We start from the raw sequence: 119,661 nt of genomic DNA on the forward strand, positions 1-119,661 counted from the left end.
CCCAAACTTTTAATAATTTTGAATCGATATTGCCATCTGCGTCCCCAAACTTTTAATAATTTTGAATCGATATTGCCATCTGCGTCACCAAACTTTTAATAATATTGAATCGATATTGCCATCTGCATCACCAAACTTTTAATAATTTTGAATCAATATTGCCATCTATGTCCCCAAACTTTTAATAATTTTGAATCGATATTGCCATCTGCGTCCCCAAACTTTTAATAATTTTGAATCGATATTGCCATCTGCGTCACCAAACTTTTAATAATTTTGAATCGAAATTGCCATCTGCATCACCAAACTTTTAATAATTTTGAATCGATATTGCCATCAGCGTCCCCAAACTTTTAATAATTTTGAATCGATATTGCCATCTGCGTCCCCAAACTTTTAATAATTTTGAATCGATATTGCCATCTGCGTCCCCAAACTTTTAATAATTTTGAATCTATATTGCCATCTGCGTCCCCAAACTTTTAATAATATTGAATCAATATTGCCATCTACGTCCCCAAACTTTTAATAATTTTGAATCGATATTGCCATCTGCGTCCCCAAACTTTTAATAATTTTGAATCAATATTGCCATCTGCGTCCCCAAACTTTTAATAATTTTGAATCTATATTGCCATCTGCGTCCCCAAACTTTTAATAATATTGAATCAATATTGCCATCTGCGTCCCCAAACTTTTAATAATTTTGAATCGATATTGCCATCAGCGTCCCCAAACTTTTAATAATTTTGAATCGATATTGCTATCTACGTCCCCAAACTTTTAATAATTTTGAATCGATATTGCCATCAGCGTCCCCAAACTTTTAATAATTTTGAATCGATATTGCCATCAGCGTCCCCAAACTTTTAATAATTTTGAATCGATATTGCCATCAGCGTCCCCAAACTTTTAATAATTTTGAATCGATATTGCCATCAGCGTCCCCAAACTTTTAATAATTTTGAATCGATATTGCCATCTGCGTCCCCAAACTTTTAATAATTTTGAATCGATATTGCCATCAGCGTCCCCAAACTTTTAATAATTTTGAATCGATATTGCCATTTGCATCACATTCCAATTTCAGTCGCAACATTGGCGAGAATCGTAATTTGAGGGTGTGTTGGAAATGGGGGCACGTACATGTCAACATACGTCAGATAAGATTACAAATGGTATCAAAATGTTGGGAAAGGTCTCCTGGGACAAGTTATTGATGAATGATGCTATTTGGTCCATGATGTCTTGAAATAATTAAATGTGAAACTATACGATTGAAAAAACCTCATTTTGAGCGGGTTTGGGCAATTATTTCAGTCAGATTTGAAGGTTCATTGTGGTCATGATATTTAACACTGATGCATAATTGGTATAGCATTTTATGAGGAATTCAATATCCTTGCCAACAATATACAAAGCTTTGGTGAAAATACTTGTCTGCATTCTTTTTTCCACCTTCGACTGACAATGACCCAATACATTTTGGATGGAAAAATCTGCAACCAGCGACCATTGCGTACAAATTGGGCGATAAAACAGAGAAGACCAAGAGCTGCAATTCTACAAACTGCTATCACACATTTTCCATCTCTCGGGACTCTGGTCTTGCTAAAGGCCACAACTGGCCTTGCTCCATCTGTGATACCGGTGACGAAGATTTTGGGTCGCTGGGCCTCGCTCAAGCGCTAGCTTCGGTGACGATGATTGTCGATTTATACCGTACTCGATTCATGATGAACATTTTATCGATGCGTTCAAATTATCCCGTTTGTCAATATTCTTCGGGATCACTCTCGATTCCCTATAATACCTTTCCCATTGCCAGCATACTTAGGTTACGTAATATCGTGCTATTAACCGCGCCTTCCAGACCTCCACATTTGTTCGCTTCAGCATGGCCATGTTGGTATAGTTAGCAGCAGTGAATGTTTATTTTTAGACCCTTATTTGTAGAATTGTTTCCGCGTTGTGTTCATTCACTGATTGTGCAAAGTGTATTTTGTCGGATTACTCAAGGTTATTAATGCTAAGTAAAAAAAAAAAGAAAAAGATTTATAAAGTATTGAAGATTGTAAATGTGTGCTGGAGCTGGAGCAACACTGACACTGTACCGGAGTGTAAAGTGAAGACATGGAAAACGTGTTCCTCTTCGTTCCCAATGTGATCGGTAAGCTTTCCGAGAGATCGCTAAACGATAAATCAAACACGATGTTAGATTAGTGCGTTTTTCTTGCATAATGGTCGTTTTGTGTCATGACGCGGATTTTATTCCCAACGATACTGATTGCTGCCGCCAAATCTCCGTCCATCGACGAGGTGATCTTTTCCTTTTACTCTGAAGAAATATTACTTTAAAATTATGAAATTCATTATATACACTGACGATGCCAGTCGATCGATCGATGTGCGGTTATTTTCAGTGTTAAAAAAATCTATATATATCGACGCCGAGAGGGTTTTGTACGCAGGCATGTAAATTTATACAAGTGATTACGTCACGGCAGAGTGGTACATCCGGGCACGTGACCGTCCATGACCAATCGGCTTGTAGAGCGCTTGTCAAGTCACAAGCATTTCCAAGGAAACGGCCAGCTGGGCAAGCGATAGTAAGCTGATGGGCCATGGAACCAACGCCCTGCTTATACACCGCATATTGGAAAGCAGTGCTGTTATTTGGTAAAATGACGTTTCTTCTTTCAGTGAAAACGTGACATGCGATATACCACGACCCTCTGTAATTCGCACGTGTACAGCTCGCGGCTTCTGGTTGCATCCTCCAGGAGTGGGAATTGCCTTGGCAGCCCAGTGATGCAGTGCCCCTTGTCGGTTTGGGCCGGGATTTTGGAATTTCTTCAGGATGACGGTTCCAGTGAATCGACACAAAGTGGAAACAGTTAGTGTGCAGCTGTTTAACTCCGTCATCTCGCTCTTCCATGAGCCTCGATGTTATAATGGAAACAATATATAATGTTTGTGCCCGTGCAATCGTGCCTCTCCATTGGCTGCTTCAAAGTTGCAGCTCATCACCCTTTCATGTCGTCTCAAATTCCTTCGATCACACCGCACCTTTCCTCCAGGTTAGGCTCGTTTGTTCGGCCATCGTCTGCGTACTCCCCTTCTTTGTCGGTTGAAGCCCCCTCTCCTCCATGATCCTGACCCGTCACTTTGTATTAAAAAGAACATTCCAAAACGTGTGGGATTACAATGCTTCCAGTGACCTGATGATGTTCATGCGGCATTGTTACGCAGCTATTGACGTTTGTTCTTTGGCACTGGCAGGCTATGCCCGCATCATATTGGCTGCCATCGCGTTCTGCTTGATGAGGTCCCTACCTGGAGCAGCTTTTTCTCTGTACCTCCTCAGTTGCTGTTTGGATGCATTTGACGGCTTCGCTGCTCGGATGTTTAACCAAGGTTTGATACCCACGTGTTATTAATGCTGATGTTTAAATGCCGTGTAAGGAAGTTCAAATTGATGATGCTTTTATGGAGCGGAGGGACAGTTATAAGTAAAATGTCTGCCGGGTATGTGGGTTTTTTTTTAAAACAAAGGTTCATGGAGGAGCTCGTACATGCATTGCATGCAAGAAAAGGTCACAAGGTGTGAGGTCATTAGGGTATCAGGGTCTGCTTTGTTTTCCCATCTGAACCGATGACCCGTTATGTGAGGAATTATACTGTATATGTATTTGTTATGAACCACCTTTAGAGGCCATTTTTCCCCGCTGAGCAGGGATTGGCCTTTTTCAGGCACCATGGTCCACTTTTTGAAGCGATGTTTTATGGCCGGATGCTCTTCCTGCCACCAACCCTGTTAGTCGCCTCTTCTGACATACAGGGAATTACCAGTGAGCTGGTACTCCATTTGCCGACCTCGGAAGGATGACAGGCCGAGTCAACCCCCCTGGCGTTAATTCAGCGATCGACCGGGATTCGAACCCAGGATCCTAGGATCCCAAGCCGGCACCTTAACCGCTAAGCCAACACCAGGCTTTTTGTTCTACTGTACTGTACTGTATATGTATTTACCCATTGTCCATGCATGTCCTTGTAATTCATGTTAAAGTATGTCTACTATTGTCTTTTTTTTCTGTGATTTTTGTACAAGTTTAACTATGAACCTTAGATCAATGTAAATAATAAAAAATAGACAAATGGTATATGGGATTTGAACCTGGGATCCCAGAAGCATGAGCCATGGATTCAGATGTGAACGCCAAGCAGGTTTAGGCTTCTATGGTCACGCACTTCTATAAACCTTCATACATGTAACCACCCAATAAAAAAAAATAAAAAAACCACCTTTAGAGGCCATTTTTCCCCGCAAAGCGGGGGTTGGCCTTTTTCGGGCACCGTGGTTGTTGTTGTTTTTGTTGGTCCCCTTTTGGAAGCAATGTTTTACGGCCGGATGCCCTTCCTGGCGCCAACCCTGTTTGTCGCCTTTTACGACAAACAGGGAATTACCAGTGAACTGGTACTCAATTAGCCGACCTCGGAAGGATGACAGGCTGAGTGAACCCCCCCCAACGTAACCACCCAATCCTGGGCCTTATTTATCAGAATAATCACACTTTGATCTGATGCATTTTCTAATTACCTCCGCCACCAAAGGTGGATGGAGGTTATGTTTTCACCCATCTGACCTGTGAACAGGATATCTCAAAGTTGTGGACGGATTCGGACAAACTTTGGTGGAGAGGGTGGGTGTGTGACGAGGATGAAATGATTAGATTTTGGTGAAGATCTCGATATGATGTTTTTTTTTTTTTGAATGATTCTTCTTCATTAGGTGATACATAGGGCCAAAAACAATATATAACAGGATATCTCAAAACGTTGTGGACGGATTTAGATGAAACTTGGTGGGCAGGTTGGGTGTGTGACAAGAATGAAGATGAATGAATGATCGTTGTAAGGTCATTTTTTCCCCGCTAGAGCAGGGGTTAGCCTTGCGGGCCCCAAGGTGATCATGGTTCCCTGCTTGAGGCAATGTTTTTATGGCCGGATGCCCTTCCTGACGCCAACTCTTAGTCACCTCTTACGATGCGCAGGGATACGGTGTACCTATTCCAATTCGGGGTACACCCTTGACATTCGGGTGTCACAAGGATGAATTGATTCAATTTTGGTGAAGATCGAATCCGGATCTGGGGTTTTCTTGAGTTTTTAAACTGATTTTTCACTGTTGAGAGATGGGGCCGAAAACTATATATAAGAGGATATCTCAAAAAGTTGTAGACGGATTTGGACAAAAGCTGGTGGGCAGATTGGGTGTGTGATAAGGATGAATTGATTCAATTTTGGTGAAGATCTAGATCCTATAACTTTTTTTAATGATTCTTCACCGTTGAGCAATGGGGCCAAAAACAATATATAACATGATATTTCAAAAGGTTGTAGCCAAGTTGTGACAAAACTAGGTGGATGAGTTGGTTTTGTGACGAGAACAAGATGATTTGATTTTGTTTCGGGACTAGATCCAGATCCAGATCCAGCCTATCTGTGGATACAAAACGTAAACTGTTCAGCCTGCTGGAGGTATGCGCCCTACCAATTGCCATTCTAGTTTGGGAGCTAACTGTACGCCTGGGGTTTTAAATCTGAATTGACAGAAGGAAACATTAAATATATGAGGCTAAATTGGTAAGCAAGAACTTGGGAATCAAACCTAGCATTTTGCAAGCACTTGCCTGCAGCAGTAACAGTACTAGTATTAGTAGATACTTTGAAAATGAGTGTAGGTCACTTCTACGATATTGGCCTTTTTTCCTTTTTTCCTTTTTTTTTTTTTTTTTTTTTTTTTGTATACTGAATGGAGGCTCGTGAAAGAGCTAACATTTACTTCACAAACAAATCAACCAGACAAACAAAATATATAAAAAGAGGGAGCGGAAGACAAGATGGGGAGAGACGGGGAAGCACACAAACACAACATTTGAGAGCAGGGAGATGCATGGGAGGGAGAGGGCTTGGGGGGGGGGGGAGGAGGCGTGGGAAAGGGGGGGGGAGGAGGCGTGGGAAGGGGGGGGGAGGAGGCGTGGGAAGGGGGGGGGGGAGGAGGCGTGGGAAGGGGGGGGGGAGGAGGCATGGGAAGGGGGGGGGTGGGAGAAGTATAAAACACAAGGACACCAAGGACTTCCAGGACAGAAGTTGGTATTTCAAAAAAGTGGAATTGGGGTGAAATTAGCGGGGGTAGAAAAGATCAAAGTTTTGGATGGGGGAAGATGAGAGATGGTGATGAACAGCTGTTTTAAAGACCTGGAGGGTGGAGTGGGATTGAAGAGAGTGAGGGAGTTTGTTCCAGAGGTGGGAGAAAAGAGGAATGAAGGAGTGAAGGTGAGCAGAGAGTCTTGATTTTGGCAGTTTTACCATAAGAGGGTTGCAGGCAGATCTTGTGCGACCTGTAGGAATATTTGCGGGACAGAGCCCAGAGAGAGCTGGGAGGGCAAGGCCGGAGAGGAGTCGGTAGAAGACGGAAAGACCACCTACCTGCCTGCGGTGAGTGAGTGAGAGGCCCTTGGAATTAGCTTCATCGCGGGAGATTCCAATGATTCTGAATGCTTTGGTTTCAACAGCGTGAAGTCGAGCAAGGTGTGAGGCAGGAGCACCAGCCCAGAGGGGAGAGCAGTATTCCATTGAGCTGCGGATGAAAGCCTTGAATGTGGTGAGGAGCTCAGGTGTGCCAAGGAAGGACTTCGCACGACGGAGGATGCCCAGTCGGCGACTGGCTTTGGAGGCCAGATTTGAAATGTGGTTTTCCCAGGAAAGATCATGGCAAATAGGCAGATAGTTACAGCTTGATAGTTACAGCTTGGCAGATAGTTAGATAGTTACATGGCAGATAGTTACAGCTTGATAGTTAGCTTGGCAGATAGTTAGATAGTTACATGGCAGATAGTTACAGCTTGGTGTTTGCCATTGCTTTTACAATTTTCAACTGGTGGATTCTTGCATCTTGGGTTTCATCTATTCACCAATGCTGTCCTCCGACCAGCACTTCCCCATGCTATCCGGCATTTTTTTCCTAGACCCTTGCTATTGCAGTTCTGCAACATGTCGAAAGTAGATTGTGTGACGTGCCTTTGCAATGCAATGCAGATCTGGCACCCCGAGTCGCAATGCTTGCGATGGTGTGTTGCGCGTACAGGGACCCGGTTTGGTGCAATGCTGGACATGCTGACCGATCGCTGTGCAACCGCTTGTCTGATCGTCAACCTGGCCCTGCTGTACCCGAGCGCCACGCCACTCTTTCAGCTCTCTCTTTCGCTGGACGTGGCGGGTCACTGGCTGCATCTGCACAGGTTGGTGACGTCGACGTGCCTGGGGCATCGGCTTGACATTTGAGCCGGTCAAGCGCCATTCGTGTCCTCCACTTACCTCTGTTCCCATTTTTCTCCCACAGCTCGGTGTTGAAAGGCAGTGAAAGCCACAAGACGTTAGGTGTCAAGAGCAGCCGTCTCCTCGAGATGTATTACACATCACGTGTGAGATTTCCACATTCATCTGCATGCACAAGCTTTGCGTTTTTATAAAAGGGCACGCACACAACACGATGAATGAGATGCACTAGTTCAAGATGAGGCAAAAAAAAAATTTCTATTCTAAAATCCATGTTTATTAAAGAAAAAAAAAGTTTATTTATTTTAGAAAATTTAAGAACAAGTGGTTGGGATAATAATAATAGTTTCCCCGACTTGTTTTTTTTTCGTATGAAATCGCAATCTTTTAACAGCCAAGGTCCAGTCGTCCCTACCAGATGTCTATCTCGAGCACAATGTCTGTCGGCAGGGAAAACTATTCAAATTCCACTTACATGGAGGGGATTTGTGGATTTTTGAGTATGTATCCAGCCAATCGTGACACTCCAAAGAAAAGAATGAGGGACGGAGTAGGGAGGACTGGATGAGGACTGAAGAGCAACAGTCGTGGCCAAAAATATTGGCACCCTTACACTTTTTTCAAATAATGCACCATTTCTTTCAGACAATTATTGAAATTAAAATAATCTTTTGGTATCCACATTTGTATTTCTTTGGTTTGCAGTGGAACAAAACAAAACAAAAAAAAAAGCTGAAATAATTACTAAATCTTAGCTTATTCCACACAGAAATCCCAAAATGGCCTGGACAATATTATTGGCACCTTTTAGAAGTTGTTAGAAATAATTAGATTTCAAGCAGGTGATTCTCCTTTACTTTGGAATTGAACTCACCTGTAGTGAGTTGCAGGTGCTTGCAATATAAAAATCGCTCATTCAGTCCATCTCCAGAGAAAACCAGTTTGAATAGAGAAAAGGAGTCATTCTGCTGTTTTGTGTCACAGTGCGTACCGCAATGAGCATGGAGAAAAGAAAGAAAACCAGAAAATTGTCTGAAGAGGTCATACACAAGATTGTAGCCAACCATGGACAATCTCAGGGCTACAAGTCAATCTCCAGAGACCTTGATTATCCTGTGTCCACCATATGTAATGTTCTCAAGAAGTTTAAGGCCCATTGCACTGTAGTCTACCTCCCTGGACGTGGCCACAAGAGAAAACTTCATCGAAGATTGCAGCGAAGGAGTGTTCGAATGTCGGAGAAAGCACCTCAATCACCTGCCAAACCTTCAGACACAAGGTAGGACAGTTTCAACTCGCTCCATCCGTCGCCAACTCGATGAAAGGGGGTTCTATGGTAGGAGACCCAGGAGGACCCCACTGCTGATAGAGAGACATAAGAAAGCCCGACTGGAGTTTTCCAAAACACACCTGAACAAGCCAGAATACTTCTGGGAGAATGTCCTGTGGACAGATGAGGCCAAATTAGAGCTTTTTTGTGAAGTGCATCATCTCAATGTTTACAGAAAACAAAATGAAGCCTTCGAAGAAAAGAACACCTTCCCTACAGTGAAACATGGAGGAGGTTGTGATGTTTGGGGTTTCTGTGCTGCCTCTGGCACTGCGTGTTGCCTGGTGTTGGCTTAGCGGTTAGGGTGCCGGCTTGGGATCCTAGGATCCTGGGTTCGAATCCCAATCGATCGCTGAATTAACGCCAGGGGGGTTGACTCAGCCTGTCATCCTTCCGAGGTCGGCAAATTGAGTACCAGCTTGCTGGGATGAATGATCACGGTGTGTACCCCGGTTTAGAATAGGTACACCATATCCCTGCGCATCGTAAGAGGTGACCAAGGGCTGGCGTCAGGAAGGGCATCCGGCCATAAAAACATTGCCTCAAACAGGGAACCATGATTGTCATGGGCCCCGCAAGGCTAACCCCCGCTCCAGCGGGGAAAATGGCCTTAAAACGATCATTCATTCATTCATTCTCTGGCACTGCGTACCTTGAATGTGTGCATGGCATCATGAAATCAGGAGATTACCAAGGCATTTTGGAGCACAACGTTAAACCCAGTGTCAGAAAGCTGGGTCTCGGTCGAAGGTCATGGGTCTTGCAGCAGGCCATTGACCCCAAACACACTTCAAAAAGCACACAGGAATGGTTCAACACAAAACGCTGGATTGTTCTGAAGTGGCCAGCAATGAGTCCAGATCTAAATCCCATTGAACACCTGTGTGGAGATCTGAAAACAGCAGTTGGGAGAAGGCACCCTTCAAATCTGGGAGAACTGGAGCAGTGTGCACAAGAAGAGTGGGTTAAACTACCTGTAGAGATGTGGAGGAAGCTCATTCATGGCTACAGGAAGCGCTTGACTGCAGTTATTTTGTCCAAAGTCTGTGCTACCAAATATTAAGTCGAGGTTGTCAATAATTTGTCCATGCCATTTCTTTTTATTTTCTGATTTAAAAGGATATATTAAGTTCTGAATCAAAAACAATGGTTCTGTAATATTAACAGTGAAAAAAAAAATTGTGGAGACCAAATACTTTTGTCAATTTCAACTTATTTTTCGAGAAAATTGTGAGTTATTTGAAAAAAGTGCAAGGGTGCCAATATTTTTGGCCACGACTGTACATGTGGCATTATCTCCCACCTGAAGGCCATTGACATCTGTGACCATTTGTGGATCCGCCTTTGCTCCACCTACTTCCTCTTCAGGGGAGAATATTCCAGTGAGGTTTTGGTTACTGGAATGGCGATCCTGTGGTGGCCAACACGATCGTGGAAGAATTGGAGATCTGGTACATTGCATGCCTCTGGTTCCGCTGTGTTAACAGCTTTCGTCATCTGTAGTAGCGATGCAGGTGAAACCCTCCCCAGCGTGATCAACGATGAGAAAGAGTCTGATTCTCTGGCCTTCTTGGACACCTTCATCAGTAAGTCTCCTTATGGCTTCCTGTACACCTTTGTGTACAAACGGATCGGAACCTTGACTTCTGTCATGTCATTTTATGTACCACAAGGGCTGAGTTGTATGCACCCTCGTTAACAAGGCTCTGCCCTCCTGTCATCATCTAGGAAATCCAGGGAAAAACTTTGTGCCATTCTATCCATTGGCTTGAAAGATCTGAGGATGGTCGTTAAAGCCAAAAGCTATTTGTTTCACTTCCTCCCAAGCACTATATCCACATAAACGCCCAGCATGCCTCTGTGGGGGATTTACCTCCCAGCTCCCCCCGACCCCCCCCCCCCCCCGATGATAATTTGACCAAACTCAAACAGTTACAGGAGAATTTATTAAAGGAGGGGGCACATGTACACGGGAAAGCTGCCGTATAAGCCAGTAACGGGCCAGCTTCTCAAATTAGAACACAGCAGGCCAGGGTTTATATACTGTACAGAAAATAATGAAAGGAGACTTTAGAGATGAGAGGAAAAGCATGACAAAATTGGAGGCTGTTTAGTAAGGGAAAAGCTATCTTCTCGTCCACGCAGCTTTGCCCATGGTCGGAGCCTGAAAACTTCAACAACAGACTATGTTATTAGAGGCTAAGGGTCGGTTCTGCCCAGGTTCGTTCAGTTCCCAGAATGCTCAAGGGTTGCCTGGTAACAGAGCCAAATGTATGAAATCCCCGACCTCCTCCACATGTAAGGACTGAGACAAAGATAGAACATCATGGCCTATGCTTGTTAACCTACTTTCCTGGGGTGTCTGACAGAATTGTGAGTCGGTCGGTATTTCAAAAAAGTGGATTTTGGGTGAAATTAGCGGGGGTGGAACAGATCAAGGTTTTGGATGGGGAAAGATAAGAGATGGTGGTGAACAGCTGTTTTAAAGACCTGGAGGGAGGAATGGGATTGAAGAGAGTGAGGGAGTTTGTTCCAGAGGTGGGAGAAAAGAGGAATGAAGGAGTGAAGGTGAGCAGAGAGTCTTGATTTTGGCAGTTTAACCATAAGAGGGTTGCAGGCAGATCTTGTGCGACATGTAGGAATATTTGGAGGACAGAGCCCAGAGAGAGCTGGAGGAGCAAGGCCGGAGAGGAGTTGATAGAAGACAAAAAAACCACCAACCTGCCTGCGGTGAGTAAGTGAAAGGCCCTCGGAGGTAGATTCATCGCGGGAGATTCTAATGATTCTGAACGCTTTGGTTTCAACAGCGTGAAGACTCGCTAGGTGTGAGGCAGGAGCACCAGCCCAGAGGGGAGAGCAGTATTCCATTGAGCTGCGGATGAAAGCCTTGTATGTGGTGAGTTCAGGTGTGCCAAGGAAGGACTTCGCACGTCGGAGGATGCCCAGTCGGCGACTGGCTTTGGAGGCCAGATTTGAAATGTGGTTTTCCCAGGATAGATCATGGCAGATAGTGAGACCCAAAAGCTTGAGTGACAGAACTTCTTGGAGAGGATTATTCAGAAAGTGGATGGGAGGGTTGTCCAGTCGGTCCTTTCGGAGAGACATCATAAGAGTGTGAGATTTGTCAGGATTGAAAGACATGTTCCACTTGTTTGCCCAGTCTGTGATTTTGTCCAGGTCTGCAGAGAGTGAGGAGGCTGCAGACTACCCTATCTGAGGGATGAGGAATGGAGCGGCAGAGAGTGGAGTCATTAGCAAAGAGATAGAGAGGAGGCGGAGAGATCATTGATGAAGACCAGAAAAAGCACAGGGCCCAGAACACTGCCTTGGGGATCTCCAGCCTGAACAGCAAGAGGAGATGAGAGAAACACATTCAGGGCCACACGTTGACTACGACTAGAGAGGAAGTCCACCAGCCATGCGTGGAGATTTCCATGGATACCAAAGGAGGAGAGTTTGGTGAGCAGAGCGGGGTGCCAGACCGTATCGAAGGCACGCGATATGTCGAGGGAGACAGCTCTAATTTCCTGTTTTTGGCATTGAGGACCTCCATCCATTGTTGAGACAGCAGCAGCAGCATGTCCAGAGTAGAGTGACCTGGTCTGAAACCAAATTGATGATCAGAGATCAAGCCATTGGAGAAGTGGAAAGGTTTCATATCCGAAGCAATGATGGATTCCATGACTTTGCTGATAATTGGGAGAAGGCTGATTGGTCTGTAGTTGCTAGGATCTGTTTTTGCACCTTTTTTGTGTAAAGCGGTGATGTTGGCTGATTTCCAAGCAGATGGCAGATGACCTTGAGCAAAAAGAGGGTGAAGAGAACGGAGAGAGGGAGTGAAAGAGCGGAAGAACAGGATTTTAGGACCCGTGGGCTGATGCCGTCAGGTCCAGTTGCAGAATCAGAGTCGAGGGTTGACAGAAACTTTTCCACCTTGTCAGGAGGAAAGGACACAGAGTCCAGGAGCAGCTGGGTATGACTGGGTACGGTGGGTACAGAGAGGGATGGGTTGGGACACAAGATTTAGAGGCAAACACAGAGTTGAGGCATTCAGCTTTTTCACGTGCGGAGTCAGCTGTGAAGCCGTTTGAGGTAAGGGAGGGGATGGAGGGGGAACAAACACCCGAAACAGATTTGACCAGACACCACCAGGATTTGGAAGAGGCAGACAGATAAGAGAGTTCGGTCTTGAGAACGGAGAGATATTCTTTCCTGGCTCTCCTGAGGGTGGACACACACTTGTTTCGGGCTTTGTGAAAGGAAATGAGATTTCCTTCCGTTGGATTTGCTTTCCAGGAGACGAAGGCAAGTTGTTTCTGGGCAACAGCCTCACCACAAGATTCCGTGTACCATGGATGGGAGGAAGGGTATGACAACTGAAGACAAGATGGGATAAATCTGTGCATGAGAGAGAGCAATTTACTTTGGAAGAATTCCCAGGATGAGTTGATGAGTTGATTCTTCAAAAGTTTCAGTAAAAGCCTGGTTTTCCTGGAATGAGAAGTGATTCTTTGAGGCAGGAAACTGTGAAAATTGCTTAGTCTATGGCAATGCTTCCAATAATTAATCAGTTTTTGTATCTGTGAGCACTTCATCATTCTCCTTGCAACACTGAATTCGTCACCAAGTCCTCTTGGACATATTTTATAGTATTTGTGACGTCACTTGTGCAAAAGAGGGTTACCGGTCTTCCACTGCACTTCTTATCCTTCCCACTTCCTGTTTCAAAAGCTTGTTTTTCCCACTTTGTCTTCTGCTTCGGTGGAGAATGTTTTCCAAAGCGTTCCACAAAAGCTGTCCGCACATTAGCAATAGTTTTGGGGGAGGTGCAGAAATGTAGCAGGAGTAAAGTGACTTTCAGGCCATCCTGCAGAATCTTCAGATTTGGCACGGAGCTTCATATTATGAATGTCTCGGACTTCAACTTTGAGCTCACAAGGAAAAATGTAAATGAAAATTAGCACAGGACTATTTATTCACACAGCGGCCACGCGACAGTACAGGTTACCATCCTGTGGGGCTGGGGTTTTGTGGTCAGAGAAAACAATTCAGTGCCTCCCCCGAGTGCATTCTAGTGGTTCATACTATTTCTACATATAAGCACATGCACAACACACACACCGCACACTTATAGTAGATAAATGCAAGTCCTACGGAACCAATCCATCATATAACAATAATATATACAACTCATTATACTTTTTTAGTGTCTTTGACTTTTTGTGAGATTCTTGTTTGTATAACATTTTGAATGCCCCATTTTATGCCGTTAACAGCCAATCGGTGGTCGACTTGAGCGAGACACGATTGCCTCTGCTTAAATTGCTGGGTTTGTTCTGACGTTTCACTCGTAGCTTGATGGTTTTACTTTGTGTAATAAGGATATAAAATGTAAAGCTTGATCACGATGAGATGTAGTAATTATTAATTTTTATTAAGAATTTCCCTTTTTGTTTATCCGTATAGTTTTTGTTTTTATTTTGATCCTACATTGCAAAATATGAATATTTACGGGTTCAAATTAACGAGAAGCACCCGCTCCCCATGGGAGCGATTATAAAAGGCCTATTCCGTAGCGAGCTTGCCTGCCAGTTTAATTTGCAGTTGTTGTCGCCAAGTCTTCGTATTCAACAAGTGTTCATGGTCGTGGGATTTTTACTTGGAGGAAAAGCTAATTTGCCGAGCAGTGCATCCGATCATTCCTCGCGTTGCTGGGCCGATTCTTATTGATGCCTCCGTCTTGCGTTCTGATTCATGGAATCCAATTTTTTTTTTCTTGTTGTGATGCACTGGATTGAATTACAATTTAATTTTGCTGCAAACAATATATTTTACCAAAATAAATATTCTCTTAATTTTTTTTTTCCAGGAATTTCCAGGAAATATTCCAGGCCAACGTATTCATTCTTTTCAAGATCTGAATAGCTCTCCCAAACTAATTTAACCTTTCCCTGAAACTTTTATTTTACAAGATTTTGTCGAATAAGGCCTCTTCTCGGACATGTTTTGAAAATCCCCCCCCCCCCCCCCCACCCCCCACCGCCCTCATCCCAAAGCAAGAAAATGCCAAGATGGGCACAAAGAAAAAAAATTCTCCAAAACGTGATGGAATGAAACGAAACTTACACAGGCACAATTTTGGGGTGCTCTGATTAACACCTGAAAGTTTCAGCTTCCTCAATCACCTCTCGGAGCAGTAGATGAAAATTGAAACTTTATAATGCTTTGCTTCCATTACATTTCGGTTAAGAAAGAAAACACACTCCTTCAAAAATATTTACAGCATTTACACTTCACAATTCTGTAAAGAAAACCACCGACGTGCTTCTAAGTGAGCAACATGACAAATTTCCTATTCCTTCAGAATTACTCAGGAGATGCCTGGTGTTGGCGTAAAGGTGGCTGTCTTGAGATATTAGGGTCCTGGGTTTGAGCCCGTCGTGCCGTTGAATTAAGACGAGGTGGGTCGACTCAGCCTGACATCCTTCCGAGGTCGGCAAAATGAATACTGTACCAGTTTACTGATAACACGGGGACGGGGGGGAGGTAGGGGTTGGGGGCACAACAGCGCCTCCATCAGCGGCACAACAGCGCCTCCGGAAAACTATGCGCAACTAGCAGCCACAGGCCACATACGAACCACTCAGCAGATGTATGTTTCAATACGGGCAGAGTGTTGCATCATGTGACAGTATGCCATGATTTTTGAAGGAGATGTTGAGCAATGTCATCACGTGACAGATGTTTTTGCTACCTAGGAGACGTGCTGAATGAAGAAGGTGGATCAGACTCAGCAACGGTTGCCAGAGTGAGATGTGCATGGAAGAAGTTTTGGGAACTGAGTGGCGTGCTGAGGAGGAGGGGAGTGTCGTTGAAGCTGAAGGGAAAGGTGTATGCTGCATGTGAGAAGTGTTATGATTTATGGGAGCGAGACATGGATCATGAACGTAGAGCAGCAACGAAGGCTGGAAAGGGTGGAAATGCGAATGGTTCGACGGATGTGCGGAGTATCGTTGAGAGAGAGGAAGACAAATGATGAATTGCGAAAGATGATGGGAATAGAGCCTGTGATTGATGCTGTGAAGAGGAACAGTTTGAGATGGTTTGGTCATGTGTTGAGGAAGGATGAAAGTGACTGGTTGAGAAGAGTGATGGAAATGAATGGAGAAGGAAGTAGAGGACGGGGAAGACCGAGAAAGACTTGGCTAAAGATGGTGGAAGAAGAAATGCGGGCAAGGGGGTTAACAAGGAGAGATGCAGAAAATAGGGCAAAATGGAGAAGATTGTCATGGGGCCCACAAGGCTAACCCCCGCTCCAGCAGGGAAAATGGCCTTAAAATGCCTGTTGTTGTTGTTGTTGTTGTTGAGCAACCCATCGGCTCGTCCTCATTCAGAGACTTGACATTCCTCAGTATGTTTGTAAAGGTAGGCCATTGCGTGCCAGTACGTTTGCTAAGTTCCAAATTCTTCCTGCTTTGTTATGGATGCTAAGGGCAATGACAAAACACTCGGTGTACTTTCATTTAACAACAAGTACTTTCGGATCAGATACAAAACGGTGATAATTCCCCAACATTTAATCTCATGAGGTCATAGTTGAGGTGCAGACCTGTGAGGTTAAGCCTCCAACTCACATGGGATTCAACGTCACGTGAAGAAAAAAACAAGTTTAGTTGAATAATCTTTTAACGGCCCTGATTAACATCATGATACCGTGATCAAGCGTAATATTAATAAATGCATTGATTTTCTGCATCGCAGCCTTTGCTGTTCCTGATGTGTGCCGGCAATGAGCTCTTCTATTCCTGCCTCTTCCTCAATTATCATTATTCTGGGCCTATTGGTATGTACCAACACAAATTACAACTGGTTGTTGTTTATTTTTACATTCACTTCATTGTACACAACAGACCTATGAATGTTTTCTTCTACTTCTCCTCCTTTTCCCTTTATTAAGGGGTGAGGTTCAATGGGACCAAGGTCATGTCCTGCCGTGACCACAATGCCGCCTCTACTCCCCTCTGTCCTCGACCAACTCTCTCCACTCTCCAACCTCTCCCACCTTTCTGATATCCCTCTAATTCACACAATCCCTCCCATCTCAACCGCGGTCTGCCATTTTTCCTCCTACCTTGTTCCCTCAATCTATCCACTTTCTTTGCCATTCTCTCTTCCCTCATCCGCACCAAGTGTCCAGCCTATCTCAGGCAGCATTTCACCAATGTCCCCGTCAAGCTCATCTGCGCCTCATTCTCCTCCCTCATTTCATCCATCCTCCTCCTATCGTCTTCACTCCCGCAGCATCACATAACGCGGCAGCTCCAGCTCTCCGTTGCTTCCTTCCCGGTTTAACAGCTCTTTGAAATATCCTTCCCACTCCTTCAATACTGCGCCGCTCTCTGTCACTAGCCTCTCGCCACCATCCTTGATCACCGCCCCCCACCCCCTTAATGTCCTTGCTATCCTCATCCCTGCCACAAGCCAATTTATAGATCATCTTCTTCCCTCCATCCTCTTCCAACGAGTACACCTCATCTTCCATAGCATTCCTCGTCTAATCCACAGCTCTCCTTGCTGCTTTTTAAATTTTGCCCATACAGGTGCAGGAACCCTGCATCCGGTTTCCTCCTTCTATCCTTAAACTTCTCCATCCACCTCCTTTTGACCAACTGCCTTTGCTCCTTTCTGCGTCCACCTTGTCTGCTTTCTATCCTTAGAATATGCACCCTTTCCTCACGTCCTTCCACATAACATTCTACAATTCCCCTAAACGCCCCTCCTTACTTCTTGCACTCCTCCTCCAAACCGCTTCTTTGCTGAGTTGCTCGTACCTGGCCCTCACCCTGTACTCTACAACAACGTTGCTCTCACACTTGTCCCACCTAATATCCTTCCACCCCCTGCTCTTAACCTCCCTCCTTTTCTTCATCCATACCACAAACACCGCAGGCTTGTGCTGGGTGGTAACGTGCTCTCCCACCGCTGCATTACAATATCCTTAACCCTCCACAACTGTCACTTCCTTACCACCACCAAATCGAGTTCTGTTCTATGCTGTTCACTCCTATAGGTAATCTTGTGGCTTTTGCACTTTTGAAAGAATCAACCAGCCATGGCCATCCCATTCCTCGCCACCACTTCTTCAACCTCTCTTTTCCTTGTTGTCCAAACAAACTTACCAACACGTTCCTCTTCACCTGCCTCCGCTACTCTCAGTTGCACGTTAAAGTCCTCCGCATTGCACAGCATTACCTCAATCTCGACCATTCACATCATCCTCCCGAGTGCGTCCCTGAATTTCTGCTTCTCCGCCCACCCCAGTCATTCCCGTTTGTGGCCCACAAACTTGCATAACACACATAATTTGCCTCTGTATCACCACTCATGCCATAACTATCTCTCCCTCCCATCTTTCCACTCTGACCACCTGCTTGCTGATCTCAACCGACACTATTATTCCGATGCGGTTACTTCTTCCATCTTCACCTGCGTGTAACAGCTTGCATCCTTCCCCCAACCTCATCGCCCTGTCTCCTTTTCATTTAGTCTTCTGCACATACAACACTTCCAACCTCCTCCTCTCCCACGTCGACTCCTCTCCCCTCCATCGCTCCCACATTCAAGCTACCTAGCTGGACCTCACTTCTGAACCTCTGCCTGCTTGGCAGAGCGAGTACCATCTTGATCAGTTTGGGCCGCTCTGGTCACCAATCAGCAGTGCTGCCTCGGCTGACCCGCTGGACCTATTACCTGAGGCTGTTATCATAATCCTGATCCTGTGTGCGCGCACGCTCACGCCACTCTTTCTCCACTCGCTTCCACCCTTGAGGCACTCATCCTCATCTCTGCCCCACTCACTCGCTCTTCTCTCGTCCTCCCACCCCAACCAAATAAATTCCTCTCTGTACTCCCTCCTCCACTCACTCTCTCCCTCTTCTCTTCCTCCCCCCACCCTTCCTCCACGCCTCCCCTTCCTTATTTACCGCTCTCCAAAATACATACCTTAAAGTTGTGCTTATTAGTCCCCTACCAGTGTACACCGGAGGGGACTATAGGATAGCACTCCGTCCCTCCGTCTGTCAGTCCGTCACGCAAAGAACAGTTTTCCGGACCTTTTTTCTAAACTCTTAAAGCTAATGATTTCAAACTTAGTACATGGTTTCCTCATGATAAGTTACAGATCAAGTTCGAACTTCACGCCGTTTCGATCATTTTTGACAAAGTTATGGCACTTTGAATTTTGGTAATTACCCCAACAGTTTTCTGGACGACAGACTGCCGGTAGGGGACATGTATTGCAGCGCAATACTCACAATGCTTATTCAATCGACAACAAGCAAATGCTCGTCACAAAAATCTATCCGTTCTTTTACAAAAATCACTCGATAAATAAAAGGTCATGTGTGAGGTCACACACCAAGACCTGACCCTGGGTACTACCAACACATGCATGCAAAATTTGGTAGAGAATGACACGTGTGTGCATACACACACAGGATATGTGATCATACACATATTACATACACACACAGGATATGTGATCATACACATATTACATACACACACGATATGTGATCATACACATATTACATACACACACGATATGTGATCACACACATATTACATACACACACGATATGTGATCACACACATATTACATACACACACGATATGTGATCACACACATATTACATACACACATGATATGTGATCACACACATATTACACACACATATGTGATCACACACATATATACACACACGATATGTGATCACACACATATTACATACACACACGATATGTGATCACACACATATTACACACACATGGTGATCACACACATATTACACACACATATGTGATCACACACATATATACACACACGATATGTGATCACACACATATTACACACACACACGATATGTGATCACACACATATTACACACACACATGATATGTGATCACACACATATTACAGACACACGATATGTGATCACACACATATTAGATACACGCGATATGTGATCACACACATATTACACACACGTATGTGATCACACACATATTACATACACACATGATATATGATTGCACACATATTACATACACACGATATGTGGTCACACACATATTACATACACACACAGGATATGTGATCATACACATATTTAATTACATACACACATGATATGTGATCACACACATATTACATACACACACACGATATGTGATCACACACATATTACATACACATGATATATGATTGCACACATATTACATACACACGCGATATGTGGTCACACACATATTACACACACAGGATATGTGATCACACACATATTACACACACAGGATATGTGATCATACACACACACACACACACCTGCCTTATTTAATATAATGGGAATAAAGGGATTTTTTTTTTTTCAGTGTACTGTGGGTCTCGTTCAACGGGTTGAACCATTTTTGAGATGTTCACTTTCAGTTCCAGGTCTTCGAATGGGACTGCTCCCACTGCTGGTGGTCGTTTTTGCTCCGGTGGCAGTCCTAAAGGCCGTCATCACATTGATGCAACTACTGGCAGCATCTGCCGACATCGCTGAGGTTGACCGTTTAGAGAGGGAGAGGATGGTCAAGAGGAAATGACTACAAGATGCCAATGAGTTGCTTCATTCTCGTTGATGATATTCATGGTGATTTAAACATTGTTTGGTTTTGTCGAAACGGTATATCGGTTTGGGGAATGTAACAAACATTTGTTTGGTTTGGGAAATCCTTCTGTTGTTGTCCATCCCATCTCGTGTATAGTTCACGGGTCGAAGGTGATTTCAAAAAACGAGCTTGAACTGGAATACAGCAAGTCACTCAGCCCCTTTGATTCACTTACTGCCACCATTGATGCTTTTCCACCATTCATTAAATTTCTGTGAAAATCAAGCTTCGCTCCCCACACCCCCACCCTCCCCAACCCACAATCCTCACCATCCAGATTCAAAAGCCATCCCTGATCCCCAAATACCACTGGTTTAACGAGTTTTAAAAGTTGCGTCATTTGACAAACTTTAGCCGATTCGTGAAAGAAATGTTCACATCTGTTCGGCCAATTTGATTTATTCGGCAACCGTGCAATTCCAAACCGTCAAGGTTCTCCCACGACCGGCTGCCATAATGGTCTTTTATATTTATAACACTTTAACCTAATAATATGAAATATAATTGGCTCCTTTAAATAAATGCAAATATAATTAAAATTGCAGATATTTGGTAATTGCTCATGTGTTAGATACCGTTAACACAGGTGTCGGGTAAAAAAAAAAAGAGGGGAACTGCATGGAGGTGGGGAGAGCAAACATTCTATTTCCGTGAATGTAAGGAGAAGATGGCACAGGGAAGCAATGCTCGCATCATTCCGTCAGCGAGTGGAAGTCGTCGGGTGGTCCATCTGTTGGCATTAGTTGGTGCCCGGTGGATGTTAAAGATCACATGGTGTTTTTTGCAAAGCGGTGAGTTATCGTGGGAATGAGGAACAAATTACAAATCGCTTTCATTTGAACATTTGGCCCAAAGATTTTCCCAGGCACATCCCACAAGAAGGTGAGAAATTGGGACCATTAGCTTGTAGTCGGAGGAGACTAAACAGAAACGCACTATATTGTTGTCCCCCGTCGCACCGCGGAGCGAAAGGGGGACTATGGTTTTCCCCTCCGTCCATGTGTGCATGCGTGCGTAAGCGAAGGACCGAATTCGAATTTGGTGTGTGGGTGCAAGCCACGTCAAAATCCAAGATGGCCACCACCATGTATGTCTGATGCCATGTATGTCTGAACCTTGAGATGAATATCTTGAAAAATAAGCGAAGTACCAACTTCTAATCTGGTGTGTGGGTGTATCTCGGCATAAGGAAGAACGCTATTGAAAATTGTGTCGCCACGTCAAAATCCAAGATGGCCGCCACCATATATATGTCTGAACCTTGAGCAAAATATCTTGAAAAATAAATGAACTACTAACTTCTAATCTGGTGTGTGGGTGTATCGACGCATAAGGGAGAACGCTATTGAAAATTGGGTCGCCACGTCAAAATCCAAGATGGCCGCCTTGCGTCTTCCACTTTGTCAACTCGCATCGCTTCAACGACGGGGGACCGAGGCGTAACGCTTGTTTTTTTTAAAATGCAAAGCTCCAATCAGCAAGACATTTACTGCTATAAATGGCAGGGCCCCTCTCACCTTGGCCACCTTGTTTGGGTTCGATTCCCGATTTCGCAGGTAGGAAGCCCGGAATGGCTGAATGCACGCAAACCTACCTTGAACTCTTGTTCTTTTTATACACCAAATATTGGATTTAAAAAACTCCTTTTCTCACTCCCGTGACCCTTCCATCCTTCACTTTCATCTCCTTTCATCTCTTTCCCTTTTTCTTTATCCTTCTCACACACCTGCATCCTCATTTTGTCAACTTTACACCACCTGTCCCTCCTTTAACCTTTATATTATATAGAGGTAACCCCAAATATGATTAATTGCTTGTATAATTCAGCTATTGCACTACAATGACCAAACACGCATATTTGGGTTCCATGGTCCACCTTGTCCAGAATGGTCTTTGCACTTTGAATCCCAACTGCATTCAGTGTTAAACTTTTGGTTTAAGAGTTTGATTGTATACTGTATACCTGCAATCAAACAGGCCGGTGACATGATGTCGAGGTACATCTCGAATGGCAAACTTTGCCCTCCCAGGTGTTAAATGTCCACCTTTCTATATCATGCAGCCACACGTAGTAGGTTTGAAATTCGGACAAAACCAGACTGCATTGAGCCGCTCTTGTCAAACTCGCCGTGGAGCCGGTTTCCTGCTGCAATCTGCGGAATGCAGGTCAAAGTCTGGATGAACACAGTATTTGTTGAGTAACACAATGAGACTTCTGCACAAGGAGACACAGTTACACTGGGTTTGTTCGACCTGGAGTCATTGATTTGTATGGTGTGAATGTACTGGACCTCTTATAAAACAAATTGTGACGATAGTATTCCAAATGAAGGTGTACATTTTATTTCTTCTTTACCTGATAAAACGTTTATAAATAAACTGGTTGGTGGAATGGTGGATACTCTTTCCTGTACATTTTATTTATTTGGGGGTTTGAGGTGGCAGCAAGCAGGTAATCTTAAATCACTGCAGGTATTCTCAATCGTCCATGTTTCAATCACGACAGGTATTCTCAATCGTCCATGTTTCAATCCCTGCAGGTATTCTCAATAGTCCATGTTTCAATCACTGCAGGTATTCTCAATAGTCCATGTTTCAATCATTACAGGTATTCTCAATAGTCCATGTTTCAATCACTGCAGGTATTCTCAATCGTCCATGTTTCAATCCCTGTAGGTATTCTCAATAGTCCATGTTTCAATCATTACAGGTATTCTCAATAGTCCATGTTTCAATCCCTGCAGGTATTCTCAATCGTCCATGTTTCAATCACTGCAGGTATTCTCAATAGTCCATGTTTCAATCCCTGCAGGTATTCTCAATCGTCCATGTTTCAATCACTGCAGGTATTCTCAATCGTCCATGTTTCAATCACTGCAGGTATTCTCAATCGTCCATGTTTCAATCACTGCAGGTATTCTCAATCGTCCATGTTTCAATCACTGCAGGTATTCTCAATCGTCCATGTTTCAATCACTGCAGGTATTCTCAATCGTCCATGTTTCAATCACTGCAGGTATTCTCAATCGTCCATGTTTCGCATCCGCTTCTTCCCTGCTGTGGAAATGGCACCTTTTGTGCAAGTCGGCATCGCCGGTGAAGGGGATGTCGAGGGCGGCACAGTGGGTGAGGTCACGTGCCGTGAAGGTAAGGCGCTCGGTGTCGCAAGTGTTAATTTTGATGAGGTCGATGTCGATGTCGAGGATGTTGGTATCACGGGGGAGCTTAGGAATACAGAGGCGGTTGGCATCGCATGCACGGCAGAAGAGGTAGTTGGCACGTCTCGTATTCCCTCGCTCTGCCACAAATAATAGGGACAGTTGAAATAAAAAATACCAGTTAATGACAAATATATTGATGAGCCCAAGTATTTATCAGTGAAGATTATTTCATTACTCTGCCGATTTGAATGAATGTAACATTGGGTGATTTTTGAAAGTGGAGGTTTAGGCCCGAAGGTGGATCCAAGACTAGAATTGGAAATTTGGTGCTGTGCTGCTTTTCATGAACTTTTAAGCAATTTTAATAAAGCTCGGGGGCGGACAGGCCGGATATTGGGGCAGGTGGGTTTGGTGCCATGGCTCGTCATCCTCCGCTCCCTCCGGCAGGGGACGGTGAACCACTTGTACTCTGCCACGTGTATGGGTGAAAATCGGAAGTGGTTCCACCCTCCCATGGAGGTGGGGGCATCAGAAACTTAAGTGGGGAAAACAGTTAAGGTCTGGACAGACAAATTGAAGCTCAAATGGTAAATAAAGAAACACAGAAGCAATAAAAAAAATAACTAATTTATGCCCTGGCACAAGCACGTACACAAACACGTACACAAACACGTACACAAGCACGTACACACACACACACCCATATCCTGCTGCAGACAGACTTATATAACTTGTGTGAAAACTTGTCATTATAAACTTGTATTATTTTTGAGTTACTTGACCAGAAAAATGTTCAGGGCACTTCCACGAGACAACAGCATGAAGAAGCCAATGTTCAACCTATGGGGCTGCTGTGAACCGGTACCTGAAGTAATTACACGTAGATAGATAGACAAACAATAAAGGTACACTACCGTGACCGTGAACTCGACAGTGGCTTCTCCTCGTGTCGGAGACTTGATAAGATTGGCAAACCTGAAAAAAAAGAGGACATTGTAACTTCTTCCTTGTAACTCAATGTTTCCATGTCACTCAAAAACTTTTACAAAATAACTTTTTTACACGTCACAGAACTTTTACAAACTTTTTAAAAAAAACTTTTTTTTTAAACTTAAAAAAAACTTTTTTAACTTTTTTTTTTTTCCCCCCCAAACAAACTTTTTTACACAGAACTTTCCATGTCAGAACTTTTACAAAGTTCCTTCCCATATTTGGTCATCCCAGAAATTGAATACAGCGAATGACCTTTGAACTCAGCGGAAAACATTACCTGCGGTTTCCCTGCCATTGCAGGATGACACGGTGCGTCGCTGCATGCCCCCAGCTCTCCCCTGAAACATCCATAGGTGAACATTTACTTTGTTTTATACAACAAGGCCAAACTATCTCCAAGAAACACAATTCCTTTCTTTGTGCCCACAATGGTGTGGACTTGGAAAAAAAAAACAATGAGAAATTAGGTGCAGAAGCTAATCTAACTTGTGTATTCAAGGTAGCTGGTAGCGCAGGCCTAGAGGTATGCATACTCACCTGTACGCTGTCCAGCCTGGGTTTGAACCCTCCCGAGTCCCGACCCAGGTATAAACTCTCAGCCCGGTGTTTCACGGGCATGGTGTTTTCATTACCACGATAACTTAAGTATGACTGAAGGGGTATAAATAAAACTTGGGACAAGTTGGTATAAAACTTGGTATAAATGGTGTAAAGATTAAATGATGAGATTTTGACATCAAGAGGTCAAAGGTCAGAGGTCATGTCAGATAAAAAAAAATGTTTTCGAACTAGAGATTTGAACTAAACTAAGTACATGCACCATGATACAAATGTACAGATTAGATATCGAGGTCAAGTAGTGTTGAGTTTTTAGGTCAAAGTTAGAGTAAGCAAAGACTTCATGTGGGCGGAAGCATAATCGGGTCGACGTGACGTCAAATTATGTCTAGTTGGAATGTCCCATGAGGAAGCCGAGTTTATGGGCATATCACAGACAGGTCGGTGGTCTCTATTTTTTTACTACCTCCCTTCTGGTCTTTCACCCTCTGTTCCTTCCGAGTTTCGTTGCCCCCCCCCCACCCCCCCACTCTAGTCGCCCTCCACCCCAAGTCCTCCTCTTCCAAGATTCCAGTTTTTCCTTCTGCATCCATCTTGTCCACCCCATGCATCTTTTCCTGCTCCCCATTCCCATTGTTTGTCTCTCTCCATCTTGTGCTTCGACTGCTGTTGGTGTTTCCCCCCTCTCTCTACTATTCATTTTGTCCTGATCCGTTAAGTGTACTAGCTCTTCCACGAGCCTCGACTCTGTACACAAAAACACCACTGTTCTCTGTTGAATAAATAATGTTAAAAAAAAATTTTTTTTTTTTTAAATAGCTTAGAATCTTCGATGATTCATTGATTCTGTTTTGCTTCCAGCTCTGCAATGAACGACAACTGGAGAAGAATGGCAAAATGATAACAAACGGTCACAATAACATGGTCGTACCAAGAGCTGGTGTGAGAGAAGATGGCCGAGTACTGTTCGGATGTATCCGAGTCGTCATCTGGTTGGTCAGAACCACCTTAGGGGAGAGAGGAGGGAGGCCTGACATCATTCACTGATGAGCCAATTTGAACACAGGAAATGACCTCAACGGATAACGCAGCATCCCCAGAAGCAAACACCAATCAGAATTAGCAAAACGAGTCTGGAAATGCAATCATGGGACGCACCGCAAGGCGATGATTCGATGCCAGGTGGGCGAGACGCTGTGCCAGGCCGATGAGTAGGCGCGTCCTGAGGGCCGCATCATCCACCCCATGCCTAAAGGGAGAGGCCACGCTGTCCACGATGACCAAGCGCACCTACAAAGTGCCACGTTGGGTGAATGATCGAGAAAGAAGGAATGAATGAATGTTCGGTAGAACATTGTTTGGGATAATACGTGTCCGCCATAAACGGTATCGATACCTCCGAGAACAGCTCACCTGCGGATGAGAATTGATAAAGTCTGGAAGCAGGTGGCTTTGGGCAATGAGCTGCGTGACGTCAAAACAGCGAAAGTAAAACACGTTTCCCAGGATGAAGTCAGGTGTGAATGTTTTCAAAGCGTCCTGCTGATCTACATGCACACGTTACAATAAGTCCGAATGACAGACGACGACACGTATAAACTCACCTGATAGACACGGAGCTCTATTATTACACAAGGTACAGGAAAGTTCATACATCCGAAATGTTGCTTCGGCCCACACACCTCCGATGGAGGGCCTTGCACAGTTTCAAGGCGGATAGTTTGATCCAAAAATAAGTTTGATTAATAGATCGAACAAAACTACTTCCCAAAGATAGCAATGGGTGGCACATTCGGCCGTCAAAACGGTGAACCACACATCCCACCGATTAGGCCCGTTTTTTGGCTTTGGGGATGGAATAAGGGCCCAGGCTTTACAGTCTCACATGCACAATCTTCTTCATTAGTTATAGGTGATGCAGGTAACGCTGAGCTAAAAAGATTAGCAAACCAAAACACTTGTTTGGGTGAAAAATGAGCCATTTTAATGGTGTCAGGTGCCTGGTCCACCCACTAAATGAGTTGCTTGACTCCACAATTGCATACAATACAACCACACTGAAGAAACCATTTCGATGAAATCAGGGCAAGGAGGATGGCCTAGACTCTAGCCGCCCACTCCGATGAAATCTGGGCTGGGAGAATGGCCGAGTCTCGAGCCGCTCACTCCGATGAAATCTGGGCTAGGAGGATGGCCTAGACTCTGGCCGCCCAGTCTGATGAAATCTGGGTTAGGAGGATGGCCTAGACTCTAGCCGCCCACTCCGATGAAATCTGGGCTGGGAGGATGGCCTAGACTCTGGCCACCCACTCCGATAAAATCTGGGCTGGGATGATGGCCTTGACTCTGGCCGCTAGACGCAGTGGTTCTTGGGTCGCGACCCAAATGAGGGTCGTGGGATGGTCTCAAAAAAAAAAAAAAAAAAAAAAAAAAAAAACACCTTTAGAGGCCATTTTTCCCCGCAAGCGGGGGTTGGCCTTTTTCGGGAACTGTGGTTGTTGTTGTTTTTTGGTCCCCTTTTTGAAGCAATGTTTTACGGCCGGATGCCCTTCCTGACGCCAACCCTTTTTGCCGCCTTTAACGACAAGCAGGGAATTACCAGTGAACTGGTACTCAATTTTTTTTTTTTTTTGTCCAAATTTCATCCATGTGAGTATACTGTAGATGAAACCATTACATTTTGATGGGAAAAAAAAAAAACTTGCTAATTACAGCTAATTATGGTGACATTATCTATTATGTAAGTTGTGGGAGTTGACATTATCTATTATGTAATAGATAATGTCACCATAATTAGCTGTAATTAGCAAGTTTTTTTTTCCCATCAAAATGTAATGGTTTCATCGACAGTATACTCACATGGATGAAATTTGGACAAAAAAAAAAAAAAAAAAAAGGTGGGATGGTCTCAAAAAAAGTAATATTAGTGTTTATATAAGGGGATTGCTTCACTGGCCCAATATGAGGGATTATTGAAATAGTAATTAAAGTAGACCAGTTGTGGATAATATAGCATCTGTTATGTTTGGAATTCGCTTCCTCAACTTCCTTCTCAGTTATCTTCTCTGCAAGTTTTAGGACCGGCAGAGAAGATAACTGAGAAGGAAGTTGAGGAAGCGATAAAAGCAATGAAGGGTAGAAAAGCGGGAGGGCCGACAGGAGTTGTGGGAGATATGTTGAAGGCAGCAGGAAGTTGGGGTGTGAAGAGAATGACAGAGATATGTAATCTGGTGGTGAAAGAAGGCCGCATTCCAGTGGATTGGGAACTGAGTACCCTCGTCCCTCTATACAAGGGGAAAGGTGACCCTCTGGAGTGTGGCTCGTACCGAGCGATAAAGTTATTGGAGCATGGAATGAAGGTATTGGAAAGGGTGTTGGAGAGGAGGATAAGGAAGAAAGTGAAGATCGACGAAATGCAGTTTGGATTTATGCCAGGAAGAGGAACGACAGACGCGCTTTTCATTGTGAGGCAGTTGCAGGAGAAGTACATGGAGAAGAGGAAGAAGTTGTTTCTTGGGTTTGTTGATCTGGAGAAAGCATTCGATCGGGTTCCACGCAAAGTATTGACATGGGCATTGAGGAAGTTAGGAGTGGAGGAATGGTTGATCAGAGTAGTGATGGCAATGTACAAAAGAGCACGCACAGCTGTAAGGACGAAGGACGGGAACAGTGGTGAGTTTGAGGTGAAGGTGGGAGTGCATCAGGGGTCGGTACTAAGTCCACTACTATTTGTAGCTGTGATGGAGGTGCTGGCTCAGAACGTAAAGGAGGGTTTACCGTGGGAGTTGTTGTATGCAGATGATCTGGTGTTGATTGCGGAAAGTATGGATGGACTGAAGGAAAAGATGAACAAGTGGTAGGAATGTATGGAGACAAAAGGTCTGAAGGTGAATATCGGAAAGACGAAGGTGATGGCAAGTGGTAAAGCATGTGGTGAGGTGGAAAGAACTGGGAAGTGGCCCTGTGCTGTGTGTAGGAAGGGTGTCGGAGTGAACTCCATTCAGTGTACAATGTGCGCTGAGTGGGTTCATCAAAAATGTAGTGGTCTGAGAGGGTCATTAACCAGTGTGGCAGCTACATTCAAATGTAAGGTGTGCACAGAGGGAGCTGCAGATGGAGGAAATGTTGAGTTGGATCTTGGAGATGGCGTGAAGCTGGAAGGTGTGAAAACATTTTGCTACCTCAGAGACATGCTGAATGGAGAAGGTGGATCAGACTCGGCAACGGTTGCTCGAGTGAGATGTGCATGGAAGAAGTTTCGGGAATTGAGTGGCGTGCTGATGATGAGGGGAGTGTCGTTGAAGCTGAAGGGAAAGGTGTATGCTGCATGTGTGAGAAGTGTTATGATTTATGGGAGCGAGACATGGGTAATGAACGTAGAGCAGCAACGAAGGTTGGAAAGGGTGGAAATGCGAATGGTTCGACGGATGTGCGGAGTATCGTTGAGAGAGAGGAAGACAAATGATAAATTGCGAAAGATGATGGGAATAGAGCCTGTGATTTATGCTGTGAAGAGGAACAGGTTGAGATGGTTTGGTCATGTGTTGAGGAAGGATGAAAGTGACTGGTTGAGAAGAGTGATGGAAATGAATGTAGAAGGAAGTAGAAGACGGGGAAGACCGAGAAAGACTTGGCTAAAGATGGTGGAAGAAGAAATGCGGGCAAGGGGGTTAACAAGGAGAGATGCAGAAAATAGGGCAAAATGGAGAAGATTGTCATGGGGACCGCAAGGCTAACCCCCGCTCTAGCAGGGAAAATGGCCTTTAAAATGCATGTTGTGTTGTTGTTGTATGTTTGGAATTCACGTGTTATAATTCACATGTAATTTATGTTTGGAATTCACATGTTATAGTTCATATGTATGGGAAACGGAAGTGATGGTTGGTTTTGGAGAGTGGGAGGAGCTAAGGAAAGACGGGGTTTTTGGAGGCCTAATGGGCATGCTGTGCTGTGTTGAGATCTCAGAATAAACCGTTGATGTTACCATCAAGTATGTTTCGGGTAATTGTTGGATACAACAGCATCCATATACGCTTAATATAACTAGAACGGCACTCAGTAGAGAGCATACCTCAGCCTGGTTGGCCATATCACTCAATGGTGAAGAATCGTTAAAAAAATTCTACTAGCTGGATCCGGATCCGGATCTTCACCAAAATCTAATCTATTTGTCCTTTTCACACACACAACCTGTCCAACAAGTTTTGTCGAAATCCGTCCACAATATCCTGCTATGTATTGTTTTTGGCCCTATCTCCCAATGGTGAAGAATCACTTTAAAAATTCTAGTAGCCAGATCCGAATCCGCATCTTCACCAAAATCTAATCATTTCGGCCTTGTCACATACGCTACATTTCTGCCAAATTTCGTCCAAATCCGTCCACAACTTTTTGAGATGTCCTGTTCACAGACAGACAGGGGTGAAAACATAACCTCCCTCCACCTTTGGTGACGGAGGTACTAATGTTCGAGTCTGTTCACGTCCAATACCAGTGCGCCAAGCAGACCAGCGAGGAGCCTGTTGTTAAGTAGCACTCTTACCTGAATGCGATATTATAGATGGCGCTGTAATTTCAGCGTTTTGAGCTTAATTATCGAATGCACCGTTTTTATTCGTTAAACGTTTTTATTTATATTAAAAATGTTCGATTTTTATACATTCATAACTGTTCCAGATTCGTTTTGTCATTGGAGTTTATTTTATTATATTCTGTTGCCAAAATTTATTTTGTATTCTGAATCATTCAAGAATGTTCTAGAAAACCAATTTTTCGCATATAAGAAATTTGATTTTCGCATGTGTCGACAGTTCACAATCTGACAGTCGTGCTTTCACTTGTTTACTAGAGGCTGAGACCTAGTTATTACAAACAAAGTAAGTATTGCCTGCATCTTACTTGTCTTTATGTAAAGTAGATATCGATGTAACCAGACCTTAGCCGTTCATTACTATTCTTCTGTGAATTCTCGATGATTCTCGGTTATTGTGCCGGTCGGCGACTTCCGTGAATTATCGGTGCATGGAGTTGATTGGTTGAACAAATGTTTTCCGTTTTTTTAAAAGTTGCTACTTGAGAATATTCGGATGATCCTTTTGAGATGACCGTGATAAGTAAAATACTTATAATGCATTTATAGCAAAAACTGTTAAAACTCCCATGATCCTCGTCGTCATGGGTTCCGCCATCTTGATGGGAGCCATGCGGTCGATGGCCGATGAGTCGTGGACATCGGGACTAGTCCGTTATCTCTACCATGTCCGTGTCGCAGTCACCGGGGGGTTTTCATCCATCTCCACCTGCCATGCTCAATAAACTGTTGAAGCAAGATCAGTTGTTCTCATCTCGCCTTCCACATTTATTTACGTGTGGTTTTTGATGAATGTTACTGTGTGTGGAGTCGAATAATCCAATAAGTAACTTTACAATTTTTTTTTTTTTTTTTTTTTTTTACTTTTTGAACAATTTCCAATGTTTTCTAAAAATGTTATAATTTAATATATATAAAAGAAAGTTTTTGTTTATTTGTTTGTTTGTCTGCACGCACTAATCTCCTGAACGGTGAAAGATTGGAGGAAACCTCTGAAACAAAAAATGTCGGGACGGGCCCCGGGAAGGTGATAGACGAGTTGGCGAGGCCGGTCGAGGCCACTTCGGCCGGGCTGGGCCCATTTCACAATTAAAAGCTGAGCTGAATTATAGTAGTCAATCTTCTACGGCCACGAGTAAAAGCTGAATTATAGTAGTAAATTCATTCAAAAAAAACCCGGGCAACGCCGGGTGCTTTCGGCTAGTAATTTATAACTCTTTTCATTCTAGGTCTGGTTTTTAACTGGAAAAATTGCCCAACGCAAAACACAACTGCTGTATAAGCTTGAGTGTATGAAATATGGCTTCACCGAGATGAGAGAAAAATCTGGGAATGTCCGACCTCAGTGTGTTCAGTGCCTGCAAGTCCTTGCCAAAGAATCTATGAAGGAAAACAAATTGAAGCGTCATTTGCATTCAGTTCATCCAAACTTTGTCGAAAAGCCACTGAGTTACTGGGAGGACAAAGAAGAACAGGTAAAACGAAGTCAGAATGATGCTCCCTCGAGTTCAGCCTTTTCTCTAGAGAAAGCTTCCTTGGCGTCCTTTGAAGTGGCGTGATATATTGCAAGATGCAAAAAGCCCCGTAACATTGGAGAGGAGGTGGTGAAGCCAGCAGAAGTGGCAATTGTGAAAACTGTTTGCGGAGCAGATGTTTCCAAGAAAATTGAATCGGTATCTCTTTCTGACAACAGCATCAAATGTCGAATTGATCTAATTTCAGATGATATTTTGGCTTAACTGATTGTGGCACTGAAAAAAAGCAGGAAAATCGTGTAATAAAGTCTCGTTTTCATTTAAATTTGTTTTTCATTTGGTCCAATTAAAAACTCTTTGAAAATCATTATGTGTTGGTAATGAATTCAATAAAACTATATGAATAAACACAATGTATCAAAATGATAGGTTATTCACACTGCATGTACAGTGTTTAGGGTCGTCAGGCCAGGACATGATTGTATTCAGGGTCACCACCAAAAAAGTTTGGGAACCACTGCGCTAGAGGAACGCACACTCCCTAGCTGCCGAATCCAGACCGAGGTATATCCTGGTGTTTCACAAGTAGGGAGATTCATCAGTGTGTGTACTGTCCCTCGGATGAACGTTAAATTAGGCGTGCTATGTGCCGGCATTAGGTGGTGGACGTTAAAGATCCCAGGGTGTCCTTCGTGAAGAGTAGGTGAGCTATCGATGGCAACCTGAACAAATGACAAATTTCTGCCCCAACTACTGCTGAGGAGGCAATGGCAAACCACCAAGTATAACCCTCGTCAATAAACTGCTTTGGCAGCACCAATGGTCTGGAACAAAGTGTGGTACATCCCAATCAGATGAAATCATCCTAGTTTGGTAAAAAAAATAATTCACATCGACATTTTGAGATGCCATTTTGATTGATATTACACATTGGAAACTGCTAAAAAGGTCGTCAAATCACGGTTCACAGGAACGTGGAAACGTTTGGGCCAAACCTCGGTCTTGGTTTGAGCTGGCAAGTCGAGAGCAGTGGGTGACGACAGCCTCGGACATCTGTTGTAGCCGTTCAGGCATGAAGCTGCCCTCGGTGTCCAGGTACACCGCCTGTCCACCAAGACCACCAAAGCACCCTGGGATTTGAATGTCGACTGCCAACTGCAGACTACCGGGTAGACATTATAGAAACGCGTTATAAAACAAAGGAGGGCACTGAGGAAGACGGCAATTTAAAAAAATACCTTTTTTTTTTTTTTTTTTTTTTTTTTTTTTTTTTTTTTTTTTTTTTTTTTTTTTTTTTTTTTTTTTTTTTTTTTTTTTTTTTGTATACAAGATCGAGGCTCGTGAAAGAGCGAACATTAATCACACAGAAAGACAAACAGACACATAAAACAAATAACATCGGGAGCGGTAGACAAGATGGGGAGAGAGGGGGAAGGACACAAACACAACATTTGAGAGCAGGGACCGAGAGACATGGAGAGATCTGTGGGAGGGAGAGGGCTTTGGGGGGGAGGCATGTGAAGGGGGGGAGGCATGTGAAGGGGGGGAGGCATGTGAAGGGGGGGGGGGTGGGAGAGGTATAAACATATGGACACTGCCAGGATTTCCAGGAAATAAGTTGGAATTTCAAACAAGGTGGATCTGGGGTGAATTAGTGGGGGTAGAAAAGATCAAGGTTATGGATGGGGGAAGATAAGAGATGGTGGTGAACAGCTGTTTTAAAGACCTGGAGGGAGGAGAGGGATTGAAGGGAGTGTGGGAGTTTGTTCCACAGGCGGGAGAAAAGAGGAATGAAAGAGTGAAGGTGAGCAGAGAGCCGAGATTTCGGCAGTTTAACCAACAGAGGGTTGCTGGCAGATCTTGTGCGACCTGTAGGAATATTTGGGGGACAGAGCACAGAGAGAGCTGGGGGAGCAAGGCCGGAGAGGAGTCGGTAGAAGACAGAAAGACCACCTACCTGCCTGCGGTGAGTGAGTGAAAGGCCCTCAGAGATAGCTTCATCGCGGGAGATTCCAATGATTTTGAAAGCTTTGGATTCAACAGCGTGAAGCCGAGCCAGGTGTGAGGCAGGAGCACCATCCCATAGGGGAGAACAGTATTCCATTGAGCTGCGGATGAAAGCCTTGTAAGTGGTGAGGAGCTCAGGTGTGCTGAGGAAGGACTTCGCACGACGGAGGATGCCCAGTCGGCGACTGGCTTTGGAGGCCAGCTTGGAAATGTGGTTTTCCCAAGAAAGATCATGGCAGATAGTGAGACCCAAAAGCTTGAGTGACAGAACTTCTTGGAGAGGATTGTTGAGAAAGTAGATGGGAGGGTTGTCCAGTCGATCTTTTCGGAGAGACATAGTAAGAGAGTGAGATTTGGCAGGATTGAAAGACATGTTCCACTTGTTTGACCAGTCTGTGATTTTGTCCAGCATATATACCTGCATATAAAAACAACCAATAAACAAGTAAAACTGAAAATAAAATGAATTTTGTTGTTGACATTTCAAAGGAAAGACAAATTACACCAGCAATGATGAAAAATAGTTGAACATTCAGTGATATTATCAACTATTTTTGAGGCAAGAAGCATAAATGTTAGGGTGGTGCTCAAAATAATTTAATTTTTTTTTTTACTGGGACATGGCTTTATGTTGTTCCTTTTGTTCCAAAATGAAAAGACACCAAATATGAAAGCAATCTGATTTTATTTAGGGGTGCCACATCAGCCTTCAAACTAAAGGTGTCTACAAAACTTTTCTATATATGGATCGAAAGCAAAACCAGAAGTTTGTTTTATGAAAATCCACCCTCCACTCACTTTCTTTGTATTCTAGCAAACACAAGTTACAATAGCTGCACAAATAGCACTATATTGCCATGAAAACTCAAATTCAATGATAACAATCCAAATGTTCAGTTCATAAAATGAAGAGACACCATATCACATAATATTTAAAAACCCAAATATAATGAGAAATGTAACTCCTATTTCTGGGCCTGTTTCACCACTGTTGCCTTCTTGGCATCGGGGTACATCTTCCTGTGAGCAGCAACAACTTGGAGCAGAGCTTGCTTTTGCTCTTCATCCTTTGTAAGGAGCTTATTGTTGTTGGGTTCCGTTGGGTTCCGGGTTCGGTTGCGAGAGGACGCTGGCGTTGCATATTCGCCGCTTCTCCGACTGGATGGATGTACAGGGTCTGCTTCTACCTTTCTGACCTGACATCTCACACCTGTCCTGCCTTTTCACACCCGCACGTGCCGCGTGTTCTCCGGCTGGATAACGGAATCTGCTTTTGATGGTACGGAATACGGAATTCGAAAGGCCCGCTCCCGTTGATTGTGGCCGTGGCCTTGTTTGCCGGTGGCCTTGTGGCCTTGTTTGCCGCTGTGGTCTTGATTAGCGGCTGCAGTCGTTTGCCGCTGCGTTTGCCGCTTTGCCTCCTCGACCTTGGCCTCGTACTCGTCCCTTCGCTCCTGCCTGGCATGGCTCTGAAGTACTCCGCCGCAAGGCTTCTTCTGCTCAATACCCGCTCCACCCCATCATGCATCTCTGCCATCAAATCAAATGGACTCCTCCGACGACCCAGGTACATTCACCGTGGCTCCGGTCGCAAGTTTGTTTATTTGCAATCAGGTCACTCCATCCCCGTCCTCTGGTCGGCTCAGCGCACTCTCACTCTTCGTCCCAGCGCACCTGGTCACAGCAACCCACACGATCGCACCTCTTGCCTACGAACCCTGGCTAAATCACCTGAATTCATCCCTGCTGTTCAAAACAACATCAAGCTCACCCTGTTCAACACCCGGTCCCTCAACAATAAATGCCTCATCCTGAACGAATACATCCTGGATAACAAACTGGACTTTCTCTGTCTCACCGAAACCTGGCAACAACCTCTGGACTACTACACACTCAACCTCACCACACCCAATGGATATTCCTACGTCAATAAACCACGCTCGGAGGGCCGAGGTGGTGGAATTGCCGTTATCCACCGTCAAGACATCAAGACCAACCTCATCTCCATCTCATCTGCTCCATCATTTGAACACCTGGCTTTAAAACTCTCTGGTCACACGCAGTCAGTCATGGCTGTCGTCTACCGCCCTCCCAAACCACACCCATCATTCCTGTCTGACTTCTCCTACTTTCTGACCCAGCTATGTTCCCTCTCCCCCTCAATCCTCCTCCTTGGTGATTTCAATATCCACATGGACTCCACTGACTCCACAATAACCACTGACTTCACTGATTTACTCACCTGCTTTAACCTCACTCAACATGTTGACTTTCCTACCCATATCCGTGGTCACATTTTGGACCTTGTCTGCTCCACTGGATTAAATTTGCACCATCTCTATGGCTCCGACCTCACCCTCTCTGACCACTTAGCCATCACTCTGACCATCAACATCCCCGCCCCAACACCAAGGCATTATCGCACAATCAACTTCCGTAAGCTAAACGCTCTTTCACCTACCTCATTCTCATCCACCCTCTCTGAAAAAATGTCCACTTCTCCCTTCATTGACCTCCACACCCCTTCCGACCTCACTGACTACTACAACCACACTCTCTCCTCCTGCCTTGACCAGCTTGCGCCTGTAAAAACCAAAACAGTTTCTTTCACCCATTCTGCTCCCTGGTTTACCCCTGAACTCCACCTGATGAAAACTCGTGCTCGCCAACTTGAAAGACTCCGCAATAAAACGGGTCTCACAGTTCACTCCCAAGCCTACAAGGACCACATACAACACTACAAAGATGCCCTCTCCCGCGCCCGCTCTGCCTACTACTCTCAAATTATCCACTCTGGCTCCGGAAACCCAAAAGCACTCTTCTCGACAATAAACAAACTCCTCCGCCCCCTGAACACCACCACCCAGTCATTCACAGTAGACAACTGCATCTCCTTCCTCTCTTTCTTCCAACGCAAAATTGACAACATCTACAACAGCTTGACCACCGCCGCACCCGCTCCCCCTCCAACCACCTGCCCCCCCTTGTCCTGCCATCCCCTGTCTCGGTTCTCCCCAATCTCTCCTACTGACCTCTCTGAACTCCTCATAGGAATGAAAACTGCCACCTGCACTCTTGACCCCATCCCCTCCAGCTTTGTCAAAGCCTCCCTCCCTGCTCTCTCTCCACTTATCATTGCAACAATAAACTCCTCCCTGTCTACAGGCATCGTCCCACCTTCCCTCAAAATTGCTGCTGTTACCCCCATTCTAAAAAAACCTGGTCTAAACCCTGACACCCTAAACAACTTCAGACCCATCTCCAACCTACCCTTTCTGTCAAAAGTTTTGGAACGCGCTGTAGCCACTCAACTCAAACATCATCTCTCTGCCAATAACTTGTATGAAACATTCCAATCCGGATTCCGCTCCAACCACAGTACTGAAACTGCTCTCCTCAAAATCACCAACGACCTTCTCCTCTCCTCTGACGCTGGCAACCTCAACATTCTCGTCCTCCTCGACCTCAGCGCTGCCTTTGACACCATCGATCACACTATCCTCCTCACCCGACTTGAATCCACCTTTAACGTCACCGGCACTGCCCTCTCTTGGATTAAATCATACCTCTCTGACAGATGCCAGTTCATCTCCATCAATAACTGCAAATCCCCCACTGCTCCCCTCCCCCAAGGTGTCCCCCAAGGTTCAGTTCTTGGCCCCCTCCTCTTCATCCTTTACCTGTCCCCGCTCGGTCACTTAATCCGCCGTCATGGTCTCCAATTCCACTGCTTCGCCGATGACATCCAGCTTTTCATCTCCACCAAGTCCGTCTCCACCGACACCCACTCTATCCTGACAAACTGCATCACTGAAATAAAATCCTGGCTTCAAATCAACTTCCTCAAGCTTAACTGTGATAAATCTGAAATAATCATCATTGGCCCAAAAACGCTCACAAAATCCACCCATAACTTTGCCCTCAACATCGACGGTATCCCAGTATCCACCTCCCCTCACATCCGGAATCTTGGCGTCATCTTTGACCAAACCCTTTCCTTCGACAAATACACTAAACAGATCACAAAGTCAGCCTTCTTTCACCTGAAAAACATTGCCCGTCTCCGCTCATCCCTCTCCTCCACGGCTGCAGAAACCCTCATCCACGCCTTCATCACCTCCCGTCTGGACTACTGCAATAGCCTCCTCTATGGTTCACCCTCAAAAATCACCAATAAACTCCAATACATTCAGAACTCCGCTGCCCGTCTACTCACTCATTCCCGGACCCGTGACCACATCACCCCCGTCCTTTACAAGCTTCACTGGCTCCCCATCCCCCAGAGAATCCAGTACAAAATCCTCCTCTTGACATACAAAGCCCTCCATAACCTGGCCCCATCCTACCTGGCTGACCTCCTCTCCAGACACACTCCCACCCGCAACCTCCGCTCTGCTGGTACCAACCTCCTGACCCCCTCCATCCGGACCAAATTCAGATCCTGGGGGGACAGGGCCTTCTCCATCGCTGCTCCCACCCTCTGGAACTCACTACCTCACACCATCAGAGACTCCTCCTCACTCACCACATTCAAAACATCACTAAAGACCCACCTGTTCAACGCTGCATTCACCATTCAACCCACAGCATTTAACCCCTGACTATCTCTTCTCCTTCTCCCTCCTTTTGCTTTAAATATTTCCCTATTGATTCTTGTCTTGTCTTTTTGATTCTTGTCTTATATATATGCCGTATATCGCTGCTGTTTGTTTTCTTGATTCTTGTCTTTTTGCAATTGTTGTTTTCATGTATTGTTATGCATTATGTTTGCCACTCTGTCAAAGCGCCTTTGGGCTTCTGGAAAAGCGCTATACAAAATAAATGAATTATTATTATTATTATTATTGTAGTCTTGTATCAATGCGACACCCCTTTCTGCCCTGCCGTTCACCACGACTAAGCCACTGGCGGCTTTCTTTGCTTCCTGAAAGCTGGTTTCTTGCTCCCATGAACCAGGATCCTTATCCATCCAATCAGTTGGGGTCCCTAGGATGCTGAAGAAATGCTTGGTGTGTTTTGTTATGAGGCCAGCGATTGACAGGGCGGTTCCTCGTTTGATAGCTGGTCTCTTTGGAGAGGGGTTTTCACCGTCATTTTTCAATGCTTCAATCATATTGATCTTGCTTTCTTTGTCAATTCTGGTGTCAAAGAATGCAAATGCCACTAGTACTAGGCTCATGTACCACGTGTGGTGGCCAAGTGCCTTCAAGGCTGCCTGAGCCATCTTCTGATTGATTTGTTCAAACTTTTCCAACTTCTTGAAGAGGTTAATGTCATTCAGGGGAGCCTCAATAGCTTGTGGAGCCCGAAACCAAGCCTGTACATACACAAGGCAGACAAAAATGTTGAAGGCTCGGAGTTCTCTCGCCTCTCGAAGTGTCAAGTGGAACTCTGACCGAAACATGAACACCTGTAGTGAATATAGTGCTTTTGCCATCCATCTGGCTCTGTGCATTGCTCCTGGAGCCATGATCCGGATTCCACGAGGTGGGATTCCTCCCATGTAGATGACAGTCAGTTCTAGGAGTTCACGATAATCATCTCGTGGCTGCTGATCTTTCAAACACACAAGAGAAAATTCCAGAGCTTCATCCATCATGTCATTGTTCTGTGCAAACTCAGCTGCCGTATCAGGATCTGTGAATCCATTTTTTGGTTGGTGATGGGCAATGGACGGCCACTCCGCCTGAAACCGCTTAAAAAGCTGGATGTCAGGGCCTGATGAAGGACCGAAAAGAGTGGTGAAAACGTCTCCCAGAATGATTTCGTGCGCATGATGGCGGCAAGCCAAATGAAGTAGTTCAGTCTGTAGCTTCTTTTCAATGAGGACAGCAGCCCCTCCACGAACACCTGAATTGCTGGCCGTTGTGTCAAAAGACAAAGCCTTCACCTTGCCCACAAGGTTCCAGCTCTTCAGTGTGTCCACTACAGCGGTTGCCATAGCTTCTCCTCCCCCGTCAGGTAACTTGGGAACATTCAACAGCTGCTCCATTCCATGGTACTGGTTGGACACAAGGATTGGAAGACGATCCACCTTCACATGCACAAAATCTCCAGTGACATCGGGAAGAAGCTTTCCATCCCAATGGACCACTAAAGGACCCTGCACATTATGATGAAATGCTTCTTTTATTTCGTCCATGGTTTTGCATCGATGTATCATGCGATTCCGCCGCACTGTCCATCGGTTCAGTGCCAGCTCTGCAGGATCCCATCCTACTGCTCTACAAATGGATGCCAAGTTGTGGACAGCCATTCGGTCACTTGTTTTCGTACGATCCAAAGAAGCTGCAACTTCAGGAGTGACAATGTTGAAAGGCCTTCTTTTCTTGGGACGAGATATCCCACCATCAGATGATGAAGAACCAGCCTGTGCCGTGGTCTCAGAGTCAGAGTCTGAGTCTGTGACTTCCATAGCAGTAGCACCCTTCATGACCATTTCCTGTCTCTTATTTTCCTTCTCTGCCTTAGTCTTCTCCTTTTCTTCCCTTTCTTTCTTTCGCTTCGTTTTTGCTTCCAACACAGTGTCTACAGATCCCATTGAAGCCTTCCTCTCTGAGAATTGATCGTGAAGAAACTTCCTGTCCTCGGGGTTGGTGATTATGGCCTCCGAATCTGCATGCCTAAGATCAAACGTCTTCTCCAAGGAGGCCTTGAAGGATGCTTCCTTTTTCTCTTGGGTCGCACCACCCCGCTTTGCACCTTTTTGGAGGCTCCTCCATTCTTCATATAGCCTCTCCAAACGATGGATGCAGTGCTGCTTCGTCGTTGTAGGTAGGTGAGCTTTTTCCCAGAACTTCACAACCTCTTCAATGGTGAGGGTTGCACTCTCCCGGGCAGTGCGATTCTCCTTCTTCAGGTGATGGAAAAACAGGACAAGAGATTGATGCACAGTCGGGAGCTTGGCACCTTTGATGGCATCTCCAGAAGTGGACCCAATGAGATACACATTATCCTGAGCCCGAGTTTGCAATGAAACACTGGTACTAGCACATGCCATATCTGCAAAATAAGCAAGAATGTGGGTAAAATCCTGTTAATTCTTACTCCACAGGGTCACTCTCTACAAAAGAGCCACAGTCAATAAGTTAGGCCTACATATTACACACTAAAAAAGCGTACCCCTGACCCCGGGAACCTGTACAAAACATGCATGAAAATTGCCCAGATAGTGATCATAGGAAGTCTCAAAACTGTATGTATAATATATTGTATATAACTATATATATGTATAATGTGTATTTATGTATATTTATTATTTAATGTATATTTACTATATATTTATTTTTAATATTATATTTAATGTATATATATAATTATGTATTTATTTTGTGTATATACAGCCCAAAAAATGGGAATTCCTATTTTTGCATGGGGGAAAATTCATCACTGATGTGGCACCCCTAAATATTATTGGATTCCATTCAAATTTGGTGTGGTTTCCTTTGACACCAAAAGGAACAAAAATAGACCATGTCCCGGAGAACATCTGCATTTTGATTTTTTGAAGCCCACCCTAATAAATGTGTTAATTGGTGAAAGTGCGGAACACCTGAAGAGGTGTGTATGACGTGAACAGTGAACCGGTGGCATGAAACAACCAAACCACACTCACCACAACTGTGTCTTGCCCACTCCGGGCGCACCGCACAGCTCCGTGATGACGGACAAGTCGACACCGCTGCCGAAAAGATCGTCAAGTGCTGAGGAGAATGTGGGGAGAAGTCCGTCTTCCGCTTGCTCTTCCACCAATAACTGCAATGCATTGGGATAGTTGGCAGGTCCCTCTTGGCCCCGTGCCACGCGCAAGATGCTCACGGCCTCCCCCCGAGGGATTCCTAGTTCTTTATTTGAGAAGTGGGTAAAGGACACATGGACAAAAACAATATCGATTCAAATTTGAGTTTTGTGCTGAGAAAAATATAAGAGGGAAAGAGCAGGGATGCAGTGGGGGAGCGGTGAGACAGAGAGTATACAGGCCATCGACATATTACATACTCAAAACTGAGTAATTGACACTCCCGCATCCCTCAAGCATTCACCTTTCCCGCTCTTAAACCCAACTCCCCCCAATCTCATACTCATGTACCCTCCTTTTTCCCTATTACTACTTCACTCTCCACCTGGGGGCACCTTTTTTTCTTTCTTTTTGTACACAAGATCGAGGCTCGTGTAAGAGCCAACATTAATCACACAAAAAGCGGACACACAAAACATACAATAAAGGGAGCGGCAGACAAGATGGGGAGAGAGAGAGGGAAGCACACCAGTACAACATCAGAGAACAGGGACATCGGAAGATCTGTGCGAGGGAGAGGGCTTGGGGGGAGGAGGCATGGGAAGACGGGGGGGGGGGGGGGGGGGAGGGTGGAGAGGTTTAAAAAAAAAAAAGCATATTGACACTGCTCTGACTTCCAGGAAAAAAGTCGGTATTTCAAAAGAGTGGATCTGGGGTGAATTAACGGCGGTAGAAAAGATCATGGTTTTGGATGGGGGAAGATAAGAGATGGTGGTGAACCATCTGCTGTTTTAAAGACCTGGAGGGAGGAGTGGGATTGAAGAGACTGAGGGAGTTTGTTCCAGAGACGGGAGAAAGGAGGAATGAAAGAGTGAAGGTGAATAGAGAGTCTTGATTTTGGCAATTTCACCAGAAGAGGGTTGCTGGTAGATCTTATGCGACCTGTAGGAATATTTGGGGGACAGAGCACAGAAAGAGCTGGGGGAGCTAGGCCGGAGAGGAGTCGGTAGAAGACAGAAAGACCACCAACCTGCCTGTGGTGAGAGAGTGAAAGGCCCTCGGAGTTAGCTTCATCACGGGAGATTCCAACGATTCTGAAAGCTTTGGTTTCTACAGCGTGAAGCCAAGCTAAGTGTGAGGCAGAAGCACCGGCCCAGAGGGGAGAACAGTATTCCATTGAGCTGCGGATGAAAGCCTTGTATGTGGCGAGGAGCTCAGGTGTGCCAAGGAAGGACTTCGCACGACGGATGATGCCCAGTTGGCAACTGGCTTTGGAGGCCAGCTTGGAAATGTGGTTTTCCCAGGAAAGATTATGGCAGACAGGGAGACCCAAAAGCTTGAGTGACAGAACTTCTTGGAGAGGATTATTCAGAAAGTGGATGGGAGGGTTGTCCAGTCGGTCTTTTCGGAGAGACATAGTAAAAGTGTGAGATTTGTCAGGATTGAAAGACATGTTCCACTTGTTTGACCAGTCTGTGATTTTGTCCAGGTCTGCAGAGAGTGAGGAGGCTGCAGACTGCCAATCTGAGGCATGAGGAATGGAGCAGCACAGAGTGGAGTCATCAGCAAAGAGATAGAGAGGATTTTCCAGAGAGTCAGAGAGATCATTGATGAAGACCAGAAAAAGCACAGGGCCCAGAACACTGCCTTGGGGAACGCCTGCCTGAATAGGAGGGGAGATGAGAGAAACCCATTCAGGGCCACACGTTGACTACAACGAGAGAGGAAATCCGCAAGCCATGCGTGGAGATTTCCATGGATACCATAGGAGGAGAGTTTGGTGAGCAGAGCGGGGTGCCAGACCATATTGAAGGCACGTGATATGTCAAGGGAGACAGCTCTGATTTCCTGTTTGACATTGAGGACCTCCATGCATTTGTGAGGCAGCAGAAGCAGCATGTCCAGAGTAGAGTTACCTGGTCTGAAACGAAATTTTTGATCCGAGATCAAGCCATTGTAGAAGAGGAAGGATTTCATATCCGAAGCAATGATGGATTCCATGACCTTGCTGATAATTGGGAGCAGGCTGATTGGTCTGTAGTTGCAAGGATCTGTTTTTGCACCTTCTTGTGTAAAGCGGTAATGTTGGCTGATTTCCAAACTGATGGCAGATGACCTTGAGCAAAAGAGAGTGTGAAGAGAACAGAGAGAGGGTGAGATAGAGCGGCAGAGCAGGATTTTAGGACCTGTGTGCTGATGCCGTCTGGTCCAGTTGCAGAATCAGAGTCGAGGTTTGACAGAAACTTCTCCACCTTGTCAGAAGAAAAGGACACAGTCCAGGAGCAGCTGGGTTTGACGGTACGGTGGGTACAGAGAGGGACGGGTTTAGGACACAAGATTTGGAGGCAAACACAGAGTTGAGGCATTCGGCTTTTTCACGTGTGGAGTCAACTTTTTTTCCCCCTTTTTTTCTTTCTTTTTTTGTATACAAGATCGAGGCTCGTGAAAGAGCTAACATTAATCACACAGAAAGACAAACCAACACATAAAACATATAACATGGGTAGCGGTAGACAAGATGGGGCGAGGGGGGGAGGAACACAAACACAACATCTGAGAGCAGGGACATCGAGAGATCTCTGGGAGGGAGAGGGCTTTGGGGGGGGGGCGGGGGGGGGGGCATGGGAAGGGGTGGGGTGGGAGAGGTATAAAACGTATGGACACTGCCGGGACTTCCCCTTCCAGGAAAGAAGTTGGAATTTCAAACAAGGTGGATCTGGGGTGAATTAGTGGGGGTAGAAAAGATCAAGGTTTTGGATGGGGAAAGATAAGAGATGGTGGTGAACAGCTGTTTTAAAGACCTGGAGGGAGGAGTGGGATTGAAGGGAGTGTGGGAGTTTGATCCAGAGGCGGGAGAAAAGAGGAATGAAAGAGTGAAGGTGAGCAGAGAGCCGAGATTTCGGCAGTTTAACCATCAGAGGGTTGGTTGGAAGATCTTGTGCGACCTGTAGGAATATTTGGGGGCCAAAGCACAGAGAGCTGGGGGAGCAAGGCCGGAGAGGAGTCGGTAGAAGACAGAAAGACCACCTACCTGTCTGCGGTGAGTGAGTGAAAGGCCCTCGGAGATAGCTTCATCACGGGAGATTCCAATGATTCTGAAAGCTTTGGTTTCAACAGCGTGAAGCTGAGCTAGGTGTGAGGCAGGAGCACCGGCCCATAGGGGAGAACAGTATTCCATTGAGCTACGGATGAAAGCCTTGTATGTGGTGAGGAGCTCAGGTGCGCCGAGGAAGGACTTCGCACGACGGAGGATGCCCAGTCGGCGACTGGCTTTGGAGGCCAGCTTGGAAATGTGGTTTTCCCAAGAAAGATTATGGCAGATAGTGAGACCCAAAAGCTTGAGCGACAGAACTTCTTGGAGAGGATTGTTGAGAAAGTCGATGGGAGGGTTGTCCAGGCGATCTTTTCGGAGAGACATAGTAAGAGTGTGAGATTTGTCAGGATTGACAGACATGTTCCACTTGTTTGACCAGTCTGTGATTTTGTCCAGGTCTTCAGAGAGTGAGGAGGCTGCAGACTGCCAATCTGAGGGAAGAGGCATGGAGCGGCAGAGAGTGGAGTCATCAGCAAAGAGATAGAGAGGATTTTCCAGAGAGTCGGAGAGATCATTGATAAAGACCAGAAAAAGCACAGCGCCCAGAACACTGCCTTGGGGAACTCCAGCCTGAACAGGAAGTGGAGATGAGAGAAATCCATTCAGGGCCACACGTTGTCTACGACCAGAGAGGAAGTCCGCAAGCCATGCATGGAGATTTCCATGGATACCATAGGAGGAGAGTTTGGTGAGCAGAGCTGGGTGGCAGACCGTATCGAAGGCACGTGATATGTCAAGGGAGACGGCTCTGATTTCCTGTTTGGCATTGAGGACCTCCATCCATTGTTGAGACAGCAGAAGCAGCATGTCCAGAGTAGAATGACCTGGTCTGAATCCAACTTGATGATCGGAGATCAAGACATTGGAGAAGAGGAAGGATTTGATATCTGAAGCAATGATGGATTCCATGACTTTGCTGATAATTGGGAGCAGGCTGATTGGTCTGTAGTTGCAAGGATCTGCTTTTGCACATTTTTTGTGTAAAGCGATAATGTTTGCTGATTTCCAGGATGCTGGCAGATGACCTTGAGCAAAACAGAGGGTGAAAAGAACAGAGAGAGGGTGAGATAGAGCGGCAGAGCAGTATTTTAGGACCTGTGGGCTGATGCTGTCTGGTCCAGTTGCAGAATCAGAGTCGAGGTTTGACAAAAACTCCTCCACCTTGTCAGGAGAGAAGGACACAGAGTCCAGGAGCAGTTGGGTTCGACTGGGTAAGGTGGGAACAGAGAGAGATGGGTTTGGGACACAAGATTTTGAGGCAAACACAGAGTTGAAGCATTCGGCTTTGTCACGAGCGGTGTCAACTGTGTAGCCATTTGAGGTAAGGGAGGGGATGGAGGGGGAACAAACACCAGAAACGGATTTGACCAGACGCCACCAGGATTTGGAGGAAGGAGACAGGTTTGAGAGTTCATTCTTGAGTGTGGAGAGATAGTGCTTCCTGGCACTCCTGAGGGTAGACACACACTTGTTCCGAGCTTGGTGGAAGGAACTGAGATTGCCTTCAGTTGGATTAGCCTTCCAAGAGGCAAAGGCAAGTTGTTTCAGGGCAACTGCCTCACCATAAGATTCAGTGTACCATGGACGGGAGGAAGGGTAAGACAACTGAAGATGAGATGGGATAAATCTGTGCATGAGAGCAGTTTGCTTTGGAAGAATTCCCAGGAAGAATTGATGTCAGAGGCAGTGGAGATGGGAGACCAGTCCAGATGATTGATGGCTGCTTGAAGACCGTGCCAGTCGGCCTGAGCCGTGTAGGTAAGGGAGGGGATGGAGGGGGAACAAACACCAGAAACGGATTTGACCAGATGCCACCAGTTAAGATTAACCTTCACCTTAACGATTAAGACAGTTGGTTTGGGATTTTTTTTTTTTTTTGTATACTGAATCGAGGCTCGTGAAAGAGCTAATATTTATTTCACAAACAAATCAGCCAGACAAACAAAATATACAAAAAGAGGGAGCGGAAGACAAGATGGGGAGAGAAGGGGAAGCACACAACCACAACATTTGAGAGCAGGGAGAAGTGTGGGAGGGAGAGGGCTTGGGGGCAGGAGGCGTGGGAAGGGGAGGGTTGGGGGGGGGGGGGGTTGAGGTATAAAACACAAGGGGACCGAAATTAGCGGGGGTAGAAAAGATCAAGGTTTTGGATGGGGGAGGATAAGAGATGGTGGTGAACAGCTGTCCCAGGGTTACCGGAGTCTGAGTTCAAACCACAGCAATGCCAAGCTAATACCCGTTTGTTTTTCTTATATTTTCTATTCTGCATTGTATATTCAGGGATTGATGTCACCTCGTGTTAAACATACCATTCATTAATCTATCTATAATTCCAGTAATCTCTGTGTGTATGTGTGTCTGTGACCGCTGTTTCTCGACAACCACGGGTCCGATATACTTGAAACTTGCCAGGTATATTGCTGGGGACCTGAGGATGTGCCTTTTCAAGGTTTCATATTAATCGGACAAGTAGTTACCGAGCTATGTCCAAAAAACGATTCGACCAATCAGAGAGCAGCGAGCTACCGAGCTATGGCGATTTAGCCGTTCGCCGTTCGCTTTGGCTTTGCGAATGGACCAAACCATTTCATGTAAATAGAGGGGGGGGTTCTACCGTACTCGCAAGCCGTTCGCTTTGGCTTTGCGAATGGACCAAACCATTTCATGTAAATAGAGGGGGGGGGGGGGGGGATATAATTTTAGATATATATATAGTACGGGCATGCCCTAGTTAATATAATAATAATAACAAGAGGTTCCCTTCCAAGAAACTTCAATGCAGGGAGGCCATTAGGTCCATTAAGCCTGCACAATGATTGTCAACCTGAGGTTGTTTGACCGTACTCTATCCTTTTAGACGTTGAACTTCAAGCAAGGAAGCAGCACAACCCATTTTTAAAGACTTTGGTACAACTAGGCCGGGGTTCAAACCGCCAACCACCCAGACTACGAGTGCGGTAATGATGTTGGTGATGATGTTGTTCGACATGGGAAACGTTTCCGGGAGTCAGACCGATCACATCCTGCATTTGCTATGGAATCACATCCAATGCACCACTAAAGACCGTCTCAGAGAGACGCATTGCCGAAACGAAAAGCCAATTTGGAAACATCAGTCTGTTCACCAGAAACAGGACATAACACTGCGACACAGCACGACAGTAATCACTGCAGAATACTTTGCACATGATGACATCACTTCACACACGAGTTGCCACGCAGATGTGGCCAGAAGCACTTCTGAAATGTTAAATGCATCAGTTTTCCCATTTAGATTAAAAAGTGTGCGCTGAATCTTTGAATGAACCCAAAAAACATCTTTGCATATGGAAGAAATTTAACTCTTAGATGCAGGTGTCAAAAATCCTACATAAACGCAGCCATTGGGGCTCGGAGGCCCAACGGATGTATTCGTGTAATGATTTTTTTTAAATAGTTTTTTCTTTCTTTCATATCCTTTTTCAATCCAAGTCGATGCTCATGGATGTGTATTTGCTCAGAAAATGTGAATCATTGATCCTATTAGTTGGAAGAATCCCATACAAGTAATGAATCTTTTGTTTATTTTTTTGCAAAAAATTTTTTTTGTTCTTGGGTTTTCAACTTTTTTTCTCTAAAAGATTGAGGCTCATGGAGGAGTATTTGCTCAAAAAATATGATTCACTAATCCTTTTATTTAGAATATATATGTTCACAACTGTCAAAAATCCTACACCCATGCAGCCATTGGGCCTCGGAGGCCCCACGAATGTATTCGTGTAACGTTTTAAAATTTTCATATTTTTGTCACTGAATTTTTGGTAACCAAGTTATAGGAGCATATAATGAGGCTCATATCAAGAAAATAATGATATAACATAGTAGTACAACATTTATGCGGGGCCTCGAAGGCCCCAGGCCTGCATTCGTGTCGGATTTTCGGGTTATAAGTGAAGAATGAAGATTTTCCCACGAGCCTGAATGTAATTTTTTTTTATTTATGTCACTGAATTTTGTGTAACAACATGAAACTCGGTGAAAACGAGGCTCATTCAAAAAAAAATTTGTACAGCATCGTTTCTGCAACAACAAAAAAACAACCTCGTGGGCCTCCGAGGCCCAATCACTGCATCCAAAGGTGAAACAGCGATGGAATAAAACTTGTTAAATCTGTCCAAGTGAGATTCATCATCATCATCATCATCATCATCATCATCAATGTATCATGCTCCTTACGGGGGCGTTGGTGCTGCCGAATCAGCGTCTAGCAAGAGTTACACGAGGGGGTTTGCCGTTGCCTTCCCAGTAAGTCAGGGCAGGTAATTGGTCATTTGTTCAGAGTGCCAGTGATAACTCGCATGCTCTTTGCTGAAGACACTATGGGATCTTTAAAGGGACACAATCATGAAAATACCTCAATATATATGTTTAAGAGAATGATCTGGATCATCGTTTTTAAAATCGAACTAGTTTCACTTTAATTATGCAAATGAGCTATTTCCGTCTATTTGCTCGACGTCATGGGTGCACAACTCAATTGACGGGCACGTACATCTGTGTTTCATCACAAGCTATTCTAGCGTTCAAGATGCCAATGTGCCAAGCTTATAACTGTTCCAATCGTCGATAGATTTACCCACAGAACTCAAACGTCGTTTGTTTTTTGCATATCTGACCCACAAAAAGATCGTTAACGATCATGTGCTATGTGGTTGAAAAACATAGGAACAACCAAATTCAACATCAAAACATATTGTCGTGTCCCCGGGGTTAAGATCCCTGGGTGACAGATGACCGAAACGAGCTTTAACTCCAAGGCGTACTTAGAATCTTGGCGGGATTATCTTTTCGAGCGCGCGGGAAAGCCTGAAGCCTTACCTGATTGGAACACAGGGTTAATCGGCCGACACAGGGTTAATCCGAACCCACAGAACAAAGAAATGAGACTGGACAGAAAAGTAAAATTCAACAAATATAAATGTATTTACAGCCATGTAAAACACAACGAAAGGTGAGGTAAACTAAAATTCCGAGGTTGAGGATCCTCCACTCCGACTCATGTACAGACAGGGGAATGAATGAAGAAAATAAAATAATGTTCCTTTCATAATAGGCCGAACTCAGCTTTACTGTTCCAGCGAGCGCGTCGATGGTCGGCAGTTCCAAAGCGGCCGAAGCCACGTGCGGATCCCACTCCAACAATGGCACGGAGACGCTTTTTTGTCGCACCTCAACCGTGAGGTATTCCGTGCAGGCGGCCCTCTTTCGCCAACAAGGCTCCGATGATCCGTCCGACGCACACAGGTGAGCGCCCGTCGTCCTCCCACGCAAAACAACCAAGCGACGCCGCGATCAAGACCAGGACAAGAGCAAAGGGAAACCGCAGCCGTCGTCTTTGAAAGCCAGCACAAAAGAGAGACAATATGTTGTCTCCTTTTGCTTTTTCTCGGAGCGTCCCGGTGACGTCATCCTTTTGATCAATCGCCCAGCGCCGTCGAATCGTCCCAACCAATCGTCCTTCAGGGTGTGGCCTCACGGCCATTATTGACGCCCACGGATTAAGCTCAGGGCGTGGCCTGTCAATTCCGGTCCTCCGAGGCGGAGCCTAGCCATTCTTCGGGAATGTTCAGCTGAGCGGGGTTCCTTTGCTGATCGGCAAATGTTCGGGTTTCTGTCGGGCGATTATGGTTGTTGTAGTGGCGGCCCTTTTTGATGAAGTAAAATGAAGGGAAAAATCACAGGGAGGCAATACATACTGGGAATTATTATTAAGCCCTATCTAGACAACACAAGCTCCACCCACCGTGCGAAGACACGCAAACACTCTTAACCTGAACATTTACCCTGCTTGCTTATGTACATTGAGATGGCTTCGTCTTCTTCGCGTAACACGGTCCATAATAAAACCTACACATTCCCACTTCCCGAAGGTATTTCATGTCTACCCCCACAAACGTAACAATATGTTAATTTAAAATATCTTGTTGTTTGTGAAGACCACTTGGAGCCGTCAGCATTCCTATTTGATCAACAGGCTCACTACCTGGTAAACGAGCCTTGGAAATTGCTGAAATATGATGACGTACCGACACGTTTCAGTCACAAAATCCACACAGTGCCCCCATCACGACCCTCCATCGTTCGAAGACATAATGCTCAAATACAGACAGGAAAGACATTCTATTTTAACAATTTTTTCCGTAATATCATCCTTTGCACCTTTGTCGGTGTCGTTAGCAGTCGTTAGCGTTGAGACAGTCCACTAGTAGAGTACAATGTACATACTACGTTATATTCAGCGAGCTTAGTAGAGAGGTACTGCAACACCCCCCCCCCCCCCCCCACTTTCCCTGCCCCCACGGTTGGTCAACTCAAAACAAGTTTTTCATGATTTTTGCAATAAACCATTTTTTTCCCAAAAGACATCAAGTGCGTATAGAAAGTCTACACCCCCTTTCAAAATTTCACCTTATGTTACCTTATGGCCTGGAATTAAAATGCATTACATCAGACTTTTTCCACCTTTATTTACACATCGTAACCCACAACTTTCAGGTAAAAACAAATTCTACTAATTTCAGAAAATTAATTTAAAAATACAAAACTTGAATATCTTGGTTGGATAAGTGTCCACCCCCTTGTAATAGCAATTGTATATGAGCTCAGGTATAAATAATCACCTTCAAAATCACACACCAAGTTAATTGGCCCCCACCTGTGTTACATTGTAGTGATTCTGATTATTTCAGGAATAAAATCAGCTGTTCCTGCAGGTTTCCTCTGATGGGTAGTGCATTTCACAGCACACCCGGCTGATTTGGTGAGCAGGCTGTAAGGGGAGGGTGCTTCGGTGTCCACCTGAGCAGATTGGTAACCTGGTTGTGTTTGTCCTGCGCGTTTTTATTGCCACCATCTCGTCTATGTGTTTATCTTATACTTTTTGTCTTTGTTCGTCCTGCGTTTTCGTTAGTCTCTCCCTTCCTGCTTTTCCCCGGCCTTCCTCCTGTTTGGTGGCCCCGCCCTCCAGGCAGGTAGGCAGCCTCGCGCTTCCCCGCTACCACATCCCTCCCTCCCTCTCCCCACCCGTAATTCCCCGTGTTGTCCTCCGCCCCTCCCCAGGACTCCAATATGGCGAGCAGCCGAAAGTGTGCCGCAAGTGCGGACAACTGGACCACTTTGTATCTGCGTGTAAAGAATCGTTTTGCTCACAGTGTGTCCAGTTGGGACATTTGAGAGAACACTGCACCTCTGAGGTTCGGTGTAACCTTTGCAGTGCCATGGGGCACACCTTCCGCTAATGCCCGCAGGGCTACGCGAACAAGATGCGTGCGTCTGCGGGTGGGGGTGTTGACCCCGGGACTAGTGGAAGGGCAGTGGCTGGTGTGCCTGTTCCCTCTCCCCCCACAGGGAAGGGACGGTAGGAGTAGGAAGGAGGGAGAAAAAGTGGTGGCCGCTGCAGTCCCCGTGGCCCAGGCAGACCATGGCGAGATGGCGGTGGCAGGGGGTTCGGGGTTGTCCTCCCGCCCCAGTGCTCGGGAAGAGCCGAAGGGGGAGGGAAAGTAAGGTGCTGCTGTGCGGCATGTTGATCCACAATCTGTGGAGGATGAGCCCTCGAGGGGAGGCGGGGAGGATAATGTCTCCTCCTCGGACTGAGGACATGGACTTTGTCACCGGCCTACAGGTCACAATTCTAAACCGATCATCATGAAACTTCACCAAGTTGTAGAGGTCGTCACAATTGAGAAGCCTATTGATTGAGGTCAAAGGTCATCTGGAGGTAAAATTTCTAAAACCGCCAATTTTAATCCGATTGACTTGAAAATTGAACAGCATTTGTATATCGAGTCACTAAATTGGATAACCAACTATTTTTGAGGTCAAAGGGTCAAAGGTCAAACTTCCAAAATTATTAATTTTCATCTGAAAAAATCATCAATTTTCATCCGATTGATTTGAGAATTTAACAGCATTTGCATAGTACCTCACTGAATTGGGAAACCAACAATTTTTTTTTAGGTTAAAAAGTTCAACAATTTTTTAGGTCAACTCCAGGTCAAATTTCTAAAATCATCAATTTTCATCTAAAAATAGTCACTTTTCATCCTACTGACCCGAGCTTTGATCAAGATAGTCACTTTAAATTTTGATAAAATGGACAATTTGATGTCATTTGAACAATGGACAATGGCAACCTTTTGGGGGGGGGGGGAGGGGGGGAGGGGGTGTGGATTTTGCAAGTATCATGCTCCGCATGATGACTTCTTGTTTTTATTGTTGTTTATGGGTTTGATCTATTTTTGTTGGTTTTGTTATTGTTGTTGTTGTTGGTTTATTGGTTTTGTTTGTTTGGCATTTATTGTTTATTTACTTGTTTGATTATTGTTCTGGATTTATTTGGTTTTGATTATAGTTTTGATTTCAAGTTTGATGTTTGTGTTTTTTTTAAACCTTTTTTTGTTAATAAAAAAAGGCTTCGGCCATTAAAACCATGAGCACCAAGGAACTTTCAAAATAAATCTGCGATAAAGTTGTGGAAAGGCACAAATCAGGGGATAGGTATAAAAATATAGAGATCGCGTTTAAAGCAAAGTGAGGAAATGACACGAGGGTTTCCACCCATGACATTCGCCAATTCTGCATTTGTAGTTTTGTCATATACGTATGTATATTGTTACGTTTGTGGGGGTAAACGATGAAATACCTTAAGAAAGATCAGAGTGTGTAGGTTTTAGCATGCTCCGAGTGTCGCGAAGAAGACGAACCCATCTCGATGTACATAAGTAGGGAACCCGTATCAGGTAAGCGTGTTTGCATGTCATCATAAGGGGCGTGGCATTGTGCCAATTAATTCTAGGGCTTAAAGATCAATTCCCCAGTGTAATTTGCCTCCTGTGGTCTTCCCTTGGGTTTTATTACATTTGGCCAGCCAGGAAATCGAGGGCTCAGTAAAACCACGACAGCGATGTAATGTGCTCATTCGCTAACAATGCCGCCAGGTCCGACAGAAACGACGGTCTTGGCGTTCGTTGGAGGCGGTCACATTTCCTCTTTCTTCTGGCTTGGTCGCGGGCAGCGGCGCATCTTTGGCTCGTGTGCGCTTGTGGAAAGAGACTGAACAAGAGAGGCTCGGGATGCAAGAAGGACATTGTCAGGGAACTTTTTTATGAACCCTGAAGGTAATAATTTGAGACGAAACTCAGATACAAAAGAACTTGGTACGTCTCTTCGAGCCAAGGTTTATTCCGAATTAGGAGGGAAACTTGTTACACAAAATTGAACTAAGATATAACGCGTTGCTTGAAATCTTCTCCCTTCTCGTCCTGCGTCTTCAGATGATTCCTCTCTTCTCTCGGAGCATTGGTGCTTAAATAGACCTTCGCTCCTTTGATGTAGTGAGATTATAATTCAGAGATCAACACAGAACTCAGCAGCCTGTCTTCCTGGCGCCAAGACCCATCTGCTCTGCATTACCAGTCACTCAAGACATACACAAGATAGCTATCAGGGAGCAGGGTCACTGTTTGGGCCAAAAAAGGGTCAACACTCTCTGGCAATTTAATCTCAGTCAGTTGACTCTAGCTTATAACCCAGGGCTGAGTCAACACTCTTTCCTAAGCTTTTTCACTAAAGGACAAAGGTTATCTCTTCGGTTCCAAGGCTTTTGCCAGACTGCACGGTTTGAAAACCCATTTTACACAAGATCACATTGAGATGCAATTTAACTGTTTTTAGCAATATTAACATATACTAATATATATATGAATATATATATTATTCCACAACGTCATGTTGGGACGCTGAGGGACGCGACACCACGCCATTTTGTGCGCTTCCCGCGTGGTGGTTTGGAGGTGACGAACGACCAGGAAACCTTACCAGCCATTTGGGGACGCAAAGCTGAGTGACGGTCGATTACCAAAACATTATTTATTTTCTTTTACTTTCGTTTCCCCCTTGTTTGTATATGAGTCTGATGGAGACGTCTCAAATTAGGAAATAGTTTTTACCTCACATTCATTTTATTTGGTTTACAATTACTTTTAATAAATTCATTATTTGTTAAATTTTACTTTTCTCGTCCTGGTTCGTTTCTTTGTTTGTGGGTTTGGATTAACCCAGAGTTGGCCGTCCGTCCCAGGTAAGACTTCGACGCTGTGTGAGGCTAGGTGCACTGTGATTGGCTCCTGGCAAGATTATCGTATAGGCTTATTAAAAGTTGATATTCAAAATATGATTCAATATTTTTGGGATTAATTTGGGATTTGATTCAATACTCATGGCCTAAGTTCCAAAATTAGTGAAATGGGAAAATAATTTCAATTTTTCTTTTTTTTTAAACTGATGTATAATTATATATTACGCTCCACGGGACGTGAGGTAAAACTGCTCCAAACAGAAGTGTAATATTCACAATCGCCATGAGTTCCCTTTAACTTTTCTCATCAGTATGAAAAAGACCAACAGCAACTATTAAAAGCATCATCAAATGTCGAAAGGTCACAGCCCATCGGCGTCACAGGCATTCTGAGACACACCGTTTGTTTATTCCTCAGGCTTCAAGCCGATGGGATAATTCCTTTATGGCCCAGTGGAATTGGAATCAATCCAAGCTATATAAACACGATGTATTATATATGTACATAAGCAACAGCAATGTTTTGGTTTCATTACATAACCAGAGTTGTTATTTTTTTTCCAAGGCAATGCGCAATCAAACCAGCGTTCTGTGCCTATGCACCGCCCGCAGTAATCTTCATCCTGATGAAGCAGCAATTACACGGAAGGAAGGAATGAAGGAAGAAATCCCACCTAACGTTTTGACCCGTTCATGTTTAAAACCCCATTTCTACCCGTTCCCGTTTCCCATTCCCTTATTCCAAATAATTCATTGGACACAATTCATAACTTTGTGTGTATGATTCTATGTTTTGTTGAGTTTTGTGCACCCGTCATGATTGAATTGTATATGCTTATTAAAAGCTGATATATTTGATTTTTATTTTACACCGTATTTTGATTTGATTTTATTACGGGCCAGGGACATCAGTAGTGATCTTTTTGGATTCTACTTTTTGTGTCAACTTTTGTTTCTCCTGTGAACGTCATTGTCTGTTCTGTGTTCTTACTCTCCCACCAGCCGTGATGATGTATAAAAATAAAAATAAAAATCCAGTATTGTTTTACTATGCATCTCTTTATTAATATTAATTTAAGCTCTTAAACGAGCTTCGATCTTATATACAAAGAAAAAAAAAATTGGTTATTAATAAAGTAGTGCCACAAGTGCACAAGATCGCCATCCATGTGGCAACTGTTATTGATATGGGTCCCAGCAGAGTGTTTCTATGTACGTCCGCACACTATGACATCATCTTCTTTCACTGGCAACATATTTTGCTCCAAAAACGTCTGTTTGTGGTTTTGAAATCCAACCCCTGTCCTGTACCTTCACCTGATTATGTTGAAAAAACAAACAAAACAAAAAAAACCACCTTTAGAGGCCATTTTTCCCCGCAAAGCGGGGGTTGGCCTTTTTCGGGGACCGTGGTTGTTGTTGTTTTTTGGTCCCCTTTTTGAAGCAATGTTTTACGGCCGGATGCCCTTCCTGCCACCAACCCTTTTTGTCGCCTTTTACGACAAACAGGGAATTACCAGTGAACTGGTACTCAATTAGCCGACCTCGGAAGGATGACAGGCTGAGTCAACCCCCCTGGCGTTAATTCAGCGATCGACCGGGATTCGAACCCAGGATCCTAGGATCCTAAGCCGGCACCCTAGCCGCTAGCCCAACACCAGGGCCTAATCCGTACCGTTGGAAAGGTAATAATCAATTTACTTGGTTGAAAAAAACCGTTGGCATGGTTATGTATGCCAATCGAATGCACGTGAAGATGAGTGGGGAAGAGAGGGGATTGGGGATGTTGGAGGGAGAGGGAAGTGGAGGAGAGAATAGGGGAAGGAGTGGGGGAGAGAGAGTGTGATGGTGAGAGGAGAGGGGGAGGGGATCCTATGCTAGCTATTCCCATCATTTGGGACGGGTACTCTTCCTAGTTCAACATCTTTTTATGAACAATTCTGAAACTACATCCTTAGAAACAAAATATTTTACGTGAAATTTACAAGAAATGTGTATCATGTGCTAATTTAGCAAGTAAATTGACGCGAGGTGCACACTTAATAGTTGTGCACCTGTGATATCACGCAAATAGATGGAAGTGGCTCATTTGCATAATACCAGTGTAAATAGACTGATTTAAAAAAAAACTGTTATTCGGCTGTTTATTCTCCCCATTCTTTTTTGTGCTGACAAGTCAGTGAGGAATATCATCCTCTTAAACATATATCGTCAAAAAATTTCATCATTGTGTCCCTTTAACAACCACCAACGACCAGTGTTGCCAGATGGGTCCTCCAATCGCATGTCCATCCAGGGGAAAACACACACATTGATGTCTCACCCATCTTGCTAAATGTTAGGGTGACCGTTTATGCCTGGGTCTAGATTTGAAACCAGGAAAAACAGCTCAAAGGCAAATGTGCATAGCGCTGAGCTCTCTCTGCAGCCCTTCAACTGCAGATAAGTTCATAGGAACGATATCCGACTGTCTTGTTCACTATCATTATCCTCAGGTGATTCCGCAAGCCTTACCCTCAGCGAGCTGGCACGGCCCAATCCCCTGGAGCTCATCTGTAGCTTCGAACCCTGCAGCCTGTAATCGTGCTCGCTGATGTGGTGGCAACGGCAGGCTGCCCACCTGTCTAGGCATTGCACCTGCAATTACATGCAGTCCAAAATCGCAATTCAAAGAAAACAGGGAGCTAATAATCTCTCCCCCCCCCTACCCCCAACACACCTTTTGGGTGGTACGAGTAATATATCTAACGTGAAAGCTAAATCTTGAACATTTTTGAAACATCAAGTACACAAGCAAAGTTCCCGAGATGGTTGCCATGGTAACATAATTTAGCCAATCACAGCCGTGATCAAATCAGGTTGAGATAATGTCACAGGAACATATATCTGCAATATGAAAGCTAAATGTTCAACAGTTTTTGAAATATCACGGACACAAAAGTACAGCACCTTCAGAAACTATTCACACCTCGTGGCTTTTTCACATTTTGTTGAGACAGTCTAAACTTAAAATGGACTAAATTGAGATTTTTTTTGTCCCTGAACTACACGAATACCCCATAATGTAAAGTTGAATTTTTTTATTTTTACAAAATAATAAAAAATGAAAATCTGAAATGTCCTCGAGTCAATGAGTATTCAACCCCTTTGCTGCGACACTCCAAATTGAGCTCAGGTGCATCCAATTTCCTTTGATCATCCTTCAGATGTCTCCAACTTGATTGGAGTCCACCTGTGGCCAATTCAATTGATTGGACATGATTTAGAAAGAAACACACCTTTCTGTATAAGGTCCCACATTTGACAGTGCATGTCAGAGCAGAAACTTTACCGTGATGTCAAAGGTCCGTAGTCCGTAGAACTCTGAGATAGAATTGTGAGGAGGCATAGATGTGGGGAAGGGTATAAAACAATTTCTAGAGTGTTGAAAGTTCCCAAGAGCACAGTGAGCTCCATCATTGGGAAATGGAAGGAATATAGAACCACCCAGACTCTTCCTAGAACTGGCCGTCCGATCAAACTGGAGTAACTGGGTAAGAAGGACTTTGGTCAGGGAGGTGACCAAGAACCCAATGACAGCTCTGACAGAACTACAGAGTTCCTTGGCTGAGATGGGAGAACCGGCCGGAAGGACACCAGTATCTGCAGCACTTCACAAATCTAGGCTTTATGGGAGAGTGACCAGGATGCCACTCCTGAGAACAAGGCACATGACAGCACAACCTGGGGTTTGCAAAAGGGCACATGACAGCACAACCTGGGGTTTGCAAAAAGGCACATGACAGCACAACCTGGGGTTTGCAAAAAGGCACATGACAGCACAACCTGGGGTTTGCAAAAAGGCACATGACCTGTGGCCAATTCCATCTCTACCACCTCTGACATCAACTCATCCTGGGAATTCTTCCAAAGTAAATTGCTCTCTCTCATGCACAGATTTATCCCATCTCGTCTTCAGTTGTCATACCCTTCCTCCCGTCCATGGTACACGGAATCTTGTAGTGAGGCTGTTGCCCAGAAACAGCTTGCCTTCGTCTCCTGGAAAGCAAATCCAACGGAAGGAAATCTCATTTCCTTTCACAAAGCCCGAAACAAGTGTGTGTCCACCCTCAGGAGAGCCAGGAAACAATATCTCTCCGTTCTCAAGACCGAACTCTCTTTTCTGTCTCCCTTTGAACTCTCTTATCTGTCTCCCTCTTCCAAATCCTGGTGGCGTCTGGTCAAATCTGTTTCTGGTGTTTGTTCCCCCTCCATCCCCTCCCTTACCTCAAACGGCTACACAGCTGACTCCGCACGTGAAAAAGCTGAATGCCTCAACTCTGTGTTTGCCTCTAAATCTTGTGTCCCAAACCCATCCCTCTCTGTACCCACCATACCCAGTTGTACCCAGCCGCTCCTGGACTCCGTGTCCTTTCCTCCTGACAAGGTGGAAAAGTTTCTGTCAACCCTCGACTCTGATTCTGATTCTGCAACTGGACCTGACGGCATCAGCCCACGGGTCCTAAAATCCTGTTCTTCCGCTCTTTCACTCCCTCTCTCTGTTCTCTTCACCCTCTCTTTTGCTCAAGGTCAACTGCCATCTGCTTGGAAATCAGCCAACATCACCGCTTTGCACAAAAAAGGTGCAAAAACAGATCCTAGCAACTACAGACCAATCAGCCTTCTCCCAATTATCAGCAAAGTCATGGATTTCCATCATTGCTTCGGATATGAAATCTTTCCTCTTCTCCAATGGCTTGATCTCTGATCATCAATTTGGTTTCAGACCAGGTCACTCTACTCTGGACATGCTGCTTCTGCTGTCTCAACAATGGATTGAGGTCCTCAATGCCAAACAGGAAATTAGAGCCGTCTCCCTCGACATTTCACGTGCCTTCGATACGGTCTGGCACCCCGCTCTGCTCACCAAACTCTCCTCCTTTGGTATCCATGGAAATCTCCACGCATGGCTGGCGGACGTCCTCTCTAGTCGTCGTCAACGTGTGGCCCTGAATGGGTTTCTCTCATCTCCTCTTCCTGTTCAGGCTGGAGTTCCCCAAGGCAGTGTTCTGGGCCCTGTGCTTTTTCTGGTCTTTATCAATGATCTCTCCGACTCTGTGGAAAATCCTCTCTATCTCTTTGCTGATGACTCCACTCTCTGCCGCTCCATTCCTCTTCCCTCAGATCGGCAGTCTGCAGCCTCCTCACTCTCTGAAGACCTGGACAAAATCACAGACTGGTCAAACAAGTGGAACATGTCTTTCAATCCTGACAAATCTCACACTCTTACGATGTCTCTCCGAAAAGACCGACTGGACAACCCTCCCATCTACTTTCTGAATAATCCTCTCCAAGAAGTTCTGTCACTCAAGCTTTTGGGTCTCACTATCTGCCATGATCTTTCCTGGGAAAACCACATTTCCAAGCTGGCCTCCAAAGCCAGTCGCCGACTGGGCATCCTCCATCGTGCGAAGTCCTTCCTTGGCACACCTGAGCTCCTCACCACATACAAGGCTTTCATCCGCAGCTCAATGGAGTACTGCTCTCCCCTCTGGGCTGGTGCTCCTGCCTCACACCTAGCTCGTCTTCACGCTGTTGAAACCAAAGGGTTCAAAATCATTGGAATCTCCCGCGATGACGCTATCTCCGAGGGCCTTTCACTTAATCACCGCAGGCAGGTTGGTGGTCTTTCCGTCTTCTACCGACCCCTCTCCGGCCTTGCTCACCCAGCTCTCTCTGGGCTCTGTCCCCCAAATATTCCTGCAGGTTGCACAAGATCTGCCTGCAACCCTCTTATGGTTAAACTGCCAAAATCAAGACTCTCTGCTCACCTTCACTCCTTTTTTCTCCCGCCTCTGGAACAAACTCCCCCACTCTCTTCAATCCCACTCCTCCCTCCAGGTCTTTAAAACGGCTGTTCACCACCATCTCTCATCTTCCCCAATCCAAAACCTTGATCTTTTCTACCCCCGCTAATTTCACCCCAAATCCACTTTTTGAGGTGACTTTTGACTTATTTCCTGGAAGTCCTTGGTGTCCTTGCGTTTTATACCTATCCTGCCTCCCCCCAGGCCCTCTCCCTCCAAAAACATCTCCCGATGTCCCTGCTCTCCAATGTTGTGTTTGTGTACTTCCTCCCCTTGTCTCCCCATCTTGTCGACTGCTCCCCTTTTTATATACTTTGTTTGCTTGTTTGTTTGATTTGTTTGTTTGATAAATGTTAGCTCTTTCACGAGCCTCGACTCTGTACACACACACAAAAAAAAAATTAAAAAAAAAAAAAAAAAATGACAGCACAACTTGGGGTTTGCAAAAGGGCACATGACAGCACAACCTGGGGTTTGCAAAAGGGCACATGACAGCACAACCTGGGGTTTGCAAAAGGGCACATGACAGCACAACCTGGGGTTTGCATGAGGGCACATGACAGCACAACCTGGGGTTTGCAAAAGGGCATGGCAGCACAACCTGGGGTTTGCAAAAGGGCACATGACAGCACAACCTGGGGTTTGCAAAAGGGCACATGACAGCACAACCTGGGGTTTGCAAAAGGGCACATGACAGCACAGCCTGGGGTTTGCAAAAGGGCATGGCAGCACAACCTGGGGTTTGCAAAAGGGCACATGACAGCACAACCTGGGGTTTGCAAAAGGGCACATGACAGCACAACCTGGGGTTTGCATCAGGGCACATGACAGCACAGCCTGGGGTTTGCAAAAGGGCATGGCAGCACAACCTGGGGTTTGCATCAGGGCACATGACAGCACAGCCTGGGGTTTGCAAAAGGGCACATGACAGCACAACCTGGGGTTTGCATCAGGGCACATGACAGCACAACCTGGGGTTTGCAAAAGGGCACATGACAGCACAACCTGGGGTTTGCAAAAGGGCACATGACAGCACAACCTGGGGTTTGCAAAAGGGCACATGACAGCACAACCTGGGGTTTGCATAAGGGCACATGACAGCATAACCTGGGGTTTGCATAAGGGCACATGACAGCACAACCTGGGGTTTGCAAAAGGGCACATGACAGCACAACCTGGGGTTTGCATAAGGGCACATGACAGCATAACCTGGGGTTTGCATAAGGGCACATGACAGCACAACCTGGGGTTTGCATAAGGGCACATGACAGCACAACCTGGGGTTTGCAAAAGGGCACATGACAGCACAGCCTGGGGTTTGTATCAGGGCACATGACAGCACAAACTGGGGTTTGTATCAGGGCACATGACAGCACAAACTGGGGTTTGTATCAGGGCACATGACAGCACAACCTGGGGTTTGCATAAGGGCACATGACAGCACAACCTGGGGTTTGTATCAGGGCACATGACAGCACAACCTGGGGTTTGCAAAAGGGCACATGACAGCACAACCTGGGGTTTGCATAAGGGCACATGACAGCACAGCCTGGGGTTTGTATCAGGGCACATGACAGCACAAACTGGGGTTTGTATCAGGGCACATGACAGCACAAACTGGGGTTTGTATCAGGGCACATGACAGCACAACCTGGGGTTTGCATAAGGGCACATGACAGCACAACCTGGGGTTTGTATCAGGGCACATGACAGCACAACCTGGGGTTTGCAAAAGGGCACATGACAGCACAACCTGGGGTTTGCATAAGGGCACATGACAGCACAACCTGGGGTTTGCATAAGGGCACATGACAGCACAACCTGGGGTTTGTATCAGGGCACATGACAGCACAACCTGGGGTTTGCATAAGGGCACATGACAGCACAACCTGGGGTTTGCAAAAGGGCACATGACAGCACAAACTGGGGTTTGTATCAGGGCACATGACAGCACAACCTGGGGTTTGCAAAAGGGCACATGACAGCACAACCTGGGGTTTGCATAAGGGCACATGACAGCACAAACTGGGGTTTGCAAAAGGGCACATGACAGCACAAACTGGGGTTTGCAAAAGGGCACATGACAGCACAACCTGGGGTTTGCAAAAGGGCACATGACAGCACAACCTGGGGTTTGCAAAAGGGCACATGACAGCACAACCTGGGGTTTGCAAAAGGGCACATGACAGCACAACCTGGGGTTTGCAAAAGGGCACATGACAGCACAACCTGGGGTTTGCAAAAGGGCACATGACAGCACAGCCTGGGGTTTGTATCAGGGCACATGACAGCACAAACTGGGGTTTGTATCAGGGCACATGACAGCACAACCTGGGGTTTGCATAAGGGCACATGACAGCACAACCTGGGGTTTGCAAAAGGGCACATGACAGCACAACCTGGGGTTTGTATCAGGGCACATGACAGCACAACCTGGGGTTTGCAAAAGGGCACATGACAGCACAACCTGGGGTTTGCAAAAGGGCACATGACAGCACAGCCTGGGGTTTGTATCAGGGCACATGACAGCACAAACTGGGGTTTGTATCAGGGCACATGACAGCACAACCTGGGGTTTGTATCAGGGCACATGACAGCACAACCTGGGGTTTGTATCAGGGCACATGACAGCACAACCTGGGGTTTGTATCAGGGCACATGACAGCACAACCTGGGGTTTGTATCAGGGCACATGACAGCACAACCTGGGGTTTGTATCAGGGCACATGACAGCACAACCTGGGGTTTGTATCAGGGCACATGACAGCACAGCCTGGGGTTTGCAAAAGGGCACATGACAGCACAAACTGGGGTTTGTATCAGGGCACATGACAGCACAAACTGGGGTTTGTATCAGGGCACATGACAGCACAACCTGGGGTTTGCAAAAAGGCACATGACAGCACAAACTGGGGTTTGTATCAGGGCACATGACAGCACAACCTGGGGTTTGCATAAGGGCACATGACAGCACAACCTGGGGTTTGCAAAAGGGCACATGACAGCACAAACTGGGGTTTGTATCAGGGCACATGACAGCACAACCTGGGGTTTGCATAAGGGCACATGACAGCACAACCTGGGGTTTGCAAAAGGGCACATGACAGCACAACCTGGGGTTTGCAAAAGGGCACATGACAGCACAACCTGGGGTTTGCAAAAGGGCATGTGAAAGACTCACAGCATGAGGCAAAATATGCTGCGTTCTGATGAGACGAAAATTTAACTCTTTCGCCTGAATGCAAAGCGTTACATCTGGTGTAACCCGAGCACATCTCGTCACCCATGTAACACTATCCCCTGCCATGAAGCATGGTGGAGGCAGCATCATGTTATGGGGATGCTTTTCAGTGGCAGGGACTGGGAGACTTTTAAAGATAGAGAGACCAAGGAATGGGTCCAAATACAGGTAAATCCTTGAGGAGAACCTGCTTCAGAGTGCAAAAGACCTTAGATTGCGGGGAAAGATTTACATTCCAACAGGACAATGACCCCAAGCATACAGTCAAATCAACACCAGAATGGCTTCAGAACAAGAACGTGAAAGTCCTTGAGTGACCCAGCCAAAGCCCAGACTTGAATCCCATTGAGAATCTGTGGAAAGACTTGAAGATTGCTGTTCACCGACGCTCCCCATCCAACTTGACAGAGCTTGAGCAAATCTGCAAGGAAGAAAGGGAGAAACTCCCCAAATCCAGATGTGCAAAGCTGATACAGACAAACTCAAGAAGACTTCAAGCTGCAATCACTGCCAAAGTCGCTTCTACAAGGTATCGACTCAGGGGGCTGAATACTTATGTGAAATAGATATTTGTGTATTTAATTTTTCATTATTTTGTAAACATTTCTAAAAAAAACAAAAACCCATCCCACTTACATTATGGGGTATTTTATGTAAATCAGTGACAAAAATAAAATCTCATTTGAACCCATTTTTAATTCAGGCTAACACAACAAAATGTAAAAAAGTCAAGCTGTGTGAATACTTTGTGAAGCACTGGACATGGACGGATGATCAGTCGGTCGGTCGGACGGAGCTCGTTTTAACGTCCCAGTTTCCAACCTTGTCAGAGGGACGGGGGACAGAAATTGAAAATAAACCAGTTGAGACAGGTAAAAATAACATAATCATGTGATCGAGTCACATGAGCAGATTCAATTTAGTGGACAAACCATCTTGGCCTTTTGAACAACTGGGATGCAATTTACTTATCCGTCCCTTCCCTTGTGCATGGGAATGGAGCTAAATTAGGGCTGAATAAAAAAAGAAAACAACAGCATAGAGAAAGGAGGGCGAGAGGAGTGGGGAGTATAAAGTGGGGAAATAAAATTGAGAAAGAGGAGTAAGGGAAGGGACAGGTAAGGAGCAAGGGAAGGAAAGGGTAAGGAGTAAGGGAAGGGACAGGTAAGGAGTAAGGGAAGGGACAGGTAAGGAGTAAGGGAAGGGACAGGTAAGGAGTAAGGGAAGGGACAGGTAAGGAGTAAGGGAAGGGACAGGTAAGGAGTAAGGGAAGGGACAGGTAAGGAGTAAGGGAAGGGACAGGTAAGGAGCAAGGGAAGGGACAGGTAAGGAGCAAGGGAAGGGACAGGTAAGGAGCAAGGGAAGGGACAGGTAAGGAGCAAGGTAAGGGACAGGTAAGGAGTAAGGTAAGGGACAGGTAAGGAGTAAGGGAAGGGACAGGTAAGGAGTAAGGGAAGGGACAGGTAAGGAGTAAGGGAAGGGACAGGTAAGGAGTAAGGGAAGGGACAGGTAAGGAGTAAGGGAAGGGACAGGTAAGGAGTAAGGGAAGGCACAGGTAAGGAGCAAGGTAAGGGACAGGCAAGGAGTAAGGGAAGGAAAGGGTAAGGAGTAAGGGAGGGACAGGTAAGGAGTAAGGGAAGAGACAGGTAAGGAGTAAGGGAAGGGACAGGTAAGGAGGAAGGGAAGGGTAAGGAGCAAGGGAAGGGACAGGTCAGGAGTAAGGGAAGGGACAGGTCAGGAGTAAGGGAAGGGACAGGCAAGGAGTAAGGGAAGAGCCAGGTAAGGAGTAAGGGAAGAGCCAGGTAAGGAGTAAGGGAAGGGACAGGTAAGGAGTAAGGGAAGGGACAGGTAAGGAGTAAGGGAAGGAAAGGGTAAGGAGTAAGGGAAGGGACAGGTAAGGAGCAAGGGAAGGGACAGGTAAGGAGTAAGGGAAGGGACAGGTAAGGAGTAAGGGAAGGGACAGGTAAGGAGTAAGGGAAGGGACAGGTAAGGAGTAAGGGAAGGGACAGGTGAGGAGTAAGGGAAGGGACAGGTAAGGAGTAAGGGAAGGGACAGGTAAGGAGTAAGGGAAGGGACAGGTAAGGAGTAAGGGAAGGGACAGGTAAGGAGTAAGGGAAGGGACAGGTAAGGAGTAAGGGAAGGGACAGGTAAGGAGTAAAGGAAGGGACAGGTAAGGAGTATGGGAAAGGACAGGTAAGGAGCATGGGAAGGGAAATGTGTTTCAGGTATCGTGGCCAAGTGAACATCTCGATCTCGTGAGCGAACAAAATCAATCTTTCAATTTCATATTATAATTATTATTATTAATTTGTTCAGGTGACAAATCGATGACGGGTTATTGGGATATAAACCTCGATTCAATGTCTAACACAACATTATCCACCAATGACGTCATTTCCACATAAAAGCTGCAGGTTCAGAGACAATTCAAAATTACTTTTAAGATAAAGATGGTACCTTTTACGACCACGACCACCACCACCACCACCACCACAATTATTGGGCCGAGAAAGTTTTTCGTCCAAGTGACGAATCGGCTGCTCAGGCCCAAGTTGAGGTAATTTGAGCAGGAATTCGTAATTTGCTCGGCGTGCCGGCGATAACCCGCCGACTCTTCGCGAAATACACCTTGAGATCCAACGTTTACCAACTTGTGTTAGCAGACGGGACAGCCGGCTTAACGTCCATCCGAATGACAATGTAACACCCTGCCTCCGAAGTACAAATCAGATGGTTTAGAGCCGGGTCTGGGAGGAAACGAACCCAAACTAAACAGGTCAAAGGTAAGCACGTACGTACGTCTGCACCATAAATCGTGCTGTACCTTCCTTCAGACTATCAGTATCACTTATGGCTGATTATACGTCTTCTGTACTCTGAGGTTGTTTATCAGATTATTAAGGAACTAAAAACACCACATAAACACATGGAAGATCCACAGCGTCGTGAACACCTCACAGAAGCCTTTGGAAAGCGCCGCAAGACATAAACATATTTTACCGCCAAACTGAGCGACACTTGAACTCTCACCAATTATGCCGCATAAATTACAGTCGATTACATTTTGATTTTAGTTATACGAATGAAAAAAAAAATCAACACCAAATTTATGCTGATAACATATTTGTACATACAGAGATATACAATATTATTGTTTTAAAAATTCAAAGCAAAGCAAACCGCGTTTAATCTTATACACCGCCTATTACGTAGTCATATCTACATTCTCAGAGAGAAACCAGAGAGGAGTTAAAGAGAGAAGAAAACACAACATAAAACAATATATAATAAAGAAATAACTTGTAACAAGGAATACAAAGCAACTTTGACCCAGGATGTGTCGATTCGTCACATGGTGTCACCACCCGCACTCAATCTCCTCCCAGGGCCTGGAAACATTCCTCCTGAACGCTGTACACCTCTACCTTCAATACCTCTAGGTACCTATCGGATTCCCATTTTAAATTCCTGTCTACCCTTTGTGTGCCACTACCATTCCAGGGATACCATTCCATGCATTAACTACTCTCCGAGTGAAAGACCCCCGACCCTACATCGTCAAGCTCTCCTCTTTGCGCTCAGGCTCCGCTATGGGCCCTGGTCCGATCACTGTCTATTGTGCTATAAATCTTCTGTACATAATTTGTCCGTGTCCTTCATTATCTTAAACATCTCTGTCATATCGCCAGGACCGATGAGAGGTGGTCGCTGCCCCGGGGTCCGTCGAGTTCAATTTTACATCATTATATATGAACATGGTTCTTCAAAATTAAAGTTAGAAAAGTCATGCTCCTAACAATTAAAATCTTTTGTATGTATGAAAAACCTTTGTGGTGAAATTTGAAGCCATTTGCACTAAATTTAGGGGTTGCACACGGAGTTTGTAATTTCCATATTTATTTTCGCATAAATGTTTGGAGTTGATTATTTATTTATTCTCCACTGCTATACTTATGATTTTGATCATTAAAGTTGACCTATGACCTTGCTATGTACTTGACATTTTAAAGTTGTTTTTAAGTTAATTGAATACAGTACAGCTGCACTCTGGTGCATGCAGTTGCTCTTATGGAAGAGTACAATGGTCTCCTGACAAGGGATGAACAGCAAACCCAGTATCTGCTTCAAGTTATGACACTGTGGCGGACACAAAAGCCCACTGGCGTGGTGACATCATTCCGCGCACCAAGTGGGCGGTGGCCACGCCCGAGGGGTAGGCGTGGCCTCATGATATACACCGGGCGCGCAGCCCGGAGCGCACCAGTGTTACAGTGAGCTCCTGAAATAAAGACGCTTATAAGTTACCGCTTGTCCGCTTCCTCCTTGCTCGCAAGCAGCGCGCGTAACGCCGCGCTTTACTGGTGACCCCCTCGACGTTGGATCTGCCGGAGCGATCCTTCCACACGCGACGCCATTGCCATGGCCAACTTCATCAAACTTCCCGAATTTTGGGAGGCTCAGGCCGAAGTCTGGTTCGTCCAGGCCGAAGCCCAATTTCAGCTTCGGCGCCTCACCGGCGATGACACGCGCTATTGCCACGTCGTCGCCTCCCTCGGGCCCGGCACGGCCGCTCGAGTTGTGTCCGTCCTTCGCCACCCACCGGACGGCCACAAGTACGAAGCACTCAAGCGGCTACTCCTAGCCACGTTCGGCCTCACGGACGACGCACGGGCCGACCGCCTCCTGGATCTCCCCGAGCTTGGTTGACACGCGCCCGTCGGTCCGAATGGACCATATGCTGTCACTGTTGGGCGACGAAGCCCCCGGTTCTCTATTCCGGGCGCTTTTCCGTCGCCAACTTCCAGCGCAGGTTCGCCTCGCGTTAGCCGGGACCGGGCTAACGGAACCCCGAGCATTGGCAGCCGAGGCGGACAAGTACTTCGCCGCTTCAGACACGCGGGCGAGAGTCGGCGTGGCCGTCACGGCCCTCGTGGCTGATGCTGCTGCTGATGCTGCTGCTGATGCTGCTGATGCTGCTGATGCTGCTGCTGATGCTGCTGATGCTGCTGCTGATGCTGCTGATCCACAGCATCAGCTTATACAGCATACGCAGCATGCTGATACGCACCTCGTGACCGCCGCCACGCCCCACCCACCGCCGCGGCCAAAATCACCACCGCGGGGAAACCCGCCAACTCCACCGGCCTGGCGGAGCCAGCCGCGCTCCTCCAGCTCCACCACCTGCTGCTGGTTCCACGCCAAGTTCGGCCACGAAGCTCGGCAGTGTCATCCGCCATGCTCCTTCAACAGGTCGGGAAACGCCCGGGCCGGCGCTCATCGCCACTATTGAGCAGCCTGCTGTTCATAACGGACACCTTCTCCGGGCGCCGTTACCTGTGCGACACGGGAGCGCAGGTGAGTGTCGTTCCCGCCGGCACGTCAGACAAGCACGCCGCGGGTGGGGGCCCCACGCTGCTTGCCGCGAACGGGACGCCCATCCGTACGTACGGAAAACGCTGCCTCTCTCTGCGGTTCGGAGGGCAGGTTTTCCGATGGACGTTCGTCACCGCCGACGTGCCCATGGCACTGCTTGGCGCAGACTTCCTGTGCGCTAATGGGCTCCTGGTCGACGTCAAGCGCAGACGTCTTGTCCAGGCCGAGACGTTCAGCTCGCTCGCTTGTGCGTTGTCCAGCTCAACGAGCGGCTTGCTAAGCGGTTCGGTTCCGGCCACGTTGGTCTGTACGCTTCCGGCAGCGGACGCATTCACCCGCCTCCTCGCCGGCTTCCCGGCCCTCACGCGGCCCACCTTCTCGGCGGGGGCCGTCAAGCACGGGGTGGCCCATCACATCCCCACCGTCGGGCCACCGGTCTACGCCCGGGCACGCCGCCTCGAGCCGACGAAGCTGGCGGTGGCAAAAGCGGAGTTCGCTACCCTGGAGCGACTCGGCATCGTTCGGCGCTCATAGAGCGCTTGGGCGTCGCCGCTGCACATCGTGCCGAAGCCCGGCGGGGGATGGCGACCGTGCGGGGACTATCGCCGTCTCAATGACGCCACGACTCCCGACCGCTACCCCGTCCCCCACATTCAGGACTTTTCCGCCCGTTTGGCGGGCATGTCCTTCTTCTCGAAGGTGGACCTCATACGCGGCTACCATCAGGTCCCCGTCAGGCCGGAGGACGTCCCGAAGACGGCGGTCATCACGCCATTCGGACTCTTCGAGTTCCTGCGCATGCCCTTTGGTCTGAAGAATGCGGCTCAGGCGTTCCAGCGACTGATGGACAGCGTACTGCGTGACTTGGATTTTGTCTACGTCTACCTGGACGATATCCTCGTCGCCAGCGCGTCCCGCGAAGAGCACCTACGCCACCTCCGCACGCTCTTCGAACGCCTGGGCCAGCATGGCCTGATTGTGAACCCCGCAAAGTGCCGGTTCGGCGCCACCATAATCGATTTTCTGGGGCACCGTGTCACCAGCACGGAGCCGTCCCCCTGCCGGCCAAGGTGGAGGCGGTGAAGGGGTTTCCGCGCCCCCGCACGATCAGAGGGCTGCAGGAGTTCCTGGGCATGGTGAACTTTTACCATCGGTTCCTGCCCCATATCGCCCAGCTCCTGCGCCCCCTGCACGAAGCTCTCCGAGGTAAGCCGGGCAAAGGCGACGTTACCTGGACCGAGCAGATGGACACGGCGTTCACGGGCGCGAAGCTCGCCTTGGCTAACGCCACCATGCTCGCGCACCCGGCGCCTGATGCACCGATCGCCCTCACCACCGATGCCTCGGACTACGCGGTGGGCGCGGTGGGCGCGGTGCACGAGCAATGGGTGCGTGGAGCTTGGCAACCGCTGGCGTTCTTTAGCCGGCAGCTTCGCCCGCCCGAACGCCGTTACAGTACCTTCGACCGCGAGTTGCTCGGGCTTCACTTGGCGGTCAGGCACTTCCGCCATCTGCTCGAGGGCCGTGCGTTCACTGCCTTCGTCGACCACAAGCCGCTGATCTTCGCGATGGGCAAGGTCACCGAGCCGTGGTCGGCCCGGCAGCAGCGTCACCTCTCGGCCGTGTCCGAGTACACGACGGACATCCAGCACGTCGCGGGGAAGGACAACCCGGTGGCGGATTGCCTTTCCCGGGCCGTCGCCCACGCAGTCCACCTCGGCATCGACTATGCCCGGATGGCAGCGGACCAGGCCACTGACCCCGACGTCCAGGCCTTGCGGACCGCCGTCACGGGCCTCCGCGTCACCGAGGTGGCGTTCGACGGCGCGGGCGCGGCCCTCTTGTGCGACGTCTCCCTCGGGCGTCCTCGCCCCATCGTGCCCGCGGGCTGGCAGCGCCAGGTGTTTGACGCCATCCACGGCCTGTCCCACCCGGGCGCGAGGGCCTCCCAAAGGCTGATCGCCGACAAGTTCGTCTGGCATGGCCTCCGGAAGGCCGTCCGCGGCTGGGCCAGGACGTGCCTCGCGTGCCAGCGCGCCAAGGTGCACCGGCACACCCAGGCCCCGTTGGCCCCGTTCACGGTGCCGGAACGCCGGTTTGACCACGTCCACGTGGACCTGGTGGGACCTCTGCCCCCCTCGCGGGGTTTCACCTACGTCCTCACTATGGTGGACCGCACCACCCGGTGGCCGGAGGCCGTGCCCTTGGCGTCGACAACGGCGGCCGATGTCGCGCAGGCTTTCATCGCCACCTGGGTCGCCCGGTTCGGCGCCCCCTCAGACATCTCGTCCGACCGCGGCCCCCAGTTCACCTCAGAGCTCTGGGGGGCGGTCGCGCAGGGGCTCGGGGTCCGGCTGCACCGAACCACGGCCTACCACCCCCAGGCTAACGGCCTGTGTGAGCGATTTCACCGCTCATTGAAGGCCGCGCTCCGGGCCACCCTCCGCGACGGCGGCTGGGTCGACAGGCTCCCCTGGGTCCTGCTGGGCCTCCGGACGGCACCCAAGGAGGACCTGCGCGCATCCGCGGTGGAGTTGGTCTTCGGGCAACCGCTGCGGGTGCCGGGCGAGTTCCTCCCCGACTCCACGGCACCATGGTCCGCGGCACAGCAGCGCTCCGCTCTGCAAGAGACCGCCCAGAGGTTCGCCCCGGTGCCAACGGCATGCCACGGGCACCCACCGACGCACGTCGCCCCGGAGCTTCGCACGGCGGAGTACATCTTCGTCCGCCACGATGCCCACCGGACACCACTGCGGCCCCCGTACGACGGGCCTTTCCGCGTGCTGGAGACCGGGGCGAAGCACTTCACCCTGGACATCGGCGGTACTCCTGACCGCATTTCGGTAGACCGCCTCAAGCCGGCCCACCTCGACGTGGACCATCCACCGCCAGTGGCCCGACCCCCACGTCGGGGCCGCCCCCCTGCGGGCGGACCCCCGGCACCGCCCAGCCCCGCCGCCACGCCGCCCCCCGGTCCTGCACCCATCCCAAGGGCAGCCAGGGGCATCCCACCTGGCATCCCTGCACCCCGGACGCCGCCGATCGCCAGGGGGCGCTTCGGCCGGGTCATTCGTCTGCCCCGTAAACTGGCCCTCCAGGTGCGCGGGAATTCTGGGGGGGCGCGTGTGGCGGACACAAAAGCCCACTGGCGTGGTGACATCATCCCGCGCACCAAGTGGGCGGTGGCCACGCCCGAGGGGTAGGCGTGGCCTCATGATATACACCGGGCGCGCAGCCCGGAGCGCGCCAGTGTTACAGTGAGCTCCTGAAATAAAGACGCTTATAAGTTACCACTTGTCCGCTTCCTCCTTGCTCGCAAGCAGCGCGCGTAACGCCGCGCTTTAACACGAAGGATTTTCCGATCGCATGAACCCGGGTTACACTCAGCCTAAAATAGATTAATTAATTATGTAAAATGATTTAAAATCACGGGGCAACCCGGGTTACCGCGTCGTGGATCATTTGTCTTCCTCTCTCTTAACGATACTCCGCACATCCACCAAACCATTCGCATTTCCACCCTTTCCAGCCTTCGTTGCTGCTCTACGTTCATTACCCATGTCTCGCTCCCATAAATCATAACACTTCTCACACATGCAGCATACACCTTTCCCTTCAGCTTCAACGACACTCCCCTCCTCGTCAGCATGCCAGTCAGTTCCGGAAACTTCTTCCATGCACGTCCCACTCCAGCAATCGTTGCCGAGTCTGATCCACCTTCTCCATTCAGCATGTCTTCAAGGTAGCAAAATGTTTTCACACCTTCCAGCTTCATGCCATCTCCAAGATCCAACTCAACATTTCCTCCATCTGCAGCTCCCTCTGTGCACACCTTACACTTGAATGTAGCTGCCACACTGGTTAATGACCCTCTCAGACCACTACATTTTTGATGAACCCACTCAGCGCACATTGTACATTGAATGGATTTCACTCTGACACCCTTCCTACACACAGCACAGGGCCACTTCCCAGTTCTTTCCACCTCACCACATGCTTTACCACTTGCCATCACCTTAATCTTTCCGATATTCACCTTCAGACCTTTTGTCTCCATACATTCCTTCCACTTGTTCATCTTCTCCTTCAGTCCATCTATACTCTCCCCAATCAACACCAGATCACCTGCATACAACAACTCCCACGGTAAACCCTCGCTTACGTTCCGAGCCAGCACCCCCATCACACCTACAAATAGTAGTGAACTTAGTACCGGCCCCTGATGCACTCCCACCTTCACCTCAAACTCACCACTGTTCCCGTCCTTTGTCCTTACAGCTGTGTGCGCTCTCTCATACATTGCCATCACGACTCTGATCAACCATTCCTCCACTCCTTACTTCCTCAATGCCCATGTCACTACTTTGTGTGGAACCCGATCGAATGCTTTCTCCAGATCAACAAACCCAAGAAACAACTTCTTTCTCTTCTCCATGTACTTCTCCTGCAACTGCCTTACAATAAAAAGTGTGTCTGTCGTTCCTCTTCCTGGCATAAATCCAAACTGCATTTCGTCAATCTTCACTTTCTTCCTTATCCTCCTCTCCAACACCCTTTCCAATACCTTAATTCCATGCTCCAATAACTTTATCGCTCGATACGAGCCACAGTCCAGAGGGTCACCTTTCCCCTTGTATAGAGGGACGAGGGTACTCAGTTCCCAATCCACTGGAATGCGGCCTTCTTTCACCACCAGATTACAGATCTCTGTCATTCTCTTCACACCCCAACTTCCTGCTGCCTTCAACATATTTCCCACAACTCCCGTCGGCCCTCCCGCTTTTCTACTCTTCATTGCTTTTATCGCTTCCTCAACTTCCTGCTCGGTTATCTTCTCTGCCGGTCCTAAAACTGGGTTACTCTTGATGTTGCCATCCCATTCATTCTCTGCATTCAACAGCATTTCCATATATCTCTTCCATCTTCCTTTAATTCTATCTGGATCCACAATAATTTGTCCCACTTCATCCTTCAAGCAACTCACCCACATCACATCGCACCTCTCTTTCGCTATCTGCTTTGCAATCCTGAATACTGCTTTCTGACCCTCTTCCTAATCCAAGCGTTCTCCGAACATTTTCCTACATGCCTCCTGCGCCTTTGCTACCTCTTTCTTTCCAGCCTTCTTGGCTGCCTTATAACTTTCATGCTCTGCCTCTTCTGCCCCCATACCCTTCGCCTTCTGCCACTCTTTGAACTTCTTCCTCTTCTCATCAATCCTCTTTCCAACTTCATCATCCCACCACCATGTTTCCGAGTGCATCGGTGGTCCTTTTGTCCATCCACGTACCTCACCAACGTCTCCCAAGAGACTATCTTTCATTATCATCCAACCACTTTCAAGCACATCCACATCATCCTCTACCATACTCAGCCTCTCTTTTAATGCCTCCCTCACTATCACCTCTTTCTACCTCCACACCTTCATTCTAGGTTGGAACTTCACCCGCCGACCGCTCCTCGCACCTTTCACCCTTATGTCGCAGACAACCTAGTGATGCTGTGAAACAGCCTCCTCCCCCGGGATCACCTTTGTGTCCCGGAGGTGCCCCTTATCTTGCTTTCGGTTGCTGTCGACCCACCTGACGTGTATGTAACAAGCTTATTATCCTCTTTCTGGAACTGAGTATTACAAATCAACAAATCAGCTCCATCAGCAAACTCCAAAATCCTTTCACCTTCTCCATTCCTCACACCATATCCGTAACCCCCATGAACTCCCTCAAAACCGTCCATACTCCTTCCCACATGTCCATTTGGGTCTCCTCCTACCACAACAACTTCTCATCTTTCACGTTTTCCATCATCTTGTTCACCGGACTATTGCACACCAGAACTTGTCCTTCTCTTCATCGCTCCGACCGACCTCCGGAGCATATCCCGAGATGACGTTCACCAAGAGCTTTCCAATCATCATTCTCACCATCATCAACCTTTCACTCACTCTAGTCAAACTCACCACACTGTCTACAAACTCCTCAGAAAACAGGACACCAACACCATTGACGCCAACCGGGCACCCTTGCCACACAAACGTGTATGTCTGTCCCTGCCTACCATTCACCATTCTCACACCACTTCCCTTCCATCTCGTCTCCTGCACACAGCATATGTCCACTCTTCTTCTGACCAATACTTCCATCACTTCTCCTGATCTCCCTGTCATTGTCCCTACATTCCATGTCCCAAACCTCAGAAACCGATCTCTGCGTCGGGCATCAGACGTTTCATCGTCATGGAGTGATTTCCACCCTTGTGAATGGAGTGATTTCCACCCTTGCTTCGATCGGGTTCCCCACCTTGAGTTTTGACGAGAGGGAGTGAGGACCCCCACGGGGTACTTCGGGCTGTACCCTGCCCATATGTAGTTTTAATTGTCATGGTTCCCTTTTTGAGGCAGTGTTTTATGGCCGGATGTCCTTCCTGACGCCAACCCTTTTAGTCGCCTCTTACGACACGCAGGTATACGGTGTACCAGTACCTATTCTAAACTGGGGTACACACCTGGTTCAGATATGAAGTTAAGAACCACCCAATACATACCTGTACCAAGTTTTATTTAGATCCCTTAAAGCCATTCTTAAGTTGTCATGGTAAGGAAATAATTGTAACTTAACATGACCTTTTTACCTTTGACTTCTTGACCCCAAAATCTCATCACTTCATCTTTGCATCATAATATATAATTTATACCAAGTTTGGTGAAAATCCCATGACTGGTTCAAAAGTTAGCTTGGTAACAGTATCTTATCAGTTCATCTTTACCTCATTATACATACCTGCACCAAGTTTGACGAAGATCCTTTCAACTGTTCTCAAGTTATCACGGTAACGAAACCCTTGCATGGACGGATGGACAACTGGATGGACAGCACAAAAACATGATGTGACTTCGTCGACGTTGGTATAGCAACAGCAAATTCTGCAGTGATCTCTTAAATTCTATACCACGTGAAGAGATGCCGTGCATCTTTGCGTGCTGTAATGTTCCGACGGAAAGCAAATACCTAAACCAGTGTGATTTGGTGGTCTCTCCTCTTTCCGTCGGTGGCGCGTATTTTATAATTGAAGTCTTGGTTAGAAAAATGGAGTTATATGAATGACTCTACCACTCAACCATTTTCTAAAAAGGATGACAATAAGAACTGACCCCCACCACAGATATTGGCCTGTAGAAAAAAGGTTACACCACAATCTGGAATGCCACCCTTCCTAGGAATGTTCCAGAAGGCTTGCCCTAACAGACAATGCAATCAAACCTGCTATGTGGTACCCATTATTAGCAAAGTGTTTGGATCCTTGATCAAACCACAACTCCTGACTCATCTGAAAACCCACAACCTCCTAACTGATGTCCAGTATGGATTTTGACAGCCAAGGTCTACGGGTGATGTTCTATCCCGAATCACTGAACATGAGAAGACAGCTTTGGGTCATCGTGGAGAAGCCAGGGTTGTTGCTCACGACATCTTGAAGGCTTTTGACAAAGTGTGGTACAAGGGCCTCATCCATAAACTAATATCATACAGTATTTCTGGAAAATTGCGACACAATCTCTGACTTCCTTGCAAATTGTAAAATGGTATTCTTTCTCAATTAAGCATTTTTTTTATGTTGAAGGCTACAGTCACGGACTATACAGTCCTCATCGAGGCCTGGCCTTGAATAAAAGAGCTGCAATGATAGAAAAGTGAAGAAAGAAAGAATAGTCTGACAGTTTTTCTTACGCATTGAAATTTATACAGATGACTCAACACTGTATACTACCTACCCAGGAACCTTGTCTCCTCCTACCTGTGACAATGTGAGTACCACTCTCAATCAGGAGATGAACTGGGGAAAAGTGATGAGATGTGAAAAAAGTGATGTGATGTGAAAAAAGTGATGTGATGTGATGATGAAATGAAATGATGAAAAAGTGATGATGAGAGTGTGATGAAATGGGGGAAAAGACTGGCTTGGTACTTTCAACCAAAAAAGAGAAACTTGTCTGTGTCTAGTTCAAGATCACCTTGTTTTCTGACCCTGTCTATGGATTCTTCGCCTTTGCAGGAACTTCCGGTTATCCGTCTGCTTGGATTGGATATCAGCTCAAACGTCAGCTGGAAAAGTACATCTCTGGTATCGCTAAAAGAGCCTCCCAACGCCTTGGCTGCTTATTTCATGCTTGGCGATACCTTTATCAAGCTGCTATGTTCCATCTATACAAGGCCACTATACATCCTGTCATGGAGTATCATTGCCATAGTTGGGCTGGTGCTCTGGCCTGTCACTCATCTCTTCTTGACAGAATCTAGCGACGTGCTGCCATTCTGGTGGGACAGGAGTTGGCATCATCCCTGGAACCTCTCTCAGTCTGCCGCTCTGTTGCTTCCTTTTGCCTTCTCTACAGATATTACCATGAAATGTGCTCTGAGGGTCTATCACAGGTTGTTCCACCTGAGCAAACTTTCAGTCGCTCTACACATTTGGCAGTTTCTTCCCATCCATACACAGTATTTGTTCCGAGGAGTAGGACTATGAGGTATTCTTATATATATATATATATATATATATATATATATATATATATATATATATATATATATATATATATATATATATATATATATATAGTTACGGAACCGGAGTATGGCACTCCCCTTAGCAAGGGGGGGTTAATCCCCTTGTCTTGTTAAGCTGGCCGTCTCCGTTCCTGGAACTACCCCGCTCCTTTGTGGGGTGGGATTGGCCAAGGTGATTGGTCAAGGGATTCTCGGACACCTCCGCCAATCCCTCCACAAAGCAGGTGGATGGCCCCGCTCGAATACCGGACAAGATGGAGTTGGCCGAATGGTTTAGCAATCCGGAATCCGAGCCGTTAGCAATGGACTAAACCCAATTATAAAGCGATCGGCCAAAATCGCGCCACAGGTACTCAATTGAAAGAAAAGACTAAAGCGATCGGGGAAGAATGAAACCAAAAGGGGTAAGAAATAACAGGTATTTATTAATTATTTACACAACCAAAGAAACCGAAGAAGAAACGAAAGCAATTTACAGTGAAGAGGAAGAAGCAGATACACAGGACAAGTCTTAAACAGTCTTAATTATGGAACCCCAGACAACACAAAGGACAGACCACGGACTTACACGACAAAGGGGAAATTGCAGGCAGGAATGGCTGGACGAAGGAGAAGGGTCTGTGCAGAACAGCAGGGCTGGAAGGTTCGGGCGGGAAAGCGCAGCAAAGAGGTCCGCTCCAGCTCCAGCAGCTGGCGGCTCCACGTATTCGGTTTCACATGGCAGGTGCTTTCTGAAGCAGCTCCGCGCAGCTCGTCTCTCCTGCCTTCTCACCGGCTCTCGTACCTTGTTCGTCCCACTCACTCAACTCTCTCACTCAACTGGCCCTCCACCGACTCTCCTCACCGACTCTCGTGCTCCCTCACTCCTCTGCGTAAGCAGTCCCTCGCAGTCGCTTTTATTGCTCGTCGCCGTATCAAGCCGCGGGCTGCGAGGGCACGCCTACCGGTTCGCTCACCGCGGTGCTGGTTGGTGGTTAGGGCTGGCTGACTCCACCTCCGATGATGACGATGTGCCACGCCCGTGATTTGGCGGCTCCTCCCCCCTTCTTCTCCGAGATGGAGCACATGGGCAATGGCGTCTTGCGGAATAGAAAACCATTCGTACTGCTTTTGAAGGGAACGAAAGGGACCTATCTTATTTGATTAATGCAACGTAGAGTCAAACTATTGGAAACACAGCCTTACCTGAAACACATAATAATGAAATAACTATGAAGAGGGCCTATGGTTCGCTATGTGTTGTTCATGGACTAATTAGGGGACGACCTTTGATCTTAACAATGAAATGGAGGTATTTACAAAGAGAATTATTTACAAAGGGTATATTTACAACAATTTACAAAGTGCAGGGTTCTCAAAACCCCAACAATATATATATATACATATATATATATATATATATATATATATATATATATATATATATATATATATATATATATATATATATTGTTACAGATACGACTTTGATGGTATGGTGGGCCGAGCGGGATGGCCGCCGTATCCGTACAAGTTACCCCGATTGCACCCGGGGTTGACTAATCGCGCTATGCTGGCTCAATAAGAAAAAGAAGACACCCGGCTGGATTATAATGACACAATACGACACCAGGGGTTCAGTTCTCAAGTATATTCGTACGGAAAAAGGTTAGATTACAACTACAAGAGGGACAGCATAGGAAGACAGGCACTTAGACACACTCTTATATTAACCCTAGACAGACCACAGATAAACGGGACAACGCTGACTCACACGGGATTTGATGACAAGGAAAGCGGCAGTCGATGGCTCAGGTGCACCTGGCTCAGGGACAGAATCACGTACGGTGGTGTCCAGCAGATGCGGGGAGGTCGCTCAGCGCTCGTGGGTCGCGACTTTGGTGGAGATGCCGGGGAGGTCGCTCAGCGCTCGGGAGGGTCGCGACTTTGGTGGAGATGCCGGGGAGGTCGCTCAGCGCTCGGGAGGGTGGCGTCTTTTCCTTCCAAGCTCGGGGCGCATCTCTCTTCACGTCCGGCGCGGGGCCGCGTATATCTCCGGCGGGGAGTGACACGCCCTCGGCTCGTTAGCGCCGCCCCAGATGGCATCGGCCCATGGCTTCTCATTGGGTGCGGGGGTTACCGGCTCCGCCCTTGACGAGGGGCCGACAGGGAGCCCCTTCGTGGTAACCCCGTGGAGCGCGTGGTCAATGGTGGCTAACCGAGCCGGAAGGAGGACGCCCACTCCCCATGCCGTCACCGCGCCGCCCCCCTCTTTTGTTGTTGTTGTTGTAGTTGGCGCTTCTTCATGGGGAAGAGATGCGGAGAGGTATGGGGAGGTCCTAAACTTCCTAACAGGTGCCATATAATCACATTCTGGTGCAACGAAGAGTCATAATTAATGGAAACAAGTCCTTAACTGACATAGATTAAGAATAACTAGCAAGATGTCCTATAATTGTCTACGTGTGGTGCGGGGGACCTGGGCACGACATTTAATGGGGGGATGAAGGGGAAGATCGGCTCTAATGGGTGTTGTTTACAGACAATGGGACTAGGGAATGGGGTAAGGGAGAGTTGGGGAGTATCGGAGAAAATAGGGGAATATTTACAAGCGGATATGGAGGCCAAATTCCATATTCGCAACATTGCACCCTTCTCTACCCTCGGGGCGTCCCGACCCGATAAATTTTTACCTACTTTAGTGTGGCACGCAATGTAGTTCCCTCTACTATTAACTCTACCCTGAGTGCGACAGTTTTACTGATATTCACAAATGAGTAAATATGTCCCCCTGCGACGTTGCACCCTTCTCCTCACAGAAACACACCCACAGGATAACCGAATCCGGAAAGAATTCTCAAACTAAACATACAGCCGGTAGGGAGCATTATTTACAAGACTACGCTGCTATTTACACTACGATCCAGGACCTGTTTTTGGAGGAACACATGCAGATGTTATGCATAGAGAGAGCGCGCTTGCCAACATCGATACACCAACCCACGAGTGCTCTGTGGCCGACGGCCTTTAATAACGTGCAGAGCACCCTTTCCCGAGCATCAACAGCACCACCCCACCACCAATCGGTGCAGTCACCATTGTTCAATGATTAAAAATAAATGCGACAACCCCTAACCCTGCAGGTGTCTCTTGCTCTTCTTGTGGTGCACTTGGTGTTACTTAAAAGTGGTTCACCTGTATGGCATAGGTGCCACGTTGACCCATAGGTCCATCCCCGGGTGGTGCTTGGCCGCAAACGAACTGCGGTCCATCGTGGGTGGCCACAAACATTGCGGTCCATATGGTGTATCGATCCCGGCAGCAAGCAGCGAAAGTGCAGGCCCACAACTGCGTCGCCAGCACCTCTCTCTCCTCTCTCTCTACCCCAAAGCCAGATCCTCGGAGGTGGGAGACAAAAACAAGACAGTGAGCAAGGTGGTAAGGGCGCAAAAGTGCACGCAATGTAAGGTGATGCACACTGGGGGCACATGGGAACCAGGTGAGACAGGTACGTTCCTATCGTACGCCCCCCCCCCACCAGGTAACCTACATGGCCCCTCCCTTACCCCTTACTGTATCCACAAAACACAACACTACCCATAAACATCTACTTTACAAATCCACAAACATCCCTACTGTCTTCCCCGTTCCTCTCATATACCAAATTCGTCTTCTCTCCCTCCTAACCAATCAAATTTGCCATTTTCAACTCTCATCAAAATTTGCCATTTTCAATTCATCATCAATCCCTCCTAGGGAGGGAGAGATGGAATCACCCCAATGTCTCATCCACGTCGTGATGCGTCTCACAAATCCAACAGCAATTCTCATTTCTGCAACACAGACAAAGAAAACACAGGTGTGGAGTCATCATCATCACCACAGGTAAGTGGCTGCGTATGGTGCGACAGGTTCATCAATCCTAACTATTTCCTAAATGACTTTAACAACTTTACACTACCCGGGGTCTTTCTCCGGCCAACCCATTGGCCCTCTTACACTATGGGTTCTAAAAACCAATTCCCATTGGCCAAACTGTGGTGCTCTTCAATTTGGGGTCTCACTCCCCCGATTCATCTCCCGGTGCCCTCGCACAATTTCTGGGCTGTGGCGTGTACCTCTCCCAGTGGGCCTACCCACCTGCACACCTCCACCACTGTAGTTGCCTCCGAGCTTACCTGCTCCTTACCCTAACCTAACTACCTGGGGAAGGCCCTCTGGCTCTCTCCCCACTCGGTGCCCTCTCTGGCACTGGGCTGCCCGATCCACACCCGGGATCCTCAGGCACCCACTCACAACTACCGGCTCCCAGAGCCCACCTGCGGCCTCACCTGGCCGACATCCTCACAGTGGTGGAGTGCCCAACCAACTACACACACTAACAGGCTACACGCCCAGCCATTCCCACAACACTAATGCACCCATCCACAATACCATTCTGCAACCGCACCACAAATGCCAATATCCAACCACAATTTACCTGCACCCTCTACCTAACACTTACACTACCCGCCCCGGGTATCCGTGATAGGGGTCCACTCTTCCCCCATCCACACCTTCGCACCATGCACACCACTCCGTACCACTTACTCCAACTCTCTCCACACACCTGTACTTGCACACCTGTGCTCTCACACCTGGTGCCACCTGCACCCTTCTCTGCCCAAGCGCATTCGCGCTGATCCACAACACTCACTACTCATACACTGCTCCACACACCTGTCCAGATGCACACCTGTGCAATCACACCTGTTCAATTCTCACACACACGGCATCATCTCAGCTAACTACTCCCTTCTGAAACTTGCGCTTCCCAGTCGTCCCTTTAAACTATTGCGCTCCCTCGTCATTATCATCCATACTAATCTACCTGCGTCCCCACTACAGGTATCAGTCACTAACTAAACTTAACGTTACCTACTGTCATCTTCGCTAGATCCCTATCAATATCCTAACCCACCCGGGCTAGTTTTCACTGCCATACACCCCATAAACTATTGCTCCTTTGCCCCCCACCGCATGGGAAGGATGGTGGATTTGCCATCCCACCACATCGGGGGTCTCTTACTACCAATTTTGCACATCAAATTTCAACAAATCAAAAATTTGCCAATCACTACCCATCATCTGCCAATCACTACTGCCAATCCCTTGCCAATCATCAAATTTTGTTTTTCTCTAATTTTGGGTCCAATACACTAACCTCATCACCCAGTCGACTCACTAATACCTCTCGGTGCGCCAATCCCTGTCCAAAGCCCGGCTGCGTAAAGCCAAGCAATGGATGCTGGTTGTTTTGTGCCAGCGGCTGGATACGTCCGGCACTCGGTGCAGGGACGGGGGCTTACCCGTGCCGAGATCCCACACACCACCTCGGCGTGGAGCCATCCAATGTCCCGATCTCGACCTGCCGGCACGTCTCAACAAAACGTGGTCGCCATAACGACCCTTCCTATCGGGCTGCCAGCTCCGCCTAGTGGAGCCTGGACGCGGCCGTTCAAAGCGAGGCCTGGCACGCACCGAGGGCCTGCTTCGGCTAAAAGTCGCTCTAACCTCTAACCCGTGTAACGTCGATGCTTCACCTGGACGCTTACACCCCGCAGCCCGTTCCTTGCTCACACATCCAGCCGTGCCCATGCTCCTCGTACCTTTCCTTACACACCCAGGTACCCTCATTCCACTCACAGCCTTGGTCACACACCTGACCACCGAACACTTTGGCACACATTCGTTGCTCGCACACCTCACCAACACACCGCTTCGCACCCCCTCCTCGGTCACCTCCTCTGTGACAATCACAGGTGTGCCCTCATTCGCACACCCAACCACGTGCCTCACCACCAACTCCAGCGTGCATTCCCACTCACGCTCTACCATTCCAGGTGTGCATCCTTCCATCCCAGGTGTACATCCTCGCTCACCTGTCACAACTAACTCACGCTCCATGTCACTCTCACTACTTTCACCTCCATTCCTGACAGCGCACTCACCCTTACTCTTGACAGCGCACTCTTTCCCCATGCACCTGTCCATCACACACCTTTCTCGCGCACACTCTCCCGTTACACCCTCTGTAACACTCACCACAGGTGGACACTCTTCCTTACTTCTGACAGCGCACTCTTTCCTCATGCACCTGTCCGTCACACACCTTTCTCGCGCACACTCTCCCGTTACACCCTCTGTAACTCTCACCACCCCGCGCTTCCATGTGCTCCCTCGCACACACGCTACGACCGACTCACTCTCGCCAGCACCCTCACTCCTTGGCACGCACTTTTTCCTCACACACCCCAGAGTCGGACTTTCTCGCACACCTCCTCTTTCGCACACCAGACCTGTCGCACACTTCACCAGTGGCCTCTCACGAACACCCGGGTCCATCTCGACCCCCAAGCTTCTTAAATCCCCTGGCGCATCATACGCACGACCATATTGGTCACCACTTACACCGGGTCCTCTTTCTCTTCGCTTCTCCTCCATCACCTGCGAATCCCTCATCCGGTTAATGAGCACATCATCACGATCCGAACACAGACTCTGGACCAATTCTTTTACCTCCTCTTTTATCTCTTTCTTATCCTCTCTCCGTCGCTTTTTAATTTCGCTCACCCCTTCTTCCACTTCTTCTAATTTGTGCTTCACCTCTTTTATTCCCCGGTACGTCTCCTCAAGCTCATCCTCTAAGGCTACCTTGACCGTTTCCATGTGCGTCCTCACCTGCCGGTCCTTCGTCTCCATAACCTCTATCACCTCGTCCAGCCTCGTTGTCAGTCCCTCACGTACCATCTGACATTCCCTCTTTGTCGCTATCAAGTCATCTTTTAGTTCTTTCTGTGTCGCCTTTAAACCTCCTAATACCGCAGTGTTCCTTTGAACCTGCTCCACTAACTCCGTCTGTCCCACCGTCAGCTGCTCCACCTCCTGCGTCAGGTCCTCTATGCCCCCTTGTAACTTTACAGTCCCCTTTCTCACCTCCTTTTCCATGTGCTCCTCACAGTGCCTCACCTCCTCGCGCACTCCTCCGACCTCCTCACTCACTCCTCTTCTGATCTGCTCTCCCATCACTTGCATCTCCTGCCCAGATGCCACCCTCATCTGCTCCATTTCCTCCCTGTGAGCATCCAGTTTGGTTTCTACCCCCATTCTGACCCCCTCTATCTGCTGCTCCATTTGTTTAACTTCCCTTTCCGCTTGGTCCCTCATGTCCCTCAATTTGCCTTCCATACTGTTTTCTAACCCCTCTAACCCATTTTTCACTCCCTCTATCTGATTCTCCTGGGCAGCCATTCTATTTTCTACCCCCGTTAACCCATGTTTCACCTCTTTTATCCCGTTGTCTAACCCCTCAAAATTATTGTCTAACTTCCCAATTTTCTTGTCTAACTCCTCAAAATTATTGTCTAACTTCTCACCGGTACCCCTCATTTGGCCCTCTAATCGCCCACTATCAACCCTCATTTGCTCACTCTGAGCATCCATCCGGTTCCCCATTACCCCCATTTGGTCCTCCAATCGCTCACCCAATCGCTTACTATCAGCCCTCATTTGCTCACTATTAGCCCTCATATCGTCCTTCTGCAGGTTGAGGGACGCCTGCATTTGCGCCATAAATTGCTCCATGAGGGCCTGCATTTGGGCCATCCCTCCCACTTGTGCAGCGGGTGCGGCCGCCGTAGCTACTTGCGAGGCGTCATTTCGCGCGCCCGTTACCTCGTGCGTGACGACGCTATTTTGCGAATCTGCTACCCCCGCTGTTTCGCTCTCCTCATGTCCCTCATGTCCCTCAATTTGGTCCTGGACCGACCCTGCTTCACTCTCCCTAACCGGACCCCAGCCGTCTTGATCCGCCATAGCGCGACTTTCAAAATTCGGGTTTTGTAAAACAAAACGAATTTCGGCCGCTCCAAATTTTGACCAAATTTTTTTTTTTTCCTCTATTCGTTTTTTTTTTTTTTCCAAAATTTGGTCGGGCCTCGAATCTCACTCCCGACACCAATTGTTACAGATACGACTTTGATGGTATGGTGGGCCGAGCGGGATGGCCGCCGTATCCGTACAAGTTACCCCGATTGCACCCGGGGTTGACTAATCGCGCTATGCTGGCTCAATAAGAAAAAGAAGACACCCGGCTGGATTATAATGACACAATACGACACCAGGGGTTCAGTTCTCAAGTATATTCGTACGGAAAAAGGTTAGATTACAACTACAAGAGGGACAGCATAGGAAGACAGGCACTTAGACACACTCTTATATTAACCCTAGACAGACCACAGATAAACGGGACAACGCTGACTCACACGGGATTTGATGACAAGGAAAGCGGCAGTCGATGGCTCAGGTGCACCTGGCTCAGGGACAGAATCACGTACGGTGGTGTCCAGCAGATGCGGGGAGGTCGCTCAGCGCTCGTGGGTCGCGACTTTGGTGGAGATGCCGGGGAGGTCGCTCAGCGCTCGGGAGGGTCGCGACTTTGGTGGAGATGCCGGGGAGGTCGCTCAGCGCTCGGGAGGGTGGCGTCTTTTCCTTCCAAGCTCGGGGCGCATCTCTCTTCACGTCCGGCGCGGGGCCGCGTATATCTCCGGCGGGGAGTGACACGCCCTCGGCTCGTTAGCGCCGCCCCAGATGGCATCGGCCCATGGCTTCTCATTGGGTGCGGGGGTTACCGGCTCCGCCCTTGACGAGGGGCCGACAGGGAGCCCCTTCGTGGTAACCCCGTGGAGCGCGTGGTCAATGGTGGCTAACCGAGCCGGAAGGAGGACGCCCACTCCCCATGCCGTCACCGCGCCGCCCCCCTCTTTTGTTGTTGTTGTTGTAGTTGGCGCTTCTTCATGGGGAAGAGATGCGGAGAGGTATGGGGAGGTCCTAAACTTCCTAACAGGTGCCATATAATCACATTCTGGTGCAACGAAGAGTCATAATTAATGGAAACAAGTCCTTAACTGACATAGATTAAGAATAACTAGCAAGATGTCCTATAATTGTCTACGTGTGGTGCGGGGGACCTGGGCACGACATTTAATGGGGGGATGAAGGGGAAGATCGGCTCTAATGGGTGTTGTTTACAGACAATGGGACTAGGGAATGGGGTAAGGGAGAGTTGGGGAGTATCGGAGAAAATAGGGGAATATTTACAAGCGGATATGGAGGCCAAATTCCATATTCGCAACAATATATATATACAGTATATATATATATATATATATATATATATATATACTGAAACGCAAAAGAAACTTACCACCTTTGAAACCTTTAAATATCAACAATAACACTGCATGTAGTAAATGTGTGAACTTATTTGTGGACAATAGTGTCCTCGCTGTCAGACAAAACGGTCACGGATGGTCACTTGAACCTTCAATGGTCACTTCATAGCACAGCTGTTGAACAGCCGTTTTGACTGTCAGTGATTAGCCAAGGGGTACGGGATGATTTTAATGAGCTGCACGTGATGTCTTGATATTGGCTTTAAAAAGGCCAGTGCAAAATGGGCATTTTGACCGAAAAATTTGACCATTTTGACCATTTTGACCAACTTCAAAAAGACCGAAAACGCAAAAGAAATTTACCACCTGTTTGAAATGTAATAAAATTGTAACAGTTCAAAATAAAACAAACCAACAATTGCTAATTGAAACATTGGCATTTTATTGATGACATGTCAAGTTTTTGACCAAGATACACCATCTCATCAGTTTGTTCTACAGTACAGAACAGCACAGGGTGCAATGTCAGTCCCCTTTCAATAGCGTGTATGGCCACCATTGTTTTGGATACAGGCAGTGCATCGTCGGCGTATACTGCCTACCAGTCTTTGGATGGATTGCTGCTGGATTCTGTCCCACTCAGTCCTCAATGTCTGAAGCAGCTCTGCCCGTGTCCTGGCCCTGCCAACTACGCGCCTCCCAAGCTCATCCCACAGGTGCTCTATGGGATTCAGGTCAGGGGAGAGCGCAGGCCACTGCATGGTGTTGATGTTCTCGCCTTGGAGAAATGCAGTGGTAAAGCGAGCAGCATGGGGACGAGCGTTGTCATGCTGAAAGGTTCTCAGTTCTGGGTGGTCTAGCAGGAATGGCAGCAGATGAGGTCGCAGGATGTTATCCACATACCGCTGGGCGTTAAGATTCCCATCCACAACCACCAGTGGCGTCCTGTACCGGCCTGATATGGCTGCCCACACCATCACACTTGGGCCACCCCACCTGTTGGCTTGACGCACGCAACAATCGGCATATCGCTCGCCAGTTCTTCTCCAGACACACTCACGCCCATCAGGACTGTCCACACAGAACCTTGACTCATCGCTGAAAGCGACCTCGTTCCACTGCGCCAAGGTCCACCGCTGATGCTGCTGGCACCATCTCTGACGGTTGCGGCGATGGGCAACCGTCATCACGGGGCCTCTGTATGGTCTTCTGGCAGTCAGACCATAGTCATGCAGTCGTCTTCGTGCAGTATCATTGGAGATCCGTGGGTTTGCACGCCCCGGAGTTTCTGCCGCAGTGCGGGATGCTGGACGGAATCGATCCCGCAGGTGACTTCGGACCATCTGCCTGTCCTGCCTTGCAGTGGTGACTCTTGGCCTCCCTGATCGAGGTCTGTCATCTGCAGAGTTGTGGAGGGTGTCTCTGTCCACCAGGGCCGATATCGTCTGGTGTGAACAGCCAAGGCGACATGCCACCTCACGGTAGCTCAGTCCACCTTGCAGCATGCCCAGGGCACGCTGCCGTTGATCCCTTGACAATCGTGGCATGTTGATTGAAATGCCCATTTTGCACTGGCCTTTTTAAAGCCAATATCAAGACATCACGTGCAGCTCATTAAAATCATCCCATACCCCTTGGCTAATCACTGACAGTCAAAACGGCTGTTCAACAGCTGTGCTATGAAGTGACCATTGAAGGTTCAAGTGACCATCCGTGACCGTTTTGTCTGACAGCGAGGACACTATTGTCCACAAATAAGTTCACACATTTACTATACGCAGTGTTATTGTTGATATTTAAAGGTTTCAAAGGTGGTAAGTTTCTTTTGCGTTTCAGTATACAGTAGTGACCCCTAATTCCGAACGCCCCTCATCTCGAACTACTCTAATTCCGAACCGTAAATTCGAGAAAATTTTGTCCCTAATTCCGAATGTATTTCTATAACCGAACGTGGAGGGCAAACGTGAAAGCATGGGCTACCAGGCAGTTCTTCACTGAGTGGATTCATGAGGAGTTTTCCCCTTCTGTGAAGGCTTATCTTGAGGAGAAGAGTCGCCAACACCAGGCAACTTTGGAGAGGTGGTTCTCTAAAGAAAGCAAGCCTAGTGAGCCCCAACCCTCTACACGTGGTGTTAAGAGACAAAGAGAGCAAACACCAGAAGCACAGTCATCTGATGTTAGCTTGGAAGGTGCCTCACCTTCCAAGCAATAAAACCCTCTCCCTCCTTCCTCCTCTCCGGCTTCCACATGCACCATCAGAACTCTCCACTAAGGTAAATGCAGTTATTTTCATGTTAGTACATTTATTTCTTGTTTTTATTATTATTATTATTTGATATTTAGGGCATTTACCTTATGTCAATGAAAGCTAGTCTGTTGGGAGCCGTTGGTGAGGTATGTGGATGGACAAAAGGACCACCGAGGCACTCGGAAACATGGTGGTGGGATGTTGAGGTTGGAAAGAGGATTGACGATAAGAGGAAGAAGTTCAAAGAGTGGCAGAAGGCAAAGGGTACGGGAGCAGAAACAGCAGAGCATGAAAGTTATAAGGCAGCCAGGAAGGCTGCAAAGAAAGAGGTAGCAAAGGCGCAGGAGGCATGTAGGAAAATGTTCGGAGAACGCTTGGATTCGGAAGAGGGTCAGAAAGCAGTATTCAGGATTGCAAAGCAGATAGCGAAAGAGAGGTGTGATGTGATGGGGGTGAGTTGCTTGAAGGATGAAGTGGGACAAATCGTTGTCGACCCAGATGGAATTAAAGGAAGATGAAAAGATATATGGAAATGCTGTTGAATACAGAGAATGAATGGGATGGCAACATAGAGAGTAACCCAGTTTTAGGACCGGCAGAGAAGATAACTGAGAAGGAAGTTGAGGAAGCGATAAAAGCAATGAAGAGTGGAAAAGCGGGAGGGCCGACAGGAATTGTGGGAGATATGTTGAAGGCAGCAGGAAGTTGGGGTGTGAAGAGAATGACAGAGATCTGTAATCTGGTGGTGAAAGAAGGCCGCATTCCAGTGGCTTGGGAACTGAGTACCCTCGTCCCTCTATACAAGGGGAAAGGTGACCCTCTGGAGTGTGGCTCGTACCGAGCGATAAAGTTATTGGAGCATGGAATGAAGGTATTGGAAAGGGTGTTGGAGAGGAGGATAAGGAAGAAAGTGAAGATCGACGAAATGCAGTTTGGATTTATGCCAGGAAGAGGAACGACAGATGCGCTTTTCATTGTGAGGCAGTTGCAGGAGAAGTACATGGATAAGAGGAAGAAGTTGTTTTTTGGGTTTGTTGATCTGGAGAAAGCATTCGATAGGGTTCCACGCAAAGTATTGACATGGGCATTGAGGAAGTTAGGAGTGGAGGAATGGTTGATCAGAGTAGTGATGGCAATGTACAAAAGAGCACGCACAGCTGTAAGGACGAAGGACGGGAACAGTGGTGAGTTTGAGGTGAAGGTGGGAGTGCATCAGGGGTCGGTACTAAGTCCACTACTATTTGTAGCTGTGATGGAGGTGCTGGCTCAGACCGTAAAGGAGGGTTTACCATGGGAGTTGTTGTATGCAGATGATCTGGTGTTGATTGCGGAAAGTATGGATGGACTGAAGGAAAAGATGAACAAGTGGAAGGAATGTATGGAGACAAAAGGTCTGAAGGTGAATATCGGAAAGACAAAGGTGATGGCAAGTGGTAAAGCATGTGGTGAGGTGGAAAGAACTGGGAAGTGGCCATGTGCTGTGTGCAGGAAGGGTGTCGGAGTGAACTGCATTCAATGTACAATGTGTGCTGAGTGGGTTCATCAAAAATGTAGTGGTCTGAGAGGGTCATTAACCAGTGTGGCAGCTACATTCAAATGTAAGGTGTGCACAGAGGGAGCTGCAGATGGAGGAAATGTTGAGTTGGATCTTGGAGACGGCGTGAAGCTGGAAGGTGTGAAAACATTTTGCTACCTCAGAGACATGCTGAATGGAGAAGGTGGATCAGACTCGGCAACGGTTGCTCGAGTGAGATGTGCATCGAAGAAGTTTCGGGAACTGAGTGGCGCGCTGATGAGGAGGAGAGTGTCGCTGAAGCTGAAGGGAAAGGTGTATGCTGCATGTGTGAGAAGTGTTATGATTTATGGGAGCGAGACATGGGTAATGAACGTAGAGCAGCAACGAAGGCTGGAAATGCGAATGGTTCGATGGATGTGCGGAGTATCGTTGAGAGAGAGGAAGACAAATGATGAATTGCGAAAGATGATGGGAATATTGCCTGTGATTGATGCTGTGAAGAGGAACAGGTTGAGATGGTTTGGTCATATATTGAGGAAGGATGAAAGTGACTGGTTGAGAAGAGTGATGGAAGTTAATGTAGAAGGAAGTAGAGGACGGGGAAGACCGAGAAAGACTTGGCTAAAGATGGTGGAAGAAGAAATGTGGGCAAGCGGGTTAACAAGGAGAGATGCAGAAAATAGGGCAAAATGGAGAAGATTGTCATGGGGACCGCAAGGCTAACCCCCGCTCTAGCAGGGAACATGGCCTTAAAATGCATGTTGTTGTTGTTGTTGATATTTAGGGCATTTACTCATCTCATTTTACCTTGAATCATGTGTATTTGCAGTTAACAGTGTCTTGATAATGGGTTTTTGGGGTCCAGGAACGGATTAATTCACTTTCCATTATTTCTTATGAGGAAAATAGTTTCTAATTCCGAACTTTTCCCAATCCGAACTGCCGCTGGAACGAATTAAATTCGGATTTAGAGGTCCCACTGTATATATATATATGTATATAGATTTTTTTTTTTTTTTTTTTTTTTTTTTTTTACCCACACTGCATCACTCTGGAACAGGATACCTGCATTCTGCTCTCCCCTCTATCCCAACCCAGCTCAATCCAAGAGGAATGTCAATAGATTCCTCCTTTCTGTCTAATATCTATACTTTCGTTTGTGTAGCTCCCACCTCAACAACAACAGCAACAGGCATTTTAAGGCCATTTTCCCTGCAAGAGCGGGGGTTAGCCTTGCGGTCCCCATCACAATCTTCTCCATTTTGCCATATTTTCTGCATCTCCCCTTATTAACCCCTTTGCCCGCATGGTGTATTACCGCGACCTAACAGGATCCCTGACTCACCCGATTCACCCAGGACTTTGGCCGGATCGCACCGCAGCTGCTCAATGAGGGGAAAAGACGAAAATGACGAATGCAAAGAGGAAAAGGGATAAAACGAATAGACGGACAGAAGAGTAATGGGATTTATTATTTACACAAGCAAAACGGAGCAATCAAGGTTTATTTACAACACATAAGACGCAGGTGACACAGTGCAAATTTTAGCTTACCTACAGACTTAATTAAATACCCAGGGACAGAACAACCAAAACAAACTCACGTACACAAGAAGGGTGGAAAGGCAGGAGGTGGATGGCTGGAGGGAGAGGAAAGGTCCAAGGGGGTCCTGCAGCTCAACCGGCGCGTTTAGCAGCCGCCGTTCCTTTACGGTCCTGCTCCAAACCGCCGTTCAGGCCCCCTTTGGCTGTTGGGTGTTCTTGCTGCGGCGGCCTCCGCTGCGTTCCCAGGACTTGTCTGACTCGTTGGTCCACACCCTCAACTCTTTCTTGGTCCCTCACTCTTTACCACCGACTCCTCACCGCAACCAACGCAACCACTTGACCACCACCTCTACTGACTGACTCTTCACCACTCTCCACTTGACGACCGACTCTCAACCAACTCAGACCAACTCACTACTCACTTCCGTTTGCGCCTTTTATAGCGCCTCCAGCGATTCAGCCGCCGGCGTTTTGGACACGCCCATCGGGGTGCTCACCTCGGCCCTGGTTGGTCGCGCGACCCTCGGGCTCCGCCCTCGATGACGACGGGCGGGTACGCCCCTCCTCCCCTCTATGACGAGGTGGAGTCACGCCCTTCTTCTCCGACCCTGCCTCGTGGTCAATGGCGGTTATTGGAGGGGAGGTGATTGAGAATCGAGGGCTCAGCAATGACGAGAGGGGATGTAATATGGGCAATCGAGGCTCGGCAATGACGAAAGGGGATGTGATAGGAAATGGAGGTTTTGGGGATGGGAATGAAAGGGGATCTATTCTCTTTCACTGGTGCAATGGAGTACTTCAATTAATGGGAGACACAGCCTTACCCTAGAACACAGAATAAGAGATAACTATCAACAGGGGTATTCTATTACTTGGCTGACGTGTATGCTTGTGGACTAATTATGGGATGCCCTTTCACCTTTACACAGCTCCGGAGGTAGGGGGGCGCAGAATAAACAATAATAATAATCATACAGCACACAATCAAAAAATATACAGTCCTCATCTCCGCAACAATATGTATATATATATATATATACTGTATATATATATATGTATATAGATTTTTTTTTTTTTTTTTTTTACCCACACTGCATCACTCTGGAACAGGATACCTGCATTCTGCTCTCCCCTCTATCCCAACCCAGCTCAATCCAAGAGGAATGTCAATAGATTCCTCCTTTCTGTCTAATATCTATACTTTCGTTTGTGTAGCTCCCACCTCAACAACAACAGCAACAGGCATTTTAAGGCCATTTTCCCTGCAAGAGCGGGGGTTAGCCTTGCGGTCCCCATCACAATCTTCTCCATTTTGCCATATTTTCTGCATCTCCCCTTATTAACCCCTTTGCCCGCATTTCTTATTCCACCATCTTTAGCCAAGTCTTTCTCGGTCTTCCCCGTCCTCTACTTCTACATTCATTTCCATCACTCTTCTCAACCAGTCACTTTCATCCTTCCTCAACGCATGACCAAACCATCTCAACCTGTTCCTCTTCACAGCATCCATCACAGGCTCTATTCCCATCATCTTTCACAATTCATCATTTGTCTTCCTCTCTCTCAATGATACTCCGCACATCCACCAAACCATTCACATTTCCATCCTTTCCAGCCTTCGTTGCTGCTCTACGTTCATTACCCATGTCTCGCTTTGTTCACCTAACCCCCACCTCGAGCGGCCTTAAAGGTTTTGTGGCGGGAGATATCTCATTTAAAAAAACATAACCTCGAGTTGATTGCTTACCCCCACCATAGACTTGGAACTGGTACGTGCTGCGTCATTGCTACTTTTGTTCCTACTTTTGTTTTGTTGTTTTTCTTTTAAGTTGGGGTGAGGGGTGGTGGTGAGGGGGCAGAGTTATGAATGGTTGTGTTAATTGTGTCTTGTGGTTCAATTGTTATGTGTAAATCATGTGTTGAAGTACTTTGGTTTGTGCATGTAGTATATTCCAATTAAAATGTGCACGAAATAACATCAGTGATTATGAGAGGTGACCGGGTTGTTTGTGGCCTTACCACTTGTCGACATGGTGAGGTGATGAAGTTGTAGAGTATAAAGATCTGTCCTTGTGATGATATGTCTTGCTAATTCCATATTTCTGGTCGCAGATTTTCCATAGCGTGGACTCAAGATGGAGAAATCAGAGCTCCGAGCTGTGATAAAGTACCTGCACAAGAAAGGCTTGCCTCCCAAGAAAATCCACATGGATATGGTGGCGACATTAGGAGATGATGCTCCTTCGTATTCCATGGTAAAGAACTGGGTAGCTGAGTTTAAGCGTGGCAGAACGAGCACTGAAGATGAGCACAGATCAGGTCGTCCTGTTGAGGTGGCAACGCCAGAAATGGTGGACCAGGTTCATGAAGTAGTGATGAAAGACAGACGAGCAACCATCAGGCATGTAGCTGAGACATTGGGTGTCAGTTTTGGTTCGGTTCAATCAATCCTCACAGACAAACTGGGCATGGCAAAGGTGTCAGCACGGTGGGTTCCCAGAATGCCAATAGTGGACCAGGAAAGAGCTCGTCTGGACATTTCCCGTGAGCTGTTGGACCGTTTTCATGCTGATCCAGATGACTTCCTCCAGCGGATCGTCAGACAGGACAAGACATGGGTTCACCACTTTAAACCTCAGACCAAGAAACAGAGCATGCAGTGGAAACGCACAGCGTCCTCACCTCCTCGAAAGTACAAGAGGACATCATCAGCTGGAAAGGTCATCATCAGCATTGTGTTTTGGGATTGTGATGGTGTGATAACTTAAGACTTGTTAGAAAAGGGAAATACTATTAACAAACACTATTATTCTGATGACCTCCACTGGTGGCGTGATGCTCGTACAGATGACTGGAGGTCTATGTGGATGCATGTAATATGCTGCTGCATCACCATTGCATTGTGCTAAACACGCAGTGGCTAGTAATATATAAACAAGAACAACTTCCGTGGTGACAGAGGCAAACATGTCATGATAATTACAAAGTCAAAACTAGAACATCACTCGGTGGGGCACGTACCTCCGCCAGGCTGAACAGTTTACGTTTTGTGCCCACTGATAGGCCGAATCTAGATTCGGACCTGAACCAAAAATCTAATCGGCTTGTTCTTGTCACCTAACCAACTCATCCCGCAAATTTTGTCATAACTCGTCCATAACTTTTCAACTATGTTATATATCGCTTTTCGCCCTATCTCTCAATGGTGAAGAATCACTTCAAAAATTAAATAATTCTCACATCCGAATCCATATTCAGATCTTCACCAAAATTGAATCATTTCGTCCTTGTCGCACACCCAATCTATCCATGAAGTTTCGTCCGAATCTGCCCACAATTTTTTGAGATATCCTGCCATGTATCGGTTTTGGCCCTATCTCCCAATGGTGAAGAATCACTTTAAAAATTCTAGTAGCCGGATCCGGATCTGGATCTTCACCAAAATCAAAGCATTTCGTCCTTGTCACATACACTACCTGTCTGCCAAATTTCGTCCAAATCCGTCCACAACCTTTTGAGATATCTTGTTCACAAACAGACAAACAGGGGTGAAAACATAACCTCCATCCACCTTCGGTGGTGGAGGTAATAAACAATAGTTGCCATGGAAGCATCATTTTGGCAATTTGGAACATTTGACCTATCGAGCGCTTTACCTGATTGATTATTATGCATAACAAATTTGGCTGATAAATGTTTCTAATTGCAGCCTGAAGGTGTTTTGCATGCTTCAGATGGGCCTTGACCTTGACCTTTGACTAAGCTTGACCAGAATTTATTTGCATATTACACATACGTATAAATAAGCTACGTAAGTTTCAATTTGATATGTTGAAAAATTATCTAGGAAAGATAACTTTGCAAAAAGGCCCATTTGATTACAAAGAGGCAAAATTGTTGTCGTTGACATATCAAAATGTCTAGATCAATTGTTCTGATTTTTGGTGAACCAGGTCTGTGACCCATTATGTAATTTATATTCAAATTTCAAGTTGATAACATGAAAATTGATGATTTTATGTGACCTTGAGCTTTGACCTTTTGACCTCAAACAGTAGGATTCATTGACCAAACATGCAGACCCTGTTCAAATTTCAAGTCAATTGGATGAAAATTGCTAATTTTTTGGGACTTTGACCTTAGACTATTTGAGTTTTTGACTAGGAGATTCAGTAGCGAGAACACAAAACCAACGAACAACTTAGTCCCAGACGTGTGAACCCTGAATAATATTTTATGATAAATGAATAATAATAACTGAATTATTTTTGACTCGATGAAAATCGAACCTGAGTTATTGATGGACCTGAATCAAACATGATGTACTGAGCAGGATACACTCTCCCATTCAGTGATCAAAGGTGACCTCTCGGCTGTGAAGAGTGCGATGGTCAAAGCTCGCGATCGATTGCGATACCAGATTTAAACGTGGCATTTACTAGCGAGTGTCACACTTTGCTTTCTGATAAAATATCATCCTTGTAGTTTTGAGACAAAATTCACATTATTGGCTCATACATACACTACATGACCAAAGTATGTGGACACCCCTTCTAATTAGTGGATTCGGCTGTTTCAGCCACACCCATTGCTGACAGGTATATATAATCAAGCACACAGCCATGCAATCTCCATAAACAAATATTGACAATAGAATGGGCCGTACTGAAGAACTCAGTGACTTTCAATGTGGCACCGTCACAGGATGCCAACTTTCCAACAAGTCAGTTCATCAAATTTCTGCCATGCTAGAGCTGCCCCGGTAAACTGTAAGTGCTGTTATTGTGAAGTTGAAACATCTAGGAGCAACAACAGCTCAAACACAGTGCTGAAGCGCATAGCATGTAAAAATCGTCTATCCTCAGTTGCAACACTCACTACCGAGTTCCAAACTGCCTATGGAAGCAATGTCTGCACAACCACTGTTCATTGGGAGCTTCATCATGAAATGGGTTTCCATGGCCGAGCAGCTGCACACAAGCCGAAGATCACCATGCGCAATGCCAAGCGTCGGCTGGAGTGGTGTAAAGCTCGCCACTATTGGACTCTGGAGCAGTGGAAATGCGTTCTCTGGAGTGATGAATCATGCTTCACCATCTGGCAGTCCGACGGACGAATCTAGGTTTGGCGGATGCCAGGAGAACGCTACCTGCCTGAATGCATAGTGCCAACTGCAAAGTTTTGTGGAGGAAGAATAATGGTCTGGGCTGTTTTAATGGTTCCGGCTAGGCCCCTTAGTTCCAGTGAAGGGAAATCTTAACGCTGCAGCACACAATGACATTCTAGATGATTGTGTGCTTCCAAATTTGTGGCAACAGTTTGGGGAAGGCCCTTTCATGTTTCAGCATGACCATGCCCCCGTACACAAAGCGAAGTCCATACAGAAATGGTTTGTTGAGATCGGTGTGGAAGAACTTGACTGGCCTGCACAGAGCCCTGACCTCAACCCCATCGAACACCTTTGGAATGAATTGGAATGCCGACTGCGAGCCAGGCCTAATCGCCCAACATCATTGCCCACCCTCACTAATGCTCTTGTGGCTGAATGGAAGCAAATCCCCGCAGCAATGTTCCAACAACTAGTGGAAAGCCTTCCCAGAAGAGTGGAGGCTGTTTTAGCAACAAGGGGGGGGGGGGGGGGGGGAGAAACTCCATATTAATGCCCATGAATTTGGAATGCGATATTTGATGTTTGGGTGTCCGCATACTTTTGGTCATGTAGTGTATCTCGGAATTTACTTTGCCAAGTTAAGCACCTTTTTGCCTGATCAAATGTGATAAAATCGAAAATTCCTGATACAGCGAGGCTGTCAGTGGCGGAAAGTCTATTCACTTTAAATTTTTAACCAGAGAGATATCATAGCCATTGATTTGCTTCCGAGTTGTCTATCTTTGCTGTTCTGATACGATTTTATTTTTTGGCAGCAATGTATAAACGAACAGTAAATCATTTTGTTCGAAGTTTATCCTTGATTCCATGACAATCTGGGATATAAAAGTCCCCAATCAAACCATTCCCATGTTTCACTAAGCGCGAAACCAAGAAACCAGCGAGAAAGCGAGAAAGGAATTTGTGATAATTTGATGGTAATACGCAGTTTAATTTAATGGGTATCAAAATGGTGCCTGAAAATCACATGACATGGCTTGGCCAATGACGTCGCAAAGAGAGTAGATCAAGAGATGGCCAGACTGGTCTGGCACTGGTCTAAAGTATCTAAATAGAGTCAGTGGATCTAAAGTGTCTTGGGGTATAAGCGATCTAAAGGGTCTAAATGTCTGAAGGTTCTAAGTGGTTATAATTATAAATGGTCTTGAAAGGTCGAAGGGATCTTAAGGTCAAATGTCTAAAAGGTACGTTCCAATAGCCCGTAATTTATAGACGTAGTCATGGTCCAGTATTAGGGAATTAATAGACATACTCATGGTCCAACTTGTGTTCAAATAGTCTGTAATTAATGGACATACAACATACATGGGTCAAATGAGGCTTCACATCGACAAAATGTGTGTGTGTGTGTGTGTGTGTGTGTGTGTGTTTGTGTGTGTGTGTGTGTGTGTGTGTGTGTGTGTGTGTGTGTGTGTGTGTGTGTGTGTGTCCCAATTTGGTGCTTTAGCGATCTCCCAATTTGGTGCTTTAGCAATCTCCCAATTTTGTGCTTTAGCGATCTCACAATTTGGTACTTTAGCGATCTATTTTGACATCTTCATCATTCTTCTTAGTTCTGCAAATACTCCAGAATAAAACATATGGTTTTGAGAGGCTTATGACCACTCTATAGTATCTTTTCAGCATATAATTTTGTACACATTTGATTGGGTGGCCATTTTTCCCATGCCATCCCCACATATGGAGTTGTACTGTACTCCTTGGTAATGGAAGGATTCTCATCCTGGGTGGTTATGATCCCCTGGGGGTTTGTTTGGCAATTTCAGAGCGGTTGGCTTATTGTGTTTTGTTTTGTGTTTTTGTTTTTTATGTATTGTTTTGTGTATTTTTGTTTTGTATGTTTTGTTTGTGTGTTTTTGTTTTGTGTATTTTGTTTTGTATGTTTTGTTTGTGTGTTTTTGTTTTGTGTGTTTTTGTGTTGTGTGTTTTTGTTTTGTGCGTTTTTGTTTTGTTCGTTTTTGTTTTGTGTATTTTTGTTTTGTGTATTTTTGTTTTGTGTGTTTGTGTTTTGTGTGTTTTTGTTTTGTGTGTTTCTGTTTTGTCTATTTTTGTTTTGTGTATTTTTGTTTTGTGTGTTTCTGTTTTGTGTGTTTTTGTTTTGTGTGTTTTTGTTTTGTGTGTTTTTTGTTTTGTGCGTTTCTGTTTTGTGCATTTTTGTTTTGCGTGTTTTTGTTTTGTGTGTTTTTGTTTTTGTTTCGTGTGTTTTTGTTTTGTTTATTTTTGTTTTGTGTGTTTTTGTTTTGTGTGTTTTTGTTTTGTGCGTTTTTGTTTTGTGTGTTTTGTTTTGTGTGTTTTTGTTTTTGCTTTTTTGTTTTTGCTTTGTGTGTTTGTGTTTTGTGTGTTTTTGTTTTGTGTGTTTTTGTTTTGTGCATTTTGTTTTGTGTGTTTTTGTTTTTGCTTTTTTGTTTTTGCTTTGTGTTTGTGTGTTTTTGTTTTGTGTGTTTTTGTTTTGTTTATTTTTGTTTTGTGTGTTTTTGTTTTGTGTGTTTCAGTTTTGTGTGTTTTTGTTTTGTTTATTTTTGTTTTGTGTTTTTGTTTTGTGTGTTTGTGTTTTGTGTGTTTTTGTTTTGTGTGTTTTTGTTTTGTTTCTGTTTTGTGCATTTTTGTTTTGTGTGTTTTTGTTTTGTGTGTTTTTGTTTTTGTGTCGTGTGTTTTTGTTTTGTGTATTTTTGTTTTGTGTGTTTGTGTGTTTCTATTTTGTGTGTTTTTGTTTTGTTTATTTTTGTTTTGTGTGTTTTTGTTTTGTGTGTTTTTGTTTTGTGCGTTTTTGTTTTGTGTGTTTTTGTTTTGTGCGTTTTTGTTTTGTGTGTTTTTGTTTTGTGCGTTTTTGTTTTGTGTGTTTTTGTTTTGTGCGTTTTTGTTTGTGCGTTTTTGTTTTGTGTGTTTTTGGTTTTGCTTTGTGTGTGTGTTTTGTGTGTTTTTGTTTTGTGTGTTTGTGTGTTTTTGTTTTGTGTGTTTCTGTTTTGTGTGTTTTTGTTTTGTTTATTTTTGTTTTGTGTTTTTGTTTTGTGCGTTTTTGTTTTGTGTGTTTTTGTTTTGTGTTTGTGTTTTGTGTGTTTTTGTTTTTGCTTTGTGTGTTTTTGTTTTGTGTGTTTGTGTTTTGTGTTTTTGTTTTGTGTGTTTTTGTTTTGTGCGTTTTTGTTTTTGCTTTGTGTGTTTGTGTTTTGTGTGTTTTTGTTTTGTGTGTTTGTGTTTTGTGTGTTTCTGTTTTGTGTGTTTCTGTTTTGTGTGTTTTTGTTTTGTGTGTTTTTGTATTGTGCGTTTTTGTTTTTGCTTTGTGTGTTTGTGTTTTGTGTGTTTTTGTTTTGTGTGTTTTTGTTTTGTGTGTTTTTGTTTTGTGTGTTTTTGCTTTGTGTGTTTGTGTTTTGTGTGTTTTTGTTTTGTGTGTTTCTGTTTTGTGCATTTTTGTTTTGTGTGTTTCTGTTTTGTGTGTTTTTGTTTTGTGTATTTTGTTTTGTATGTTTTGTTTGTGTGTTTCTGTTTTGTCTATTTTTGTTTTGTGTATTTTTGTTTTGTGTGTTTTTGTTTTGTGTTTTTGTTTTGTGTGTTTTTGTTTTGTGTGTTTTTTGTTTTGTGCGTTTCTGTTTTGTGCATTTTTGTTTTGCGTGTTTTTGTTTTGTGTGTTTTTGTTTTTGTTTCATGTGTTTTTGTTTTGTTTATTTTTGTTTTGCGTGTTTTTGTTTTGTGTGTTTTTGTTTTGTGCGTTTTTGTTTTGTGTGTTTTGTTTTGTGTGTTTTTGTTTTTGCTTTTTTGTTTTTGCTTTGTGTGTTTGTGTTTTGTGTGTTTTTGTTTTGTGTGTTTTTGTTTTGTGCATTTTGTTTTGTGTGTTTTTGTTTTTGCTTTTTTGTTTTTGCTTTGTGTTTGTGTGTTTTTGTTTTGTGTGTTTTTGTTTTGTTTATTTTTGTTTTGTGTGTTTTTGTTTTGTGTGTTTCAGTTTTGTGTGTTTTTGTTTTGTTTATTTTTGTTTTGTGTTTTTGTTTTGTGTGTTTGTGTTTTTGTATACAAGATCGAGGCTCGTGAAAGAGCGAACATTAATCACACAGAAAGACAAACCGACACATAAAACATATAACATAGGGAGCGGTAGACAAGATGGGGAGAGAGGGGGAAGGACACAAACACAACATTTGAGAGCAGGGACCGAGAGACATGGAGACATCGAGAGATCTGAGAGAGGGCGAGGGATTTGGGGGGGGGGGGGGGCGTGGGAAGGGGGCAGTGGGAGAGGTATAAAACATATGGACACTGCCAGTACTTCCAGGAAAGAAGTTGGAATTTCAAACAAGGTGGATCTGGGGTGAATTAGCGGGGGTAGAAAAGATCAAGGTTTTGGATGGGGGAAGAAAGGAGATGGTGGTGAACAGCTGTTTTAAAGACCTGGAAACAAAGACAAAAGTGTTTTTGTTTTGTGTGTTTTTGTTTTGTTTCTGTTTTGTGCATTTTTGTTTTGTGTGTTTTTGTTTTGTGTTTTTGTTTTTGTTTCGTGTGTTTTTGTTTTGTGTATTTTTGTTTTGTGTGTTTGTGTGTTTCTGTTTTGTGTGTTTTTGTTTTGTTTATTTTTGTTTTGTGTGTTTTTGTTTTGTGTGTTTTTGTTTTGTGCGTTTTTGTTTTGTGTGTTTTTGTTTTGTGCGTTTTTGTTTTGTGTGTTTTTGTTTTGTGCGTTTTTGTTTGTGCGTTTTTGTTTTGTGTGTTTTTGGTTTTGCTTTGTGTGTGTGTTTTGTGTGTTTTTGTTTTGTGTGTTTGTGTGTTTTTGTTTTGTGTGTTTCTGTTTTGTGTGTTTTTGTTTTGTTTATTTTTGTTTTGTGTTTTTGTTTTGTGCGTTTTTGTTTTGTGTGTTTTTGTTTTGTGTATTTTTGTTTTGTGTGTTTGTGTGTTTCTGTTTTGTGTGTTTTTGTTTTGTGTGTTTTTGTTTTGTGCGTTTTTGTTTGTGCGTTTTTGTTTTGTGTGTTTTTGGTTTTGCTTTGTGTGTGTGTTTTGTGTGTTTTTGTTTTGTGTGTTTTTGTTTTGTGTGTTTTTGTTTTGTGCGTTTTTGTTTTGTGTGTTTTTGTTTTGTGTGTTTTTGTTTTGTGTTTGTGTTTTGTGTGTTTTTGTTTTTGCTTTGTGTGTTTTTGTTTTGTGTGTTTGTGTTTTGTGTTTTTGTTTTGTGTGTTTTTGTTTTGTGCGTTTTTGTTTTTGCTTTGTGTGTTTTTGTTTTGTGTGTTTGTGTTTTGTGTTTTTGCTTTGTGTGTTTTTGTTTTGTGTGTTTTTGTTTTGTGTTTGTGTTTTGTGTGTTTTTGTTTTTGCTTTGTGTGTTTTTGTTTTGTGTGTTTGTGTTTTGTGTTTTTGTTTTGTGTGTTTTTGTTTTGTGTGTTTTTGTTTTGTGTGTTTGTGTTTTGTGTGTTTCTGTTTTGTGTGTTTCTGTTTTGTGTGTTTCTGTTTTGTGTGTTTTTGTTTTGTGTGTTTTTGTTTTGTGCGTTTTTGTTTTGTGTGTTTTGTTTTGTGTGTTTTTGTTTTTGCTTTTTTGTTTTTGCTTTGTGTGTTTTTGTGTTGTGTGTTTTTGTTTTGTGCATTTTGTTTTGTGTGTTTTTGTTTTTGCTTTTTTGTTTTTGCTTTGTGTTTGTGTGTTTTTGTTTTGTGTGTTTTTGTTTTGTTTATTTTTGTTTTGTGTGTTTTTGTTTTGTGTGTTTCAGTTTTGTGTGTTTTTGTTTTGTGTGTTTTTGTTTTGTGCGTTTTTGTTTTGTGTGTTTTTGTTTTGTGCGTTTTTGTTTGTGCGTTTTTGTTTTGTGTGTTTTTGGTTTTGCTTTGTGTGTGTGTTTTGTGTGTTTTTGTTTTGTGTGTTTGTGTGTTTTTGTTTTGTGTGTTTCTGTTTTGTGTGTTTTTGTTTTGTTTATTTTTGTTTTGTGTTTTTGTTTTGTGCGTTTTTGTTTTGTGTGTTTTTGTTTTGTGTGTTTTTGTTTTGTGTTTGTGTTTTGTGTGTTTTTGTTTTTGTGTTTTGTGTTTTTGTTTTGTGTGTTTTTGTTTTGCGTGTTTTTGTTTTGTGTGTTTTTGTTTTTGTTTCATGTGTTTTTGTTTTGTTTATTTTTGTTTTGCGTGTTTTTGTTTTGTGTGTTTTTGTTTTGTGCGTTTTTGTTTTGTGTGTTTTGTTTTGTGTGTTTTTGTTTTTGCTTTTTTGTTTTTGCTTTGTGTGTTTGTGTTTTGTGTGTTTTTGTTTTGTGTGTTTTTGTTTTGTGCATTTTGTTTTGTGTGTTTTTGTTTTTGCTTTTTTGTTTTTGCTTTGTGTTTGTGTGTTTTTGTTTTGTGTGTTTTTGTTTTGTTTATTTTTGTTTTGTGTGTTTTTGTTTTGTGTGTTTCAGTTTTGTGTGTTTTTGTTTTGTGTGTTTTTGTTTTGTGCGTTTTTGTTTTGTGTGTTTTTGTTTTGTGCGTTTTTGTTTGTGCGTTTTTGTTTTGTGTGTTTTTGGTTTTGCTTTGTGTGTGTGTTTTGTGTGTTTTTGTTTTGTGTGTTTGTGTGTTTTTGTTTTGTGTGTTTCTGTTTTGTGTGTTTTTGTTTTGTTTATTTTTGTTTTGTGTTTTTGTTTTGTGCGTTTTTGTTTTGTGTGTTTTTGTTTTGTGTGTTTTTGTTTTGTGTTTGTGTTTTGTGTGTTTTTGTTTTTGCTTTGTGTGTTTTTGTTTTGTGTGTTTGTGTTTTGTGTTTTTGTTTTGTGTGTTTTTGTTTTGTGCGTTTTTGTTTTTGCTTTGTGTGTTTGTGTTTTGTGTGTTTTTGTTTTGTGTGTTTGTGTTTTGTGTGTTTCTGTTTTGTGTGTTTCTGTTTTGTGTGTTTCTGTTTTGTGTGTTTTTGTTTTGTGTGTTTGTTTTGTGCGTTTTTGTTTTGTGTGTTTTGTTTTGTGTGTTTTTGTTTTTGCTTTTTTGTTTTTGCTTTGTGTGTTTGTGTTTTGTGTGTTTTTGTTTTGTGTGTTTTTGTTTTGTGCATTTTGTTTTTGCTTTGTGTGTTTGTGTTTTGTGTGTTTTTGTTTTGTGTGTTTGTGTTTTGTGTGTTTCTGTTTTGTGTGTTTCTGTTTTGTGTGTTTCTGTTTTGTGTGTTTTTGTTTTGTGTGTTTTTGTTTTGTGCGTTTTTGTTTTTGCTTTGTGTGTTTGTGTTTTGTGTGTTTTTGTTTTGTGTGTTTTTGCTTTGTGTGTTTGTGTTTTGTGTGTTTTTGTTTTGTGTGTTTGTGTTTTGTGTTTGTGTTTTGTGTGTTTTTGTTTTGTGTGTTTCTGTTTTGTGTGTTTTTGTTTTGTTTATTTTTGTTTTGTGTGTTTTTGTTTTGTGTGCAGTGTTCTGTAATTTATGTGACTGAGTGAAAAATGACACGCACACAAAATATAATTGAACCTCATTAATTGAATATATATTGTTGTTTATAAATTGTTGTGTTCTGTTCCTAAATATGCTAAACAAAATTTCTCCTTTTTTTCCAATTTTTAGCATGTGTAGTGCCAAGAAAGAATGGCGTCTCGCAAGAAACACACCTATCTGGACAGTTACCTGAATCTTGGATTTACCAGCATCACACACAAGGAGCTTTGGTGCAGGAGGAGGCCATTCGACCCATCATGCCTCCGCTAACCATCCCAGTATCGTTACCCATCCACACAACCCAATATCTCCATACCCCTCGATCTCCAATGCATATAGGTACCTAACCAAATCCCATTTAAACCTATCCACCCACTCTGCTGCCACTACCTTTCCTGGGAGACCACCACACGCATTAACCACTCTCCGACTGAAAGACCCTGCCGTAAAACTGTCCTAACTCTCATCTTCCTTACCCTCAAGCTACAGGTCCTGGGCCTAACATTGTCCATTCTGCTGAGAAACTCCACTTCACCTATCTTGTCCACACCCTTCATTATTATAAACATCTCCATATATCCCTCATAGTCACCTCCTTTCTTATGTATAAAGTCCTGTCTCCTTCAACCGCTCCTCATAGCTTCGTCTAGCTGGCCCTGGAATCGATCGAGTTGCTCAACCCTGCACCCGTTCCATGGCAGCTTTGTCCCTCAGATGTGACGACCAAAACTGCACACAATTTTCTAGATGAGACCCTCACTAAATTCCTATACAGTGATAAAAGCACCTCTTCATTTATCATTTATCTCCCTATAAATACAACTTAAATCCCAGTGAGTTTACCTATAGCCGCCTGGAATGTTCTTTTACCTCCACCTCCTCCCCATATTATCATCCCCAGATCCTTCCCCCATGTGACACGCTCCTAAAATGCCCCTTCCATCATGTAATCTCTATTTTCATTATTCATCCCCAGCACCTTACACTTGTTTAGGTTAAATCACATCTGCCAATCTTTTGCCCAATCTTTGCAAGTATCAATGCTTCCCTGAATCTGGTTATCCCCCATCCCTACTATCTACCTTACCTCCAGGCTTAGTGTCATCAGCAAATTGAGAAAGCAGGCTCTTGACCCCGCCATACAAATGATTGATGTAAATTATGGATTGGCCTAATCATGGTCCGAATACTGATCCCTGAGGTACCCCACTACTTACATCCTCACACTCACAGGTACTCTTTGCTTCCTATTACTAATCCAGATTCCAATCCAGGTGGCTACCTGACTAGCCACACCGCAAGCCCTCACCTTCGCTAACAACCTCCGATGTGGTACTTTATCAAATCAAACACCTTCTTAAAGTCTAGAGACACTACATTGACTGCCATAAAGTTGTTAAACATGATCTCCCTTTGGTAAATCCATGCTGACTACCTTTAATTATTTTGAAATTATTCAAATGTTTCCCTATCGTTCCTTAATCAATGTTCCCAAAAGCCTGGTGTTGGCTTAACAGTTAAGGTGACTGGTTTAAGATCCCAGGGTCTTGAGTGTCGTAGTCAAACCCCTGTCGTGCCTTTGAATTAACACCAGGTGGGTCGACTCAGCCTGTCATCCTTCCGAGGTCGGCAAAATGAGTACCAGCTTACAGGTAAGGAGGCATTGCATCAGCGGCACGGCCACGCCCCCATTGAATGATGCAACAAAGCAGCCACAGGCTGCATATGAATAAATAAATAAAATAACTAATGTCTCCAAGCCCTTCAACACCACTGAAGTCAAGCTAACAGGCCTATAGTTCCCCAATTCCTCTCTGTACCCCTTCTTAAATAAGTTACATTTGCTACTCTCCAATCCTCTGGTACCTGTGCTGATTCACTTTACCTGTTACAGATATCCGCTAATACCACGTTTATCTGCTGTGCCACCTCCTGCATGCTGTGCCACCTCCTGCATGCTGTGCCACCTCCTGCATGCTGTGCCACCTCCTGCATGCTGTGCCACCTCCTGCATGCTGTGCCACCTCCTGCATACTGTGCCACCTCCTGCATGCTGTGCCACCTCCTGCATGCTGTGCCACCTCCTGCATGCTGTGCCACCTCCTGCATGCTCTGCCACCTTCTGCATGCTCTGCCACCTCCTGCATGCTCTGCCACCTCATGTATGCTGTGCCACCTCCTGCATGCTGTGCCACCTCCTGCATGCTCTGCCAACTCCCTCAATACTCTACAATGCATATTATCCCACCTTTATCATCCCTTAATTATCCCTTTATTTATCAGAGCCTTATCATCCCTTAATTTTTCTAGCTGCTTCTTCACCTCATCTACTCCGACATGAATCACTTCCTCTATCTTCTCGCTCATTCCCCAGAGATAGGTACTCTCAGTTATTGGAAGTTCCCCTGACTGTTCCTGTGTAAATGTAGAAGCAAAAAACTGTTTCATAATCCTGCCATCTCACCCTCATCGACCACCAACTATTCTGTGCCATTCCTCAATGGGCCCACACTCCTCTTAACCCTGTCCTTACCCCTTATGTACTTAAAAAATGTCTCTGTTATGTTTAATATTCTGGCTATGCCTTTTTCACATTCCCTTTTGGCCTACCGAGTTGTTTTCTTAACTAGCCTCTGTTTCTTCATGTACTTATGAGAGTCGGATTTGAGTTCTGTTATTTTTTACTTAATAAAAGCCTTTGGCTTATCCTAATTACACTGCATACCGCCCTGCTCAATCCACCCCGATCTCTTTCTCCCACTACCTTTATACCTTGCTGGAATATGCTCACACCCACCACTGCACACATTTGCTCCTTAAAGGTTGCCCATTTCTTTGACGCAGAACTGCCAGTCATGAACTTTACCCAATCTAAAGCATCCAAACCCAAATCACTTCTCATACCCTCAAAGTTTGCCCTCCTAAAATCCAATAACTTTCCATCACTATCCCGAACTTCACATCTCAACAGCAGAGTTCCGCTTACGACTTCGTGGTGGCTAGATCCTATGTGCTGTCCCCCAAACTATTCCCTTATCTCATGTCATCAATGAGGGAGGAGTTGTAAAATCTCAATGTGTGATTTGCTACGAAGTCCTCGGCTGAATCACCGAAGACGAGCAATCTTAAATCACACTTGAAATCAAAGCATCCTGAACTTGCTGGAAAAGATCATCCATTTTTTGATCAGCACAGCAGCAGCGTCTGAAGAAGATGCCTTGATGCGGACGGCTACGTCCATCCAATGAACGCTGCAGGAGTGGAGGCATCTTTTGTTCACCCTCAGGTCGTGTTTTGTCTTCATGGAAATAGCAAGGAAAACGAACCCTCACGGTATTGGGGAGCAGCTGATTCTACCTTGTGCCAAGACATTGGTCAATATTATTTTGGAGGAGAAGAATGCTGAAAAACTTCGTGTCATCGCTCTTTCGATACTGTCCACCGCAGAATACGTGAGCTATCTCTGGATATCAAAGAACAGGTGATCCAGGAAATACAAAAACGCCAGTTCAGCATTCAACTCGATGAATCTACCGATGTTCAGTCCTGTTCTCAACGAATGGACTTCATCAGATACGTTCACAGTGGCGATTTGAAGGAAGAATTCCTATTTCGTGATGACCTCGAGATAAATAAGGGCGAATATGTGATGGAGAAGCTCTGAATTATTTAAAACCAAAGGTCTTGATTGGCACAATCTCTGTGGAGTATGTACGGATGGGGCCTCAGCAATGCTCGGGTCTCCATCAGGCTTCACGGCCTCCATAAAACAAAAAGGTCCAGGTGCTTTCTCTCTTCATTGTACGATTCATACGCAGGCTCTTGCATCCAAGACACGACACCGTCACACGAGGAAACTCTTGATATCGTCGTAAAAACTCTGAACTATGTAAAAGCAAGCACCCTCAACTCACCTTTTCAAGAAACTCTGCCAGTAGACATAGACTCTGTTCATGAAACCCTTCTCTTCCACACGCAAGTCTGCTGGCTGTCCAAAGGCAGTGGTTCCACAAGAGAGGAAATCGAGGTCTTTCTCGGTATCCAAAACAAAAAGGATCTGCTCTCACCTTGAGTAGAAGATGTTTTGGAATTCCAAGCAGCTTACCTTATGGACACTTTTGGACAACTCGCCTCTCTGAACTTTGAACCGCAAGGGAAAGAAAGCATGCTCATTAATTTTGTTGAGAAAATCAAGGCCTTCCTTCATAACATTGGGAATTGGAAGCATAAAATTGGCTTGGATGACTTTGCCAAGTTGGAAACGGTATCCGAAGTTTCCATTGAATGCGAAGGTGCAACACAGACTTTGATAGTTGAGCACCTGAAAGCCTTGGAACAGTAGTTTACAAGATACTGTACTTCCTGGAGATATCGAGCCAAACATCTGGGCTACTAACAGACCCATTCACTGTCCCAGTGACATCTGTACCTGATGACAATTATGCTGCTCAGACAAAGCTTTTGGGACTCCAGGAAGATTGAGGTGCCAAGATGAAGGTCGACGCTGAACTATTGGTGTGCTGGTCATCGATGCCAGTTACCTTGTGTGACCTTGCATCACCTGCTTCCATTCCCCTCAACCTACCGTTGTGAGGCCCCGGTTTCTCTTGATGGAGGCTATCTCCTCCACATCTAGCCAAATCTTCCAAACATTAAGGAGGTCGAGCATGACCTCTGATGTGCTCTCACTGTAACAAAACCCAGAATCAAGAAGCTCGTTGAGGCAGCATCACTAATCTTGTTGTGTTTATAAAAACTGACATTACATTGTGCAACCACTGTAAAATATGACTTCAAATAAAGGTTATTCATCTCCTGTTGTCGTTTTTATCATATATAGTCGTTCTTTGGAATCTATGGAATCAGTTGGGATTGGGGGGGGCGGTGTGGAAGTGGAGAGGAGGGGAGTGGAGAGGGGGGGGGGGGTCATTATGAAAACAGTCATGTGAAAAAGAAAGGGGTGATGGTATGAAAAAGATTGAGAACCATGAACTTGTTTTAATCTATTAATAAGTTCAGTGCTGTATGAGTAAACATCTGACTATTTGTTTTACTCCATTGATAAGTTCAGTGCTGTATTAGTAAACATCTGACTATTTGTTTTACTCCATTGATAAGTTCAGTGCTGTATTAGTAAATATCTGACTTTGTTTTACTCTATTGATAAGTTCAGTGCTGTATTAGTAAACATCTGACTATTTGTTTTACTCTATTGATAAGTTCAGTGCTGTATTAGTAAACATCTGACTAGTTGTTTTAATCTATTAATAAGTTCAGTGCTGTATGAGTAAACATCTGACTAGTTGTTTTACTCTATTGATAACTTCAGTGCTGTATTAGTAAACATCTAACGAGTTGTTTTAATCTATTAATAAGTTCAGTGCTGTATTAGTAAACATCTGACTAGTTGTTTTACTCTATTGATAAGTTCAGTGCTGTATTAGTAAACATCTGACGAGTTGTTTTACTCTATTGATAGGTTCAGTGCTGTATTAGTAAACATCTGACTAGTTGTTTTACTCTATTGATAAGTTCAGTGCTGTATTAGTAAACATCTGACTAGTTGTTTTTCATCTATTAATAAGTTCAGTGCTGTATGAGTAAACATCTGACTCGTTGTTTTACTCTATTGATAAGTTCAGTGCTGTATTAGTAAACATCTGACTAGTTGTTTTACTCTATTGATAAGTTCAGTGCTGTATTAGTAAACATCTGACTAGTTGTTTTACACTATTGATAAGTTCAGTGCTGTATGAGTAAACATCTGACTAGTTGTTTTACTCTATTGATAAGTTCAGTGCTGTATTAGTAAACATCAGACTCGTTGTTTTACTCTATTGATAAGTTCAGTGCTGTATTAGTAAACATCTGACTAGTTGTAATCTATTAATAAGTTCAGTGCTGTATGAGTAAACATCTGACTAGTTGTTTTACTCTATTGATAAGTTCAGTGCTGTATTAGTAAACATCTGACTAGTTGTTTTACTCTATTGATAAGTTGAGTGCTGTATTAGTAAACATCTGACTAGTTGTTTTACTCTATTGATAAGTTCAGTGCTGTATTAGTAAACATCTGACTCGTTGGTTTACTCTATTAATAAGTTCAGTGCTGCATTATGCAACATCTGAAGAGTTGTTTTAATCTATTGATAAGTTCAGTTTTGTGTTAGTAAACATCTAACTAGTTGTTTTAATCTATTGATATGTTCAGTGCTGTATTAGTAAACATCTGACTAGTTGTTTTACTCTATTGATAAGTTCAGTGCTGTATTAGTAAACATCTGACTCATTGTTTTAATCTATTAATAAGTTCAGTGCTGTATTAGTAAACATCTGACTAGTTGTAATCTATTAATAAGTTCAGTGCTGCATTATGCAACATCTGACTAGTTGTTTTACTCTATTGATAAGTTCAGTGCTGTATGAGTAAACATCTGACTATTTGTTTTACTCCATTGATAAGTTCAGTGCTGTATTAGTAAACATCTGACTATTTGTTTTACTCTATTGATAAGTTCAGTGCTGTATTAGTAAACATCTGACTAGTTGTTTTAATCTATTAATAAGTTCAGTGCTGTATGAGTAAACATCTGACTAGTTGTTTTACTCTATTGTTAACTTCAGTGCTGTATTAGTAAACATCTAACGAGTTGTTTTAATCTATTAATAAGTTCAGTGGTGTATTAGTAAACATCTGACTCGTTGTTTTACTCTATTGATAAGTTCAGTGCTGTATTAGTAAACATCTGACGAGTTGTTTTACTCTATTGATAGGTTCAGTGCTGTATTAGTCAACATCTGACTAGTTGTTTTACTCTATTGATAAGTTCAGTGCTGTATTAGTAAACATCTGACTAGTTGTTTTTCATCTATTAATAAGTTCAGTGCTGTATGAGTAAACATCTGACTCGTTGTTTTACTCTATTGATAAGTTCAGTGCTGTATTAGTAAACATCTGACTAGTTGTTTTACTCTATTGATAAGTTCAGTGCTGTATTAGTAAACATCTGACTAGTTGTTTTACACTATTGATAAGTTCAGTGCTGTATGAGTAAACATCTGACTAGTTGTTTTACTCTATTGATAAGTTCAGTGCTGTATTAGTAAACATCTGACTCGTTGTTTTACTCTATTGATAAGTTCAGTGCTGTATTAGTAAACATCTGACTAGTTGTAATCTATTAATAAGTTCAGTGCTGTATGAGTAAACATCTGACCAGTTGTTTTACTCTATTGATAAGTTCAGTGCTGTATTAGTAAACATCTGACGAGTTGTTTTACTCTATTGATAAGTTCAGTGCTGTATTAGTAAACATCTGACTAGTTGTTTTACTCTATTGATAAGTTCAGTGCTGTATTAGTAAACATCTGACTCGTTGTTTTACTCTATTAATAAGTTCAGTGCTGCATTATGCAACATCTGAAGAGTTGTTTTAATCTATTGATAAGTTCAGTTTTGTGTTAGTAAACATCTAACTAGTTGTTTTAATCTATTGATATGTTCAGTGCTGTATTAGTAAACATCTGACTAGTTGTTTTACTCTATTGATAAGTTCTCTGCTGTATTAGTAAACATCTGACTCATTGTTTTAATCTATTAATAAGTTCAGTGCTGTATTAGTAAACATCTGACTAGTTGTAATCTATTAATAAGTTCAGTGCTGCATTATGCAACATCTGACTCGTTGTTTTACTCTATTGATAAGTTCAGTGCTGTATGAGTAAACATCTGACTAGTTGTTTTAATCTATTAACAAGTTCAGTGCTGTATTAGTAAACATCTGACTCGTTGTTTTAATCTATTAATAGGTTCAGTGCTGTATTAGTAAACAGCTGACTAGTTGTTTTACTCTATTAATAAGTTCAGTGCTGTATTAGTAAACATCTGACTAGTTGTTTTACTCTATTGATACATTCAGTGCTGTATTAGTAAACATCTGACTAGTTGTTTTAATATATTGATAAGTTCAGTGCTGTATTAGTAAACATCTGACTAGTTGTTTTAATCTATTAACAAGTTCAGTGCTGTATTAGTAAACATCTGACTAGTTGTTTTACTCTATTGATACGTTCAGTGCTGTATTAGTAAACATCTGACTAGTTGTTTTAATCTATTGATAAGTTCAGTGCTGTATTAGTAAACATCTGACTCGTTGTTTTAATCTATTAATAAGTTCAGTGCTGTATTAGTAAACAGCTGACTAGTTGTTTTACTCCATTGATAAGTTCAGTGCTGTATTAGTAAACATCTGACTAGTTGTTGTAATCTATTAATAAGTTCAGTGCTGTATTAGTAAACATCTGACTCGTTGTAATCTATTAATAAGTTCAGTGCTGCATTATGCAACATCTGACTAGTTGTTTTACTCTATTGATAAGTTCAGTGCTGTATTAGTAAACATCTGACTGGTTGTAATCTATTAATAAGTTCAGTGCTGCATTAAGCAACATCTGACTAGTTGTTTTACTCTATTGATAAGTTCAGTGCTGTATTAGTAAACATCTGACTCGTTGTTTTACTCTATTGATAAGTTCAGTGCTGTTTTAGTAAACATCTGATGAGTTGTAATCTATTAATAAGTTCAGTGCTGCATTAAGCAACATCTGACTAGTTGTTTTACTCTATTGATAAGTTCAGTGCTGTATTAGTAAACATCTGACTTGTTGTTTTACTCTATTGATAAGTTCAGTGCTGTTTTAGTAAACATCTGACTAGTTGTTTTACTCTATTGATAAGTTCAGTGCTGTATTAGTAAACATCTGACGAGTTGTTGTACTCTATTGATAAGTTCAGTGCTGTATTAGTAAACATCTGATGAGTTGTTTTACTCTATTGATAGGTTCAGTGCTGTATTAGTAAACATCTGACTAGTTGTTTTACTCTATTGATAAGTTCAGTGCTGCATTATGCAACATCTGACTAGTTGTTTTACTCCATTGATAAGTTCAGTGCTGTATTAGTAAACATCTGACGAGTTGTTTTACTCTATTGATAAGTTCAGTGCTGCATTAGTAAACATCTGACTCGTTGTTTTAATCTATTAATAAGTTCAGTGCTGTATTAGTAAACATCTGACTCGTTGTTTTAATCTATTAATAAGTTCAGTGCTGTATTAGTAAACATCTGACTGGTTGTTTTACTCTATTGATAAGTTCAGACTTCAGTGCTGTATTAGTAAACATCTGACTAGTTGTTGTAATCTATTAATAAGTTCAGTGCTGTATTAGTAAACATCTGACGAGTTGTAATCTATTAATAAGTTCAGTGCTGCATTAAGCAACATCTGACTAGTTGTTTTACTCTATTGATAAGTTCAGTGCTGTATGAGTAAACATCTGACTAGTTGTTTTACTCTATTGATAAGTTCAGTGCTGTATGAGTAAACATCTGACTCGTTGTTTTACTCTATTGATAAGTTCAGTGCTGTATGAGTAAACATCTGACTAGTTGTTTTACTCCATTGATAAGTTCAGTGCTGAATGAGTAAACATCTGACTAGTTGTTTTAATCTATTAACAAGTTCAGTGCTGTATTAGTAAACATCTGACTAGTTGTTTTACTCTATTGATAAGTTCAGTGCTGTATGATTAAACATCTGACTAGTTGTTTTACTCTGTTGATAAGTTCAGTGCTGTATTAGTAAACATCTAACTAGTTGTTTTAATCTATTAATAAGTTCAGTGCTGTATTAGTAAACATCTGACTAGTTCTTTTACTCTATTGATAAGTTCACTGCTGTATTAGTAAACATCTAACTAGTTGTTTTAATCTATTAATTGATTCAGTGCTGTATTAGTAAACATCTGACTAGTTGTTTTAATCTATTAATAAGTTCAGTGCTGTATTAGTAAACATCTGACTAGTTGTTTTACTCTATTGATAAGTTCAGTGCTGTATGAGTAAACATTTGACTAGTTGTTTTAATCTATTAATATGTTCAGTGCTGTATTAATCATCATCTGACTAGTTGTTTTACTCTATTGATAAGTTCAGTGCTGTATTAGTAAACATCTAATGAGTTGTTTTACTCTATTGATAAGTTCAGTGCTGTATTAGTAAACATCTGACTCGTTTTTTTACTCTATTGATAGGTTCAGTGCTGTATGAGTAAACATCTGACTCATTGTTTTACTCTATTGATAAGTTCAGTGCTGTATTAGTAAACATCTAACTAGTTGTTTTAATCTATTAATAAGTTCAGTGCTGTATTAGTAAACATCTTACTCGTTGTTTTACTCTATTGATAAGTTCAGTGCTGTATTAGTAAACATCTGACTAGTTGTTTTACTCTATTGATAAGTTCAGTGCTGTTTTAGTAAACATCTAACGAGTTGTTTTACTCTATTGATAAGTTCAGTGCTGTATTAGTAAACATCTGACTAGTTGTTTTACTCCATTGATAAGTTCAGTGCTGTATTAGTAAACATCTGACTCATTGTTTTAATCTATTAATAAGTTCAGTGCTGTATTAGTAAACATCTGACGAGTTGTTTTACTCTATTGATAAGTTCAGTGCTGTATTAGTTAACATCTGACTCGTTGTTGTAATCTTTTAATAAGTTCAGTGCTGTATTAGTAAACATCTGACTAGTTGTAATCTATTAATACGTTCAGTGCTGCATTCGTAAACATCTGACTAGTTGTAATCTATTAATAAGTTCAGTGCTGTATGAGTAAACATCTGACTAGTTGTTTTACTCTATTAATAAGTTCAGTGCTGTATTAGTAAACATCTGACCAGTTGTAATCCATTAATAAGTTCAGTGCTGTATTAGTAAACATCTGACTAATTGTTTTACTCTATTGATAAGTTCAGTGCTGTATTAGTAAACATCTGACTAGTTGTTTTACTTTATTGATAAGTTCAGTGCTGTATTAGTAAACATCTGACTCGTTGTTTTACTCTATTGATAAGTTCAGTGCTGTATGAGTAAACATCTGACTAGATGTTTTACTCTATTTATAAGTTCAGTGCTGTATTAGTAAACATCTAACTAGTTGTTTTAATCTATTAATAAGTTCAGTGCTGTATTAGTAAACATCTGACTAGTTGTTTACTCTATTGATAAGTTCAGTGCTGTTTTAGTAAACATCTGACTAGTTGTTTTACTCTATTAATAAGTTCAGTGCTGTATTAGTAAACATCTGACTAGTTGTTTTACTCTATTGATAAGTTCAGTGCTGTATTAGTAAACATTTGACTTGTTGTTTTAATCTATTAATACATTCAGTGCTGTTTTAGTAAACATCTGACTAGTTGTTTAACTCTATTGATAAGTTCAATGCTGTATTCGTGAACATCTGACTATTTGTGTTGCTCTATTGATAAGTTCAGTGCTGTATTAGTAAACGTGTGACTAGTTGGAGGGATGGACACTTATATTCTAGTTTTGTATTTTTAATTATTTTTCTAAAATTTGTAGAATTTGTTTTTCACTTGGAAGTTGTGGGCTACGATTTGTAAATAAAGGTGGAAAACGTCTGTTTTAATGTATTTTAATTCCAAGTATAAGGCAACAAAAGGTGGAAATATTAAAAGGGGGTGTAGACTTTCTTTTGGCATTGTAAATATATATATTTATCCCCAAATTTATGTCTATTTTTTTGTACATATATATATTTTGGAGATATATATTGTGGCATTTGCTCCTGGAAGGCAAATCCAATTGAAGGCAATCTCAGTTCCTTCCACCAAGCTCGGAACAAGTGTGTGTCTACCCTCAGGAGTGCCAGGAAGCACTATCTCTCCACTCTCAAGACTGAACTCTCAAACCTGTCTCCTTCCTCCAAATCATCGTGGCGTCTGGTCAAATCTGTTTCTGGTGTTTGTTCCCCTCCCATCCCCTTCCCTTACCTCAAACGGCTACACAGTTGACACCGCACATGACAAAGCCGAATGCCTCAACTCTGTGTTTACCTCAAAATCTTGCATCCCAAACCCATCCCTTTCTGTACCCACCGTACCCAGTCATACCCAGCTGCTCCTGGACTCTGTGTCCTTCTCTCCTGACAAGGTGGAGAAGTTTCTGTCAAACCTCGACTCTGATTCTGCAACTGGACCAGACGGCATCCGCCCACGGGTCCTAAAATCCTCCTCTGCCGCTCTATCTCACCCTCTCTCTGTTCTCTTTACCCTCTCTTTTGCTCAAGGTCATCTGCCATCAGTTTGGAAATCAGCAAACATAACCGCTTTACATTAATCAGTCTGGCACCCCGCTCTGCTCACCAAACTCTCCTCCTATGGTATCCATGGAAATCTCCACGCATGGCTGGCGGACTTCCTGTCTAGTCACAGTCAACATGTGGCCCTAAATGGATTTCTCTCATCTTCCCCTTCCTGTTCAGGCTGGAGTTCCCCAAGGCAATGTTCTGGGCCCTGTGCTTTTCCTGGTTTTCATCAATGATCTCTCCGACTCTCTGGAAAATCCTCTCTTTCTCTTTGCTGATGACTCCACTCTCTGCCGCTCCATTCCTCATCCCTCAGATCGGCAGTCTGCAGCCTCCTCACTCTTTGCAGACCTGGACAAAATCACAGACTGGTCAAACAAGTGGAACATGTCTTTCAATCCTGACAAATCTCACGCTCTTACTACGTCTCTCTGAAAAGACCGACTGGAAAACCCTCCCATCTACTTTCTGAACAATCCTCTCCAAGAAGTTCTGTCACTCAAGCTTTTGGGTCTCACAATCTGCCATGATCTTTCCTGGGAAAACCACATTGCCAAGCTGGCCTCCAAAGCCAGTCACCGACTGGGCATTCTCCCTCGTGCGAAGTCCTTCCTTGGCACACCTGAGCTCACCACATACAAGGCTTTTGTCCGCAGCTCAATGGAATACTGTTCCCCCCTCTGGGCTGGTGCTCCTGCCTCACACCTAGCTCAGCTTCACGCTGTTGAAACCAAAGCTTTCAGAATCATTGGAATCTCCTTCGATAAAGCCAACTCTGAGGGTCTTTCACTCACTCACCGCAGGCAGGTTGGTGGTCTTTCTGTCTTCTACCGACTCCTCTCCGGCCTTGCTCCCCCAGCTCTGTCTGTGCTCTGTCCCCCAAATATTTCGACAGATCGCACAAGATATGCCAGCTTTAACCTCTTATGGTTAAATTGCCAAAATCAAGACTCTCTATTCACCTTCACTTTTTCATTCCTCTTTACTCCAGCCTCTGGAAGAAACTCCCTCACTCTATTCAATCCCACTCGTCCCTCCAGGTCTTTAAAACAGCTGTTCACCACCATCTCTTATCTTACCCCATCAAAAACCTTGATCTTTTCTACCCCCATTAGTTCACCCCAGATCCACTTATTTGAAATATCGACTTCTTTCCTGGAAGTCCTAGCTGTGTCCATGTGTTTTATACCTCTCCCACCCCCACCCCTCATTCCCATGCCTTCTCCCCCCAAGCCTTCTCCCTCCCATAGATCTCCTGATGTCCCTGTTCTCTTCTGTTGTACTTGTGTGCTTCCCTCTCTCTCCCCATCTTGTCTTCCGCTCCCTTTATTATATGTTTTATGTGTCAGTTTGTTTTTGTGTGATTAATGTTAGCTCTGACACGAGCAATGACAAATAAGAAAGGATTTTGGAGTTTACTGATGGAGCTGATTTGTTGATTTGTAATACTCAGTTCCAGAAAGAGGATAATAAGCTTGTTACATACATGTCAGGTGGATCGACGATAACCGTTGACTACCTGCTGGTGCGTAGGCGAGATAGGGGGCACCTCCGGGACACAAAGGTGATCCCGGGGTAGGAGGCTGTTTCACAGCACCACTTGGTTGTCTGCGACGTAAGGGTGAAAGGTGCGAGGAGAGCTCGGCGGGTGAAGTACCAACCGAGAATGAAGGTGTGGAGGTTGAAAGAGGTGACAGTAAGGGAGGCATTAAAAGAAAGGCTGAGTATGGTAGAGGATGATGTGGTTGAGCTTGAAAGTGGTTGGATGTCAATGAAAGCTAGCCTGTTGGGAGCCGTTGGTGAGGTATGTGGATGGACAAAAGGACCACCGAGGCACTCGGAAACATGGTGGTGGGATGATGAAGTTGGAAAGAGATTGACGAGAAGAGGAAGAAGTTCAAGGAGTGGCAGAAGGCGAAGGGTATGGGGGTAAAAAAGGCAGAGCATGAAAGTTATAAGGCAGTCAAGAAGACTACAAAGAAAGAGGTAGCAAAGGCGCAGGAGGCATGTAGGAAAATGTTCGGAGAACGCTTGGATTCGGAAGAGGGTCAGAGAGCGGTATTCAGGATTGCAAAGCAGATAGCGAAAGAGAGGTGTGATGTGATGGGGGTGAGTTGCTTGAAGGATGAAGTGGGACAAATAGTTGTGGACACAGATGGCATTAAAGGAAGATGGAAAAGATATATGGAAATGCTGTTGAATACAGAGAATGAATGGGATGGCAACATAGAGAGTAACCCAGTTTTAGGACCGGGAGAGAAGATAACCGAGAAGGAAGTTGAGGAAGCGATAAAAGCAATGAAGAGTGGAAAAGCGGGAGGGCCGACGGGAGTTGTGGGAGATATGTTGAAGGCAGCAGGAAGTTGGAGTGTGAAG

General features: G+C 45.1%; 3 protein-coding genes across 11 annotated transcripts; 2 read left to right on the forward strand and 1 right to left on the reverse strand.

Annotated features, from left to right (window-relative positions):
• Positions 1–1,977: 1,977 nt before the first annotated feature.
• On the forward strand, positions 1,978–22,780 carry CDIPT (CDP-diacylglycerol--inositol 3-phosphatidyltransferase). 2 transcript variants are annotated; one of them, XM_068123930.2, is made up of 6 exons: positions 1,978–2,170; positions 3,283–3,417; positions 7,151–7,304; positions 7,406–7,487; positions 16,433–16,514; positions 20,157–22,780. In XM_068123930.2, the coding sequence occupies exons 1-6, from the start codon at positions 2,134–2,136 to the stop codon at positions 20,315–20,317; spliced, it is 651 nt and encodes a 216-aa protein (XP_067980031.1). In that variant the 5' UTR covers positions 1,978–2,133; the 3' UTR covers positions 20,318–22,780. The 2 variants fall into 2 exon arrangements, with proteins under 2 accessions (XP_067980031.1, XP_067980030.1); XM_068123929.2 differs by having other exon boundaries at positions 2,088–2,319.
• On the reverse strand, positions 22,711–67,245 carry LOC137432210 (DNA repair protein RAD51 homolog 3). Of its 7 annotated transcripts, none has more exons than XM_078782923.1 (11): positions 67,231–67,245; positions 57,628–57,750; positions 41,783–42,011; positions 33,156–33,322; positions 26,509–26,642; positions 26,254–26,385; positions 26,027–26,102; positions 24,815–24,875; positions 24,459–24,519; positions 23,395–23,681; positions 22,711–22,849 (listed from the first exon to the last, which is right to left on the reverse strand). In XM_078782923.1, the coding sequence occupies exons 2-10, from the start codon at positions 57,743–57,745 to the stop codon at positions 23,406–23,408; spliced, it is 1,254 nt and encodes a 417-aa protein (XP_078639049.1). In that variant the 5' UTR covers positions 57,746–57,750; positions 67,231–67,245; the 3' UTR covers positions 22,711–22,849; positions 23,395–23,405. The 7 variants fall into 7 exon arrangements, with proteins under 7 accessions (XP_078639049.1, XP_078639048.1, XP_078639051.1 ...); XM_078782922.1 differs by having other exon boundaries at positions 66,658–67,237; XM_078782925.1 differs by having other exon boundaries at positions 41,783–41,922; positions 66,658–67,234.
• A 335-nt stretch (positions 67,246–67,580) lies between these two features.
• Positions 67,581–109,932, forward strand: LOC137432209 (histone-lysine N-methyltransferase SETMAR). Of its 2 annotated transcripts, XR_010985455.2 has the most exons (4): positions 67,581–67,640; positions 94,750–95,357; positions 105,246–105,455; positions 107,011–109,932. XR_010985455.2 is itself a non-coding variant. In XM_068123925.2 (3 exons), exons 2-3 carry the CDS (start codon positions 94,773–94,775, stop codon positions 105,252–105,254), a joined length of 594 nt encoding a protein of 197 aa, XP_067980026.1. In that variant the 5' UTR covers positions 67,581–67,640; positions 94,750–94,772; the 3' UTR covers positions 105,255–109,932. The 2 variants fall into 2 exon arrangements, 1 of the variants encoding a protein (XP_067980026.1); XM_068123925.2 differs by having other exon boundaries at positions 105,246–109,932.
• The last annotated feature ends 9,729 nt before the right edge of the window (positions 109,933–119,661 follow it).

The sequence above is a fragment of the Myxine glutinosa genome, chromosome 8 (assembly GCF_964187855.1).
Source record: "Myxine glutinosa chromosome 8, kmMyxGlut1.1, whole genome shotgun sequence".
Lineage (NCBI taxonomy): Eukaryota > Metazoa > Chordata > Myxini > Myxiniformes > Myxinidae > Myxine > Myxine glutinosa.

Coding starts and splice junctions, on each gene's coding strand:
- CDIPT (XM_068123929.2), top strand. CDS start 2,241: ATGGTCGTTTTGTGTCATGACGCGGATTTTATTCCCAACGATACTGAT. Junction 7,305..7,405: donor CACTGGCTGCATCTGCACAG/GTTGGTGACGTC, acceptor TTTCTCCCACAG/CTCGGTGTTGAAAGGCAGTG. Junction 16,515..20,156: donor TCATTATTCTGGGCCTATTG/GTATGTACCAAC, acceptor GTTCACTTTCAG/TTCCAGGTCTTCGAATGGGA.
- LOC137432209 (XM_068123925.2), top strand. CDS start 94,773: ATGGAGAAATCAGAGCTCCGAGCTGTGATAAAGTACCTGCACAAGAAA.
- LOC137432210 (XM_078782923.1), bottom strand. CDS start 57,745: ATGCCTAGACAGGTGGGCAGCCTGCCGTTGCCACCACATCAGCGAGCA. Junction 26,643..33,155: donor CAGCTCAAACCAAGACCGAG/GTTTGGCCCAAA, acceptor GTGTGCATGTAG/ATCAGCAGGACGCTTTGAAA. Junction 26,386..26,508: donor TTATCAATTCTCATCCGCAG/GTGAGCTGTTCT, acceptor GGCACTTTGTAG/GTGCGCTTGGTCATCGTGGA.